Genomic DNA, 144,179 nt, shown 5'->3' on the forward strand with positions numbered 1-144,179 from the left:
AATTTTTTTTCTTTCCCTTTTGCAGTGTTGGGGACGGGACCTAGAGCCTCCAGCGTGCTAGGCAAGCACTCTACCGCTGAATTATATCCACATCTTTTTTAAAAATTTTGAGACAGGGTCTATGTTGACCATACCGGCCTCGAACTTGCGATACTCCTACGTTACCCTTGCGAGCCCAGTCACAGGCTCCCGGCTGCTTTTATGTTTTAAATGATATATTTTCATTGTGGTAAAATATACATAACATAAAGTCTACTTTGGTCATAAGCATTTTTTAAAAGCATTATAGCAAGTATCATAGGAGTTTTAAATTAGAATCTAGACAATGGTAAAAGAGACCAAGGGCAAACAAGCCGAGGAACTTTCGGATTGTGCTGGGGATCAAGGCGATCTCCATTTTGTCGGGACGGGCCGCCCCTCACCACTCGGCCCAGGCGCCGAACCTCGGGCCCCTGGTCCCGAAGGCAGAGGGTCGAATTCTCTCGGTCATTTCCGAGCCGCAGAGCAGGTGTGGGCCGTAGCCCCCACCCGTTCCTTGCAAGTCTTTAACGATCATTGTTTCCGGAGGCGCCGCCTCCGAGTGCCCCCGGCTCCGCTAGGAGGCGCGCTCTCGCGTCGCTCCGCCGCGCGCCCCCGACGGCACTTTAGACCAGAGGCGAGAAAAGAAAAGGTCTCCGGCTCCCGCCGCCCGGGGCGCGCTCCGCCCCGCGGGTCCGCGCAGGCGCGCGCCGCTGCCGGCCCCGCGCCTCCCCTCCCCCAGGCCGTCCAGCGCGCCGCGGGCGGGGCGAGCGCGGGGGCGGGGCGGGCGGGGATCGGGGGCCAGGCCGGGGATTAGTTGGTTTCGGAGCGGAGGAGGGAGCCCCGGCCGCCGAGAGCGCCGAGGAGACAAAGCCGGGGGCCGGCCGGGGGTGGGCCCGCGTTTCGGTGGCGCCCCAGCACCGCGGGGGATACCCGCGCGCCCCCGCTTCGCAACAGGTCCGCCGCTTAGCGGGCGGCCTCGCCCTCCGCTCCGCTCCCTGGCGCCCGCGACCCCCGGGGCGCCTCCGCTCTGCCGGGGCCGCGGTCTGACCACCCGCTTCGATGCGGTTTGGGTCCAAAATGATGCCGGTAAGTGGGTAGACGTGCTGGGACCCGGGGCGTCGGGGCCGGAAGTGTGCGGGGTCGTGGGCCGGGGCGTCCGCGCCGCTTGTGGGTCCAGAGCTCAGCCTCGCGGGCCCGGGCGACCCGAGCCTCTGGAGGCGTCAGGAGGGTCCGAGTTCCATCCTCCCAGCCCCCCGCCTGGGGGCGCGGCGACACCCTCAGCGCCAGGAGGGGTCCCCCACCTGCTCCGGAGTTAGTTGAGCAGCTGGTGGAGCCGCCGCTCAAAACTTTTCCTCTTTGGGACCTGACTTTTTTGTAGTTCTTTGAAGGTCAAGACTAGGGAAACTGGGAACCTTGTTCTTTGCTTTTGTCTTTATAATTTTGATTGTTCAGAGTTTTTACAGGAGTGAAACATAACACACTTTGAAAAGGGTACTTTGGCTTTATTTTAAATTGAATTTCGAGCTTGATGTCTGCAGCCAAGTCACTCATCTCTTTGTGGAATCGGGTTTTAGTAATGCAACCTCAAAAGTTTCCCACAGATTGTTCAAGCAAGACCTCTGGAGAGGATTAACTAGTTCTTTGGGAGCTCCGCAGGCATGTGGCATGGCCTGCTGGAAGTTGTATTTACTCCTCTCCCACTGAAGCAGGACCATCTTGTAGTCATCCCATGTTTTTTGACTTTATTTGTTCAAGCAAAGGAACAAACAACCTTTCTTTTACTTTTGTAAAACCTGAAGAATGAAGTGATAAAAATTTGTTTTCTGCAGTCTTACACACAGAATATAATATGCTGTCCCCTGGCTCCCTAACTTGTCTCATGGAGGACACCCTAAACTTGCACATACTGAACAAACAGCAGTTTGGTTAATTGGGTTTGGATGGCTTGGGATAGGTTGTCCTGCCAGGATTCCAGGAATTTGGAAATGTTAATAGCATTTTGCATTTTATTTTAGCTTAATACTTGTTTATGAAGTTGGGTTTGTAATGTGAATGTCCAGTATTAAAAAATGTATCATGGATAAGAGTGAAGGATTTAAGATTTTTATTCCTTGGATTTAAATTTTTTTTGTCTTGAAGTAATTCTTGCAGGTGTCTGAGTTATTCCTGAACACAGGTTAAGAGATAAGGTGTTGGGATAAGATAAAATGGTTTCTTTATTAAAGATTAATTTTATGTCAGGGTGTCCTCTAGGTTTCAAAGATAGAGTTTTTCCTTCTCAGATACATACTAGATCATCAGAATTCTTAAAAGTTATGTGACTCTTGAGATTACATTCAGTTTAGCAGGTGTGGTTCCTCTGATTATCTTTCACAGACTGTATGGTGCATGTGCACCAGCTTTGAAATGAGACTAACCCTTCAGTGTTTGTTTAGCTACCACTTTTAGTGACCACAAGTCACTGAAAAAATTTGTCTCTCAGTTTAATCATCTGTAAAATGGGATGATAATGGTACCCAACTCTTAGGATGGTTTTGAGGATTAGTTACTGTTTATGGTGGAAGCCAATAGTACAGTGCCTGGCTTGTAAGAGATGCTAGATAAAATTTCTGATTTAGTGATATTGAGTAAATAGAAGATTCTTAAACTTGAGGTACATAAAAATGTGAAAAAACTTCATTTAGTAGCTTCATGTCATAATGTCTTTTTCTAGTGTGATATCGTAAAAAGTGTTTTTACTTAAAAAATATTTTTAAAACTTAAAAACTATTCTTCATCTTTAGCTTTTAATATGCTTGGATTTTTATTCCAACATGAGTAAGGTCTTGTATTTTATTACTTTGGAAATTTATAACTAATATATCAGGAAAAATTATTATGCATAATGATATAAAAATGTATAATCAGAAGGTAGATAATTGCCTTGATATACTTTTTTGTTGTGGTAAAATATACATAACTTAAAATTTATCATTCTAACCGTTAAGTATTAAATTGTTTCTGTGGCATTGAGTACGTTCCTTGATACGCTCTTAAAGGCATTCTAAAGATAACTGCTTAGACTGCATTATATTAAAAATGTACAGATAAATAGTGTTCATGTGTTTTCTCACCAAATGGTACAGAATCAAGTGGTTTTCTTTTATGTGGGACATGAAGTGATAATTGGATCCAAAACCAGAAGTGGAAGATGGGTTTTAGTAGGCTAACTAAAAATAAACAGGCAAGTGCTGAGAATCACAGTAGAGATAATGATAGGGTACTGCAGAAATGGGAGTGATAATTACTCTCATTTTCAGATACCTGCCATGGTTAATATCTATGGTTCTATGATATTTCTACAACTTGGTGATTAATATTTTGTACTTGACATATTCTTATTTTTCTTTATCGAATAAGAGATTATTTGTACTTGGAGAGACTGGCTTTTCAGTGATCCACTCATTGTATTTGATTATCAAATAGTTATCAAAAGCAAAAATTATAACCATCTGAAAATCACATTATCTTTTATTGACTACTTCCGTTTGTGAAGTGTTATATTCAAATGAGAATTTTTTTTTTTGAAAGAGCTTGGCTAACTCTAAAAGCATTTGCTGCTCTTTCCAGATAACAATTTTACAAAGATTTCTGTGCCTGCTGTTGAAATGGTCAAAACAAAACAAAAAACAAAACAAAACAAAAAAACTACATACGAAAACCACACAACTATTTGGCAGTGCCACGTTAAGGCCAAAGCACTTGACTTTGCCTGTGTCACTCAATGGTAAGTGTTGCCACATATTTGGTGTGTATGTCCAGCTACAATGGAAATGTCCTGTGTCTGTATTATCCAATGTGGTAGTCACCAGGCACATGTGGATACTGAACTTCACATGTGGCTTATGGAATTGAGAAAGTGAACTTTAAAAAAAAAATTTAATTTTAATTATTTTTTAAAATAGCCACATATGCCTGTTGGTTACTGAAGTGCAGTCAAACCAAATATTATTGCGTAGCCTTTATATAGATTACAAATAATATATATTTTTTCCTTTTTGGGGGGTGGAGTGCTGGGAATTGAATCTAGGACCTTGTATATACTAAGCACATGTTCTACCACTGAGCTTTACCCTTACCCCCAGACAGGTAATATTTTCAAGAAAACAATAACTTATTTTAAAAAGTTCTATTGAAACGATCATGTGTTAACTTTTGAATTTATGGTATTTTATCTTTCAGTGCTGTGGAGACATTACTTCTTATTTTGTGATGCTGTAAAATAAAATCTGATTGTTTAAGCTTTTAATTTTGGAAGGACAAATAAATAGGATATTATGAATTATTACCTGTATTAATATTATTACCTAGTATTATCTAGTTTTGTTTGCATGTATTTCCAACCTGAAATTGCTTTGAAACTAAAACTCTTTGAAGCTATAGATGGGGAACATTAAATTTATATGATTATACTATGTTCTGAAAAATTCCTTTCTGTTGAGCAATAATGTAGTAACTTAACTTAGATTAGATTAGATTTGATTAGGATTAGGTTTGATTCCAGAATCAAGTTTAGATTAGGTTCTTAAAGTCTGGTTCCTGTCTTTGTAGATTGTAATTCTCAAAGGCTGTTAAGTGTAACATCTGTTTTAAAAAAATGTGCAAAACATCTCACATTTCATGTGCTAAATAATTTCGTTGCCTTATGACTTTGGTTATATTAATGAAAAGTTGAAAGACTTTTCTGTATTTTTGCCTGGTTAGGAAAAATCAGGTTTTATAAAGAAACTTGCAAAAGTATATACCTATGTATATTTTTAAAAGTAAAGAGAATTTGTCTGGAAGGGACAGCCGAGGGTCATTCATTTATATTCTACTCCTAGGAAGAACTGTTTTCGTCACTCTTCATTCCCTTTTCCCACCAGCAGACAGTGAAAACAATAAAACAAACCTTTCTCTTGAGCTTTTAAAGAACACTGTACACCTTTATCTCTTTTGGTAATCTACCATAGTGTGCGGCACTCCTTAAAAAGTCTTTCTAAAGCTAATTTAACCCTGAGCCATTCTTGAAGTCCTTGTTTTCCAGTCTCTCTTCAGCTCAGATAGGATAGCTGCATACCAATATGTGCTGGTATGATTTGTCCTCATGTACTATAAACTTTTCCCCAGCTTTCTCTACTAAGGATATCTCAAAGAATAAGAAGAATGAGGTATAAAGGTTTAGGAATCCAGGTTGTTCTCTTCACTTCTTTCCATTTAGTCAAGCCAAACATTATTTAAATACTTGCGTTTTGATGGTGTGCTAGATATTAAACAGAACATTTTTCTTAGTTGGAATTGAGAAAAGAAAACATAGTTATGTGAGTGGGCATGAGCATATATTTTAAGTTGTTGTGGTAGGTGAGATCTTAACATTCTCCATTGTACTGGAATAAAATGGGGAAGTCTTGGTTACCGGGAGGCCCTTTCAGGGAGCATGAAGTATAAGGATGCAGTGATTCTAAAAACACGTAGCATATTGCCTTATCAGAGGAAAACTGTCTTATCAAAGAAATGGAAATTCATGCATTGTTAGATGATGGTCAGGAAAACTAGTTTCACAGAGTTAGCAACTGTGGTCAGTTTTTCCTTCATAAAATATATTATAAAAAATGATTTATTTGGATGATAATAGAACCAAATCTTCAGTGAAAATGTCCATTTGTTTAGTAAGCATCAAACTTTCAAAACATGCATCACTTGTTTTCTAGAGTAAAATTTGTAACTTATTTAACTTATTTAAATTTCAAACATTTAGGGACTGTGGTTGTAGTTCAGTGGTAGAGTACTTGTCTCACATGTGGGAGGCATGGGTTCGATCCTCAGCACTACATTAAAAAGATAAAGATATTGTGTCTATATACAACTAACATATATTTAAAAAACTAAAAAATATATTTAAAAAAACAAATTTCGGACATTTCATTGAATTCCTAAAAATTCCTTAGGGTCTGCAAGTGTAGAAAAGTAGTAGAAAACCATAATGAATAAACTATTGTAGAACACTAAACTATTAGTGATAATAATAAAAAATGATTACAGCCACTGTAGAAGGAACAGTTTATATAAAAATCTAGGGGATTGGAAGCCCTGCTGTCTAACTTTCCTTCCAGGGCAGGAAAAGAAGTTTTACTGAGAACTCCTCACTCTAACAGTGCTCAGTAATTTAGGTTCCTTATCTTGTCTAATCCCCTTATTATACTGTGAAGTTGATATTCCCATTCTCATTCAACAAATAAGGACTTTGAGGCTCAAAGGGTTTAAGTAATTTGCTCCAGAGAAATGAGATTTGAACGTGGTTCATGTGCAAATACATGTTCTGTTCAAGATTGCAAATGTCTAGGTTATAATATTTTTATGTACTCGATGGAATATATAGTAGTCTTTTGACTAATGGTGACTTCACATATTGCTCTTTAGAGAATAATTATTTTTGGAGTAGAAAAAGAAAAACATCTTTACTTGCTGATATCCAAACTGCATGAAAAGATTGAACAGTATTTTATTGGTTCAAATAAAATGAAGGTGTTTGCCTCCCTGTGGGCAAGGAAGCATCCTAAGAATTTATATACTTCCACCATGACTTACATTTCAAATGGGCAGAATTCCTAGGGACTCCTGCAGACATCTGGAGGAAGCTGTGGAGAACAGTGAGGCCATTACTTGGTGGGCCATTGGGAGACTGGCAAGAACTGAAGAAGACTTGACAGCATGTAGATTTTCCTGGGCCAGGGGCAAGAGAGTAGGTGGGAAGGGATGTGGTAGCCAGTGGAAGAGTTTTAGGTAGTACAAGTAGCATAATCTGATTAACTAGAAACATTGGTTTTGTTGTTGTGTAGAGTTGCTGCCGTGAAAGGTTTGTGTAGGGGTGAAAAGACTGTGAGGGCTTAGCGCTCCACCAGAGGAGCTGGGTGTGGTGACATACACCTATAATCCTCACTACTCAGAAGGTTGAGGAAGGAGGATCATGAGTTTGAGGCCAGCCTGGGCAACTTTGTGAGATCCTGTCTCAAAATAAAAAATACAGAAGGGTTGGGGAAGTAGTTGAGAGGTAGAACACATCTGAGTTCAGTTCCTAGTACCTTCCACCCTGGCCCCTTAGAACTCCACCACAGGAAGTCTAAGATAGCTACCAAAAAAAAGAGTAAAAGGGTTGTTTCATTACATTCAGGGCCAGCTGATAGTAGGAACTGGTGGTGGAGTCAATCAACTGAGTTGGCCATTTGCTTTCCTAACTTGGTCTGAGTGAATATTTGGAAACCTCAAGGGTGAGAGAAAAAACAGTGGAATTTACTCAGGATTGTAAGTAAGAGAGAGGCAGAAATAGTGGAAGATCTCTGCCCTATCCACACGTTCCTTCCTGGGAGACTGAGGAGAAACAACTTTCCATCTTATCAGAAAGTGATACCAGGTATGGAACCCAGGGCTTTGCATATGTTAGGCAAGACTCTCCCACTGAGCCATATCCTCAGCCCTTTTAAAAATTTTAAGACAGGTCTTGTGAAATTGCCAAGGTGACCCTGAACTTGTGATCTTCTGGCCTCAGCTTCTGGAGTTACTGGGATTCCAAGCCTGGCTAGGTTTCTTAACTTTAGTGTTTTCTACCCCTTTAGTTCATTCAACACTCTGCTTCCCTGTTTGTCTTTCTGAGCAGCACTATCTTTTCCCTTCTTGGAATTCTTCAAGATGGACTTCTGTTATAGCATTAAATATATAAACTCCTTAGCACTGGCCTTAGCTAGGTATCAAGTTTCTTTGCTGTCTGGGTCAGCGAATTTCAGCATTTTTGTGTTAGTAATACATTTCCATTCCAGAAGTTTTAGCCACACAGTGGAAGTGATCAAAAAAGACTGAAAACACCAGTGTTAAAGCGTTTAAAGTTATACACTGGCCATGGCAGAGGAATAGTGTGTGTGCCTTGTCCCATTCGGAATCTCATCTAGTTACCCACAATATCTCTGCTTTCCTTGGAAGATCTGCTTATTGCCCCCTGTAGGGTTCTCAGGGGATCTCATTAGGATCCTACGCTTATTTGGGATGTTAGGTTTTCCTCTTGCTCACAGTGAGTTGTACCCTGTTGTATCTTGCTCTCCATGATCTGCTCTGCTCCATCGGACCTTGCCATCAGTGTGAGAGTGTTTGTGTGTGTGTAAAGCAAGTCTTATACATTTGAAGTTTTTGCAGCACATTTGTGGCTCATTGGTTGAGAATTACCTAAGATAGCATACTGGGTTTTCTCTTGTGCCTTTATATGTGGTGTTTCACTACCTGCATGGTCTTCTTCCTGCTTGTCATGCTCATGCTTCAGTTTTCAGCTCAGTAGACCTGTTGTGAAACCTTCTTCTCCCTGAAGGACTTTTTTTTTTTTTCCCCTGTTCTCCCTGGACCTTAAGTGTACCTCCACTAGGAAATTCTCTCATTTTGGAGTAATTATTTGCAGTGCTTCTTCATTGTTCTGTAAACTTCCTGGAGGGTGTGGGCACCATGTCTTTTCATCTTTGTTTCTAGCACTTAGCACAGCATTTGTCTCTTTGTGAATGAATAGATATTTTTATTTTTTTAAATTTTCTGTGGTGAGGTTAGTTCTTGCCTACACTTCATAGCAAAGTGGGAGGTAGAAAGGAAAGACCTAGAAGCAATCGAATGGCTGTACTCATACCATCATGGATGGTCTTAAAAATAGATGCTCAGTGAATAAAAATAAAAAACAGGAAATATATAACAGTATTTTTATATAAAATAAGATGCAGGGCCACAGAGCAGTGATGCTAATTTAGGAGAAAACCTAACAACATTAAACTTACAAAATTTAATTTTATAAAGAGAAGGGGCAAAGGGAAGGATTAACTAAGTATGCTTTTAGTTCTTTTAATTATTTGTTGATCATTTGTGGCAATTCTTGAAAGTAGAAGTAGCCTCAAGGTGAGTTGCTTTGGAGAATGTATTTGGAATTTGAAATCTATCTTAATTCAGCTGCAGGCATAGTTGAAAAGGAGAAATTTCTTAATTTACCCCAGAGTAAGCAGAATGCTTTGTCTTTTTTCATTTGAGACATTGTCTGATTTTTGAAAAAAGCACGCTCTGAAGTAATACCATGAATTTAATGGATAAATGTTTCTTGATGTGAATGTACTAATTCTTATGCTCTAGTGTCTTATGTTCCCGTCTTCCATGGAATTTTGCATCCCTGACTTACAAACACTATTATTAGTTTACTTGAACAGGCATGTGTTTTGTATATACTGTGTGTAAAATCAGAGTGCTCTGGAGTGAGAAGTAGTGGTGGAGGAGAAAAACTGGAAGTATTTCAAAACCCAAACCTTTGTCTTAAAGAAATTTATAGACAAGTAGATAAGACAGATGAAGATATCTACGTGGGAGTGATTGTAGAGTGGCAGAGAAGAAATTTACTTCTCCTTGAAGTGGTGGATGTTTTGTGATCTTGCCTCAGTACTCTAATGACCTTTCCTTTGCAATAAAGCCAGCCCTCATTCTGACCTGGATTGGGGCAAGTTTTATGCTCTTTGAATTATTCTAGAGGAGTGGGGATGACTTCAACACTAAGGGATTGGGTCTAGGGAACAGGGAACCTATTCTGGCACAAGAAGTGAGGAAATTAGGTTTTTTTGAGATTTGATTTGATTTGATTTGATTTGAGGAGCCTCTAACTGTGGAACATATAATTTAAAATATATATTCCTAGTACAGGCCGAACATTCCTGACCCCAAAACTCCAAAACCTAAAACTTATTTTGTGTGTGTGTAAAACAAATTTTATACATTGAAAGTTTTTGCAGCACATCTTGTGATACTACAAGTGGTACCACAGTGTGATAACCACACCTAACCTTATGTGATGGGTTGTAGTCAAAACACAGGTGCTCTAGAAATATTGTATGAATACCTTCAGGATGTATGTATAAGGTGTATATGAAGCATGTGAATTTTGTGTTTAGACTTGGGTACTAATTCTAAGATTCCCATATGTATGTGTAAATATTTCAAAATCCAAAAAAACGCCAAACAAAAACCAAAAAATTGCCCTAAATCTGAAATTCTCCTATTCCCAAGCATTTTCAATGAGGGAAACTCATCCTGTATTTCTTTAATTGAATTGGAATTTCCTGAAATTCAAAATATGCAGAGATAAATACTACAGGATGTGGACTGTGATGTTTTGGTATTGTTGTTGAGATAACTATTGACATTATAATAGTTTATATTAGATATCATTAATATATACTGCTATTATCTGTTAGTGAAATCACTAATACTGTACATTATTTGTAGCAAATTACTCAGAAACCTAACTTCATGTTACTTGCCTACATAAAATCCTCTAATGAAATGTTTTTCAAACATAAGTATGCTTGCTTACGTTTCTAATTCAGGGGGCTTGGGGTGGGGCCTGGATTTTGTACTTCTGACAGGTTCCCAGGTGATGCTGATGCTGTTGGTCTGGGAACCATGCTTTGAGTATCAGTACTTTAGTTACCTTTTCTTGCTAATAAAGCCCACCCTCATTTTGAACTACAAGGCTCTACAGCAGCTAGGACCTGGTTCCCTCTCTGCCTTCATTGGTATGTGTGTCTGTTCCTGATATGTTGCTCCTTCTGGTCATGCAGCAGTCTAAGCTCATTCCCACCTCAGGGCCTTTTCATAGAATGTCTTCAAGATGATTCAAGTGCTGACTTCTCCTTAATCATAATTAGCCATCCTTGTCTCCTCACTTCCCAATTCTCTATCAGACTTTTCTCGTTGCCCAAAAGAATGCAAGCTTTTCCATCACTATTCTTATTACATAAACTGTGCTTGCATAATGGGCGCTCAGTGAACATTAATGGTTGAGTGAATCAAAGACGCTAAAGTCAGCAAAGAGTTGGTATTGAGAGGAAGACATGGAATCAGGAGCAGCTTTAGTAGTGACTGACTTTGATGAGATATTATGCCTGTAAGTCTCAATATAGAAGTTTAGGTTCCCTTTGTTATGGTTCTATTACGAGCTAAGACCAGAGAGGTTACTTGCTGATAGACCACTTTTTTAATGTGCAATGAATTTTCCCCACAATTAAAGTAATCATATTTGCTATACCCCTTTTCCCCAGAATATTAATTTTGTTAAGAGGATGATTGACTCTAGATGTTATTGAATGAATGACCAGAATATTCCATGTGTGATTAACTTTTTAAATAGAATATTGTTGAAATTGATACTGAAACATCATATGTCTTTGATATCCAAATTCTAATTTGCAATAAGTGACCAAAGACATAGTTAATGATGTAAAAAAAATTCCATTGGATATGATTTTTAGGATTTTTGCTTTAACTCAGAATTGGCTGATAAAGACTAATGTTAAAATATGCCATAATTAAAAGTGATACATTTGGTGTAGAAGTAAGTTTAATATCATTAGGCCTTAATAGAACATTGGTAGACATAACTCATGGTAATTGATGAAGATTTTTAAAAAGTTTAATGACCCTAAGAGTTAACTCTAGGTGGGAGAAACAGCTTAGAAATCATATAAGGCCTTTATAAGCAGTTATCTTCTGATAACTAATAAAGTTAGAACCGTCATCTGGGAGACGGGATTATCTCTGAAGTAAAGTACTCAAAAGATACAGTGTCCTTGGAGCTCCTTAGAGGCAGGCTTCACAGGGACCCTGTGATTGCTCTGACAGAAAGCAGTTGGGGAGATGTGGGACACTCCATTCTAAGTGAGCAGCACACTTCCTGCAGAAGAATGGCATCTTAGCCCACAACTAGGGCCAAGAATGATTGAATTAGGGAACCAAATTGACCATCTCATCTCCATGTGCATTGTCTGCCCGAAGAGTGGCCATCAGAGCATACTGCCAGGTCTGTGGAGCAGTAGGTAGAATATCCCAGAAGATTAGAATGATTTGCATCTTGTTTAAACCCTTCCAGAGTTATAAGGCATGATTGGGCTAAATGTGTGAGTTTGAGATTCAGAGAGGCTTTGGTTGATGTTGTTTTGGTTGGTCAGATTAAAGGAAGCCTAGTGGCATCCTTCTCTTCGCAGAAGGTATTCTGGGGCCTTCCTACGTGAGGGTTTGCAGTAAAATATAAAAATGAAGAAATTGTTCACATTTATTTCTTCACAGAGGAATTATCAAACCCAGAAACCCTTCAGACTTTTCTCTAACCTCACTACTAGGATAATTGGCTAGCCGTTCTATGGGGAGTTTCTTGTGAGTTGTGGTACTTGAGAATTTGTTGCTCTTTTTACAGATAATTCATTTTTCTTTAAAGGATACTTTTTCCTCTTGCCCTTTTTTCTCTTAGGCAAACCTAGGGGATTTGAGTTTTTGTAAATCAGAACTCTGAAGGTGTTACTGCAGAGCTTAATGTCCTGTCTCTTACAACGAACATCTTATACTCCCCGTTCCTTTCTTCTTTCTATGGAACGTCACATGATTTTAAAAAAAATCAAGTGAGTAAACTTAAGCCTCTGACAAAGCAGATTTCTTGTAAATGCCCTAGCCTTATTTTTGTATTTCCTCTTGGAAAGGTTATTCAAATTTTAATCTAAAATAACTCCTCTTTGAAAAAGAATCATTCTTATGTCAGTGACATAACAGTTACAGTGAATACATACTCCATAACAATAGAGTGCTTAAAAATAAATCTATAGCACATTTTTTTAAAAGTGAAAATTATCTGTGCCCTTGGTTTTCTGGAAGGGCAAGTCTACATTTGGATATGACTGGCATGAATTACTGTGCGGTATGTGCGGGGGTTGCCTTTTCTTTACCTTAGTTTTCTTTCAAAATTGATCACTGTAAGAGGTAGAAATAAGTAGTAATCATTATATTAAGTATACTTTTAGATTGTAAATTATTGTAAATGTATTTCAGCTTTGAAATTTGAAAAAAAAATTAAAAATGGCTTCAGTATTTGCTCTCCTATACCATTGATTTAATTTTTGTTTTTTCCATTCACATCATATTAACTCTTTTCTATGTTGCTGGACCTTTACTTTTCCATTTTATTGTTTGTAGATCTAACACTGTAGTGAAAATTTAAGACCTTTAGAATTTTTCTTCATTTCAGTATTTCTTTGGGATAAATTCCTGGACTAAATATACATAATTTGTAGCTTTTGATACATGATTCATTTCATTTTCTAAATGGAATTTTTAATAGTTTATAGTACTATCCTTGTATCTTTGAGTGAATCACTTTCCTAAAACTTCACCTATGTTGGATCTAATCTTTTAGTTGAAGACAATTTAATAGCTGTGAGTGGTACCTTGTTTTAATTTACATCTTCCCCCCATATTTTACCATTTGTATTCTCTTGTGTGATCTCTTATCTCTTCTGCTTTGAAATATGCCTTAGAGTTTATTTTTTATTTATTAATCTCTTTTCCTTGTGGCTCATACTGCAAAAAATTATCTTCTTGCTGAGCGTGGCGGTGACCTGTCATCTCAGTGACTTGGGAGGCTGAGACAGGTGCATGGCGGGTTTTAAGTCCAGTCTCAACAATTTAGAGAGGCCCTAAGCAACTTAGCTGAGACCCTGTCTCAAAATAAAAAGGACTGGGAATGTTGCGGCTCAGTTGTTAAGTGCTCCCTGGTTCAATCCCTGGTACCAAAAATGGAAAAAAAAATTCCTAATTTACAATTTGGAAAGAAGTTAACATTTTAATGTATGTATGATTTATATGGTTACTGAGAAGAGCTGATCTGACATTCACTGCTGCTGTTAAGGGAAGAAAACCTAGATCTTTATTGCTATCTAAGCTAGACATTAGAAGCATTTTCAGGTGTCCCAGCAACTTATTGTCTTTGAAGTACGGGTGCATCTATAAAGACTGATGGTTTGTTTTGACCTGATGGTTGCTGCACTCTTAAAGAAAATAATTTACCTTATGGGTTCCCAGAAGCACTTTGGTGGCTTGAGACAGAATAAATTTTTTGCCACAGCATTTCAGAGGATTTAGCTCTAGGGAACCCCATTTTGCTTGTTTCCATGTGGAAAAGCTGCCACTGATGTCATCTTTATTTTCTTGAGAATGTGTCATTTTAAAAAATACAAAATATCAAGACAATATGGCATTTTGGAAGTAAGGTTACTAGAGATTTTTAAAAAATATTATTTTATGATCTCCATTCGTTTATTCCTCTTGACTGAAACCTCAGTCCAGAACGTTTTCATCACCTCCTAAAAAACTCACACCTTTTAGTAATCACTTGTTTTCTTTCACTGCCTTTCAGGTTCTGGCAATCATTAATCTGTGTGTGTGTGTGTGTGTGTGTGTGTGTGTGTGTGTCTGTCTGTCTGTCTCTCCTTGGATTTGCATATTCTGAACCTTGCATATAAATGGAATCACAAACTGTAGTCTTTGCCTGGCTTCTCTCACACAGTACAGTGTTTTCAAGGTTCATGTTGTAGCATGTATCAGTACTTCATTCCTTTTAATGACTTTCATTACATTCTAGTGCACTTTAAAGATAACATTTCTTGATTACTTATTTTTATTGGTCCTGAGTAAAGTTGAGGTAGCAAGGTGACCCAGGAAGAGCGCTATCAAATATTTGCCTGACAACAAAGATCCAGGTGAGTAGTAATGTGTGTGAATAAAAATGACACCTTATGTTTATTTTAGTGTTTTCATCACTGATTGATTAAAAAATCAATTTTATCATACAAATAGTAGTATGTAGTCATTCTAAAAAATTTAAGCATAAAAACCTTCAAAATTCACTTCACAATCTGACTGCTAAAGCATAACTACTAAATTTGATATAGCTTCAGGCTTTTTTTTATGATGTTACATATATGAGTTCTAGATACTTTGTTGAATATATAAATGTGTGTCTCTTTATGTGTTCTTTTTCATTTGCATAGCAGCATATGATGAGTACCATTTTGTAACAACACTGATACATTTTTTAGTTTGGGTGTTTTTTCCTTGTAAAGTGTTTTGGTGTCAGATAATGGATATTTCTTAATTAATTATTATTTCTAGAGATCGTGGATTCTAGGCCAAGATTGTTGTTTTCTGAAGAACGTAGTTGATAAAGTAACCTAAATTTCTTTCAAGTACATTAAATTTTTAACATTCTGAAGAAACTACTTTACCCAAAATAAGGAGCTGCTTCCCCTTGTTTTTGTTTTGTTATTCAGGGAATTAAATTGCAGTTTTGAAGAATTTCTTTACCATTTGGAGAACTGATTTGTAAACAAACATAAAAGAAACAATGTAAAGAACATGTACTTGCATTTTTCTCTTTAATCAACCTCTCTTTTTTGTTTTTGTTTTTGTTTTTTGTTTTCTTCCAAGTAATGGAAGGAGAAGAGAATTGATATTTATTGGGGGAAAAAATCCATGTTTCACTTTCTCCATAAAATTATAACTAGTTATGTTACCACATGAAAACCCACTATTGTAGCTAGATTATAAATTAAAGATCTGATGTTTTATTTAACCTTTATTTCTTGAGGACATACTTATGTCTGTAAACTTAGAATATATGAAATGAGTTTTAAAATTTTGTTTCAAAAGGTGTGATGCTTTCATTTTGTTCTTATTATATATTTCTAGGGGGGAGAAATAGCAATTATAGACACTGTAGCCCACTCTGGCAGTTTGGAACAGGAAGTGGCCCTTTTCTACCCTACCTGCTCCTGTGGTATGGACAGGTAGAACTTTGCCCCTCAGTTTTTTGTGAAATGTCATATATTCACATCTTACAGCCACCTTTTCTAACCATATTGTTGCCATTGTATTATAGTGTCCAATCAAGAAATCACAATTGATAAATTATCTTTGTAATTTTTAAAAAATTAAAATAATCACTGCAGCAAAGAAAAAAGTGAGGTGGGTTGGCCATGCAGCTATGAAGTGTTTGTGGGTTCTCCAGATTGGTACTAACACTGCATAGTTAATAAAAAGCCATTTAAAGCACAGGAGGTAGGTAACGTGATTCAGTATCGTCAACACTTGTCTCTCTCTATTGGTCATTTGCATGCATTAAACGTTCTGTAGAAACGCCCGTCTTGAGATAAAACACAAAACACTCCTTTTGCTCTGTATCTCCTTCCATGTATGCCTCTACTTTCTCTGCCTTGTGTTAAAACAGAACTCCTTGGAAGTGTTGTCTGTACTGTGTCTCCTCTCGCCTCAAGTTCTCCAACTTGTTCCTGCTTTACCTTTATCCTCGTTATTCAGTACTTGTCAAGGCAGTTGACATCCTTTAACTTGCCAGATCTGATCATCAATATTTGACCTCATTTTGTAGATCCCTAAATTTCACTGAACTCAGTTGATTGTGTTTCCTTTCCTGAAATACTTACTTTATTGGTTTTGGTACACCATTCTCTGGGCTTCTCTCTTTTAATTGATGGATCCTTGTCTCTGTGGGACTTCTGGGGGTGTTGACTAACTCAAGGCACAGAACTCAGCTTTCTTTTCTTTTCTGTCCCTAGCTGTCCCCAACTGCTTTCATCTGACCTGAGTCTTTAAATGCCTCTACATCATGTCTGAGGGGTATCTCAAATTTGAGATGGAGGCTCCTGTCTTGTAGGCCCTTCTCCAGTGTATTCTTCCTTCCTCATCAGTAAATTGGACCATTTTTTACTCATTAGGCAATAAATCCAAATTCTCTTAATTTCCACTTTTACATCCTGTCCCTCAAATGAGTCTTGTTGTCACTACCTCCTGTGTAGCTCAAATCCACCCTTTTTTCATATTTTTGTTCTTCCCAGGATTCCATTGTACCTCATGTTGTATGCTGTATTTGCTCCTTAATTGGTCTTCCCTGCCTGTCCTTCTGTAGTCTTGCTATAGTAGCCAGAGCAATTTTTAAAAAATAATGTAAATCACTTCACTATATTGTTAAATGTTCCAATTGACCTGTTATGAAATTCACCATTTTGAAGTATACAACTGACTTTTCATGTATTCTCAGAGTTGTGTGACTGTCACTATTTTCAATATTTTAATCACTGTAAAAAGTAGCCCTGTGCCTATTAGCAATTATTCTTGTTTCCCCTTCCTGAAGCCCCTGTTAACCACAAATTGACTTTCTGTCTCTGATTTTTTACCTTCAGTGGTCTCATATATTAAATTTCAAATTCCTTGCTGTGGTTCTCAGTGTGTAGTTTCTGGACCAGCAGTGCCAGCTGCACCTGAAAGCTTGTTAGAAATGGAGAATTCTGGGGGGCTGGGGATATAGCTCAGTTGGTAAAGTGTGTTCCTTGCATGCATAAGGCCCTGGGTTCAGTCCCCAGCACCCCCCACACCCTCCCCCCCAAAAAAAGAAATGGAGAATTCTTAGTTCCTGTCCCAGACCTGCTCAGTCAGACCCTCTCAGGGTGGGGCCTGCAGCCTGTGCTTAATAACCCTCTGTTCTTGCCAAAGTTGGAGAACCTTTGACCTATAAAGACTTGCATGGTCTGGTTTCCATTTGCCTCATTGAATTAATCTCCTGTAATCCTTTCCTCTTGCTCCCTCTGCAGTGACCTTCCTCTTCCACAAACGTGACAAACTTGTTCCCTTCTGAGGGCCTTTTCATATTTGTTTACTCTGCTTGGTGAATTATTTTCCCATGCCTTAGCAGGGCTTGTGCTATCATTTCATTTAGATGGTTGCACATTGCTCAAGAGCCCTCTCTGCATAGTACAGAGAGGAGGGCTTTTGTGCAGACTTTTTTTTTTGCCATCCCAGATTCACTTTCCACCTTCCTCTACCCTCCTTGCCTTGTGCCTCAGGAGGATGACTTCTATAAACTGCATCTGTGCTCCCTTGCCATCTGGCTTCTCCTCGAGTTTGCTCAGTGGGGAGTAGGAGGGGGATATGAGAGAGAAGCAGCCAGGTTGGGCTGTTTATTCCCCTGGCTCTTTCCTGTGTGTTCAATGTCCCTCTCCACACAGCTCTTTTTGGATTTTCCATTGTGTTAGCTATTTAGCAAAAATTATTTCTACATTAGAATTCAGACTTAATAGTGGATAATTTATAAATATTCAATGAATGAAAAGAACATTGAAATAGAAGTAAAATAACTAGTAGGGCATAAGATGAAGAAATGAGAGGACATGCTCTGATTTCGCAGTATATATAGCTTTGCTGTAGACCATTTAGCAATACCTGAAGAAAACTTGCAATGAAAATCAGTAAGAGAGAAGATGATATGTTGTGGGCAAAAATGTTACCCTAAAAGACAGAAGTAGTGGCAGTGACACACTTAGCACTGTGTGGTCCAAATTTGGGAACGTCTTTGCCTATATGCTGTCAGGAAAGAGGATGGCAAGGTCAAATAGTGGTTGAGAGCTCAGGCCATGGAGGAAATCAGACTGGGGTTTGGATCTGGGCTTTGCCATTTAATGGCTGTGTGACCTGGGTAAGCCAGATTGTCTTCATCTGTAAAATGCAGTACTGTCTATAGGATTTAAAATGTTGTGTGCTTGTTGTTGTTCTAGGTGAAGATCCAGTACTTAACAAAGAAGCTCTTGACTTTTGTATGGAGCTTATAGTCTAGTAGGAGAGTCACATTAGAAAAATGAGTTAAATAAATAAAATAAGTGGTATTTTTGTGACTCTGTGAAGTAGAGAAATCAGAGTGAATTAGGTTGTATGTATGTGTGTGTGGGGTGGGGAGTTGGTGCTGGAATTTTAGGTGAGGTGACCAGGGAAGACTTAACCAAGAGGGTGACATCTGTGTAAAGACATGAGACAAATGAGGAAGCAAGCTATCCTGGCACACAGGGAAGAGCATTCCAAACAGGAACAGCAAATGCAGAGCTCTGAGGTAGGAACATGCCTGGCATATTTGTGGAACAGCAAGGGCCACACTGGTAGAGGAGAGTGTAGGGGTTAGAAGGAGATGAGAGTGGGAGAGGTAATGAGGAGGGGGGACAGCTATAGATGTGGACAGATCACATGGGACCTTGTAGGCTGTTGTCACAGTCTTGCTTTTTACCCTGGTACCTGGTCAACACTAAATGGTAGCTATTAGGGAACTTGAAGACTCATTTTAAGATGAGCAGGCTGTTTCAGAGTGGTGGCCTTATTTAGATGAACTTACTTCCCTGAGGCAGTCTAATTATGAACAAATCTGAGGTTCAAATCAGATCTCCTGCCTAGGAATCCACAGAAATGTCACATTGTTGGCCAGGCATCGAGGACTTCAGTATAATTACTAAAATCACCATAGAGCTGGTCGTCATACATAACAGAAGAAATGGGGTCAGCTCATGTGATTGCTGTTCATAACAGTGTTAGTCCTATGGGGAAATGTACCCTTAAATAGGAAGGCATCTCTCATCATTCTTTTTTGTAATTATACTTTGAAATAAATGATAGAGTCTGAATTACTATGGTTAATATTTCCTGCTATAAGGGAAAAGACTAAAGACAGAATTGTACCCTGACCTCTTCATTTCAGTTGCCAAAGAGATCACTTCTCTTAGTCATTTCTTCATTTATAAAGAGAAAATAATACCTGCTCTGTTTATCTGAGAGTTGATGTAAGTTTGTGAGACTGTGTGTGAATGCACTCTGAAAGATGAAGTGTACAAAGGGAAGGGGCTCTTAGGTTACATAATAGTCTTTTATTTGTTATACAAGGTGTTCAGTGTGTGGGCTGAGTGTCCAGTATTTCTGTAATTCAATAAACATTTTCAAGTCTCATATTTACAATGAAAACAGTTTCAAACAATTTCTATTTTTGGAGTGATAAACTTCAAAGAAAGTTTTGGTGTGGCTGGGAGTATGAAGAGGTATTATTATTTAATACTGAAGTGTAAATAATTTGTTTCCATCGTTAGGTATGCCGTATATTTTGGCCAGGGCAGCAACAAGGTGGAATTCTGTGAGTTTAGTTTATCTTTAGTTTTTCAAGTGATATTATCAAGGGTTTATGATTTTTGTATAGCAGTTTTAAGTACTGTCTTGATGGCTAAGTGAAGGACCTCGAACTTTGTTTGTTTATGTAGGACAGTGTATTGGAATGTGAAAAACCTGAGGTAATTGGTTTGAAAGTCTCTCATAATGGGAGTCTCTAGCTTTTCTTTTCTTCGATATTTTGTATTTTTTGTTGTAATGGTATCTACTTAATTTTTCTAGGATACCTTGTATGTTACAGATGTTTGTGTGCATGGAGGAGATTTGGTTACAAAAAGTGGAGATTCGAACTACCTTAAGAAAACTCGGTTTTAGTTCAAAAGGAGCTCCAAACCCACTAATGCTAATTTTTCTTTGGGATGTGTCTCCTTTTACTCTCACCAGGTCTTGTAGCCCCAGTCATATGTCTTGACTAGTTTCCTCCATCATCATCCCTGCTCGTACTCTGCTTCTTCACGAAGAAGTGCCTGACACGGCTTCCTCAGTTCTGGGGTAATGGGTAGAGAAGTGTAAGGTGGCAGGGCAGGTTAAGTGATTGTTGGCAGACACTGTGACTGCTGTATATTGACCCTGTGTCATTTGACTGTATTGCAGATCCTACTCATTCTTTTTTTCTTTTTGCTGTCATAAAAGCCCCACTTTTCCCAGTGTTTAACATAGTCATGTTAATTATTTTAAAAGACTATATCCTGTTCCAAGTTTATATTCCATAACCTTTAATTCCTTTCTTTGATTAAAATTGTTTTTACAGGATAAATTCTCACAGTGGGATAATTCTTTCAAAAAACCTTTTTTTATTCTGATACATATTGATTTGCATGAAGTAGATACTCAATGGAATTGATTAAACATAGGGTTTATTAATTTACATTGCTATCAAAAGCTTATTTGCTGTTTCACTTAGGTTCTTCAGCATCAGGAATTAACAAGTTTTTTTCTTTTTGATGATTTGTGATGATTTAATAGGAATGAAAACAAATTCTTTTTTTTAAAAAAAATTATTTGATTCAGTGTAAACAGTGGGGTAAAACTTATTTCTCTGGTTGTACATGAAGTAGAGCCGTACCATTTGTGTAATCATACATGTACATAGGGTAATGATGTTTGTCTCAAAAAAATTCTTCAGTTTTGTTACTGGGGGTTGAACTCAGAGACACTAAGCCACATTCCCAGCCCTATTTTGTGTTTTATTTCGAGACAGGGTCTCACTGAGTTGCTTTGTGCCTTTCTGTTGCTGAAGCTGACTTTGAACTTGCAGTCCCCCTGCCTCAGCCTCCCCAGCCACTGGCATTATAGGTGTGCACCACTGTGCTGGGCAGTAGCAATATTTTTAAGATACAGAGTTTTATTTTTGCTTGGAGAAAGATTTTCAACAAGTTTAATCATCTATTGGCCTAAATGTTTATATACAAGGTCAGGTAAGTTTTAGTATAATAGCTCATTGTTTCTACTTATTAACAAAATCTTAATACTTTAGAGTAGGTATTTAATTCGATTAAAACAATTTAAGTTTAAAAATTCTTTGGATAGGTGATGTATGCACATAACAGGAAGATTAGATTTCCCTCTGAGCTATCTTCTATTTTCTATTTCTCCCTTCAGAAGCAGCACATATTATATTATGTATTCTTCCAAAGAGAGGCACATTAATAAATGTATGTATGATATTTTCTAATCAACCATGAAAGGATTGATGAAAATATTCATTTTTAGTATGGGTCTGGGACATACCAAAATCTAAGTATTAGGTAAACAATGTAGTGTAAATAAAACTGTCAGAAAAGATTTGAAGTTTTGTGTGAACTACTTTGACTATATCTGGGGTTCCAGGAGTTCCACAGGCACCACTGTGGAAGGGTTGGGGTTCCAGTTGGCCATGCCAGGTCCTTGCCATACTTTGGCAAGGAGCAGCCCGACTGCTGTGCTGCATATTTGCTCTTCCAACTTGGGATTTGTTCAGAGAAAGGGATCTAAGGTGAATACCACCATGTAGATAGTACTGGTGACTGTTGTGTTTCTGTTTTCAGGTGTTTCTGACAGTGTACCTTAGTAACAATGAGCAGCACTTCACGGAAGTTCCAGTTACTCCAGAGACAATATGCAGAGATGTGGTGGATCTGTGCAAAGAGCCCGGCGAGAGCGATTGCCATTTGGCTGAAGTGTGGGGCGGCTCCGGTATGAGACCCAGCTTTGTGCTTTAGTTCTGCTCTCTACTATTATTTTGGGGTTCTAGGAGTGGCACTATGTCTGAACACTTATGTTTACCTGCACATAAACTATAGAAGATTGTTTCCTTTTGGATGTAATGTTCTTGAGTCAGCTTTGTTGAGACATTAGTATTTTGCTATTTTCTTTTTCTGCAATAAAATGAAGACACTGAAGTATAAAATTAACAGGTCATAGGACAGGTGACTGATGTGCCAGTTGAAAGCTTCTGGGATATTCTGGTCAAATGTATGGTGTTCAGAAGTATTTTTTGTATGTTTAGGCTTTACTTAGACAGTTAAGGCATCCTGATTGTTTTGCCCTATCTTTCATTTTTTGTGTTTTTAGGGAAACTGAGGAACTGTAGAGCAAGAGGCTGTGATGATCTCATAGGCTGTATTGTAAGCCTTGAAATTAGTCCTTCAGGGGAGTTCTTTGGAGTTCTAAAATGCAGCAACCTGCCTTCTTTTGGCCCTGTAGGAATTTGTAAATATGGGAATAATTTTTCATCATTTTTACCTTGTTCCTACACAGCCCTAATCAATGCTCATGGTTTTTCTTTTCCTGTTGGGGTGTCAGGTGTCCTCAGAGTGAGGTAAACACTGGGTTAATTGAGTTCCTACGATTCATACCTCTGAATTCATCCTAACCATCTTACTAGGCAGGACCTTTTATTCATCTTTGGTTGACTTTTCCCACATTTGCATGTTCTAGAAGCTCTTCTGCCCTTTCTCTGAATTACTTCTTTTTCCTTTACATAGGAACCGGATACACAATTTGCAAAAAGAAGCCCAAGTGATCTTTTAAAATAGCAATTGGGAGTGGGGTATGGCTCAGTGGTAGAGCACTTGCCTAGTCTGCAAGAGGCCTTGGGTTTAAGTCACTGAATTTGAACTTCAGCAGTTACCCATCCCCACCAAAAAAAAAAGGCACTTTCCTGCTTAAAACTCTTCAGTCTCTTCTTTTGCACTTAGAATGAAATCCAAATTCTGTCTCAAATTATAATAACCTATGAATTTGTTGTCTTTGCTGTCATCTGGTGCCATTTCCCTCTGGCCCCTCAGCTTTTCAAATATTCTTTGGAGCTAAACTTCTCACCTTAGGCCAGTGGCACTAGGCTCCAGCTGCCTGTATTGCCCACCGTCAGTATTGCTCTTACTCTAAATTTTGCCATTGCTGGCTCCTGCTGACTCCTGCTAACTTCCTCAGAGGGACTTTTTCCTGAACACCCTGTTAAAATAGCATTGAAGTTAGTTCTCTGTTATATCATTCTAATTTAATATGAAGAATTCATGACAGTGTGTTTTTTTTGTGTGTGTGTGTGTATGGATTCATTGCCTTAATTTCTGTAGCCCCAAACACACTAGAATATCAACTACCTGAGAATAGAGACCTGGCTTATCTTGTTCTTTGCTCTTCCTGCTCCAGGGGAATGCCTGGCCCCTAGTAGAAGCCCATTAAATATATTCTAATTGAGTAAATGAAGATCAGTTATTGGTTAACCTCCTTGCATTCAGCAAATTGTTTTATGCCTTTTTTTTTTTTTTTTTTTTTTGAGTACTGGGTATTGAACCCAGGGACACTTAACCACTGAACCACCTAGGCCTTTTTTATATTTTATTTAGAGACAGGGTCTGCTTAGAGTCTCGATAAGTTGCTGAGACTGGCTTTGAACTCATGATCCTCCTGCTTCAGCCTTCTGAGCTGCTGGGATTACAGGTATGCACCACCACACCTGGCTGCTTTATGCTTTTTTTTTTAAAAGCCCTGCTTTATACTTTAGCTGAGATAATTGAATCCATCCTTCTTCTGTATCTCATATTCTCTCTAAATGTGTGCCTGTGATTTGTTTGCTTTTTTGGGGGGGGGGGCAGGGGGGATGGTGCTGGGTATTGAACGCAGTGCCTTGTGCTTGTGAGGCAAGCACTCTACCAACTGAGCTATATCCCTAGCCCTTCTTTGCATCTTGGAGGAAGAAGTGTTCTCTCTGCCAAAGCGTTGGGGAAACTCTCAGTTCCACCTATTTATTCCCTTCTCTCTGGTGCCTTGCTCAGAGTTGAGTAACCCATAGCTGTGTGATGATGATGATGGGTAAAGGCTGTTCTTTTTCATAATTTTTTAATTAAAAATTTTTTACAAAAATACAAATTTTGGCAGGGTCATTGCTGGGGATGAAACCCAGGGCCTTGTGCATGCTATGCAGTGCTCTACAACAGAGCCCGAGCTCCCTAATTTAAAACAATTTAATGATAACTCCTGATTGTGTTCTGTTTATAATAGAGTAAAAAAATAGACTGGATCTCTTCTCCCAAGCCTACTCCCTGATCCCTTGATGTAGTCACTTAGGATTTAGCAGATAACTTTTCTGATCTTTTTTCTACATTTATTAAGTAACTGTAGAAATAATTTTGTGTTTTTTCTATTTTTTAATATAAATAAGTACATGTAGATACATATTAGTATCCTGAAATTTATTATTTTACCTTATAACATAGCTTGGAGGATCTTCATATTAGTAAGTATAAATCTATATCATTATTTTTAATTTATCACCTAATATTCCATAATTTACATAAACTATAGTTGTTCTGTTTCTTTATTCATGAACATTTATGTTAATTTTCTTCTTGTTTTATACATGCAGCAGTGAAAATCATTTTAATAGCCTCTTTTGATCATGTGCCAACTTTTCTCTAGGATGAATACCAAGAAAGTAGAATGCTTGGGTTAAAGGTTCACATATTTCACAATGTAATGTATGTGTTACCATATTTCCCTCCATGAATACTACATTAATTCATACTCTTTCCACTTATTTCCAAAAGTATTCCTCATCAACATTTGCAGTATTTTTATTTTTCCTAACCAATAGCTGAAAACTGATCTTTGTTTTCAATTTGCATTTTTTTTTTTTTTTTTTTTTTTATTACAAGTAAGGTTGCCCATCTTTTCATCTGTTTATTGGCCATTTAGGTTTCTTTTATTTTTTCCAGATTGGTTCTTTATATACTTTGCTCATAATTCCTTTGTCTTGCCTTTTCTTCGTGATTTATTGGCATTTAGAAAATTATTCTGGATCTCAGGCTTTTTTGTGTGTGATTTAAAGTAAGCTTCTCTTACTCCAAAGTTGTAAAGATATTCTATTTTATTCTGTTAAGCGTTAAAGCTTCTGCCCTCCCTTCCTCCTTCTTTTTTTCCTTAGCATTTCTTTGATACTTATTATATGCTCAATTTTGAGAGATACAGAGATGAAAGTTTCCTATCTTGTAATGCAGAAGGAGAAAAAAGTATCAGATGACAGTTGTATTACAATTCAATAACTGCAATAATGGTTGTGCTCCATCTGCAGAACAGGGTGTCAGGGACATCAATGAATGTTAGGAATGGCATGTCCTATGTTGCACAGGCAGAAGTGCCAGTCAGGAGATAGAGTTAGAGTGGAAGGGAGAACTTTTGAAGTGTCTTATTAGTTTGTGCAGGCTTGCACCTGATCTTTTGCTGTTACAGGGCTACCAAGAACTTTGTGCCTACAGCTCATAAAAGGGGCCCTATCCTCCAGGGCAGTCCAACATAGCCTGGAAGTTAATTTAACTTCTTCAAGTTCTCACTTTGCTCCAGGGAAGATTTTACTTCATTTTTTACGAATTGTGTGTGTGTGTGTGTGTGTGTGTGTGTGTGTGTGTTTGTGTTTTGTGATGGGACAGTGTACTACTCAGAATTTCTTTTGGAGACTGTCTTCTCAGATGTGGTTGTTTTTCTCTTAGAATTTGTAGTTTTTAGAAGGGGATTATCTGCATCAACTCATTATGTCTTATTACTGAATGAAGAACCATAACTGCATGTTGTTTTTTCCAACCAGGCTGATTAAGTGCAGAGTTTATTCACAAAATTGGCTGCTGAATGGTTGGCTGCCCCATTCTCTGTCCATGTTATTTATTTAAGGCACTGAGATAGTGTCTTTGATTACTGATAAGTGTGGGGTTTCTTAGGCTATTTCAGCATTCTTTTATTTAAAAATTATATCAGCATTGGTTTTTAAGCAGTTGTCTTCTCAAACTCTACCTTTGGTTTTTATATCCAGTTTACTTTCCTGAGATAAGATTTTTTGAGGAGATCTCAAATTGGTTCTCTGGAAGCTTCCATCTAGACAGCCTTTCTGTCTCTAGAAAAATTCTGAAAACAAGTCATCTCACTAGAAATGGGTCCCAATAGATATATTTTCACTGTAATAATAAACTTTATTTGAAAATGGATGTCTGACTCTTTTTTACATAAAATTATAATTAGAAATAGCCTGTATTAAAGACTATAATTAAAAAATAAGACTAGGTTATTTAGAAAGTGGCTTCAAAATTTTATTTTTGTATATTTAGGAATCAAAACATTAGCATTAGGAGCGACTCTGTTCTAATAGGTTATAGAAATGTTCAAAATCCACAGAGGTTAAATGGCATGCCTGCAATGAGTAAGAACCTGCTGGATTAGACTGGAACTCTTGATAACTGACCTGATACCTTCCTCTCTCTAGTGTTTCACCTTGGCTTGACTGATTGTAAGTGGAGAAAATCTGTGAAACTTTAATTTCTAAGAGCTTCTGAAGGAAAAAAATGTCTAAAGATGCCAAGTATTTCCTACACCTGTAATGTATAATTTGTATCAATGATAGGTGGTATGTTTTATCTTTATTTTACCTCGAGGTAATGTGATTTCTTTTTTTTTTTAGAACGTCCAGTTGCTGATAATGAGAGAATGTTTGATGTTCTTCAACGATTTGGAAGTCAGAGAAGTGAAGTTCGTTTCTTCCTTCGTCATGAACGCCCCCCTGGCAGGGACATTGGTAGGTAGTGTTCTTTGAACCTTAACAGATATTTGAGCACTTGTTTTGTGCATTGGAGTAGTTGGGGGAGCCAGGTGATTTGAGAGACGAAGGAGATGTTAGAAAGTTGAAATACTGTGGGATAGACTACTTTCCTAAGACCTGTTACTGGGGAGACACAAGGATATGGTTTTGTTTGAAGATGGGAGAAATCTGACTTTAGGTGGATGAGAAGAGACAGTTGAGCAGGAGGGTGAAGTTCTGAGAGAGATGGAGAAGCTGGTAGCAAAACTTCTGATGAGGTGCTTCTATAGCCTTGCTGGAGAGATTCCTCTTAGGCAAGAGGAGGGATCCCTCGAACAGCAACAGAAAACTGGGGCACCTGCAGTTAAATTTATGCATTTTGTGAAAGCAAATTGAGGAGTATCTCATCTTGAAAATGGGTTTTCTCTGTGATGTGTAGTCATCTGAAAGTGACAATGATGGAAGTAGGGAAGCTGTTGTGGAGAAGAGAAAAGCATGTTTACTTGGGAAGCCAGCCTTGAGGCCTGCTGACATAAGAGACCCTGAGACCATGTGTGACTCTTCTCTAGTGGTACTCTAAAACCCAGGTGGATTATGAGAGGAAAAGATAGCTTTATTGACCCAAAGTTGGAGTTTTACCAGACAAACTCAGTGGAAATTTGTGGGACAAGGGAGAATGTGGTATTGGCAAGATGACTTCTAAGCTGGATGGGGAAGAAATGAAGATAGGAGGGGGCAGTGGGGAAAGAGTAGATGGGGTTCAGAGATTGCAAGTCTCAATTTGATTAATGAATTGGCATAGTGAGAGGAATGGAGATAGGTAGAAAGTTTGAATTTAAAATTTCAGAGTGTTGGGTTTGTAACCTAGTGGTAGAGCACTTGCCTAGCATGTGTGAGGTGCTGACTTGGATCCTCAGCACCACATAAAAATAAATAAGTACAATAAAGGTATTGTGTCCATCTATTAACTAAAAATATTTAAAAAAAAAATATTTCAAAGGTAGAGCACTTCTAGGTGAAGTCATCTCAGGTTGGACCCTGAAATGAGCCTGAATTAGAACAGAGAAAATTTGGCTATCAAACGTGAGTGGGAAATAATAAAAAAAAAAAACAAAAAAAACCAAAAAACGTGAGTGGGTAGTTTTGGGGTAGTAGAATGTTCCAAAATGAAGGCAGGACTTGAAACTGGAAAGAATGGGGAGTCATGTGGTCACATCTTAGTGCCTGAGGGTTGCATCCAGAGTTCATTGATGATAGTAAGGAGGAAAGGGTGGAAGATAATACTTTGGGTAGAGAGATGTGGGCTGGAAACAGCCCTAGACATTGAGGACATGGCTATCTCTGGACCTTGGAGATCTTGTAGGATGTGGAAGAAGGAGCAGCTTCAGATCTGAGATCTATGAGGCAGCACTGTTCTCGGTAGGAATCCATGAGTTAAAGCAGGATTACTAAGTATTTCCAAAAATGGTGGAATTTTCAAAAATGGAAAATTAAGGACAATTTTCTTGTAATTAAGGATGTAAGTAACATGTTAAGTAGCGGACATTATAAAATCTCTTTTATTACTGACTGTTGTTTTAATATAAGTGTCCATATGGCACCTGGCTATTAGAAATGATTAAATTTAGAGGATGGCATAGAATTGACTTAAGTCAGTCCTTTTCTACTCTATGTATGAGAAGTGCAGTACTTATAGGTTAAATGAATTGTCAGAAGCCACACACCTAGAGGTAGAGCCAGGAGTAGAACCTGAGTCACCTTGACCAGGCTGGCTTAGATGACTTTCAGTACTGTGCCACTGTGGTTTCTGTAATTTTAAGTATGCATGTTTTTTTCTTAAGCCTTCTTTTTTTTATATACTTTTAAAATTGCCATTTGAATCTTATTTGTAATTCTTTATTTACATTACTACATACATCCTTTTCTAATTAATAAGTCTAATTTTGTCTCTTCATCTTCTAGTTCAAATATCTTGCTGTGTAGTACCGAGTAAATTATTAAATGACCTCCCAATAGTGCAATATGCAGAGTGTGTGTGTAATGTGAGACATGCAATCTGAAGATAAAAGAAATGTTTTCGCATTGTTGCAAAACACCAGTGCCACACAGTGTTTAGATTGGGATAAAGCAGGATTGCTTTTCATCTCCTGTCAAAAGGTGTTAATTTACACTTGTTTAGTCCAGACTTCTAGATTGAGGATTAGAAAACTGTTACCATGTCCTTTTTTCAATTTAACTTGAACCTATGACTTATAGTGTGAAATTATTTTTAAAGTTCTTGCTTTTAACTTTAATTACATAACTGATTATGTTAAGGAAAAACTGGTTAGGTGCTCTCTTCTTTGAGGCAGCAAAGAAAGTAATTATTCTTAAATTGTAGTTGTTTTTTTCTTGCAGAAATATTGTGACAGATTACCAGAACTATTTCATTAGAGAATCAGTAATATTTTAAAAATAAAGCTAACACATTAGAGTTAGGTATGTGTATGATACTTGACTTTGAGGATGAACATGTTTATTTATTGACATGAGAATTTGTGCTAAGCTTCCTGGCAAAAGGCATGTGATTCAGAGAAATAAGAATTCTTGGAAGGCAATTTAATAATTTTTCTAAATTCTGGGAATTACAGGTATAGCTTTATTTAAAAGTTCTTTTATTTCTTGTAACATGAATTTAATGCTTTTCCTTTTATGATGTATTAAGTTGTTATAAGTACTGTTAAAGTACAAGGATGGATTGATTTAATTTTCAGTTCTTTCTTTCAGTGAAGCTCTTTTTGATTTCACTATTAAGTAGCTAAATTGAGAAGTAGGTAACTACTAGCAGTTGACATGAATTACCCATAGTCAGAAGCACATTAATTTTGTCCATTTTCCCACTTTTGTTCCTCTGTTCATCTTGTGAATAGGTGTGATATTCCTTAGTGCTAGTAACTATTCACAATTCTATGTAATCAATTTTCCAAAATAGGCTGGTATAAAACTTTAACTCCATTGTTATTAGAAAATATTTTGTGTTTATTCAGCTTAAGTATCAAAGAATAACAGTAACAGAACTCAAATGAACTCTTAGTAACAATATCTGTCAATTCTAATTTTAATGCATAGTTTTTGAATTTTATGCTTAGTGAGTGGACCAAGGTCTCAGGATCCAAGTCTGAAAAGAAATGGTGTAAAAATTCCTGCTGAACATCGAAGAAAGGAGAATGGCGTAAGTGGTTGTTTTTATACATACTACGTATACCACAACAGTATTGCTTTTTTACCCTTAAATTTCAAATCATTGTTACTTTGTTATTTGTGGGTTAAGAATGACCCTTTTTAAAGGTTATTTTAAATTTATTTCACAGAAATTTTTAAGATCATTATGTTAGATGTTAAATGTATTGTAAATTCATAACAAAATAAATGCTGAACAAGTTCAAGGAAGTTTTTTTGTGATTTTATTTGTTGCAAAATTACTTTTAGAAAAGTAGAAAATTTATAAGAATGCCCCCTGGCTATTGTTTATGAATTTAAGAATCTTGGTATACCTTGAAGATGTTTCTTTTTATAGCTCAAAAATTTTAATACTATTAGGGATTAGCTAAAATTACCTTTCTCTGTAGCAAATTTACATTAGAATCCAGATTTTCTAAAAATTATTTTAAAAGCCTTGTTAAAGTATAAGTGACATGCAGTAAACTGCACATATTTGAAGTGTAGAATTCAACGCATGAAGCACCAGGTTCAGTCCCCAGTACTGCTGAAAAAAGTGTATAATTTAAGTTTTGGCATATGTATTACCTGTGAAACCATCACTATAATGATCATAATGAAAATATCCATCTCCCCTCAAATTTCCTCATATCCTTTTATAATTCATTCCTCTTGCCTCTGTCTCAATCTTCAAGGAATCTTAATGGGTTAGTTTTCTGTCACTACAAATTAATTTTATCATCCAAATCTTAGAGAAATGAGATCATCAGCATTTACTCTTTTTGATTTCACTCAGTATAACTCAGGTTCATCCATATTGTTGCATATAGCAATAGTTAATTCCTCTTTCTTCCTGAGAGGTAATATTCCATTGTCTGGACATAGCACAGTTCTTTTACCCATTTGGATTGTTTTCAGTTTTGGGCTATTCTCATCAAGCTGCTGTGAATATTTGGTTATGTCTTTATATGACAAATGCTTATAATTCTTTTGAATAAATACTTAGTGGATTAGTCATATAGTAAGTGTATATTAACTTTCTAAGGAAGTGTCAGATTGTTCTCAGAAGTGATTGTATTTTGTTACATTGCTACCATAGTTTGTTTTTCCACATCTTTGCCAACCACTGGTATCATCAGTCTTTTTAATTTTAACCATTCTAATATATGTGAAATGGTATTGCCTGTGCTTTTAATTTGTATTTCTCTAGTGAGGAATGATGTTGGGAATATTTTTATGTGCTTATTTACCCTGCTTGTATCTTCTTTGATAAAATATTTGTTGAACTCTTTTACCCATTTGTTTTCTTTATTGTTTGCTTTCTTGTTGAGTTTGAGAGTTCTTTATAGTATAGATCCAAAACTTTTATCAGATGTTTGATTTTCAATTTTTTTTTCAGTGCGTGACTTGCCCTTCCTCTCCCCACTTCTCACAGTGCTGCTTGCTCATCACACCCAATTTTATGTTCCTCCCTTTTGAGGCAGGGGTCTTGCTCAGGTTGGTCTTGAACTCTAGACTTAAATAGATTCTCTTACTTTAGCCTCCCAAGTAACTGGGACTGCAGATGCATGTCAACATTCTTGTCTTTTTTAAAAAAACAGTGTCTTGTTGAAGAACAAAAGTTCTTAATTTTGGGTAAGTACAATTGATTACCTTTTTGTTTTTTTGTACCAGGAATTGACCGAGGAGTGTGCTAAGCCACATTCCCAGCCATTTTTGTGTTTTTTTTTTTTTTTTTTTTTTTTTTTTTTTTCATTTTTGTGTTTTATTTTGAGTGGTGGGGGATCTCACTAAGTTGTGTAGGGCCTCAGCCTCCTGAGCTGCTGGGATTACAGACATGCTATATATTGCCTGGCTTTTTTTTTTTTTTTTGGAACAGAACATATTTTTGATGTTCCTACTCTTTGCCTAACTAAGGTTACAGAGTTATTTTTCCTTTAGAAGTTTTGTACTTTTAAGTGTTATGTTTACATCTATGATCATTTTTAAGTTAACATTTGAATGTGAAATGAGAATCAGAGTTCATTTTTCTTTTTGCATATGAATATTCAGTTGTACAAGCCATATTTATTGAAAAGCCTTTCTTAGTTGCCTCAGAAATGTGTGGTTCTATTTTGTACTCTGTATTCGTTTCATTGATCTACTTGTCTGTCTTGACATCAGTACCACACTGTATTAGTTAGTGGTACTTCATAAGTATTCAAATCAGGTAGTGTAAGTTCTCCAACCTCTTTTCAGTTTTTTTTTTTGTTGTTGGGGTGCCGAAGATTGAACTCAGGGACACCCAACCACTGAGTCACATCCCCAACCCTATTTTGTATTTTATTTAGAGACAAGGTCTCGCTGAGTTGCTTAGCGCCTTGCTTTTGCTGTGGCTGGCTTTGAACTTACAGTCCTCCTGCCTCAGCCTCTGAGCTGCTGGAATTACAGGTATGTGCCACCATGCCCAGCCCAAATTTGTTTTGGCTATCCTAGGTGCTTTGCACTTCCATATGAATTTTAGAATCAATTTATCAACTTTTACAGAAATGCCTGCTGGGATCTGGATTGGAATTCTGTTGATCTAAAGATCAGTTTGGGACCAGGCTCAGTGGTGTACATCTGTAAACTCGGTGACTCTAGAAGCCGAGGCCAGAGGATTGCAAATTCAAGTTCAAGGCCAGCTAGGGGAACTTTAGTGAGTCCCTGTCTCAGAATAAAAAATACAGAAGTCTGGACATATACCTCAGGGGTAGAGTGCTCCTGGGATCAATCTCCAGCACAACAACAACAAAAAAGGGTTTAGAAAGAATTGCCATATTGATAATAGTAGATGTTTTAGTTCATAAACATGGTGTATTTATTTCTTCAGGTCTTTCAGTAGTGCTTTGAAATTTTCATTGTACAAGTCTTGCACATCTATGAAATTTATCCCTGTGTACTTCATTTTGAAGCTGTTGTAAATGAAATTGAAATTTTTCAGTGTTGTCTGAGTAAAGGCAGTTTAACTTCTTTCTTACCCATCAGGATTGTGTTTATTTCTTGTTTTCATTGCACTGACTAAATCCTATAGGACAGTGTTGAATAGATGTTATGAGAGTAGACATCCTTGCTTTGTCTCTGATGACCTAACGTATCTTGGATTTTTATAGTGCTAGTATATTTTTAAACAATATTCTGATGACTGTGTTCTGGGTTTGCTGCCAGTATCCCAGTACTGTGTTTAAAATGAGCAAACACTACTATCGTAATATAAATTAACTATAGAACAAAGTAATTCTAAATTTTTCCATTTATTTTCCTAACTTAAGAGATTGTTGGTATGTATATTAGTATACTTTAAGTCTTAAGTCAGCGTGGTGAACATTAATGTAAAAATTGTCTGTTTAACATTATGAAAGAAAAATGGCTAACTAATTTTGTCATGACTGGTTCAGATGAAGCTTATCAATAGACCTTTGAGGGAGAACTCTTTGTGATCATTTAATAGTAAGTTGGATTGTGTGTGTGTGTTTATTTGTAGGTTAATAGTCCTAGAATGGATCTGACTCTTGCTGAACTTCAAGAAATGGCATCTCGCCAGCAGCAACAGATTGAGGCCCAGCAACAAATGCTGGCTACGAAGGTAATGTCTTGTTTTCAAAGACCTAACAGTCACCATTATTAATGTGTGTGAAAAGCTACTTGTGGTCTAAACTCATTATTAAGCCAGTTACCTTCCACATATTAGCTGATATTAAATCCAAAGTCTTGCTACCTCTTTAGCATTTTGCAGAAATCCTTGTATCATTCCTGTTATTCAAGATCTTCCTGATCCCTAATTTTAATCAAAATTAACCATCTTGGGTTGAGTTTCAGTAACACAGGAGGGTCATAAAGAGCTTTTCACCTTGCCACTAGGATCTACCTTGGGCTATAGTGGGAGTAGCTTTACAAATGCTGACACTGCCCCCTTCTGATGCTTGGCACCACTAAGAGACTGCTTCCTTAATTTGGGGACATTACCCACAAACTAGTCTTAGGCCTGTCCTTGAATGAGGAAAATTATTATAAGAAGTCTCTTCATACTATCAAAACCATTTTCACTGCTACTTCTCCTGCATAGGGTTCTAGTCTAAACTAGATATCATCAAACTTTTCTCTTTCAAGAACTACATGGTTAAATGTCTTAGGCTTTGCAAGCTATGCTGCCTCTGTAGCAATTATTCAACTTTGCTTTCAGGCAGCCACAAATGGGTGTGACTATGTTCCAGTAAAATTTTACTTACAAAAATAGATAGCAAGCTGAATTTGGTTGTCAGGCTGTAGTTTGAAAACACTCAGTATCTTTAACCAACCAGTCTTTTAGTGACTAAAGCTGGGGTAGACAATTGATGGTTTGACATGATAGATTACCCAATGGAACTTTGAAGTAATGGCTAATTTTTTTTTTTCCTCCCCGCAGTACTGGGGACTAAACACAGGGCCTAGCTCATGCTAGGCAAGCTCTCTACCACTGTGCTTTATCCCCAGCCCTGCTCAACCTTTTTCTTTTGCAGTACTGGGAATTGAATCTAGGGGTGCTCTACCACTGATACACATCCACAGCCCTTTTTTTCTATTATTCAGAACAAGATCTTCCAAGTTGCCCAAACTAGCCCTGCAATTTTCCTGCTTCAGCCTCTTGAGTTGCAGGCATGTGCCGCTATGCCCAACTAGCCTGGGATTCTTTAAGGCAGTTCTCAACATGTACCATGGCCTTCTATGTAATACTTCTTTGGATTTCTGTACATTCATTTCTTTTGTAATTCCAGGTACCAGCTTTTTCAAGGTCACATGTCATTGCTTCTTAGACTTTAAATATGCATATTAATCACCTTAGGATCCTGTTGAAAATGAATATTCTGATTGAATTGATATGAGTTGCAGTTTAAGATTCTGTAATTTTAATAAACTTCCAGAAGATGCTGATGTACCATGACAATGAATAGAAGAGACATATTCCAATAAAAAGGTTGATAATTGCAGAATAAATTTGTAACTTCAATATCCTTATTTTGAAATTACTTCTTTGTTTTTTATGTTTTAGGCATATCAATCTGAGAAACTTACCTTCAATTATAGATTGTGGGACTCTGCTACTGTTTTAATTAAAATTTTTAATAAAATTAATTTTTAAATTACAGTTAGAGTTTTCCAAAGGTTATTTCTTTGGCTCTTTTCATTACCATTTATCGAGTATATTCTATTTATGATATTATTAAAAAATGTACATTTCCTATTTTATTTAGTCCTCAGTACAGTAACAAGTAGTTAGTATTGATCATCCCCATTAAATAGATGAACAGGTTTGCATTTTTGGTGAGGCTATATAATTTGCCCAAAGCCTCATAGGTAATAGGTGGCAGAGCTTGGGTTTAAATCTAAACTCAAATCCACATCCTGTGTATTTAACTGCTTTCTTCTACTGCCTTCCAACTCAGCATGAGCTTCTTCTTAAAGTTGTAACAAAACTTTATGAAAACTAGTTCAAATATTACTCCTTGTTTGCTGTATAAGAACCACTTGGTTTAAAAAATGTTATTTTTAGAGATTCTGAAGTGGGTTCAGGTGTATCTATGTTGAACAAACCTCCAGGGTGATTTTGATGGCAGCGTATAGTTTACACAGTGAGGGTAGAACAGTATTACAGGTACACCTTAATCTCCGCATCCAAGGGTTGTGGTTAGATTATTTTGAGGTTAGTGGCATACCTGTTTAAAATGATACGCCTGATCATTGTTTGTTTTTTTTCAATCACCTTTAGGAACAGCGCTTGAAGTTTTTAAAACAGCAAGATCAGCGTCAACAGCAACAAGCTGCGGAGCAGGAGAAGCTTAAGAGATTAAAAGAAATAGCTGAGAATCAGGAAGCCAAGCTAAAAAAAGTAAGAGCACTTAAAGGCCATGTGGAACAGAAGAGACTAAGCAATGGGAAACTTGGTAAGTTGCTTACAGTAGATTTGCTTTAATACTACATGTTAATAGCTGTTTTGGCATAAGAAATCAATTTGGTGTTGAAAGTTTATATACATTTGTAGTAAACGAGTCTTTGTAGATAACCTTAAAAGGAAATTTTTTTGAAAAAGCATAATTCACTTCAATTTTGAATTCCTCTCAATTGAATTCAACACTGAATGTTCTCAATAAGGTCTTTAAATTACTTCTGGAAAATGTAGTAATTTTTTTCTTTATTTCTTGACTAAGAATTTGATAAAAAAATAATAATTTGTTGCAGGTCAGGAATTTTATTCATATAGTAGCTCCATTACTGTACCATTTTAATTAAAATACTAATGGTCTAGTAGCTTCATCTACTGTTACAAACTTGAGAATAAAAGTTCCAAAGTCTGCAAATTCTACAAATGTCTGCATTGAGACAGAAAGCACAGACCTTTTAGAGATGTCTATGTTCATTTCAGTTGCTTTCTAAGAGAAATAGGTTGATTTTAGGACATTCTGAAAATTTTCTTCACTTATTAGAAAATTTATTTTAAAGGCTGGTTGTCTGGGATGTCTTCCATTCTTATTTTTATTTTCAACTCTGATTACTGTTCTCTTCCTAGTGGAGGAAATTGAACAGATGAATAGTCTGTTCCAGCAAAAACAGAGGGAGCTCGTTCTAGCAGTGTCAAAAGTAGAGGAACTTACAAGGCAGCTAGAGATGCTCAAGAATGGCAGGATTGACGGCCACCATGACAACCAGTCGGCTGTGGCTGAGCTGGATCGCCTCTACAAGGAACTGCAGGTACACCATATCTCCTTACTAAATGCAGTATAAGCTCCTTTCCAGACACAGAGTTGTCTATAGAAGTGGCAGGAAGTGCTAGATTTCAGTGACTTTCCTTAAGGTAGAGGAGGAGGGGGACCTCAACCCCAAAGAATCCAGAATAAACTTTATGGTACCTCAGACCGGAAACTTGAGGCATAACCACAGCCAGTGGTCTAGCACAGATGTCACTTAATTTTAAACCAGGAGATGAGAGTGGAGGGACCTTACATTTTTAGAAATTATATAATAGTTAACCATGTGATTACCTGTTGGAGAAATTTTCTTCCTATTCTTTGTCTGTATTTTTCCTCCCTATTTTATTCAGTTAAGAAACAAGTTGAATCAAGAGCAGAATGCCAAGCTGCAACAACAGAGGGAGTGTTTGAATAAGCGCAATTCAGAAGTGGCAGTCATGGATAAGCGTGTTAATGAGCTGAGGGACCGGCTCTGGAAGAAGAAGGCAGCACTACAGCAGAAAGAAAATCTACCAGTGAGTGTCTGGACGTGGGCTGGGGGAGGAGGAGAAAGATGACCAGCCCAGAGAAGATAATTTTTCATAACCAACTTCTTTGGAATCATTATGCAGTGTGTCCTCAGAAAAGAAATGGTATTCTTGGATCCTCAAAAGAGAATCCATTGCTTTTTTTTTTTTTTTTTAACATTATTACCTGTGTATCTGCTTTTCCTGCTAATAATTCTAATAAAATGTGGGTGAGAATTCATTGTGGAGTATTTTTGTTTTATGACATTTCTTGTAGAATCTATGGATAGATTCCGAGAGTGTTCGTTTAAAAAACTAGGAAAATTCCTCTGCCTTTTCTGAGTTTGATCATCTAATGTGTACTAATACTGTAATTCAATACTAATATTGAAGGGCCTGTGCTTCTTTCTTAAGGTCTCATCTGATGGAAATCTTCCTCAGCAAGCGGTGTCAGCCCCGAGCCGTGTGGCTGCAGTAGGTCCATATATCCAGTCCTCTACCATGCCAAGGATGCCCTCAAGGCCTGAACTGCTGGTGAAGCCGGCCCTGCCTGATGGTTCCTTGGCCATGCAGGCTTCAGAGGGGCCAATGAAGATACAAACGCTGCCCAATATGCGATCTGGGACCACATCACAAACTAAAGGTAAAAGTGGATAATTTCCAAGTTCTTACACAACTTAGCGCTTCCCCATCCCCACTCTTCGTTTTCCAAAGTTAAGTTAAAAATAAGAATTATCTTTATATCCTCGTTCTTGTTTGAAAATTTCTTTGTATTCTTTTCTAGTGCAGTTTTTTTTTTTTTTTTTTTTTTTTTAAACCATAACCAATACATTTCTATTCAGGAAATGAAATAAAATAGCATCTAAAATTGTTTTGTGAAGTCTCTTCTTGTTACTAAGGAAATTTTGATAAGATGTTAGTAACTCAAGAACTTTTTTTTTCATGGAAAAACACCCTGTATAAAAATGCCGTTGTCATTTTTGCAGAATGCGAGATTGTGAATCCATTCTGTTGATGAATAGTGTTAGATGTTCATATGTGCTTATGCATGAAAATTTGCCTGCTAATAGTTTTTAGAAGGTAAACATGCTGGGAGATTAAAAGTAAAAATAATAAGGCTCCTTGGTTTAGTAATCTTTGTATTCTGTGTAGTCCTCATGACGCATGGGGAGGTGTAAGCCTGAGTTTTGTAATGAAAGGAAAAAATGAACAGAGTTGTAGGAAGCAGGATTAAAAACATCCTTTAGCTTTACCATTCAGACCCCTGGAAGGAAAAAACAATAACCAGTGTTGTCTTTTTTCTCTAACCTTTGTTATATGCAAACAGTATCTGTAAGTATTGGTTATTTTGCAGTAATTACTGCTATGAAGCAATAGTGCCATGTAGTCTGGATTTTACTGTAGGAAGAGTTATATTCGTTTTGTTTTGTTTTTTGTTTTGTTTCTATAAGAAGCAATAAAAACCATGGCATTTTAAATTTAAATACCAGTGTAGAAGGAACTTGAATACACTGATTTGAGAAAAATTGTGGTTGAAGCCAGGGGTTAAAAGTCCACATTTTTGCCTTTATGTTGTACACAAATCATTTAAGATAAGTGCATCTTGGATACTTGGGTTGTTGGATTGGAAATTGTCTTTTGGTTGATGATGATGTTTTCTTACATCATTAAAAAATAGACACCTTGCTGATCTAAGCAGACTTTTTATTTGCTATAACTAATTTTAAATTGCTTGAGTAAGGTGGGAAAAGCTCAAATTAGAAATACAAAGTCTAATGCAATACTTTCTAAAGAAATTTACTGGAATGTTTGAATCTGGAATTTAAAGCTGTTTTTAGAGATTAAAACTCTTAGTAATAAAGTGAACCATTAAAAATGTCTTTAGAATGTGAAATTATTTGTAGTTTCTTTTGTGCATTCTAGGCTCTAAAATCCATTCAGCTGGACCTGATTGGAACCCTTCAAATGCAGATCTTTTCCTGAGCCAAGGCTCTTCTGTACCTCAAAGTGCTGTGAATGCCCTGGACCAAGGTAAACATGCTGAGAATTTAAAAGTAAAAACGGCAAGGCTTCTTGCATTAGTAATCTTTGCATTCTGTGTAGTCCTCAGATACCTGGGGAGGTGCAAGCCAGAGTTTTGTAATGGAAGGAAAAAATGAAGAGTTGTAGAAAGTTTATTTCTGTTGCTCCTGAACATTATGTTTTGGTCATGTCAGAGGTACTGTGTTTTCTTTTCTAGATGGTTCATTTTCTAGCATTGAGAATAGGGACACTTTTAACAATGGTTAGTTTATTTCCAGAATACATCATTAACTGAGGAACCAAGATACTGTCATTGTAGTGTTCAGGTTATTCCTCTATCTACTTTGCTTAAAAATAGGAAAGCACTTAGTGGGTACAGAATTTCAGAGAAATCTAGGAGACAGAAACTTATGATTGAATAAGCAGATTTATTCCAAACAATTTGACTATCAGCATAGTTTTTTTTCTGTCTTCAGCTGATGATGGGGATGTTCCACTGAGGGAAAAAGAGAAGAAAGTGCGTCCTTTCTCAATGTTTGACACAGTGGACCAGTGTGCTGCCCCACCCTCCTTTGGCACACTGAGGAAAAATCAGAGCAGTGAAGATATCTTGCGGGATGCTCAGGTACTTAAAAACGTCCTGTTTTTTAAAATTTAATGGAAATTCTGTACTATGTTTCTTTAGAAGGAGAGAGCAGAAGAAATAAAATATATTTAAAAAAAGCATGCTGTTTTTTAAATTTCTATTGCTTGAATTATCTATGATCTCCCACTGTATTATAGAATGACTGACATACATACTTCTGGGTCTTATTTTGTGTAAGTCTCCAGAAAATAATAAGGGTGTTGAACACCATATTTGTGCCATTCAAGTATCTTTCTTTGAAATTTGGAACTGAGGTGTTACATTAAATGCTTTTATGGGGAATCTTCTGTAACCCCATTAAGTCTTAACCTTGGGTAAGCAAGTTATTGGTGGATGCTGCAAGTTGGGCGTTGTTTAATCGCAGTAGCATAGATTGCATGAAGTTCTTATGAATAATTATGACTTATTTGTTGGTGCATCTATGAATATGAAAGATGGTAGGTAAGAGTTTTCAGGTGGGCACTTACAGTTGCCCAGATAATAAGGAGGTAATTGGGGGGAAACTGTTTTGCATTACTGAGGTCCCTTTTTAAATATGATCAAATACAGAGATTTAATACTTTTTAATGATTTAAAAATATAGGGTTAATATTTTTACAGTGTATGTTTGTATTTCTGAAATTAGATTATCTAGAATATCGTGTATACTCAGCTTTTAGAGTGTTTTAACTGGCTGTGTATGTGTGCATTACAGGCTGCAAATAAAAATGTGGTCAAAGTACCACCTCCTGTTCCTACAAAACCAAAACAGATTAATTTGCCTTATTTTGGGCAAACCAGTCAATCACCTTCTGACACTAAGTCGGATGGAAATCCTCAGCAGCTGCCAACAGCTGTTATATCCATGGGAAGTAAACCCAAACCAGCAGGGCAGCAGCCAAGGGTACTGCTATCTCCCAGCATACCTTCAGTTGGCCAAGATCAAACCCTTTCTCCTGGATCTAAACAAGAAAGTCCACCTGCTGCTGCAGTCCGGCCCTTTACTCCCCAGCCTTCCAAAGATACCCTTCTTCCAGCCTTCAGAAAACCTCAGACTGTGGCAGCCAGCTCTATATATTCCATGTATACACAGCATCAGGCTCCAGGAAAAAACTTCCAGCAGGCTGTGCAGAGTGCACTGACCAAGACGCATACCAGAGGCCCACACTTTGCAAGTGGTAAGGTTCTTGGTCTTATTTTCACTTGCATAGATATTGGCTTAAGTCCTACACACCAGAGTTGCCAGCTGTCAGCAGACAGCAAAATAACTGGTTTCTGTTTTGAGTGACAGTGGCGTTGAGAGTTTTAATTGTGGTTCCTGCTTTTAATTGGGAGTTTTAGCAGAGTGCCTGCTACATGTCAGGTACTGCACTGGGCATTGAAGATGAGAGGTTCATCCTTCATTCTAAAGGAGCTCACAGGGAGTGGGAAGCAGATACACAGAGGAGAGACCATGCAGAGAACTGTGTCTTCACTGTAGCTTTGCCTACATGCTTTTGGTGCATTGAGTATGGCACAACTACCCTGTTTGTTCTTTAAAAAACAGCACTGTATTTTAAGTTGTTTTCACGAGGACACACCCCTAATTAAATATAGAAAGATAACAAGGGCTGGAAGTATAGCTCAGTGACAGAACCCTTGCCTAGCATACTCAAGGCCCTGGTCCCATCCCCAGTACCAGAAAAGAAAATAAACTAAATAAAAACATAATAAGATAGTTTGTGTTTAATATACACAAGCTGGACATTTCTTTCTTTCTAAATCATTAGTTACAGGATTAGAATAAAATTGACCTTGTTTTAACTAATTGAAAATGGCTTTCTAGTCATGAAATAAATATGTAATTGTGGCCTAAGATGTCCTAACAGAAATTAAGAATCAGTATATGTGCTACCTCTTACTCTTACCATGAATCTTTGTTGAAGACTGCTATGTGATAATTTGAGAATTAACTAAATTTGATAAGAATGTTAAAAGGGAAATATCTTTGGTAAATATAAGTGGTTCTTAATTTTTTAATCTAAGTATGATTCTTCACATTGATTAATTTTTGAAAGACGGAGCAGTATATGTTTAGATTTAGTTTGGACACAGAGTATTACTAATTTTCATTGGGTCTAAATTTTTTTCACATTTTGATATTTTAGGTCTGAATGCCAGTCAGTGATTTCTTATAATTGGCAATATTTTCTTTCTTACTGTTTTGTAAAATAATGGTGCATGTTACAATCAATAGGGATTTTGATTCTGTAGTAGATTTTTTATGCAAAGATGAAACCCTTGCTTTGTCTTTTGTTCTTTTAAGAAATTAGTTGTGCTTGAGGGAATATAATGTAATAACTATGAAATTAAAAGAGGCTTTAGTTGTTATTTGTTACTTTTTAGTTATGTTTGATTAATAGTAACTAGAATTTTAATTTTTTTCCTTTTCCAATTAGTATATGGCAAGCCTGTGATTGCTGCTGCCCAAAACTCACAGCAGCACACAGCAGAGAACATTTATTCCAACTGCCAGAGCAAGCCTGGCAGTCCAGAACCTGAAACAGAACCTGTTTCTTCAGTTCAGGAGAACCACGAAAATGAAAGAATTCCTCGACCACTCAGCCCAACCAAATTACTGCCTTTCTTATCTAATCCTTACCGAAACCAGAGTGATGCTGACTTAGAAGCCCTACGAAAGAAACTGTCTAATGCACCAAGACCACTAAAGAAACGTAGCTCTATTACAGAGCCAGAGGGTCCTAATGGACCAAATATTCAGAAACTTTTGTATCAGAGGACCACAATAGCTGCAATGGAGACCATCTCTGTTCCATCATACCCATCTAAGTCATCAGCCTCAGTGACTGCCAGCTCAGAAAGCCCCACAGAAATTCCAAATCCATATTTACATGTGGAGCTAGAGAAGGAAGCGGTCTCTTTGGTTCCTGAGCCATTGTCCCCAGAGGATGTGGGGAGTGCCAGTACAGAGAACAGTGACGTACCATCTCCTTCTCCTGGCCTTGACTTTGTGCCTGAAGGAGTCCCAGACAGCAGCCCAAATCTCCAGAGTAATGCAGAGGAACCAAACTCAGAGACGCCCCACCTGCTTGAAGTGTATCTGGAGGAATACCCCCCATACCCACCCCCACCCTACCCATCTGGGGAGCCTGAAGGGCCTGGAGAAGACTCTGTGAGCATGCGCCCCCCTGAGATCACTGGGCAGGTCTCTCTGCCTCCTGTGAGTAATAGACCATTTGGGGAGTCTAACCTTGTCACTAGGTGGTTGTATTCTTCAGTTTGCCTTTTTTTTTTTTTTTTTTTTAATTTTACAATCTCAGAATAGACTGGATCTTACAAATGTTATCAAAATGCAGTGTGTGCAGTATAAAGAATGTATTTATCTTAATAACCCATTTCTTTGTGAAGGAAACAGATTTTTATTTTTATCCCTACATATATCACATATGCTATTTCTCCTCTAGCTGGTACCACATATTAGGGAAGTAACTCTGGACTGAAAAGACTTGGATTTGAATTTGATCGCTAGCTTAGCTTTGTGAGATCTGGCAGAGAGTGTAACTTTTCTCATTGTGGTATCATTCTTTTAAACTTTTCTTTTTTCGGCAGTGAAAAAAAATTTTTTTTAAAGTTAGAAAAAATCTTTAAATGCTAGAAAAATTTTAATTTAAAAATTTAATTTAAAAAATTTAAATGCTAGAAAAAATTTTTAAATGTTAGAAAAAATCAACAGCATAAGATTGGAAGAGTTGTTTGAAGTGGGGAAACTGGGGAGCGGGTAGGTGGCCAACTCTTTAGTTTCTTTCTCCTCTTCAGCAAACAACAGAATCCTTAGGTTCCTTTGTACTCTAACTTTAAGTTATTCTAAAACTTTGTGTTTTTGGCTTGGGAATGCCTTCCACACACCTTCCAAATATTAAGTTTTCTTGTCACTTTGAAGTAGGTGAGAGAGAATAACAGTTCCAGAATGTCTAAATAAAGTTTTCTTTTTCATAGTTTAATTGGAAGTCATTTTGTTTCCTTAAGCACAGAAGAAATAGAATGCTGAACCATGAATTTAAACTGTGGTTAAAAGCAAAGTAGCATTTTAAAATGATTTTTTGTAAGTGTTCTTTATGTTTGATCCCTTATTATATCTTTTAGTTGTGATAGTATTCAAGGATAAGCTTCATCAAAGTTACTTTACAATAAATGTAATGTAGTAAACATTTTAAAAAGTTGTACTATAGAGGTTAGGAGAAAAATGTTATAAAAAAAATAAAAAGTTAACACTTTTTAAACAACCTTATGTCTCCCAAGTTCTAAGGCTCAGTTCTCATTTGAGTTCTTTTTTTTTTTTTTTTCCCTCATTTGAGTTTTAAATGTGAGAAAAGGAAGAGGAAATTTAAGCCAGATTTAAGCCCAACCAGCCCATACTCCAGCTTTTTGTCATTCCCCTCCTTTTTTTGTGTCAAAATAATTCACATTTTGAAAAAGAGAAGGGAAACTGGAGTTTGTAAAAGAATCATACTTATTTTGAAGATTGTTATTTTCTTCCTAGGAAGGTGACTTACCCTTTGCTTCTTGTTTTAAGTGAAGTAGAAATTGCTATCTCGTACATTCTTTAAAAGTGAGTGGCTAGCTATCTACTTGCAATGTGCAACTTATGAAGGGTATTTACACAGTCATATTGGTGACACTTTTTTTTAAGAACATTTAACCATTACTCTTTTGTGAGTTACAGTGTTTGCCTCTTAATGTTTTTCAAAACTCAGTGGTTTTCCACATCTTAGATAAAATGAAAGAGAAGTATGTGTAGTGTATTTATCACATCTGAAGAAGCATTTCCATTTTGTTGGATGTGCTTAAGGAACCTATTTATAGAATGTTAGATTTTTGTCTTTGAAATTTTTTTTAAAGCCTTATTAAAATATTTTAAGAATGGTAGAATTCTTCTGTGGTATATATTATAATAACTACTAATCTTTATTATTTAGCTTACTAATAGTCTTTTGCCTGAGGAGGCATTATGGTATGAAATGATTAAGGGCAAAGGTTTCAACAAAACCAGCTTACCTGGATTTGAATTCCTGCTCTGCTGTTTGCTGGCTGTGTGCCTTAGTTTCCTTTTGTGTGACCTAAGGTTGATAGGGGTTTTGTGAAGATTAAATAAATACTTATATGCGTATGTTAGCAATTAAAATTCTGAGCTGCATTGTTGCCTAATTGAAGAGTGTGGGTCCTGCTGTACTCTGTTAGGTAACTTGGAGATCAGTCTTGGCTAGCTTTGAAACTTAATAAAAAGCCAGCCACTTCAGAGTATACTCTTAACTTATGAGTTCATGTTATATTTACAAATGTGCTTTCATTAGGTTTTATAGAGTTCTTCTAACTTTATTGCACTTTGTGAAAATTTATTAAGCTGTATATTGATTGGTCTACTATCCTGAATAATGTTATACTTGAATAAAATGTGCTTTTTAAAGTTCCTTTCATTAGCTTAGCTGAGCTCATTCTACCCTTTTTTTGGTGGTGTCTTGCTTAATTTTCCATGCATTTCCTTTGCAGGGCAAAAGGACAAACTTGCGTAAAACTGGCTCAGAGAGGATTGCTCATGGAATGAGAGTGAAATTCAACCCTCTTGCTTTGCTTCTAGATTCATCTTTGGAGGGAGAGTTTGACCTTGTACAGAGAATTATTTATGAGGTATGTCTATAATTAGTAATTTCTTAAATATGACTTTTGTTTTAAAGCTCAAAATAGAAAGCTAGTCTGGAGAAATTTCATTTTTAAATTTCCTTTTTGAGACCATGGGGCTCTGGAGAAGAACTGTGGAGTATGCTCTAAAATAGGCTATGCTATTTTAAAAGCATGACTAAAATTTTGATAATTCAGAAGTTCAGTTTTCATGTTTTCTCTAGAGTACTTTTCTTTCTTGGGGAGATCATTTTTCTCCTTTAAAATTGCTTATGTATGGATTTGCCTAGTATAGTATTAAATTACTGATGTTTCTACTTTTCAGAAACCTGCTATTGAAAATATTTTTAGTTCACCTTTTTTTTCTTTCCATAGCAAATATAGCATTTACTTAGAAACTAATTTGTGGTGGGAAGTTGGGACTATAAATAAACAAAAATGACTGTAAGGATATAGTTTCTGGTACTTATTTGGTTTAAAAAAATAAAACTTCTTTTATAGTGAGTACCTACTTAATGTGGCTATTCTGTCTTATTTCTTGAATTGTTCTTAATACAAATTTCTTGGCTCCTGTAGGTTTTAATTAGGATTTAAAAAAAAAAAAAATCCCACAAACTTGTTTCTGTTCTCTTGACCCTGAGGAACCACTTAGCAGTGACAGTTCAAGTGCTAAGACACTGGAGTGATGCTCACCACTCTTGTTGACATTACAGGTTGATGACCCTAGCCTGCCCAATGACGAGGGCATCACAGCTCTCCACAATGCTGTGTGCGCTGGCCACACAGAAATTGTTAAGTTCCTGGTGCAGTTTGGTGTAAATGTAAATGCTGCTGATAGTGATGGATGGTAAGATTTTCCTTTAAACTCCATCAAACTATAGTTGGGGGTAAAAGCACCGTTTTAGTGCTGTTTGAAGGCAAAGAAGTGTGTTCCTCTATATTATATAGCTGGTTGTCATCTGCTGGAGAAATGTGCTCTATTTAAGGAATTAGAGTGTCCTCATTAGTGGTTATCTCATCCAATAATGGAAGCAGACAGGGTTTTAAAAAGTTCAATGAATAATCAAGATAAGAAATATTACAAAAGATTTTGAGAGGTTATATCCCATTTTTACTGTAGTATTTTAGTTTTAAAGACTTGTAATATAAAAAACAAGTTAATAAAATACATCTTACACATGTATGCATATATAAATTGCATATAATTTCAATTAGCCTCAGATCATTCCACTAAGAGATTTAAGTGATCATGTGTTCATTTATTATGACCGTCTTCCTCTTATTAGACATTTAGATTGTTCTGCAATTTCTTTTGTTTTTGATGTTATAAATAATACTTGGAGAAGCATTTTGGTTGCATGTTTTAAAAATGATATAAAAATGTGTGCCAACTATGGAAAATGTACAAAATAGAGAAATGAGAAGAGGAAAATAAGCTGTCTGCACCTTTGTAATCTGCAAGTAAACACCATAATTATTTCAATATATTTCCTTCAGTCTTTTTTTGTTGATGTTGTTGGTGCTGGGGGTTGAACCCACAGCCTCATGCATGCTAAGCACACACTCTTAAGTACTTTGCCCAGTCCTCAAGCTCTTTTTTATATGCTTTAAAAAAAATGTAGGTAAGATCAGTGGGGTGCGGTGGCACACACCTGTAATCCCAGTGATTTGGGAGGCTGAGGCAGAAGGATTTTGAGTTCAAGGCCAACCTCAGCAATTTAGTGAGACCCTAAGCAATTTAGCAAGACCCTGTCTTTAAATAAAATATGAAAAAGAGCTGTGGCTGTGGCTCAGTAGTTAAGTACCTTTGGGTTCAATGCCCAGTACCAAAAAAAGAAAGAGAGAGAAAGAAAGAAAAAGAAAGAAAGAAAGAGATCATAATATGTCTTTTTTCTATTACATGATATTTTAGCCTAATGTTTTGGTTTAGTATTGTAGCATAAGCAAAACAATTTTTTACCCTGTCAAAATATCCTTGTATCCCTAATTTTGGGAGTTTAGGTTATATATAACTTTTCACTATTAAAAACCATGCAGTGAAAAATCTGTAGTAACATCCACCAAATTGTTAATAATAGTATTCTGGAATCGGGGATGGAAAATAATTTTTTTTTTTTTTTTTTTTTTTCTTTTAAAAGTGATGTATCCCAGGAAGATAAAACAGAGGGGAGAGGAAAGGGTAAAGAAACTAAACCTATGTACTTCAGAACCCAGTTAACATTCTCAAACCCATTTTCTGAGTTTGGACAGTGGTACCAGCTCTTCTTTAACCTTTACTGCTAACTCAAGATAATTTATCATATTTCTTAAAACATTTGAGATTCTCTATTATTGATAAGTTCTTGTTAACCACTTACCTAAAACAGATCAAAATGTGTGTTCTACGGTCGCTTTTCTAGTCTGCATTGAATCAACAATATTTTCAATTAAAATTTACTTGAGTTTTAAAAATACTATAAAGGTAGCTTATGTACATCTTGATTTCTTCAAAATTGGTGATGATGAAGGGATATTTAAAGTACATGTTTTGCATGAAGGCCTATAATTTAAGGACTGGTTGGTCCTTTACTCTGACAGAAATAACCAGAGTGGGGGATCCAGACGTGGAAGGAAATCCATTTTATCCTGTTCTTGTTAGATTATTGTACAGACTTTGTTTTCTTGATTCTTCCCACCCTTTGCTTGGCTCCTAGCTTTGCTGTGGTCCATTACTCTGTGGTGTTTTCCTTTGTGGCTATAATTCTTTGATGGGTTTAGTCATATGTGTTGTACTAGTTTTTAAACACTGTTTTAGTTTTTTAGGAGAAAAGGTTTGGTAGCTGAAAAATTCAAGAAATTTTCTTACAGGTATCTTATCAGAACAGGTGTCTTTCAATTTAAAAACACATTTTTAGCCCTTACTGTGTCTTATGCACAGGACCCCATTGCATTGTGCTGCCTCCTGTAACAATGTCCAGGTGTGTAAGTTTTTGGTGGAGTCAGGAGCAGCTGTGTTCGCCATGACCTACAGTGACATGCAGACTGCCGCAGATAAGTGTGAGGAGATGGAGGAAGGCTACACACAGTGCTCCCAGTTTCTTTATGGTACGTAGCCAGTGGAATCAAGTGTGTTGATCATTGTGTTCGCTTCTCTCTCTACCTCTAGGGTTTAATTTAATAAATGTTTTTATTATTTAGAAAAATCTCTTGTGTTTTACATTGTCTTTGGCATTGAAAATAGAACAGCCTGGGTCACAAATGATATAACTTCTATGTGTATTCCTGGAAACAGCTGTTGTTTGGAAAATCTTCAGCTATTCAAGATAGTGATGCAGCTTCTGATCGAGTGGTTTTAAAGGGCTTTTAACCACCAGAAGATCCCCGTAAGGCTTTAACATTACCAAGTGCGGGCATGTCTTTGGAAATAAGTGAACAGAACCCCATTCTTTTAAGATGATCACAAGAAAAGCAGCATTAACATAAGAAGCCAAATGGCCCATGTTTTCCTGCAAATCAAACTTGTCATTAAGTAAAATAAAGGCAGCACGTTTTGGACCTTTGTTTTGTTTTTGAGTCTGATTTCTAACATCAGATCTGTACCTAAAGAAAAATTGACTTGAAGTTTTAGATGACTGCCATTTTTATTTACAAGGAAAATTTTTTACTTTACAAGGCTTGATAGTCGAGGTTAATTTTTCTCTTTATGACTTAAGAGGAATTGGGAAGGAGGGAAAACAGACAAATAAAAAGGTCTCAGGATTCCATACTATGTAGGCTCTTGGACGTTGTATTACATGTTAACTAAGATCCATGAGGTTAAAGACGTATGTTTGTGCCATCTCTGCTTGATGACTTTCTCTTGGTGTCTTTGTCTATTTTCAGGCTTTCGATGAGAAGGAAGAGGGGTCATTGAGAATCCTAGACCTTAATTGTTAGAGTTTGGGTTTTTTTCCTCTCTGACTCTTGCTCATTCTCTCCTTCCGCCTCTCTCATCTCTCCTCTCTCCCTTTGTGTGCTGGGGATCCAACCCAGGGCCTCATTCATTCTTGCAAGTGCTGTACCAATGAGCCACATCCCCAATCCCTACACTGTTGGGGTTTTTCTGGGGGTGTGTGTGTATGGTAATGGGGATTGAACCCAGGGGTGCTGTACCACTGAGCTACATTTACAGCCCTTTATATTTTTCATTTTGAGACAGGGTCTCCCTAAATTACTGAGATTGGCCTCAAATTTGTGATCCTACTACCTCAGCCTCCCAAGTTGCTGGGATTACAGGAGTGCATTATTGCACTTGCCTTAATTTTTATTGTTGATACTCAAGATTACTTTTTGTTAATGTTTTGAACTCTGAACCATAGAATATTTTGATATTTTAACAATATTTTAAAATTCATATAATATATTAACATATATTTTGCTGTATTAACTTTATTGGCCATCAGGACTATACTTTAGATATGCTTTTTACAAACATTGGGGACGTGTGGTTGGGGATTTAAAAAATTTATTTTTTATCATGGATACCATAAGTGTTTATGTCACCAATGGATTGAACATAGTGGATAACTGTGTTCCTGGCCTAGGAAATAGAACATGACCACTTTCTGACATCATCTGGATCTCCTTGATATGGCTCTCTCACATACCTATGGTGACCACTCTCTGGAAGTTTAGGATTCCTTGTTTTTAAAAAATAGTTATATCTTTTTGTGTGTGAAGCCTAGTGAGTATTGTTTTTAGTTTTGCCTATTCTTTTTAAATTTAAAGTACATTGTGCTGGTGATTCTCCAGTCTTTTTTCTTTAAACATATTTTATGTTTTTGAGATTCACTTGTGTATTAACTTATTTTCATTGTGCCATACTATTCTATTTTATGACGGAATCTCAGTTTAACTTTCCATTCTGCTTTTGAAGGACATGTGGGCTCCTTCCTTCATTTAAAAAAAAAAAAAATATTTTTATTTTTAAATTTATTTGTTTGTTTTGGTGCTGGGGATTGAACCCAGGACCTTGTGCATGCTAAGCAAAGCCTCATCACCCCAGCTCCTTCCTTCCTACTTTTATATTTGTCTTCTGGTTTACATCTACAAATGGAACTACCAGATTGCCGTGGCACACATCGAGCATAGGGTTCTTTTTGCTCTACATTCTGTGACCCTTGGTGGTTTAGAATGGGATTTCATGGTGGTTTTAGTTTGCATTTCCAAAATTACCAATGACATTGAGCATGTTTTGAGGCCCCTCAAAAATTTTGTAAAAGGCTTAATTTGTAACTCTTAATCTCATAATAGCAAAGTAATGATAAATTTTTTCCATGAATGATTTCTTAGAAAGTGGGACTCAGGTTGTTATTTTAAGCATATTAAAGAATCCAGAATTTTTCTCCTACCCCTTTGTCATCCCTGTCCCAAACAGGTAACACATGGCCAGCTCTAAAACTTTGTGAGATTATAGCTACATCAAATTTTGTTGTCCTGTCATACTTTATGTGTCCTTATTTAAATAAGAAAAAGTTGGAAATTTACCTGACCCTTTATATTGGCAGAACTTTCTTGTGGAAAGGAACAGTTTAATTTTTTGTTTCATTTCTGCCCAGAGTGAGAGAAATACTATATTCTACATCATATTAATTGATACAGAACTATTAAGTTTATAATTAATAGTTTAGTGCCCACAATCTATTCAAAAGCAAGCAGATATTTTCCTGACTGTAAAATACATAAAGATGAAAATAATAATTAACTGAGTTACTGAGAATTATTTTTCAGTTTCTTTTCCTTTCTTCTTCTTTCTTGTATTGCCTGCTCTTTGATGGTGGTTATTTCTTATTAGCATTGCCCTTTAGGATAGAAATATATAGAATAAATAGAGAAAGGTAAAATTTAATTTGTAAATTGGTTATAAACTAATGAAAAGTGGGCTTTTGAGGATTTTTTCTTCCCCAGTTTGTGGAATTTCAGCATCTTTCAGAATTTTGATTTTCGCTGTTTTGGAATTGACTATGTGTAGACTTCTGTATCTCATGTCTGAAGTGCCTTATTTCTGCCTTCTAATATGTTTGATAGTGTATTTCTTTTCCCATTTGGAAATTGATATAGAACACCTTATTAACCATTTCTGATCTTTTTCTCTGTCTGCTCTGGGTTTCAGGTAAAGAATGAAGTGATGTTTTCAGAGTTCCTTGGTCATTACACTTAAAAATAGGCCAAAAGTTTACAAGCATATCATTTACTTTTTTAATAGCCTGGACCCAAGCAATTCCATTTTTAGTTTTGGGGCTGGCAAAAATTTTTGTTTTCTAAGTAAGAACAGTTTTGAGAGATACTTATAAGGTGCTAGGTTTTAGAGCTGTTTTAGATTTGAATGCTGATTATTTTTTATATTCTGTATATGCCACTGGCCCATTCTTTTCCCTGCTCCTGCAGATTTTATTTATTGACTGTTTAGTGTAGTAGTTCTAACATTCCATCCCATTTCTTCCCTTTTTGTTTCATTAAAGAGAAAAGTTCTTCAGAATGGTATACTCTGAATGAAATATTTTTGCTAACTTTCTGTCATGGTTGTAGGAGTTCAGGAGAAAATGGGCATAATGAATAAAGGAGTCATTTATGCACTTTGGGATTACGAGCCTCAGAATGATGATGAACTACCCATGAAAGAAGGAGACTGCATGACAATCATCCGAAGGGAAGACGAAGATGAAATTGAATGGTGGTGGGCACGCCTTAATGATAAGGAAGGATATGTTCCACGAAACTTGCTGGGAGTAAGTTATTCCCATACTTCGTGATGTTTTTATGTGTGTCATAGAGGGGCTTTGTAAAAACGGTTGTGGATATAGTGCACTATACTGTCCTTTGTCAATAACATGTGGAATTTTAAATTTTGGACAGTCTTTCAACTTAAAGCCATGTTTTTGATGATTCCTATTGTGCTCAGAAGTGTATTTTTAATTTTGCCAGAGAAAACAAGAATGACATGCTTCAAAACTTTGTATTGATTTCTCTTTCATAGATTCAGGTATACTCTCACGTGGTTATAAGTGCACAGGGTATGTGTGGGGTGTATGAAACAGAGAAATGAGGAGGATAATTGAGAGACTGAATAAAGTTTAAAGGTAAAAATGCTTGTAAAATTTGCTGTTGATGAGAAAGTAGAGAATATTTGAGGGAAGGAAGAGCCAGTAAGGGTAAACAGCATATGGCATGTAGATCTCAAGCCCTGTCTTCAGCGTCACTTCAGGTCTACCTGGAGCACTTATCTGGTTATCCGAGTGTTGGAAGGAAGGTGGGGAGGCTGGAGAAGACTATCTCCTAAGATTATTGTGAGGATCTTGTAGTAGTCTCACGTTGAACAATGGGAGATACTGTTACAGGTATTTTTTACCAAGTGCCAGACAGACATGGTCTCTACCTGCATTGAGTCCCCTACTCTGGGATCCAGGCCGTGAGCAGGATTCTGTCTCAAGTATTTCACAACTGGGATATTACTTTCTGTGAAGTTCTTTGAAATGACTCCATCACTGGCTCTCTGTATTTTGACTACTTACTGTCCCTCTCCTGACTGTTCCCTCCCTGTGTTGCTTGTCTAATGTGCAGTATAAATTACTTGATACATTTTTACTGCTGCCTTCCCAGGACTACATTTATTATGAAATACACTTTTGGCATTTAGGTAGTATTCATTTATGCAATCATAATATAGATTATAAAGAATAACAAAAGTTTAAAAAAATTAGATTGTTGAGCCCTGTAAAAAAGAGCTTTCAAGTAACCAAAGGAAAGTAGAAATAGAAAGCTGTTATCTTTCATGCACCCCCATTTGCTTCTGCAATCTTTAGCACCAGAGAAGTTCATCTCTTGCATGTGACCACTTTGCCTAATAAAATATCAGTAGTCAATAAGCATGGTTTATATATTGTAGTTTCTTATCTGGGAAAGGTGCTACTTAGAAATAAGTGCTTATTTAACTTTTGTTTTAATTTTCTTTCTTTAAATTGACAAATAATTGTATATATTTAATAACATGGTCTTTAAAAATATGTATACATTGTGGAATGACTAAATCAAGTTAACATGCATTACTGACCTCATGTAGTCAGCATATTTGGTGTGTGTGGTGAGAGTAAACTCTATTTTAAAGCAGTTTTCACGTTTACCATACATTGTTAATCACAGTCATCATATTGTATAACAGATCCCTTGGATTAATTTAATTTTCTATCAGAAAGGTCCTGTGTGTTGGGGGGAGAATTTGTTACCAAGTATGAAGCAGTTGTTCAAAGATGCTTTAAATTGAGCCTTGTGTATAACTTCAGAAGCTTCTAAAATTAACTGACCTGACTGAAGATTTTCATTTTAGTTTCAAATTTAGATATTAGTCCTTTGGAAATCTTTTCTGGTTAGAAGTGTCCTCAGCACAACTTTTTTTAATGTTTTAATAAAAAAGGAAAGTGTGTAAATGTTGACTTCTTTAAATCAGAGGCTCAGCATGAGTCTAGAAAATTATGTTGACTGAATATCTTTTCCTAAACAAGAATGACAGTCCTTTATATAACAGTGACCCATCAATAGAAGTTTGACTCTCTTTAAGTAAATCTGTTTTTTCTGTGGTCTCGGAGAGAAGGGTTTTTGTTTAGTTTGGTAGTTGAATCACTAGTTTAGCTTACTCTCGGCTTCATGACAGTACTTTGCAGGCTTTGCTCTCAGCTCTTGTTTTGGAAAACACAAAATCACAGAATTCTACAGCAAAACGCTCCACTTAGCTTTTCTTAAATGTGTAGACTTTGTGGCATTTTGTTCTTGACAGTCTCAGGTCCCATCACACAATGTTATGTCCACTGTGAATAAAATTAAAAAAGACTTTAATCTCTCATCTTTCTTCCATACTAATGAAAGCTCTTAACATTGAAGTATGTAGCATATTGCAAATCATCAGCAGCAGTTTGTCTTCCTGACTTGATTTATAGTTCAATAAATTACAGATTGAGTTAATGCCTAGAGCTGGAGAGGGTTTTGATTGCTCTGTGGTATTGTCACAGTTGATGGACCCTTGTGACCTTCAGATGTGTTTCACAAAGTGGCTGATGAGAACATTGCTAAATGTGAACCTTGTGCACTTGGATAGCTCTGCTTAGTTTGATTTTCTTCCTGTTATATATCTGCCCCTCTTCCCAATGTTTCTTGAAATTTCGTGCTCCTACACACGTGTGCAGTATGTAAATATTTTTTAAACTCTCTTACAGCTGTACCCAAGAATTAAACCAAGACAAAGGAGCTTGGCCTGAAACTTAGCAGAATTTTAGTTAATGAAGAATTAATCCTAATGATCACCAAGAAGAAAGAATACAGTCGTTTTTGGCAGTAATTTCTCAAAACTTATTTTAATGACAATGTAGCTTGAAAGCAATGAAGAATGTGTTCTGGAAGAAAATGAAGGATTGAAGAACTCACTACTAGTGGGGGATACTCAGCATGAGGAAATGGAGCTTATAAGTCAGCAGACCATACTGTGCCAGGCACATCTGCCCCACGGAACACTCAGGAAGACACACTATGACAATCCCGTTTTCTGCAAGAAAGAGGATCATTCCTTGGGCTTTTGGGAAATCAGCTTCCTGTCCCGTTTAATGGGCATTTTTGGCACTGTTCGGTATCAATCTTCCTGCCAGAAGGACCAGTGCCATCATGGCACCATCCCCAATTCTCTGGCACCAATAGGTCTTGGACTCATGTAGGGGCTTGAAGGTGCCATGTGCTTGTATATTGTCAGCAAAGAACTGCTAGTTGTTTGTCAGTGAGTAATAACTATTATATATGAGTTCTTCTAGCATTTTAAGAATTATACATGGATTTGAAATATTGGAAACTATACTACCTGATCTAAATTAGATTTAGAATCTTGTTTTTAGGCTGAATATGAATCTATATTTATTGTCTTTTGTACCTTGGTAGAGACTTGTTATAGACTTACCCATAATATTTGTCAAGATCATAGCTAACTTTAAAAACATTGTAATAAAATTAAACTTTTTGACTCTAAGCTGTTTTACTGGTTTTCATTTTAGATGTCCTAAACAACCTCATTTATAGATCACAAGTTATTACAATCTCTCTTACCCAAGTGAAAAATAGCAAACTACTTAATGCAAATATATGTCCTGTAATACGATTTACCAGCCATGCAATTGATATAAGAAGTATTTCTTGGCTTACAGAAAACTATTTTGCATTTCAAGTTTGGATGGTCTTTGCTACAGAACTGAAATTTTTTGATGATCTTGGTGATCATTGATGATAGAAGCCTATGTGTACCTTTTGCCTGGAACCTCTGATATGCTGTGCCCTCATTTATTTCAGTTTCTTTGTAGAGTTATGTTTTATTAATATGTTACCAAATACACACATTGCTTTGAAAACCAAAGCTTAGTGAGTTGCTTAGTGGAGATAAATATATAAATAATTTTTTTTTTCATCATACTGAGGATTAAACCTGAGGGTGCTCTACCACTGAGCTACATCCACAGTCGTTTTTGTTTTTTATTTTGAGACAGGGCATCACTAAGTTGTCGAGGGCTTAACTAAGTTGCAAGACTGGCCTTGAACTTGTGATGCTCCTGCCTCAGCCGCCCAAGTTTCTGGGATTACAGGTGTGTGCCATTGTACCCAACTGGGTATACAATTAAAGACAAGACACAAATGAAAATACATGGTCACTTCTTAATATTTTTTATGAGTAGCTGAATTCCAACAAGGAAGTAGATGAAAATCACATCCTTCAGAGAAATGAAGGAAAAAATGATGATATGAACCAAACTTCTAAAATATACATGGTAAGCAAAATTCTAAAGATGCCTCCCCTCCCCCAGTATTGTAGTCCCCTGGTAATTCAATCCAGTACCAGTGTAGGTACTGTTGTGAGGGACTTTTCAGATTTAAATAAGTTCATTAATCAGCTAACCTTAAAATGGGGTGATTAGCCTGGATTATCCAGTGGGCAGTGTAATCACATGAGCCCATCAAAAGTAGGAGAGCAAGCCAGGAGGCCTGAGGGTAAGTCAGCAAGACATGGAATATGAGAAGGACTTGATTTTCACCTACTGGCTTTGAAAAGAAGGGATCATGAGTTAGGGAATGTGGAAGCTAAGAAAATGCCCTGACTGAAAGTCAGAAAAATAAAGGGGTCCTCAGGCCTATAACCACATGGAACTGGACTCTGCCAACTCGATGGGCCTGCCAGGAAATGAATCCATCCCTCCAGAAGGAAAGCATTGATGGGACCAGTGTTGGACTTCTCATCTACAGAATGTGCAATTATTACATATTTTTAAAAACCACTTCATTTGTATTAAATCCTGTTGAAGCAACAGGAAATAAATTGAACATGAATTCTAGAGCTGGGCTGCTGGATTTAACTAATACATCAAATGACCTTGCCCAGGACACTTTATCTTCCTGAGCCTTCTTTTTCTGATAGGTATAGTAGAATTTAATGCCATTGCTTCTGACTGTCACTGACGGGTCTAAGGAGGTCCCTTCTAGTGGGCAGTGGGACCTCGATTCAACCAAGACAGGTTCTTGAGAAGCTGCCGAAGAGAATTTCAGGATGTGTCAAAAGCAAGGTACAAGCAAAAATTTATTAGAGAGCAAAGGTATCATACTTTAAAAGCAGTGTGTGGGTGCCCCTTAACCTCTTGAGAAGACGAGTGACCTGCCCAGGGTTGAGCTCTTACTATATGTATGATTTTCCTGGGAAGAAATGTACAGGTTCTCAGGCAAGCTTTTGTTAAAGACAGATCCCTTGTTAATCATTTGTTATTTGGGGTTTAGTGTAGCCATAAATCAGTTGTGGGCACATTGTGTTTGAATCTGTTAACATTTGTGTTTTTGTTCTAGTTGATCAGATGTAGGCGTACACTGGAGCTTTTGTTCATCTAAGGAAGGAGACAAGCATAGCTGATCATGCTTGAAGATCTGGGTCTCCTACCAAGATTTGATCAGTCTCTCCAAGAACCCACCTATCTGGTGCATACTTCAGAGCTGCCAGGGAAGGCATATCAAGTACTATATGTGAAGTGCTTGGTAAATTAAAAAATTGTGCAGTGGTGGTGCATGTCTGTAATGCCAATGGCTCAGGAAGCTAAAGCAGGAGGAATCTCAAGTTCAAAGCCAGTGTCAGCAACTTAGTGAGGCCCTAAGCAACTAAGTGAGACCCTATCTGTAAATAAAATATAAAGAAGGGCTGGGGATGTGGCTCAGTGGTTCAGTCCCTGGTTACCCCCCCATTCCCCCCAAAAGAGAATTATGCAAATGTTTGAAAAGGGAAGGTGTGAAAACCAGGAAACAATGATGCTCAGTTTTATAATCCTTAATCCTAAATTTAGAACCTCTTTTATTCTCCATGTTTGGTTTTTAACATTATCAAAGTATCCTTATATCAAAGCTTGTAGAAATATATCAAAATGTAGGAAAAGGTTATGAAGAGGGGAAAAGGCCACTTTAGAGGCAGTATTACATACATTTGGATGTGTTTCTTTTAGTCTTATCCATGATTTTTTTCTCTTGAATAATTGAGAGCATACTCATAAATAATTGAATCAATTCTGTCTTCTTTTTTATGCTTGACATTGCATAAGTATTAACAGGGTTTTTAATGGCTGCATAATACTCCATTGTGTAATTTATGCAATTATTTATCTGATGAACATGTGTCTTAATGTTTTTAGATGCATTTTAATTGATAATATAGTCATTTTTATGGTAGCAGATTTTTTAGATTTTTGCAAATGGTGAGGAATGAACCAACTGGAGAGTGGACCATGCCTTGCGGGGAGTATATAAACTTCAGATATGCTCAGGTCCTAAAGGCCTTGAAACCACTGAGGAATTTTGCTAGGGGCTATGAAGAATGGCCTGGGGGTGTCACATGAAAGGAGTCAGAGTTAGCAAGAAAAGCAGATAATAAGGAACCCTGAAGAATACAGATTCTCGACACAGGAATAGAGAATGGAGTTAAAGGTTCAGAGAGATGGGGACTAGTAGGTGTTTATAGTATTTGACATTAGGAAATAAATGATCTTAATTATACTGTGTATGTATAATATGCCAAAATACACTCTACTGTCTTAATTTGTCCAAAGACAGACAAATTTTTTAAAAAGGCACAAAAAGCAGATCTAAAAAATAAAAGGCTATTTAGCCACATTGTACCAGGTAAAGGAATCGATGAGAAACAACTTGAGATCTAGGTCTAGTGTGGACAGTTGCTCAGGATGCTTGTTTGGAGGAAGGGAAGATGGAGGGATGAGAGTAGGCTGTGTCCTTTGGGATGTGGCAAGCACACAGCGGTGGGGAAAGAAACTGAAGACCGGGAGTGAGCACTGCAATTCAGAGCAGACACTGAGGGAGGGAATTCGTGAGGCTTAAATTCAGGCTGAGTTTGTACAGGATCAGAAAGGGAAGGTTTACTTTGTTTATAATCCCCCCCGCCCCCGGTAAAATAGACACTGACAAATCTTATGTGAGAAAACTCAGGATGCTGGTCATTTTGCTTCTCTTTTTAAGTCTTTTTCTAAATTGGCTATGATAAGCATATGCCTTATTTTTTAAACCTCATCTCTTTTATTGCAAGTAAAATGGTAAATTTTTCCACTGGGTCAGTTCTCCAGATAAAAGTACAGGGGGAGGGGCATGTTCTCCCCAGTAGTCCAGGTCTGGAGTAGCCTCTACTGATAGGTGGGGGCCTACCCTCTGCCCGACTCTGTGCCTATTCAGAAGACACCTCCCTTCCCTGGGCATCTAAAGATATGACTCTTGTTGCTCCCCTATCATTTCTATCCTGAAACCTGGGCTGCCAAACAGAAAAATCACATACCCTGGTGGATTTCAATTCCTCTACATCCATGTTTTCCACCCTTCCATGTTTTTCACTCCCTGAGTGACCAGCAAGATCCACCTGGCAAGTAGGAGGAACTTGGGTGCATTGGAGTTGAGTTTGGGAAATCATTTACTAATCTTTTCAGGAAATATTAGATGTCATTTGCCTATTGAGTCATCTCGCATCTTTCCCAAGGATCAGTGGTAACTGACCAGTGATTTAATCTGCTTATTTTCTTAGCTCCCTACACCAGTCAGCTGGCCAAAGTGACACTGAGCTTTCGTCTAATGCAGGGAACTTCCTGAAAGGCACAAAAGTCTGTGCATCCTTAAAAGAGACCAGCAAGCAGTAGAAATTAGAGCTGCTCTTCATGGTCAAAATATTAGTTTCTGAACTATATTTTTAAAATATCACACAGGTCTACATTTTAATTACAGATAAGATGCCCTCTCGATGTGTGAGTTTACAAGTGGTAGCATTCCTCATTAAAGTAGAAATAAGCTATAATTGTGTAGGCTCATACACCATTCCACTGGGACCACCCTCCAGGAGGAAAAAAACCAGCATGGTGTGAATGCATGGGGCAACTCTTTATTTAACAGTACATTTGGAAGGCGATAAGGCAACGAAGGCAATATTTTTATAATGTTGCTAACATTTTCCTGAGGCCAAAGCCAGAAAACCAGCTTGTGTCATTTCCACAAGAGCTGCTCAGCAGTGCCCTCCCTAAACCAATGTGCATACTAGTGGCAATGGTTCATAAAGTTTTGAGGCAACCAACAGCTTGTTTTGTTCCTTTTATCATCACCATCAGTTTGCAAACTGGATGCTTGATTTTGGCACAGTGCTTCAAATGATCACGAATAGAATCCTTTCAGTATTTATGACTAAATCCTTAAGGCCAAATATGCTCAAGGACTTGAGTTTAAGAATGATTCACTGTTACCAGTCAATATTACATAATACTTGTCTTGTTTAACCCAAATGATAGAGGTAAACTTTCTCCCCTGGACTCTTTAGATCCCTTGACAGTAAATACTACTTCATGATGCACCTATTTCCCGGTTTGAAATGGCAGCTCCCGGGCTGCTGTTTGGTGTTTGCCACAGCTGCATTTTAAAACTTGAAGTTGCTTTAAATATTCCCAGCAAGGGCCTTGTGGCCTTTGAGATTGACGTAATGTTTGCTCAACTGCATTTCTTCCTGATTTAATATTGCTATGAACAGGAGAGTGTGTAAAAGTATAAAGTGTATACTATTTACAAGTTTAAAGCTTTCCTTTAGCTTACCAAGGGTTAAGTGACTCACTTGCATTTAGTATAATGATATGCAAATCTTTTACTTTGATATGTGAAAATTTCTGCTATCTCAAATAATATTTTTCAGCTATAATCATCAGTTTAAATGTTCCCATAATTTCAAGGTCCAGACACAAACTTTTTGTCTGGAAGTTTAGTCCTTGGCTGATTTTTTTTTTTTTTTTTTTTCCATGAGACGTCTTCAGGCAGATTAGTTATAACTTCAAAGTACTGAAAAACAGAGCCACTGTAGGAAGAAGAAAAACAAATTATTTCATTAAGCATTTTTAAACTTAAAGGCTATTTAAGCACCTTTGAATCATTCTGGAAGACCATTATACCAGAAAAGCTGAGCAAGGGCTAAAATATCAGTGTTACAAACATTTTTCTACTTAACTTCTTGAGTCTAGCTAGCTCTGAACAGGTCAGGTAACTTTTATTTGAATCAGATGGTTACTGCAGAATTGACTGAATACATTGAGTGAAATGCAAGTATTATACTAGCATTTTTACATCTCTGTCTTGGGGCATCACATGAGAAGTTAGTTTGGGTAGGGGAGTGGATATCCAGAGACCAGTGGTTTTCAACCTTGGGTCTATATTAGAATGATACGGTCTGAGATTTCCCTGGTCATCAGGACTTTGGCAAAGCCCCACCACCAGGTGACATAACTTGCTCCCAAGGCTGAAAATCACTGCAAATGAGAGGGAGGTTTTTTGAACATGGTTCCTCCTCAGCAAGACTACTAGGGCAGGAATCCCTTAGGGATCTCTTGAAGATGGGTAAGAGCCAGTGAGTAAGATGTGCTCAGAGGAAAGAGGAAGGAGTGGACTGAGGAGGCAGGCTAGAATAGGTGGGGGGGGGGGGGGGACAGGTGAAATAGGATATTCAGCAAGAATGAGAAAGAGGCTAGAAGTTTCCAGAACCTATCACATGGCATGTTTTATGTCACAGTAGATTTACTCTCCTGTACTCTCCTCTTGCAGTCTCGTATATTTCCTAGGCAATATATAGTTTTGAGCAAGTCAGAGTTATTTGTAACCAGCTAAACTGTACTTTTCAGTTGGATAAAGGTACTTGATGGTGCATAATAACATAGTGAAACAGCATTTTAGTTGCTGACTTCTTCCACAGTTCAAAATTCAAGGGAAGAGTTGCCAGTCCCTTAGAACTGGTAGCACTTTGCTTCTCTATCACATGGGATAGGACTGAAGACAGTGCCATTCCCATCCAACCCTTGGCCATCTCACTGCATCCCTTCGTGACCTGTGCCACTCCAGTTTCTGTTCCCCTGGGTAGAGCAGTGGAGACTGGAGCCATTGGGCACCCTGCCTGGCTTCTTCAGCCATTCTGAGGACAGGAGCCTCTTTCACTCAAAGCTGTCATCAGGATGACACATTTTATACTTTGCTTTTTGTGAAACTGACATACTAACTTGATTGATCATTTCAGAAATGGGCATTGCTGGGGTTCCAGACATATATGTGTAATTATCCATGGCAAACCTACTTACTATTGCTAATTTAATCTTAAATTTAATAGGGAGGAAATAGAGAAAACTTTCTTGGAAAGTATTTTAAGTAGATCTGGTCTGAAAAAGACAGGTCTTCCCAAAACCCAACTTTCATCCAAGGATTTCTACACATAAGCACCTTGTCTCAGCAGTTCCTTTTTATAAACAGTGATCTGGCAGCCACCCTTGTGCTATGCTTAGTCAAAGCTCATGGGAAAGAATGCCAGGTGTGTTTTCTTGAACTCAAGAATCAGTAGGCCAGTTAGAAACAGTAACAGTGCATTGTGGGACTTTACAGCCATTTACAGGCCTGTCCCCAAAGGACCAGAAAAATTTCAAAGTGAAACTTTAAAAGGCAAGTCACCCAAGGAACAGACCATTCTGTTCCTGCCTTCCCCCAGTTCCCTTAGGAGTGAGGTGAGGTGGTTGGCGTGAGCTGCTGACTTACAGAAATAAGGTCCAGCTCTATTGTTCCAGTATTTTCGGGATCCAGCTGTTTAAAAATCTCTGTGGAGGGAGACAAAGGAGATGTCAGAAGCATTTAGCCGAGACAAAGATTTCGTCATCCCAACTTGGCAGCTGATTTCATTGACCGCCACAGCATTTCTTTCCTCTTTCCCCAGCCTAACAAAGAAGGAATTTTATTCTCAGTCCCTGGACAGACATGTCTCTGGTTCAGGTGATTGCACCATGAACCAGATGAAAGGAAGGCTGCTTTAATACCCAAAGAACTGAAATAAGTATTTCCCCAATGTTCACATACTGAATAGCGTTTCCAGTCGAACCAAACATCGTACAAAATTATCAAAATCAATGATGAGTTGATCATCTGCAAACCGAGCAACGATGACTTGGTGAAGTTGACAGGGCAGCTTGAAACCTGAAGTTAAGTGAACAAACAAACTTACTACTAAATATTAGATTGTATCATTTAGCTCTGTCTACAGGTTATGGAACTGAGGTGACACTTCAAATTACAACTACAATCACTTTTGTCTCTGGGCTGTTTGCTCTTGTGTGAGAATTTTTTTTTTTTTTCCCTCAGTGCAGGGCATTGAACCCAGGGCCTATGTGCATGTGCTAAGCAAGTGCTCTATTGCTGAGCTACATCTCCAGCCTGAGACTGGTTTTACTTTGCAAAACTGGTACCTTTGTTTCTTTTGTTTCCAAACTCTTGCTGTTGTTCTGCTTGCTTCCTTACTAATGCATAAGATTTTTCTTGCCTCTTCCATTGTCATGCTGCTTCAGGCTGTTAACCATGCTTCCTTTCCATGTTTGTTTAGTTAGCTCTGAGTCAGCTTGGAGACCAGTTTCTTCCTGGACGTAGGTGGCAGACACTGTGGTAAACTAATATTAATTCTTCCTTTTTCCACAGTAAAGGCATTTTCAATGGGACCATGTCTGCCTGGCATTAATACTGCATTTCCCAGCTTTCCTATGACTAAGTTCTAGCCAATAGGATGTGTAAGCAGAAGTGATGGTTGTGACCTTAAAGGCACAGAGCTCTTCTGCCAAGCTGTCAGTGGCTTGTGGTTGTGGTAGCAAGTTGTCCTGAAGTCTTAGTGGCTGGTGAAGCAACATGATAGGAGGAGCCTAGGGCCTTAACAGTAGAAGGCACCATCCCAGCCTTGGACTGCCTGAGGGAAAGGTGTATCTTGTTTATACCACTATTATTTGGAGTCTCTCCTGCACCATTATATCCCCAGTTAACAGAGTGCACAGCCTCTTTTTATCATGTTTGTCCCCAAAACACACCAATTTCCCACTCTGCTGGTTTACCCAAGCTTATGTCCTATTTATTGATGTCTAGTTCTATTAGGGACTTCTTGGAAGAGTTGAGCTGAGACATTCCATTTCTGCCTAACCAGCTCTACCCAGGAAGGAGGAACACACGGGCAGGTCGGTTGAGAACTAACCCTGCCTGTTTGCCCTGCCAGGCTGCTTTGAAGAAAACCTGTATTCAGGAAAGCACTGAAGGCAGAGCCTCTGGGACTGCACTTAATTTGACCAGCTAGTTGTTAAGAGGAGAATGAAAAGGATGAGTTTGTATTAGACCTGCACCTGCTTTATGTTATAGTTCACCAACCAAGCTTTATATGGTATGGTGTAGAATAAATAAATGTTCAGCATTCTGCAGATAGAGAAAACAAAGGGAAGGAGATAGATTGTGAAGTGTTACCTGCTTCTTCTAGTGCTTTCCGCATCTCATAGGAATTCATGGTACCAGACCTGTCAACGTCGATTTCCCGGTAAATTCTCTGGAACAAGCAAAATGGTTATAAAAACCATGACCCAAAACAAAACATGTGACAGATTACATCTGTAGTATGTATGGAGTGGGATGAAGTTTTAAGCTTCGGGCCTCAAGTTTGGCCTTCTTAGAATTGTCCATGTTTGTACCTTAAATAGCTAATAGTATTTTGCCTCTCTCTGTGAGCACGTTTGTAAATATGCCCATCAAATTACCTAGCCAATTATCATGGGCACATGTCATTGTCTCACACAATTTCTATATTTCTAACTACAAAGGGCCATACAGCCTTTGCAGGAAACCCTTGATGGTGGCTTTTAGGTAACCCCCTTTCTTGTCACTAATCCAGTAAAGGCTGGAATAGATGACTTAATTTGCAAAGTCCTTGTTTTGTTTGTTTGTTTTTGCATTTGTCCAGCCCAGTCTTTACTCCTTTCTGACCTCCATGTGTATAAAGGCCCAACCCCTTGGAAATGGTCTTCTACCCTTCAAAGGAGTTGTTGTATCTTAAAGTGTATGCCTAGAGTGTTCCCCGACACAGATCCACCTGCCTCCCGAGCTCTCCTGAGATCATACTTGATATTTCTGAATCTTCGTCCAGAGAATGTAGAACTCCTTCAGTCCCAGCTTGCCACTCCCGTCCGCCTGCCTTCAGTCAAGGAAAGCTCCTGGAGTCTGCCATCACTTGGGCATCATTTCACCTGGTTTGTCCTCCCATCTGGATCTTCTGGTCATCACAGCACATGCACAAGGAGTTTTTGCAGAAGGATCCCTCTTCTGCTTTTCACATTGCCAACCCTCCACGTAAGGGACTAGAGGAAGCGCAAGATAGAAGCCTCCCAGCTCCTGCTGACTCCTATGGCTCTTTTTACCTGGTGGTGCTGTGGTGGCCCAGATTCTGCTATAAATAAGTCATGGGATGATATGCTGATGGGATTCAGACTGAGCCCTTTTTTTTTTTTGAGCATTATCTGGAGTATTTCTAAGAGGCCCCTTGGGAGGAGAGTTACGTAGTGGGTACACATCATGATTGTACCAGATAAAATGTCACAGAACCTTACCATGGTTCTCACTAAGCTCAGAAACAAGTGGGGGGCCTGATTAGCCTGCTCTTGGGCTCTGTGGGCAGCCTAGGCAGGAACCAAAGCAAAGGGGAAGGAGCACGCTATGGAGACGGGTGGGCCTCATCTATAGATCTAGAAGCAAATCTTGACCAAAGAAAATAGAGATTCACATCAGAAATATTAAGGCTTAGGGACCATTTTCCTACAAGTAGTGGAAATACCGTCACTCAAGAAACAACACAGGCTGCTCTGGGCAGAGTACAGCAGGTGTACTGTTGGGATTTTGGCAGCAGCCCCAGGACCAGGATGGCTGACTGCACTCTGAGCCCATGGAGGTAGGCAGGGGTGGCACTTTAGTTTCCTTCATCTGGGGTTCCTCATGTCTCCCTGGGAAGGCAGCTCAGTGCTGAAGACAGTCCCACAGTAGCTGCCCCAGTTGGGAGGACCCAACTGACCATTTTGAATGGAGAGAAGGCAATGCATTTGGAATCTCATTGGAGTGAGATTTTAAACTCCCAGTCTCTGTTCTCTGGAGTACTTTAAAGGATACATCCAGCATGTCAACCATGATTTTGCAGGTCTCGATGCTGAAGCCATCTGACTTGATATCTTGACCTAAAAAAGGCAAAATGAGCATAACAGGAAAATCTTGCGCAGTACTGTCCAACAGAACTTTGCACAAAAATGAAAATGTCCTTTCTCTGTGGCCCCCACTACAATAGCCATTTAAATTACTCCATAATGCCACATGTGTGTAGATACAATACTGGGACAGTACAGAGATTGTGTTACCTTTTTCTGCAGACTTCTCTGTATATTCACTGTGGGCAATGGTGTTAATAGGTGCTTGTTATTTTGATTTTTATTTATTTGTTTCAGACCAGGTCTCACTATATTGCCCATGTTGGCCCAGAACTGGACCCAAGTGATCCTCCTACCTCAGCCTCCCAATAGCTGGGACTACAGGTGCACACCACCATGCCTGGCTCAAGTGCTTTTTAAATAAGTAAAAGAAGCATACATGACTGTATCTTTAAGTGCACACAGGTGGAAAGCCCTCTGTGGTTGCTGGCCAAGGAATAAAAAACAAAAATCCAGAGGGCATGTGTGTTTGCTGTGGGCTGTGACCTCTGAGAGGAAGAGGGTTGCTTCATCTGTCCAGCCGCAAGTCATCTATGGAGTGTCTGTGTCCCCAGCTGACTGAGAAACCTGAGGACCTGGAAGCTCTCCAGGAGCTACTGTGCCCTACTAGGGCAGTCCTGTCTCACTGGTGATCAGCAGTGGTGTAAGACCCTTGCCACCAATATGACTCCGGTTCCTCACAGACTTCATGAGGAGGAAACTTTGGGTTATACCCTTGTAAAATGTTAGAACCCTAACCTGTCTTGATGCCACTCTTGAGTATGGGTACAAGGCAGTATGTGAGGCCCTTGGGCAGAGGGTGAGTCACCCAGCAGGCAGGGGGAGGGGCCTGAGCTCAGAGGCACGTGTGGGGCAAATGCTGCTCCCCAACCAGGAGCAGGCTGAACCAAGCATGGCCTGATCCCTCCCTGCCTTCCATCTGTGCAGAAACAATGAGGCTTCAGTGTCCTCAAGCTCATGACAGCCACACAGCTGAAGAGCCCTGTGACCTCACTTGTGCCTGGCAACTTCAAGCATAAACACATCCAATCTTCTTGTCCTCCCCCTAAATTGGAGGAGGGAGGCTATAGGCTCAGATCAACCTTGGGAAGCCCTGGCTGGCCACCAGAGTGCTCCTGGGTGAGCACTCTGAATCACAGATGCTCTAAGATGGCCTTTTGTTCAGGGGACACAGGGCAGGGATCAGTTTATATGGTCTCTGTTAGGTGCATACACATTGGGATAGAAGACCCAGCTGGCACTTGACCTTTCTCTGGCTGTACAAGGAGAATTTACTTCGCTCTTATGGGGTTAGGCAAGAGGCTGTCTAGTCTGCTGTCAGAGGGAATGATGACCCTTGAGTCATCTGGATATGATGCATAGGGGCTGATGTTCAGGATATGACGATATATGCATTTTTTTTTTTTTTTTTTGGGTGCTGGGGACTGAACCCAGGGCCTTGTGCTTGCAAGGCAAGCACTCTACCGACTGAGCTATCTCCCCAGTCCCCCTGCATTCATTTTTGAGCTGGATTTATAACTTCTAAAATTGTACAAAACTCTGCTGTCTAGATCGCTATTCTACTGAAAGCAGCATGACTCTTAACAATTTGACAGGGTCGGGGGCTGTGTGTATTTCTTCCTCTTCCCCAATGGTGATCAACAATAGGGGGAGTTGAACAATGAATGCTTGGATTATTTCTTTTCCCTAAGAAATAGTAATAAGCTGAAAAGGTATGCAGGAAGCACAACTCCACCGTATTCTTCAGTTTCTATCTTAAGTCTTTTATTCTTTCTTTATTGGAAGCCCTCTAGCCTAGGCTGACAGCTGACATCTCCAGAGTCTTCAAGTCATTTGCTTGGCCCACTGGCTCAAATGAAGTGACAGTTCTCCCAATAAGGAACTGGTTAGATGAAGCTCATTTAAAGCTCATTTAAAGCTCATGGGGAGATGAGCCTTTATAATCCCTTTCCCTTAGCTTGAATACAAGATGGCCCATTTATTTTTCCATTCTGGCCCGTCAGTGAGATGTCATCACTACCAGTGATTCCTCACTAAATGCAGCCAGAGAATTCTGAAATTTCAGGAATGTTTCTGGTTTCCACTCTCTGGGCTAACTTAGATTTTTCTTACTGAAAAAGCTAGATAACAGCTATCATCTACGGAGGGCTGGTTCTGCACCAGGCAGTTTCTACATGTTACCTCATGTAAGACCACTTGTAAGAGGCAAGTCGTAATGTGTCTATTACAATAAGACAAGGAAAGGAGAATCAGAGAGGCGATACAACTTGGTTGAGATCACAGAACTAGTATGCAGAGGATACGTAGGTTTCATCTTTGATCTCTAGGCCCTGGAGACCTTTGTTAATTTTTATCACGTCACTCAGATCCTGCTCCATTCAGTTCTTTGGTGGTGGTGGGAATGGCAACAATGTTTCCATAGGATTAGCCATAGATGTTAGCCAGAGCTGCCACTGTTCGGATGAGACAGGATTCCTGTGTCTCTTGCGTCCACAGGGGAAGGAGCAAGATGCCCACGGGGGAAGGAAAGGATAAGTGCTTTGCAAGGAGGGGACACTTACGCTTTGCCAGAACTCTTCTCAGGATGGTCTGCAGCTCAAACGCAGAGATCTCTGCATCCTGTGGACATACGACCAGAGCATGTTACTGGCTCCCTATGGGAGCTGGGTGAAGCACAGAGCACAGCAAGGTGTGACACATCGGGCAGTTCTCATTTGCATGTCTAACACCCCCAGGGGAGGCTGTGCTGCCCTCCCAGTCCACACTGAGTAGCTGCCTGGCCTGTCTGGGACGGTGTTTTACTATACAACACACCCTAGGCCACCATTTCTTTGCCATGGGGGATATATGTTCCTGGTCTTTTTTGACCTAGTTCTTGCACACTATTTCTTCCTTTCCAGCATGCCTTCTTCGTGCTTTAAAACTCAAACCTCAGGCTTCCTGTAACACAATCTCCAAGAACTGGTGCCTCCCCCATGGCTCCCCAGACATGGTTCAGGTGCCTCTGTTCACTCTGGCATATTTGTGTAACTGACGGACAAGTCCAATGTTTTAAACCAAGATTGCCTGTCTGGGTGTCAGGTGGGTATGTGTGTGATTCAACCAGTGGGGAAATAAATCTAATGCCCCTTCCCTTGAGAAACCAGGAGGGAGGAGCTGAAGGTAGGGACATGGAGCAGATGGTAGTTTTTAGGACTTTCATGAGTCTTTGTTAAGCAGAGGGGCATTAGATGAGTTTGATGGTGGATGCTGGAGAGAGCTAAATTCCTTCACACGATGGGAGGAACTTTTGTTTTGGGAGTTCTTTAGAAAAAAGAGGGTTGAATAACTTTGTAATGGGCCTACATGGCTGCAGAATTATTTTTAGAACAGGAAGTCTAATCCTCCATTGTAAGTTGCTTGCATCCTTGAGATTTGAAACCCTTCCATGTCCCCCAAATAGCAATGCTCTTTTTTAGAAATCAAGGATAGGGGGCTGAGTTTCATGCCTGGGTTGGCATGGAACAGAGAAAATAAAAGAACTTCAAGGTGAATCCAAGAATCCTAAGGAAGAACAAACACAGAGGAGAGCTGGCCACAAGAGGGGAGGCCCCCTGCAGCATGCAGAGGTCTGGGAGAGGATGTGGGTAAGGGGTGTGAGCTGAAATCCGGTTACATTTGCAATTCTTCTTGGCTTCTGTTCAGTTTGTGTTCTCTCTCCCTTTAGACCCATATCTCCTTGAGGACAAACACTGTCTTTTGTTTTACATCAACACAGAGTTCAGGGCAACACCTACCTCCCCTGCCAACTGAGCAAACAGCCTCCTGAATCCATCATCAATGTCTTCCTCACCGACATCTATCTGGAAGGTGAGGCAAGAAATGGAAACAAGGGGTCAGAGCTGAGAATGACTGCAAGGCACCGCTCCCGCTTCAGCTTCCCTCTCTCTCTTATGGGCCCAGACACTAAGGGTGTTGAGATTGTGATAAAGACGGTGTGAAGAGTTAGTGAAATATTTTCTAGTTAAAACACATGTGAGAGAAATATAAACTATGTGGAAGGAGCTACAGTTTAATTTCTCTTACAGGTATCTTTAATATCCAACCCAAGGGGCCTCTTATGATCTTCTTTATGAACTTGGAATTATAAAGACTGACAGGAATGTTCCAGAAGGATTTCAGTAATGGCTAGTGACCACTGTCTGGGAGGCACTTGGAAATTATTTAGTCTCCCCCTGGGTACACAGGACAAGCCCGGAGATTCAGCAACTGAAGGGATTACAGAGCCACCTCAGACCCTCCCAGGGAAGGAAGAGAACCCCTTCCTCTGTGATATTCTTCCTCCACTTGGATGTGTTAAAGTTGGGCCTTTTTTTCTGAAATTCTCAAGTCATATCCCTAAAAGCCCTCCAGGATTTACCACTGAATCACATTCTTTTCTAATAGCCTGAGTAATCTTATCATCTGTGTCCATTTTATAAATGAGAAAAGTGAGGCCCAGCAAGGGGTGACAAGAAGCTGTCTCTGCTCAATGCAGCATTGGTGTCCCCCACATCACCCTCCTCATGCACATGGGTGAAATTCCCACTAGTGAGCAGGGGACTGACTGGCCAGACCCCCAGTTCAGCTGTGGCTGGCTCAGAAAGCAGACTTGGATTCCCAGTGCAGGGCCGTTATCCTTAGTTTCAACCTGTGTTCACTAAGTCCAAGGTGCCTCCCGAACCCTTGCCATTAGTTTTTGCTCCTCTGCTCTCTGGATGTCCAGGACAGAGTAGAAATAATTTAAAAATTACAAGTACCTCTTCAACGTTGGCCTCAATCTCATCATCGACAACTCTAGAAATAAAAGGAAATTACGTGTTACTGGAAGGCAGGTGAACCAGCAGTGCTGCAGAAATCACTGCTAAAAGGGAAGTTCAACATTTAGATCTAGCATGAGCTGGGTGGGGGAATTTCTTTGTGCCCCAGGTTTCTGTGATAACGCCTCCCCTAAATAGCAGAAACTGAGGCAGAAATGATTCATCATGTTTGGTTCTTTACCATATATCACTGGCTTCCCATGCAGGGGACAGCTGGGACTCTAGTGACTCACTTAGCTCCTCGCCTTAAGGACAGTTTTTAAGTTCTATTTGAAACCCTCTGCCATTGTAAGGCCCTTGTACTGAGCCTCGAACACCGTGGGCTAAGTGTTAAGCTTCAGGTTGGGGAGGGGGCAGTGTGGTGGGTGGCCATGTGTAATTTCAACTGCAGCCTTGGAAGTGATTAGCTTGTCCCACACACAAGGGCCAGGTCCTTCTGCACAGAGAGCATGGGAGGGTCTTCCTTAGGCCCCTGGGATCTTAGGCAAGGCACTGAGAGTCCTGTGTGCAGGGTCAATGCCTTGTAGAAAAAAAAATATCAGGGGACTTCCTGTGGCTGGGGTCTGGAACAGGACTGATATCCCACAACAGGGCAGTCAGACAGCTTTGAGGGGTAGGTAGCTCAACCTGAAGAGAGCTGAGGGAGTCAGTGCTTTCTTGGGACAGTGGCTTGTGGTTGGCAGGGAGGGACAGTGTTTGACAAAGAACGGTGTCATGATACTGGCCACCTCCCCATTTCCTTGTCAGTGGGCACTAAGCTGAACACACAGAGCTTCCTCCAAATATCCTGAGCTGAGAGGAAAGGCCCCTTCCTGGTGACAAGCGTTGGCAAAGAAGAGAGCCCGTCAGTGGCAGGGGAGCTGTAGCCAGGCTCTAGTGGCATTTATTTGCAGCTGCCCGGCATTGCTTTCTTCCCTTCCTCGTGGGAAATTATTTCTCTGTCCTGTATTGTCTTGGAGCATAGGCAGTTCCCTGTCCTGCCTCCCACCACAGGAACCAGCCGACCAGGTGGCTGAGCCGAACCTGGCCTGTTGGACACACTCTATGGGAATGTGGACCTTGGGCACAAGGTCAGAGGGGTCACTGCACTGGGGTCCTCCAGCACACCCTTGACTGCTGCCCTTCCCGGTTTGTCCCCCAGCCTCCCCTCAATGCTGGAGTCCCCCATGGCATTTCAGTGACCTTCCTTTTGTTTAAATTGCCCAGTTTGATTCTGCCCTCTGCCAATCAAGTGCCCAACTGAATATATATGGTTGAGACAGTGAACAAAATGGCAGAAAGCCATTGTGAATTAAGACTACATGAACAATGGCAGGAAACTGATATCAACCAAAAAGGGTTTCTAAGAGCTGGGGTCTGAAGAGGAAGTGGAGGGCCTGGAGACCTGCTGACCATGGTGGGGAGAAGTTCTGAAGATGGGGTCCATTGAGATCATCACTTACACCTTGGTGGCTGTCCTGGGCCGGGGGCCTGGGAAAGCAAGGGTTGTGCCCAGCTTTCTCCAAGTGAAGGGTGTGGGCTCACAGATAGTTTAATATAGGCCCTTAAGATGAAAGGGACAACTAGATAAATCAGAAATGCAATTGTGAAGTTAGATTCTGCAAGTCACTCTCCGGTCACCTCTTTCCAATGCAAAATAGTCCGAGTCTGAGGAGTTTTTTTTTTTTTTTCCTTTGCTTACCTGAGTATAACAGTAAAATTTCTTCAGTATGTCAATCCCCACATTTTATAGAAAGAGACACCAGCATTCAGAGCAGCACCAGTGGCTAGGAACAGGAAAGGGTGAGCGGAAAGAAGGGACCAAGCCACCTACTGGTAGTCAGCTTTCTTCTCAGAAAAGACCCGGACGCAGAAATCCCCATCCTTGTTGGGTTCGAAGGTGGAGGGCACGAGGATGTACTCTCCTGGGGGCAGCTTGAAGCGGTTGAGCACCTCCCGGAGGTTGATGAACGTGTCTGACCGCTCCCTGGCTCGCGTGGTCAGGAAGAAGTTTTTGCTGAGGTGGATGTTGGTCTGCCCCATTAACTGATGAACAAATAGAGAAATGTGGGGTGAAGTGGCAAATAGATGTCATTTTTGTTCTTTGGGATAAAGAGATCACAGTGAAAATGACTGAATCACTTAAGATAAAAAGCCAATTTTCTTCTAAAGCAATTGGCCATAGAGGCAGGAACCCAACTCTGTCTGCAGAGATGCCTAGCTTTCCACAGAGTTCCTCAGCCTTCTCCTAGGTGACTCTAGCTGGCTTAGAGTCCCCCAGCAGGACTCTGGTTCAGTCTTACATGGTGTGGAACATACTAATAAAAGCAAAGACAAAACCAAGGGCTGAGAAGGGCTCCTGCTGCTAAACCAGAGGTAACCCAAGGCTGTGCCACCTTCCCAGGGATGAATGCAGAGCAGGTGGGTCCAGGCACCCTATGTGCCCGCTTTAATAACTGTGGCCTTTAAAGACACAGCTACTTTGCATCCTATCTCATTCAGTTAGCACTCTGCCATAATTTAATTCACAGCAGTCCAGTGAAGTAGATGTCTGAATAGTTTCACTGTAAAAGAAACTGAAGAGCAGAGAGGCCGATACTTGTCGGAGGTCACACATCCTGAGAACTGGGTCCTGGTCTTCCCTCTGCTCCCACTTTGTTTTAAGGTACAGTCCACAGGGTTCATCTTTCCCCTTTCCACTTGTTCCCAGAGCCACACAAGACTCTGACAAGCCTCCTGCAGTCTGAGGACTGTGGGTTGTACACTCAGAACTAAACCCTGCACAGACTCTGCTGGGTCCCACACAGGCAGCAAGCCCTAGAGTGGCTTTCTGGAACACCTTGCCCTGAGCTCGGACCAGTGGGATGCAGAGCCGGAGCAGCCTCAGCACCCATCCTTCCAGGCCTGCCCACGCTTCATCACACTCCCTCAGCTCTGCAGTTTAAGACTCATGCATGTTGGCGGACCCGAGTCCCCAGAGGCAGGGGCTGGTGCTTGCCAGACGTACCTCCTCCGGAACCTGCAAAATAAAAGAACCCAATTCAGATTCTAGGAAAGCAACAAATAAAAATGCCGGCACTATGGTTGTCTCCTTTGACACCCCCTTTTCTCTAGCTTTAGCAATATCAACGAAATCAACATGGGAAGTGCTTTTCAAGGAATTCAACGTGTTCCCACATTGGGAGAATAAAACCCCAGTCTCTATGACAGTACCGTGGATGAGCCCCTACTACCACCCCCAATTTATAGGGCATCAAACAGAGGCTTAGGGATGTGAAATGACTTGTCTGTGATCACCAACTAGTTGTGGCAAAGCCCATACTGAGTTCCCAGTCAAGGAAAGCTGGACCAGGCCCATAGGAAACAACAGTATTTCTTTTAGTAAATCACTTCCCTTCTCTGGTCTTAGTTTCCCTAACTCTAAAATGGGGCCAAATGATCACCGAAGCCTTTCCCCACTCTGAAAGTCCATGACTGGACTTTCACAAGGTGGCGGGGGGCAGCTATATGCAGTTCTGTTTGCATTTCCCTTGCAGCTATTCTGCTCTGGGTCTGAAGCTCCCAGCTCCATTTCAGAGACCAAAGGGTCTGGAACTAGATGCATTTTTAGAACGGCCAGCCTGCCACTGATGGGTGAGCAGAGAGCCTTTTTTGGGTCCACCGGAGTGTGCTGGAAACTGGCGGAAGCCCTGCCTGGTAGCATTTGCTCTTTCCCACGGTGTAAATACTCCCCCTGCCATTTTCAGGCTGCCATGGTGACCTCGTGCAACATGAGGCTGAGGGTGGAGAGGGGCAAGACTTCAGGAGCCAGGAGGAGTTGTGCCAGTAGGACTGGGTTCCACTCAGCAAACCAAAACGCTGCCCCCACAGTCTTCCCTGCCCCCTGAGGCTGTGAAAAGCTTTCCGTGCTGCAGAGAAGCGTGGGGGTGGGGCAGGGCAGGGGCCCCGGGTTGGCTCTGTTCTCCCCAGCCCCAGTTTGGGCTGGGCCCTCAGCCTGAAGGGGAGAGGCTGCCATGAGGCTGCCCTCTCACTGTGTCTGAGTGGGGCTTTTCTTTAGCTTGGCTGGGAATGAAAGAAGGACCTGTGGGCAGTGAGGGTGTCCAAGGGTGTCGTGGGGAGCAGGGTTCCAGTCAGCAGGGCCCTGGGGGAGTATAATGACCGTTTGTACTCCTGTCCTGAGACCTCCACAGTCTTAGCCAAGAACTTGGCTGGGCTCTGACCAGCTGGACCTGTTGGCTCAGTCTAGCCCTCAAAATATTTCTTGATGTGACCCAGAATATTCTGTTCTCAGTTCAAGTCTCTGTTCTCTGGAGCTTGGTGGACCAACCAGAACATCAGGCCTGGGGGATATGAGAAGGGACGTGAAAGCCATTTTCAGAGTAGAACTCCCAGAGACTGGCTATGGGAAGGGCTGGGAAGAGAAGGGCTGGGAAGTCCCTGGTGACACACACCCCCAGTAGGAATTTTCTTGAGTGAGCTGCTGCTAAGCCTGGCTGGGCCTGCGGCTTTGCTTTTGCTTAAAAAGATCCCTGTCCACTGTCCCATCCCCAACTCTGCCTCTGGGATCAGCTGTCCATGTCAGGAGATTGAGACAAGCCAAGGGAGAAGGGAAGGGAAATTGGGAGCCCTGCCTCTGCTCTGCCCGCACCTCGTAGATGCCAAAGCCAATGGTGTGCATGTCCTCGCCCATCTTCCTCTGCCGCCGCCGATGCTTCTGGATGAGGCCCACCAGGAAGGTACAGCCACTCTCCCCATTCTCCTGGTCTTCATCCTCCTCCTCCAGCTTGATCAGGTACTGAGGGTTCATCCAGAAAGTGTCTGCAGCCAGAGAGGGGCAGAGGAGCCCCGCTTTGAGCAGGTGTGCATGGGGGTTAGGGGAGCAGGTGTGCACAGGGGCTGGGGCTGCTGGGAGAGGGATGGACAGAAGGGAGCTGGAAGAAGCTGAGGAACCAGGGTGGAGCCCCAGCAGGGTGGCTGGGTGGGACGGGTAGAAGTGGGCTTCTGTGGGAGAATGGCCTGCACTTGCCTGGATATCACCTGGACCTAAATTAGGACCTCCCCCTTGCACTTCTCTCTTGCCCTTGGGTTACCTCCTATGGGAATTCTTGTCACCCTGGAAGGGAGGGTGGATAGAGCTGTGGCTCCCCCTAGTGGTTGCTTTAGCACACAGAGCTCTTGCGGGGAGATCACAGCGCATCCCTTGGGCTTGGGTGAGGGGATTCCCATGTCTTTTCTCTACATTCTAGCTAGCACCCCTTACCCCTCAGTGAACCCTGAGGTCACAGACACCTGTGCATGATTTCGGTTTCTGTGTTCCTTGTCTTAGGCCTATCCCCTGGCCCATCCCTGTGGTGTCTGTAAACTCTTCATATCCAAAATTCATTCACAAGAAGAAGCTGAGAGTTATTCGTGTTCAAGGGTAATTACGCCAATTACCTTCTAATACCTAATGGAATACAACTCTAACGGTGGAAGTAAAGGCACCGTCTTGTGCAGAGGTCAGCAGGAATGGCCTCACAGGCTGCTGCCTATTATTTAATTTAAGTTTTGTTGGCACACAGCCATGCCCATTCACTGAAGCATGGCTGCCTTGGGGCTACCACAGAGGAGTTAAGCAAATGCTTTGGAGAATGACTGGCCCATAAAGCCAAAGCATTTACTGTTTGGTTCTTTGGAGAGTGTTTGCTAATCCCTGAACTAGTGGATAGGGGAGGCATATTTGTGGGTGGCAGAGGGCCTTCCTGGTGGTAGCATCTGGGACTACCACCCGGTGACTGCATACTTGATCTGAAGGTACTGGTCAGCTACTTGCTCTGTGGGCTTGGCATACCATGTAAGAGCCTCAGTTTCCTCATTTGTAACAGAGAATCAATACATGACCATGACCTGCTACCAGGGTACTTAAAGATTGACTCCATAGTCAGAATGCTTAGGTTCAAATTCCGGCAAGCTGTGTGACCTTAGGAAAGTCACTTCACCTCCCTGAGCCTCAGAACCCTCACCTTAAAGATAGAGGTAACCAAGATGTTTTAAAGAAAGATTAAGTGGAGTAATATATAAAAAGCATGTTAGGACAGTTCCTAGCACTGAATGTATGCTCCATAATTGGCTGATGTCCTCAGGATCACCAGTTTTTAAGGGAATGGGGGAGTAGGGATGGAACCACCAAGCAGAAGAGGATACTGACAAAGGCTGGACCAGAGGAGAAATCCTCATCCCACTTGAGTAGGGCCCAGTCAGCGTTTGCCGAGTGAACTGGGCACACTAGCAGGTCACGGGCAACGAGGGCCTGATGAGCTGGAGCCTGGGTGGGTGAGGTTCCCCTTCAGGACTTGGCTGCTTGGGCTTAGGGTTGGTAAAGTAACTCATCTGGGTGATATGGGATTCAACATGGCCGTTGTGGGCCTGGCAGAATGTCGAGGTACCTGGGGATCTAGGCCTGAAGGGAACTTCAGAGAAAGAGCTAGACTTTTTGGAGGCAAATGAATGCGGGAGGCTATGGGGCTGAGAAAATGCAGAATGTGTTGAGACTGAGGGTCACAGTCAGAAGGAGCGGCCTCCCCCCTGGCCGTGAGGCTGGGTAGAAGTACACCTATCAGGGAAGGAGAGGGGAGCCCCTGTGGTAGCAGCCCTTACTCGGGTAGTTCCTGCAGCCTCCTGCCGTGGAGCCCCGCCTCCAGTTCCCATCCATCTTAGTGAGTTTCCACTTCTTGTAGCTGTCGCTGGTGAGGGTGTCCGGGGTCAGGTTGCAGATCTCCAGGCGGGAATAGTGCCTCAGGAAGTCGCTGAGAGACATCCTGACAGAAGCAGAGACAAGGGCATCCTGGGTTACAGGAGGACACATTGGTCAGCCTTGACCTTATGCCAAGTCAAGGACAGGCAGAGAAGCACCTTGGGGCTGAAGAGTAGACACCATGTCCAGAATCAGAAGGACAAACTACTCTGAGCAAGTTACTTCAGCTCTCTGAAGCTCAGACCTCTCCTCTATAAACATGGGAGCCATCAATATCAAAGGAGACGATACACAGGCACTTATGGTAAACTGTGTCCAACGATAAGTGGTCCTCAGGGTGGCGCAGACACACAGCCTGAGGGTCCACTGCTGTTACTGAGGGACTGAAACTGGATGACTCTCCAGAAAATGGAGAGGAGAAAGGCCCCATTTCTCCCTCTTTTCTCTTGGGGTCTGAACATGACAGGAGGAATAACTCTCTCAGTCTTCTTTGTGAAGCTGCTCAGCATGTAAGCCACACCATTGAGATGGGTCCCTTGAAGAGGCTGAAAGGCTGAAGAAGTTTTTTTTTTTTTTTTTTTTTTTTGGTACCAGGGATGGAAGCCAGGGTTACTCAACCACTGAGTCACATCTCCAGCCCTTTTTCACATTTATTTACAGACAGGGTGTCGCTGAGTTGCTTAGGGCCTCACTACATTGCTGAGGCTGGCTTTGAACTCACGAGCTTCCTGCCTCAGCCTCCTGAGTTGCTGGGATTACAGGTGTGCACCACTGTGCTGGGCTGAAGAAATTTTTTGTTCAGGGTCTTATAATGGATTTAAAACAACAAAATCAGAATCCCATGCTGTGTGTCCTCAGCGTTTTCCAATAAAGAACACTGGGGCAGACCCAGCTTCCCCGAAGCCTCTGCTGATCTTACCAGAACTCCCCGTCTTCATGCCGCCTGGTGAGCCTTTCCCTCACCTCTGGGTCTACAGTGTTCCAGTTTGGGCAGCTGGAAAACAAAGCAACGGGAGAGCCTTAGGGACAGGTGTATGACAAGAACTTCTCCCTGTGGCTCCCAGGTTGAGGAGCAGGGACTCCCACTCTCAACCAGACTCCAGAAAGGGGGGAAGTCGCTCCCACCTGGCTCAGAGTCACACCTAAGCAGTGATAAAGCACCCTGAGGAGTAGAAAACCCAGTGCAGGTGCAAACAAGGAAGCTCTTCTGGAAGATGGTGGGAGGAGTCCAGAAATGAACACAGCCCATCAGAAGGCGGTGAAGGGGTATCGGCTCTCCAAACTCAGATGGGCCTGGTAGCTCTTCTAGGGGCAACTGAAAAACTGACAAGGAGCTCCTCATTCTGGCCTCTGCAGCTGACCCGGAAGGAATTCTTGGCAGGTGTCTGTATGCGGAGGTCAAGGTTGCCTGGGGCAGGTTGGAGAAAAGGTGGAAGAAATGGAGGTGCTGGGCTGGGGAGGAGCAGGGGGAGCCAGGAGGGAGGCTGAACTGAGCATTTACTCCACATAGTTGAAGGCCTAAGAGGCCTGCCAGGAAGCCCTGGAGGTCAACAGAGGGTTGGCTCTTTGGTCTGGGCACAAAGTTCATGTCCTTGGAATAGAAGTGCTAACAGGATGAGAGGTGCTTTTTTTCCCCAGAAGTCTCCAAAGCAGGGTGAATTTGAGTTGGGGAAGGGATCAGCCATGAGTTGGGAAAGAATTAGCACCACAGGAGCCCTGGGCCTGGAGAAAGGTACCCAGGCTGCTGGGGGCAGTGTCCTGGTGCAAAGGGCACCAGGGCACAGGTCCCACTCAATGTGGCCTATGTTCCGTGAGCCTGTTTCCCAGAGCAGCGCACAGGGCCTTCAACTCTCTCTGTCTCAGCAGGACCTCCTAGCAGGATGCACACCACCCAGGCCCCCACCCTGCTGCATCTCCTCACTTGTCATTCCACTTTCCGGTCCACTCCACCTCTCCCCAGGGATTTCGGATTCGGATCAGTTTCTGCAGGCTTCCTCCACTTTCAACCTGAAGGATCAGATGAGAGGAAGGAGAGGTTGAGTGCCAGCCAGGCCTGGAGGGACGCAGACCCTAAGCTCCACAGGACCTCAGGCCCTTGGCTGAGCCAAGGGGGTTGTTTGTGAGGGAGGATCATCAAAGGTAGAAGGAGTTTGACCCTCAGGTTCCCCTGCTCTTGGAGAATGGGACTCTCTAATTTTTGTTGTCAACTTGAGGCACAAGCACACTTGTTTTAGGGTCTGGGTTGTCATGTTTCCACTCAGTCTGTTCAACCAACTGGAATAGGATGCGCTTTTGTCACAAGTGCTCAGAGAAGCTTTACCACTACTTGAAAGAACATGGATGAAAATAAGCAGACACAGCATGTGAATCTTTTTGTTTTGTTTTGAAGCAGAGACTCACTATGTAGCCCAGGCTGCCCTCAAGCTCCTGGGCTCAAGCAGTTCACCTGCCTCAGCCTCCTGAGTAGTTAGGACTACAGGTGAGACACCATACCCAGCTAGGTGGGAATCTTGAGTCCTGGATTGGGGCTGTGGTGGAGCACTTTTGCACTAGAAATTTCTAGGGCATTTTGGGCAACTGGGAAAATATAACTAATTGAATCATCTAGTATGTTAGATGATGTTATTGAATTAATGTTTATTTTCTTGGTCATGGCAGTAGTGGGCTCATGTAAGAGGATTCCTTATTAATAGGAGATAAATGCTGAAGTATTTATAAGTGAAGTGTCATGACCTCTGCAACTTACTTATAAATGGCTCAGAAAAAAATAGTTCATACACATTGAGAAGACAGATATGGCAAAACATTAGTGATTGTTGAGTCTAGGGATGTAAAGTTTGGATGTTTATTATACTATTCCTTCAACTTTTCTGTAGACTTGAACATTTTCAACATGTTAAAGATGGAGGGAAGTTTAAAAAAATCAAAGTTAGGGGGCTGGAGGTGTAGTTCAGTAGAGTCACATACTTGGTGCAAGACCCCGGGTTTAATCCCTAGTGCCAGAAAAAGAAGGGAGGAAGAAAGGAGAGGAAATGGAAGAGAGAAAGGAAAAGAAAGAGAAAGAAATGGAAGAGAGAAAGATAGAAAGAAAGAAAAAGAAAGGAAGACAGCAGCTGATGATTACCCAACGTGCACAAGATCTTGGGTCAGGTCTGTGTTTGGTAATCAACAGTGAACTTTGCGGCTCAATTGTGTTTATAGTAACAATAATACATACAGCAAGGACAGTCACTTATATACACTGTGTCAGGCCCTGTCTAAGCACTTTACATATATTAATTTGAATCACCACAACCATCTTCCACTGGGTAATATTATTATTTCCACTTCAAGAATGAGGAAACTAAGAGAGTACAAATAACTTGCCCAGTTTGCCCAGTTCAAGCAGCTGGCAGGAGGCAGGGTCCTGCTTGAACATGGACACTAGTGTTGTTTTAAGAACAAATGTGAAAGCTTTTTTTTTTTTTTTTGTATCAGGGATTGAAATCAGAGGCGTTTAACCACTGAGCCACATCCCTAGTCCATATATATATATATATATATATATATATATATATATTTATTTATTTATTTTTTTAGAAACAGGGTCTTGCTTAGGGCTTCGCTGATTTGCTGAGTCTGGCTTTGAACTCAAGATCCTTCTGCCTCAGCCTTCAGAACCGCTGGGATTACAGGCATGCGCCAACACGCCCTGCACGAAAGCGTCTTAAAGGGTATAAAACTCTATACGGATACAAAGTGCTAGTTTTGTTGCTTGTTTGTTTTTTAAGCTGGACTGGAGAGTGTGGCTCTCACCAAGTAAAGAAGACTGGGTGGAACTGCGGCCAGCAGGGGGCAGCACAGCGCGCTGCCGGTGTAGGGACAGACATTCTTGTCCAGCCTGAACTTCAAGAATACTAGGCCTGTGGGAGCGCGGGGGCCCCACCCAGGGCAACCACTGGCAAAAATGCTCCCGTGGCCACCGTGTAGGGAGAGCAGGCGCCTTGCCCCTGGGGCGAAACGTTACCTCCTCGGCTCCGGTGACTGAATATGCGTGTCCCTTCACCAGCTTCTGATACGTGACGGCTTCGGAATCTGCGGCGCTGGTGATCTGCAAACACAGCGACAATCAGCTGCCGCCACATTGCCTCCTTCCATCCCCCCCTCTTGTCCTAATACCAAGGGCGCGGGGACTCAAAACAGCGGGGAACAGAGGCTAAGGGAGGAGGCGCAGAGCTGCGTTTCCGCATCTGGAGGACCCCCGCTGCCACCTTCAGATGTGGAATCGTTTCCCGCATCTGGAGGACCCCCGCTGCCACCTTCAGATGTGGAATCGCCAGGAACCACCGAGAGAAGGCGACCTGTGACCCTCTGTGAGGGGGAGCACAGCATTCATGTGTGAATGGTGCACTCACAGATTTCTGCAGTTTGAGGAGGGCGCAAAAGGGCGCATGTGGGAGGCATGGTGGCTAAAGTCAGGCAACAGGGGTGGCCCAAATTTCCTGATCCTCCATGCTGTGGGTTCTAGCCCAGCCCAACAGCATAGTTTAGATACCATGGTATTTAAATGGTGGTTGTTACCCCTCTGAGTTCAAATTTGCTGTTTTTTTCTTTTTCTTTTTTTTGCGGTACTGGGGATGGAACTCAGGGCCTTGTGCTTGCGAGGGAAGCACTCTACCAGCTGAGCTATCTCCCCAGCCCACTGCTGTTGTTTTAGAAGGTCCTTGAAGTCCTTCCTTTCCCATCTGTTCTGATGAAGGTTGTTAATTTTGTCTTGGTTAACAGGAAGAAAGGCTGGGAATGGAACTGGTCTTTTGGGGTCTGGCAGATTTTGGTGCCAAGAGTCAGGGCTTCTTATCTATATCCCTAGATGAGACCAGAATCTCAGATGGGACAGGGTTTGGGTGTTGGCACAGGCTTTGTCTGGATGCTCTGGGGGATAGCACATCCACCCACCTCCCATCCCCTGGTCAGGTTTGCCAGCAAGGCTATTATGAAGAAACAGTTCCTTCCTGTGCCCTCTGAAGTCTTCCTACAGTACCATCAGCCCTGGAGCAGAGTGAGGGAAGGCTTTTGGGCTTTGGGTGCTGCCCTCTAGGGGTGGGGACGGGTGGGGAGGTATCAAGACCAGCGGATGGCAGGGGGCTCTCAGGGACTCTGTGGTTTGAGGATAGAGGTGATTCAGAGCAAGGTGAGAAAGCTGGGGAGGTAAGGGCTGGAGACACTATCACCCCATCAATTGCACACCAGACATCTGACTGTTGCCTAGCAACCCCAGTTTTCCTGATGATGAGAAACATGGTGCATGAGGGATGCATTAATGTTGTATGGGGCAGTGGGTTTCCTCTGGCACTGTTGGGACCTCCCTTCAGCCAAAGCAGACTAGGGATGAGTTTAAAGAGGGAGGACTTACATCAATAGAGCAGCCAAGGAGAGAGCCTTTCTGCAGAGCCTTCTGGATGATCTTGAACAGGTTGGGAGGGGGCTTCTTTAACTCATACCACTCAGCAATGCCTCCAGTGAAGTCCTCAAAGCCTTCGGTGGTGGCACCTCCTGAGAGCGCTTCGTAGCATCCATTGATCCTACAGGAAGGGAATGGATGCTATCCCTCAAACCTCAGGGTACCACCCCACTTGCACTCTGACCTCCCCGTCACACCCCTTCTACATTTTTGATGCTCATGGGACCGTCTGCTCTCATTCTTCTTGGTTTTGTCTCCAACTTCAGTGTCCAGGAAGGCCAGCTACCCTCTCCACAGTCACCATTTCTCTGGTACTTTGTGAAGTGTTTTGAAAATCTCACAGAACCTGAGTTGGCAGGACCTTACTGATGATCTGATCCAGCCTCCCATATTGATTCTCTCTACATCCTGAAGGGAAAGGCGCAGTCTGCTAATTGGCTGTTTGGCATTTAGAGATTAAAAATGACAATTCAATAATGAAAGCAGCTTCCCTGAGAAACAGGCAGTGGGTTCGTGTGGGCTTATTGCTCCTGAGTACCTGTGCTAGGGGCTGGTAGCTTCTCTAATTCAGTACTTAAGCTCTGGGACTTAGAAGTATTGCTCAAACTCAGGTTCCTTCAGCTGAACCCGGCCCTCCTTCCTGGCATGGGGCTGAAAGGAACAGAAATCCACTTGCTATCTTCCAGCTAGGTTACCTTCATGGAGGGAGTCTGTGTGTATGGCCATGCCAAGGCCCTTCTGGAGAGGGCTGATGTGCTGAGCACTGGACAAACTTGACTCCGGGAAAGCTGGGTGGGAAGCAGCTGGGAGGAGTATGGGAAAACCACTTCAAATCAGCCACACCATATAGTCTTGACAAATGCTCCCAATTTTCCTACTTCTCAATGGATAGTTTTGCCCATTGGCAAAAATTGCTATTTTTAGTTGGTAAATATGTAATAGGACCTGTCAAAGAAACAAAGTTCCTTCTCAAGTCCAGCACAGTCAGCATCATGACTTGTTTCTGTGCATTTGGTTAAAAATGTCAACGGCTATCATTTGTCAGCGTACCATGTGGTTTAGCACCCTGTGTTCATTATCTCCTTGAATTTAGAACCCAATTTGGGCCACAGGATTCCTTTTTATAGAATAGAACTTCTACTCAAAACAGTCCTTGAATAGCTCCTGTGTTTTGGAGGGCAGTGGGGACAGGCCAACAGAGTGTTGGGAGAGGGCACGGTCACTTACTTGGCGTAGGCCTTCTCCAGCAGGGCACTCCAGAACTCACTCCCCTCGGCTGAATGCACAAAGAGCAGCTCCCCGTCCTTGGTAGGCAGCCGGTCGTCCACGACCACCTCCACCCACTCGCCATACTGCCAGAACTGCAGGACAAGGAGAGGGGGGGAGAGGTGTGGCACGGGCTAGAGGAGGAGCTGGTGGCGGCACTGGGACCCCAAGTCTCAGTTGCATCTGGCTTCCTCCTGCCCAGACCCTCGCTGTAGGCTCCAGAGCCAATCCCAGAGGAGGTGCCCCTTTAATTTCCTCCTGCAGGAAAGTCTGCATGAAGTAAACAAGGACAGAGGGGCTTGTCCATTCCTCCAAATCCACACCCATCTCTTTAAAACTAGTATTTCTCATTAATCAGCATAAAAGGGAAATAACTTTGACATTTTGTCTCAAGCTCAGATAATGATTCTTTTTTAACTTAGGAATTACTTCCTATATACCCTGCTGTATACCTCCTTGTAATGTTTTTGGAGTTCCCCTGGCTCCTGGCCATGGCCATTCTGGAAGGGTCCCATATCATGAGCAGGTTGGGAGCTTCCTGCTCACTGTCATTTTTCTCTGTAAAGTAGTGCTGGTCTTTGGAGTCTGCAAACACGAAGGACTGGAGAATCCAGCCAAGCTAGGGGACTGTGCCAAGTACTGGGACCTGGTGAGAAGAAGCCTGAGCCCACCATAAACTGACCTGGAAGTGGAAGATCCCTGCATAGTTCTCCTGGAAGCTCTGGTCTAGAGGGACGACTCGAGCCAGTATTTCTTCATTCAAGGTAAGGGAGGCGATGGCTGCCAGCAACCAGCAGTCACCTGAGAACACAGTGCAAGGAGCTCTTATTAGAGGGGTCTCAGTACCTGGGGGGTGTTAAAAATCTGGTCCCCACCTCAGTGGGCTTGAAGCCTAAGATGACCTGCAAATAGATGGAACAATATTTCAGACAGTCCTTAACTGAGATCTGAGGGTTTGAGGAATAATTTGAGGGAAATACTGAGGGTAAAACATCATTGGGTTGGTATCTGGGTGGAGAAAGCAAAATTCATTCCCCTGAAGACTCAGAACCCTGCAGTGGCTCCACTGTGTCCTGGGAGCCCAGCTCTGTGTCTGACACAGGAGCTGTGACTGTGTGGAGTGAATGAATCCAACTTGGCAGTAGAGGATTCTGTGAAAAGAGGCGTTGAAAGGGAGTTTGAGTGAGAGGAAGGAAGTGCAGTGATAGATGGGAAGGGGTCAAATGTTGCATGTCTCCTGGGAGGAGGTTCAGAGACAAGGCAAGAGACAGAAATGGAATAGCCAGCCATGAGTCAGCAGGCAGGAAGCTGGACACCCCTCAGGATCCCTGCCAGCAGGGCAAAGGGCAATTCTAAGATGTGGGCACCAGGCAGCAGGTGGATGAAGATGCGGACAATAAGATGGGCAGCTGGTTGGGTAGTCATCCCCTCTCTGAGTCTCAGGACCTTCCTCTGTGATAGGTGTGAGCACACATGTGAAGAACACAGCACTTGCATGGCACCTGTGGCAAGGGCTCAGCTTGGCTCAGCAAGCACCACTGCAGGTAGAAGCAGCCTGGCATCAGTGATAGCACAAGATGGTTTGTGGGGAGGGATCACGTTAACCACAAAATACCAAGAAAGGGGGTCTGGGAAGAGGAAAAGGGCGTTTATTCTATTCTTAAGAAATATGCCCTTACTTAAAATTTCCCATGACAATAATAGGAAAGAGCCTCAGAGGAGATTAATTGAGATTAATCCATTATTGGATTTATTTTTGTTGATTGACGGGTTTATTAGAAATGTTAGTGAAGTTGACTGAATTCTGACTTCTGATTGACTACTTAGTACCCTCAAAGCTCTTGAACTAGATTGTCCTGTTGGTGTGTAGACAGACTGCATACAGCTCTTTGAGGTCTGGATATGCTAATGATCGATCCACAGTACGTGGAGTGGAGACATATTCCTCTCTAAGAGGTCAGTAGGTAACCAAAGGAAGTTAAACAAATTCTCTTTAAATTAGGTGGGTGATGCAGGGTTGTAGGTTCACCTGTACTTTTCCACTGAGCAACTGTTGCTGTCCTCCTGGTAACCCCAACAGTCCTCCCTCCCTGCCTTCTCAATCTGCACGGTTTCAGTATCACTGACTCTGTTCCCAATTTCTGAGGAGACCTGAGGCAATCTATGCATCACATTTGCCTGGCTTCAGTGGAGGGGTCAAGAATGTGCTATGACCTAGCCAGAGCAGATGAGGTGCCATGAGACTTTCCTGGGGTTTCTGGGAGAGTGGACAGGTGCCCTTTTCTGCATTGAATCTTTGAAGATGTACATTCTGCTACTGCTAAAGCTACTTCTGTGGAAGGAGCAGCCTGTCTGCATAGGAGGCCAGGGCAGAAGAACAGTTGCTGAGAGATGCAGAGAGAGACAGCAAACCATTTGAATCCCTGAATCCAGCTATACCTGAAGCCAGACCTGCCTTGCACTTTTATATGAACTGATAATTTCTGTTTCCTCATCTGTTATGCAAGGCTACAAGTTCCTGCTTCTCTACTGCTAGGGGACCTTGGGCAAAACCCATTTTTTATTGAGCCCTTCTTATGTTCTGACCAGTGTTCTAGGAGCTTCAGGTTCATTGTTTCATTTATTTCTCACAACAGTTCTGAGGACAGTGTTAGAAGCTCTCTGACATGTTGAGGAGAGAAATTTGGCAGTGACTATTTTAAACTCTGGCTAGGGGTAAGCTGCTGAGGAGTCCCTGATTGGTACTGATGGAAATCTATCTGGAGGGGCTTTTCTTGCCTAGTTCCACAGGGTGCCTTGTATGGACACAATGATCAAGAAGACAGACGATCTTCAGGCCTTTTCTAAGCATCCACTGCTCTTCTGTTCCAATTTTATCAAACTCTTCACGGCCAAGGATCAGTTCACCATGTGCCAGTCACTCCTGGGGCCATGAGGCCCCACTCCCTTTTAATCAATTTATTTCTCTTCCTCCAACACGGGATCTGTTCATGACTTTAGTCCTTCCTTGGGAATCTGAAGATATCTGTGGTTGTTATTTTCATCCTCATTGAGAGTATTTGAAATTTCTAGGAATCTTTCAAACTGCTTAGATTTGAATCTGTCAGGAACACAGAGGTAAAAAGTTTTGTGGGTAAAATGGGCCCACGTATAAGGATTCTGGTAACAGGAATCCTGAACCAGTTATTCCCACAGTTCCTAAGTGATTTCCTACTAAATCCCTGAGCATCCTCCTAGGAGCTTCCTAGGTCTGTCTGATTCCAACCATGTACATATCAACGTCCTTTTGTTCTATTCACCTTGGTCCCCAAGAATCAACACTTTTGCATCATGCATGTATGGCAACACACAAGCATGTCTGTGGGATGGTAAGTTGCTTTTGCAATCTCAGTGGTCATGGCTGACTGTGCTACTATTCAAGGGACATGACTCTGGATGCATGAAGGACTGGCTTCAGTAGTGGTACTATATACGTGTGTGTGTGTGTGTGTAATACATTTAGGTCAGGGCTCAGATTAGGTCTATGCCCCTATCTCAGATTAACTGCTTACTACGAGACCTGGATGCTCTCGTCACATCCTGGAAACCAGTGGCCATGCTTTGTGGCTTTCAGTTTTCTTCCTTCAGGTCCCAGAAGTATCTCTCCTGCCCACCTGCTGGAAGTTAGGTCTCATCTCACTCATTCCTTGCTTACTTGTCTCCTCCAAAAGGATCCTCATCCTAGAATGGTTCCTAGGGGATGACTCTGGATTTCTAGATTAAGTTACCAGCTTGATGTCACATGACCTGGATGGGGCAGAGCCAGGATCAGAACCTGGACCTCTTCACCTCTCATCTATGTTCTTTCCACTAGCGGGAATTTAAAAACCAACAAACCACTAATATTTGTATACTTTACAGTTGACAAAGAACATCTTACACATTTTGACCTTCACATAAATCTTTGGAGATGATTATCATTATTATAATCACCTTTTCAAGATGAAGAAATTGAAATTCAGGAAGTCCATAGATTAGATATTTGGGGGGGTCTTGCATGCAAAAACTCTGAATCCGAATCCTGGACTTTAAGAATGATCCCTGGATAGCAATTTCTTTTGGTTAAGAGTATCTGATTCCTATAACTAAAGAGATCCACCAGTAACAACGAATTGTAATTCAAATCTAAAACTAAGGGGTAATATGTTAGCAGCTTCCTTTAGTTTAATAACCCAATACCCTTGGTTCATTGAGTAGTAAAACATGTCACCTATTCAATATAACATAATTCACCAAAACATGACAATTTGTCATTGCACAGCTGAGACAATGGTACTAAGATCACAGCAAAGGCCAGAGGAAACAAGTTACATGCATTTTAGTCAAAATTTCAAAAAGTTTTTCATCCCTTTTCACACTCTAGAGTTGAGGGAGGCTTGAGGCCATGAGACGAACATCTTGACTTATAATAAGGTGGAAGCATTCAATCCTATTTTATGCTTGATTCTTTAGCTAGTTTGCTCCCTTGCCCCAATCAGCAAAACATTTTGAAGTTTAAAAGCTCCTTACCTAGCCAGTTTCTTTGATTTCTTTTAATATCTGCTCACAGGAGCTTCCTCAGTTGCAAGATCTGCATAGTGATTACAATACTCTGCACAGGCCTGGTGCTAAAGGCTTCACACGCATCACAACATGATCATCTATCTCCTTTTATTGTCACCAAACAGTCCAGGGTAGTTACTTTTATCCTTCTCTTTCATAGTTGAGGAAACTGAGGTTTGAGGGGTTTGAGTGGCTCACCCCCAGGCTCCTGCTAATGAGTTCCTGTCACGTTGGCCTGAGTATTAGAAGTGTTTAATGTATAACCCACATGGTCTGCTATGAAAAGAGGCTGGTGTCAGTTTCAAATTCACTAATTCAAAAGACACTGTCTGGGGACTTTTGTCCTTGAGAGGACATCTGCATTTTTTCTCTCATTGGCTTCCTGCTTACTCCACCTGGATGGCCCATATCTACAAGATTTCTCCCCACAACCACACGGTTATATGACCTCATCAGCTTAGCATCTCACACCCGGCCTTCCCTGCTGAGGGCTCAGGCCTTTGGTTCTCCTCATCAAGGTCAGAATCTACCTTTTCTAAAATAATTATGGAAATACATCTATTCTGAATAATCCTATGGCAACTTGACCCTGAAGAGGGACCCTAGTTGAAGAATGAAGTCCAGGGAATCTCCCAGCAGAGCCTGTTTGGAGCAGTTGCATCTGGGTCTGGACAAAACAAGGCTGGCTAGTTTGGGAGGGACCTGATAACAGGATTAACTCAAATGCTTCATAAACCGCTTATGGCTCTAGCTGGTTTCAGCTCCAGGAAAGACTCAGAGGGTGCCTTCAATGACTGAGGCCTCTCCTGGAATGTTGCCACATGGCTGGTGTTTGAAAAAGATTCTGAAAAGGTTTTCACATGTGAATCTCTAAGACTCTGGACTTGAACAGACAGTGTATTCCTCATGCTCATTTATTTTGGCTCTGCTCTCCAGGCACACAAGAAGATGCTATGACAGAAGGGAGAGAGGGATGACCGAGAGGGATGACCACCCAGACCTTGGCCCACCTCGGAGGACTGTCACTGAACAGTACCTTGTACAACCAAACCCCTGCCCTCCTCTCCTGGTGGGCTTTCCCGTTATTATACAGGTACATCTGTTTACGCTTAGATATCTGTTGACAACCTTTTGATCCCCAATTTTCCATTTATCTCAAAGCAGAAACAATTGTCTCGGGGACCTGAGTGTTGGACCATGGTCAGATGGTGCTGAGTGCCTGGTTGGTACCTTCTGCTTGCTTCCCATGGTTACTACATACCCTTCATCCTGCCCTCCTCAGTGGACCTCATGGGGCTCCAGCAACTAGTTCCTGGGGGGTGGGATTTAGCCATGAGGAGCCTGGAGACCAAGTAAGTGAGGATGAGGTTGGGCCCAGGTCTTCCCTGGCTCCTTCTCTGAGCTTGGCTCCAGCCAGTTGTGTTCCTTGACTGTAGGTCACAGCTCCCTCAAGGAGGCACTGTACACAATCCACTTCCAGTTTTGGAATCCTGACAGCTGCTCCCAACTCACAGATCCAGGCCTCTTCTGAGAGGAGTTCAGCTATGCTTCCTCCTTTTGACTACAGAAGGCTCCAGATACAAGCAGTTCATCTCTTAAGAGTGTTCAGAACTCTTTTGACTACTTGGGAGACCTTGGTCAACTGTCACTTTTATTGATTAATTAACTCCAAGGGTGCAGAAAGCCTGCCTGGAGGGGCTTAGACAATCATTTACCCTATTTTAAAATGTAGCCCATATTTTTAACTACACTCATTACCATAAAAGTGCCTTTCCCTCTGAAATTGGTATATAAATTTAATGTGATCCCAATAAAAATAGGAATAGAATTTTTAAAAAGTTTTTTTTTTTTTTTTTTTTTTAACTTGGCTGGGTCTGAAGTTTATAAGGAAAATTTAAACTTGAAGCACAGCCAGGAAAAAAAAAATCTAAAATGGAAGGGAATCAAGCTCTATCAGACATTAAAACACATATGAAGCTGTGATAATTAAATTAGTGCAGAACTTGTACATGACTCTATGGACAGGTAAGTGATACAGAATACAATGTCCAGAAGCAGTCTCAAACACTGAAGTCCAATGAAGATAAATTATTCACAAATGAAATTAGAATTGAGTAGCCATCTAGAAAACAATCAAGCTATAACTCAGCTTGTCACAGGCTTAATTCTTAATAAACAATATTAATATATAAACATTTAACATTATCTATTGTAAATATATACCATATATCTATAAATATGATAAACCTAGCAATAGAAAACTAGGCAAAGATATAAGCAGAGTTAATAGAAAAAGAAAAATTGTTACAAATATTTATCTTTACTCATCATAAAAGAGATGTAACATAAAACTATACTGAGATATCATTTTTCAGATTGCAAAATTCAAAAAGTATGATATAGGGCTGGGGTGTAGCTCAATGGTAGAGCCCTTGCCAAGCACATGTGAGGCCCTGGGTTCCATACCCCGTATTGCAAGGGAAAAAAAAAGCTTGATTTCCTAAAGAGGCTGAAGGGAAGTAAACACTCTCATAACCCATGGGGCAATCTCTATAAAGACCATCTAATAATATCAATGTGCTCAGCAGCCATCTCCAGTGATTTTCCCTCCAGACACACTCACACGAGAAATGGTGTGTGCAATGTAACACTGCTCATAATAGCAAAACTCGGGGACAGCTTAAATGTCCATTCAGAGAGGACTGGTGAAATAAATAATAGCTTGATCTTTATATGCAGCCATAAAGCAGAGCAAAGATGCTATTTGTTGAAATGAAATGATCTCCAAGAGATGGTAAGCAAAAAAAAAGCAAGATACAGAATAGTAGGTATGATATCAAAAAAAATGGGGAAAATGAAAAAAAAAAATAGGAAAAGGACAAAGAAAAAATGCTGGAACACAGGTTATTACCTCCTTTGGTAATTCATATCTGTACACTGAAGTTATTTTTAGATCATCTGTTATATAAAATAGCAATATGTATCCTTCATGCATAGATTATAGTCTCATCATCATAAACTCTAGTCTGTTATCATTGTCAGACTATTGAGATTATGTCAGTCTTGTAGTAAAAAAGAATAGCTTAATATCAGTTATTCTAAAATGAAAATTGCTTTTTGGTAGAGGTCCTTCACAATAATTGTTTTATACTGAGATAACAACAAAAGACCAATCAACTGGCTTATTCCAGTGTCCCTCCAAAGATCCCATAGAAATCAGTTCCTTAAGAAGTTAACAGGTATCCCTGGAGAAAATGTAATGTGGTTAAATAAGTTCAAGAAAGGCAAGATAACCAGGTCAAGTACAGAGACTTCTTTCAACACATTCACATAGTGACTTCCCCAGGGATGGAGATAGGAGGGACATAAAATAAATGTTTCCCAAGTTTCTTGGATTTTGGAACCCTTTTGTTGACATCTCACATGACCAGTGCTCCCTGGAGACCACTGGAAATGCTGGATTACTTAGTGAGGGGTACATTCTGTACTTGGCTCATCCAGTCAGGTTCCCCAGGGAGCTAAACTGCTCAGAATCAGATATTCCCTGGGAGAACAGTGAGATGCTTCCATGGCTCTTGGACTGCAGGTCCCACATACAGCAACCTAGGTACTTCCGACAGTATCTATGCCTTTTGTTTTCTCTCCCAAGTTCTTTTTTGTTTTTAATTTTGAGACAAGATCTTACTAAGTTGCTGAGGCAGGCCTTGAACTTGTGATCCTTGTGTCTCAGCCTCTGGGTCACTGGGATTACAGGCATGGGCTACCTTGCTGGCACCCTCTTCTTTCTGAATTGTCTTTTCATTAGAACTGGATGCTTTTCTTTACTGTACGTGGTTGTTTTGTGTTGCTTGGTTTGGTTGGGCCTTCCATTTCCTTTGAACGAGGTGAGGCACATGTAAACAGGAATTCTGCTTCAGTCACCAAATAGCTCTGACTCACCATCTCTTGCATGCTTTTTTCATCCTGGGACCCTGATGCTGACCTCCATATGTCCAGTGCCCTGGACATGAGCAGGGACAAGGGTCAGAGCAGGGTCACAGAGCAGAGTACTTATCACCCACTGGACAGACTTTGTACCTCCCCAGGGGAGGGAGTTAAGTGCCAAAGATATCTCCTTTAGCAGGCTGCTGCTGGATGGGGCCATGGTTAAAGGAAGCCAATCCTGCCTGGAGGTTTCTGCTGTCCCCCTTGATAGCAGCTGGACAGAACAGATCATTCCTTAACCTGGACTGCCCTACCCCTGCTGAGCTGCCTGGAAGACCCTCAACCTGCATGGGCTGAGGGGCTGGGAGGACTGTCTGCCTTGCTTCCTATCCAGGAGAAGCCCACCAGTGCTCCACCAGCCTCAGGCTTAGTCGAGCAGGGGCTGCCTACAGCACAGGGATCCCGGGGCTTCCTGTCCCCTCCCCCAAGCACCTCTACATCATCTAGTCTTCATTTCCATAACAGGAAAAAAAAAAAAAAAGCATCTCTCTCCACATTCAGGATAAGATGTACGCTGCAAATACTGTGGAAGGTGAACCCTTGGATTTAAAAGCTCTGATGTGGAAATGACTGAAAGTGGGATTGCAGGGGGAAGATGGGAGAGGAGGGTTTTGGGAATGCAAAACCTGTGTGGTTGGAAGGAAATTACTCAGAGGAGGGGGTCCAGAGTCTCAAAGCCAGGGTTGTCCCTTTGTCTTTTGCTAAGGTCAGCACTGAGATTCCTCATCTTCCCCAGTGGGATCTCTAAAATCCCTGTGAAGGGCATGTCTGGCTCGGGGCTGGGTTCATGCCTGTTCCCTTGAAGCACCGAGCTTGATGCCTGTCTATGATAGCCTCTCAGTCCATGTGCCGACTTCCCCCATGCCTGTTTCCTGCATGGCACCAGGAGACACCTGCCCCTACTCCACCCTCTCTGGGCTCCTCAGGTTCTAGGCTGCCCTCTCCCTCCCCTGTGGCTGGCTTTGTTCCTCCTGCCCAGCCCCTAGGGTCTCCCTTCCTGGCACCTTCCTTTCCAGGGCTGTGAGTCCTCCCTTTCCACATCGTCTTAGGCACCTCTCTGTCCCATTATGCTGAGCAAACCAGACAGGTAGGCTGTCCTTAGCATTGTGGACTGAGAACATTGGACACTTGGTGTGCAGAACAGTCGGGTCAGGCAGGGGCACTGGGCAGGTTGGGTGGTGAGGGTCCCAATAAGTGGGGCTGATGTGCTTGCTCCTGGACCTTGGTTGTCCCCCCTTGCTACTAGGCAAATGGCTCCATGGGCACCCCACAGACACCCCATGTCCACTCTGGACCTTTAGGTAACACCTCAAATCAGAATGGAGTTCAGTGGAAAGACCTCTGAGCTAGACCTAGGAAGACTGACCAGAGGTGTGTGGGAATTAACACACTGGATTTGTGGCCAGAAGACCTGGATTTGGATGCCCATCCTGCTTTAGGGTCATGCAAACCTGTTTACATTTCTTAATTTCTCTGACCTGTGTTTCTCAGCTGTGGAAGAGGGATGATAAGGCACATCCTCAGAAGGTTGTTAAGATCAGATGACAAAGGGGATCTGGAAGCCCATGGATGGGCTCCAGAGATCTGAAACCCCAAATATTTTGTGCAGATTTTGCCTGTATGCAAATATATGCATTTTTCTAGGGAAAGGAGTCAGGTTTCTTTCTTATCCCACTCTAAAAGATAACCAAACGCTACAGTCAGAACATGGAGTTCAAGTCTTGGCTCTGACTTGGGAACAGTACTCTATGCCTCGGTTTCCTTATATATAACATGAATTTAATTCATTAGTATTAGATTATTAAATCTGCCTCCCTAAGTAGAGAATTAAATGGGAGAAAATATATAAAAATACTTAAAATAGCATTTGTAAATATTTGCTATTTTTATTTCCATTATGTGCAAACCTTGCCACATTTGGCAGTGTTGTCCTGGGAGGGGTGCAGCTAGTGAGGGGTGGAGCGGGGTGTGGCTGAGGTGGGAGTGAGGAGGGAGGGTAGGGGGAGAGGATTGGGATCCCCTGAGAGACTGAGTGCATGTCTCATCATCCTGAGCCTCTGAAAACTTTTCAGAAGAAAGGGATAGGGTCCAAATAAGGAAATAAAGGTACAGAATGAGCCCTGATCAGGTCCTGTGTACAAGTACATTTACTCAGGATCCAAAGGTGATCACTGCGGGGTGGTGGCCCCATCCCAGGCCCGGAGGTCCAGCTGGACTGTTGAGCTCCCCCTTTATTTCTGCCTAGTGCTCTTCTCCACCTGGGGTGAAGCCAGCTTTAGAGTTCTTTCTTTGCTTTGTCACAGAACACAAGGCAAGTGGGGACTTTAGGAGCCAACCCCTCCTCCAGAGTCTGCAGTTGGGAGCACCAGTCTCTCCCTGGGCCTCTGGGTTGGGGGTTCTCCCGGGGAACCATTACTGTCTTCCTGCCTAGGGCGGGACAGCATCCCTGTCTTGATTTCTCCATTTGTTCAATAACTATTGAGTGACATTCTCTCTGGCCCACCCTGGAGCACCTGCTGAGACCACATAAGCCACATTTGTACATGGACCTCCAGGGAGTCCCCTCCAAATTCAAACTTCCCCTACCCCTGCTAATTTGTTTGGCAAAGGAGGTCTGAGTGGAGTTTGGGATGTTAAGTGCAGCACAGCTGCAGGCTCGCTCGGGCTACCTGGATGAAAGGACTAATTGTCTCCAGCTGGGCTGACCCTCTTGTGGCTCTGCTGTGAGCACCCCATGTATCCATAGCCTTCCCTCTGCACCCAGGCTCACAAACAGGACCCTGGCAACCCAGGGTGTGCCCAGACCCTCCCCTGAGGACAGACCTTATGAATGGCTCCTTTAAGCTCAAGGGCCCTCTTTTGAAAACAGAAATTGTCTAGGGCCACGCCAGTAAATTTCCAGAGCTGCACTCCCGCCGCCTCTGCATCCTGAAGGTCAATGCTGTGTACAGGCTGCGGCCACCTGAGCCACTGCAGGGAGCAGGACAGGACTGGGTTACTGAGATTTGTGGCTGCTTGGGGGTTTTTCCAGGGCGAGGTGATATTTGTTGTTTTCTTCTTTCCCTTCCTCTATGGTGGCTGTCTTTCCTTTATAAATAGGGAAGTAAAGAAGAGTTGGGAAGCTCTGCAGGGAATCCAGGACATGGCTAGGCTTCTGACACAGCTGTCTGTGCCACAGTTTTGTCACACTGGAGCACAATGACCTGTTGACAGCACCAGTGGAATGGAGTTCTATACAGGCAGCGGGGGTGTCTGGTCACCTATTGATTCAACTTAACCACGGTTAAGTAATAGTCCCCATGCCTGCAGAGGGGAGCTTGCGTTTGGTGAAGTAATACACACACACACACACACACACACACACACACACACAGACGTGCACACTCCAAACACAAGAAGCTCCTCATTGTGGAGAAAGCAGATGGGAAACCAAGGCCTGTGCCAGCTGAGTTATACTCGGAAGCCCTCACCGGCCTCTGCATTCAAGATGCATCTCTCATGTGGCCAGACTTGCTCTGTCCTTCCTCCTGCCCACTCAGGTCGGGTCTCTCTTCTTCCTCCCATCTAGTCTCAAGTTCCCCGTCTGTTCATTCACTCCTCCATGGCAGCCCCATGCAGGCAGCCAGCTCGCAGCCATGGGGGACAGACAAGGATTGCAGAAGATGGGGTGGGGAGATGGGACTGGGTGAGGTGGGTGGAAGCATTTTCAGGGAAAAGGAAGGTCAAGAGTGGAGACACCAAAGGCTTGAAGGAAGGGCACAGTCCAGGACAGGCAGCGGGTGTGGGGTGCTGGGGGTGTGGAGAGGGCTGAGGCTGGAGACTTTAGGATGAACATCTAGGGCAGTGGCCTTGAAAGCTGAACTGGCCCCAGAGGGAATTTAAGCTAAGATTCCTTCTCATCCTTTCCCCCAGGCAAATACATGCACGTGCTTTTTCCTCGCTGGGGAAGTGCACTCTGCTCCCTTACTGGGGATAACTCTCTCCTTAATCATCCTTGGGGACTTATCCTTTGGAGGACCCCTCATCTTAACCTCTTGCTGTTCCCCTTAGTGTTTTTGTGGTCACCACATCCCAGCCGACTCCCACTGAAGCACAATCAACACTTACATTTAATTCATCTATTTCATCATTTGCTTCTACCACTTCCATCAGCTGCCTGAGGACAAAGCCTCTGGCAACAATTTCCAAAATGAATTAAAGACAGGTAGACACCCATGGCAAGAATCTAGGTGAGAACTCAGGCCTGCCCTGGAGTAATGGGGGAACAGGAGGAAAAGGAGGCTGAGAGCCTAGAACAGAAAGGACGGGTCAGATGTGGGGATGGGAGGTTGCAGAGTCTCATGTAGAGATGATGATGATGATGATTTGGTACCAGGGATTGAACTCAGGGGCACTCAACCACTGAGCTATATCTTCAACCCTATTTTTGTATTTTATTTACAGACAGGGTCTCACTGAGTTGCTTAGTGCCTGGCTCTGCTGAGGCTGGCTTTAAACCTCCTGCCTCAGCCTCCCAAGCTGCTGGGATTATAGGCATGCAACACCATACCCAGTTTGTATAGAGATTATTATTATTTTTTTTTAACCTGAAGTTCCCAGTCCATAGCTCTTTCCATCCCAGGCACCCAGTAAATCTGGCTGACTGGAAGCAGAGAGGCAATGGTTGGCTTGTGAAGTTAAGGTCCTTGGGTGTCTCAGAAATGGGTGGATGGGGTCCAGAAGCTGGTAGATCAGCCCAGCTACAGAGTCCCCCGCTACCCGGCACATTGGGAAATCCTGAAAATATCCCCAATCCATGACAGGCTGATGCCCTAACTGCCTTGGGTCTCCATGGGAAAACAACAAAAAGGCCATTATCCAAGTAGGAGGAACCATGGTATCTTCCAAGATGGCAGCAAAAATATTTCTGGTCTCACATGCTCTTCCAGAACCCTGTACATCCCATCAAGAGGTGGACCTCTGTCCCCTCCCCTTGAACCTGGGTGAGCTTTCCTCTATCTTAATGAACAGTATTTGACAGAAGTGATGTTATGTGACTTGTGAAGCTGGGTTGTAAAAGATGAGGCAGTTTCCCAGGCTCCCTCTTGAGACATACACCATTGTGTGAAGTTCAACCACTTTCAGCCCCCCATGGTAGAGAGGCCACATAAGACAGAGAGACCCCCAAGACACCAGCTGATCCAGACTTCAGCCCCCACATCGGACATGTGGGCAAGAGGGGGCTCTCAGATGGCCCCATCCATGTCCTCATCTGACTTCAACACCTCAGGGACCCTGGGAGGAGTCACCCAGCTCAGCCCGGTCATCCTTCAGAACCACAAGAAAGAATGATCAAATGACTCATTGTTTCATTCTGGGTGGGATATACCAGATACAAGTTTGGGGATATCAGGACCTCCCTGAGTTCTGTGCCTGGGAGTGTAAAATTTGATACATGCCAGGGACAGGAAGATGGTTCTGCTGAGCAAGGCTTCTCCTCTGGCTATGCTGGCAAAAGTATCAAGCCAACACTGAGATATCAGTGTCAAGATGCCTAGGACACCCAGCTGCTCGGCAGCCCCCAGGACACCTGGATCTGAGATGTGCTCCACACTCTCTCGATGTGTTGTTTGGAAAGGTGCCTGGGCCAGGATGCCAAGGAGACAGATGCGTCTGCTGGGAAAGATGAGAGAGTCCTCCAGGAAGCAGGGAGGGCCCTACCTCCTCCCGTGGGCTCCTCCCAGGGCTGTGGGAGCTTGGCATTCCTCTCCCACAAGCTCAGCTATCCCGAGGATTCTGCCCTGCCCCTGCCGGCTCAGTGTTCTGCCTACAATGTTTACTCGTCTCTGGGGCTGTGCTCCACTGAAGGAGGCTGGCAGGTAAGGATTCCGTTTTGGGATCCTTTTCGGTTAGCCACTCCCACATGCCAGGCTCCCGGGATGTCATTCTGTGCTTTGCCATCCAGTGACCACCCCCCCTCCCCGGGGATGTTATGTTTCCACATCTCTCCCTTTGCTCCCTCTCTACCAGTGGTTCCCAACTGAGGGACTCCCAACACCCATCCATGTCTGGAGACATTTTCGTTTGTCATGCCAAGGGAAGTTTCTGGCTTCCAGTGGGTAGAAGCCAAGGATGTTGCTGAACATCTTACAATATACAGGACACCCCCTCCTCCCAGAAGAATTATCCACCCCAAATGTCAGTAGTGCCAAAGCTGAGAATCTCAGCCCTAGTTTCAGTCTTGTCTCATTCCTGTTGTGCTTTGGTTTTTGCTTCCCTTGCTGACAGCTGGATAAAAGATAAACAGACAAAGACATTGAGGCTGCTTCTAGCTACATTTTACTCTTCCTGAGAAAACAGTATTTGAAGTCCCCAGCAGACCTGACACTCTGCCTGAAAGGGATGGAAGGGACAAAGGTCTCTTGGTCCTAGGAGAATCCCTGCTCTCAGGCAGCTGGGGGTCTTAGCTTTAGAAGGAGAAGGAACCCTGGATGGGCCAACTTAGTCCCCTCTGGAGCTGATCAGACGGGGCTTCTCGAGAGGAAACACGCCGGCCCAGTGCCAGGCCTGTGGCAGGGTGACTGTTGAGTCATACTGGGTCATTCCTCTTGTTACTCATTTCACAGACTGGCAGCAGCCCAGAAAAGAATATCCCAAACCACAGTTCCCCACACATGTCCTATCACTTGTCATTTACATCAGGGTTGGGAGAAGGAGGGGTGCAAACCCTCTGCTTCACTAGCATCCCCACTTCTGCAGGAGGGGAGGCCCTAGAAAGGAAGACTGGAGGAAGATGGGGATGCGGGGGCATGACATTCCCACTCTGGATTTTGGTAGCAACTATGGAAGCCTGCTGAGCCCCTTCCTTTCTCAGCCACACCCGGGATCTGCAGGACACACCTGTTGAAGTTCCATCTTTGTTCCCTGCAGCCCTGACCCTGCTGGATCATTGCTCCCATGGTCACTAGCTGACACCAAAGTGTTTATCTCCTAGTACCCCAGGAGAGGTGGCCCTCATGCACCATGGCTGTCTTCCCACTAGTCAAACCTACCCCTTTCCCCCTATGGTCCTGCTGCCCCCCCACCTCCAGAGCCATGAAGAAGGGAGGAGAAGGGGAAACCAAGCCCCGTGCTGCAGATCCTGTCTTAAACTCTCCTTCCTTAGTCTTCAGGAACTCTCCTTCCTCACCTCCTGGAGGAACCAGAAGGACAAAATCTGTTTTCCTTGCTACTTTGCCTTTACAGTGTTGAATTAAATGTAAAAGTCTCACTGAGGCCAGGGACAGTAAAGTACAGGGAAAATATCAGACTGAGGGTTGGCCCACCAAGATTTTCTCACTCTTATCCTGATGCCCAGAGAGATGGAGGAGCTGCCCCAGAGGCCCTGGATTCCCAGGACCCCTTTCGGTCATGTAGTCTAAAGATGCACCCCTTGTGGGAAAAGGGAAACGGACTCAAGTATCATCATTCCCATTTTAGACTTGAGTACATGGAAGCTTGTACTTGAAAATCACAGGACACTGGAGGCAAGTGCCTGTATGGGGAAAGGAGAGTCCCGGTCATGTGGCACCAATGGCCTCTGGCCCTTCAGAGGAAACATCAGGAAGCAGTGATCATCGCAAGGCCCCAGAGAGTTGGAGTGAAAGTTTCTAGGGCTTCTTCCTTAGTCACACTCCTCTGCACAATTTCAGAGGTCACCAGTGCCAAGCACTAAAGCAGGGACCCAGTCATGTATTAGGACATGACTCCACCTCCCCTATCCAGCTAAACTGATAGCACCCTCTTCCAGTCACACTCTCCCCAAAGATAATGTACTGGTTACTTTATTTATTTATTTACATCCTAGGAATTAAACTCAGGGGCTCTTTACCACTGAGCCACATCTCAAGCCCTTTTATTTTTTATTTTGGCACAGGGTGTTGCTAAGTTGCTGAGGCTGACTTCCAACCTTCAAGCCTCCTGTAACAGCTTCCCAAGTCACTGGGATTACGACATGAGCCACACTACATCTGGCTCTGGTTACACTTTTTTAAAACTTTACTATGCCTCTGTCACTCCTACTCTGAACTTTATGTAAATTACTTCATCTTCATTGTCCTCTGAGGTAGGCACTATTATTATCCCCATTTTATAAATGAGAAAACTGAGGCTTGACAAGGATAATGTTTCACCCAAAGTGGCAGAGCCAGTATGTGGCAGAACTAAGAGGCCAGCACCTAAGTGCTGGATACCCAAGTCCTTGCTCTTGCCCATGTTTACAGATGTTTATTGATGTATGTATCCTGCTTGGCTCTGATGGGAGGACCTTCCCATCCCAAAGAGTAAAGGATGGGAGGCAGGATCCAAGAGCTCACTGTTGGCTGTACTGTCCAGTGCAGCAGCCATAGGGCACATATGGCTGCATATATATAAATTAATACATGACAAATCAGTTCCTCAGTTGCATTAATCATATTTCAGTTGCTCAACAACCACATGTGGCTAGTGGCTGCCATATTGGGCAGTGCAGATGGATATTTCCATCATTGCTAAAATCACTGCTGGACAGTGCTGGTCTAGCTTGTCTCATTGCACATTTGCCGACCAATCAGAGGAAGTGTTGACCACATCTTCCTGGATGGTGTTGCTGGCCAAGACCCACCAGATATCATGGAACACACAGACATTCATTTCTGAAATCCCAGATGAGGGTCTCTCTCTGGCTGATACTGCTGGGGACTGATGCTGAACAAGGATCCATGGACCTTGGAGTGGAGATAATATTGCTTATAAACCCGAGTCAGCCCAAAGGTAGGTGTGTGGGGTGGTGAGCGGAAGATCCGAGATTTTAGTTACAGAAAGTCCTAAGTAGTGGGCCTCAGGAAAATCTGATCCAATCGCCTTAGATCTGAGATGACTGAGTCCTATAGGGTGTGGCCTGGCTCCTGGCCACAGGCAGCTGGTGGAAAAGCTGAGGGAATACCCATACAAGGAAAAAGTCACATCCAGATCCACAGGCCCAAGGGGAGCAGGCAGGAGCCCTGTAACACCTAGTTACTTCATGGGGGAGCTCTGTCCTACCACCCTGCTCCCAAAGCCAAGAACAGATTTGTCCTTTAGACATTGGGATGAGGCTGTTACTGTCCTATCTGACAGTCACGGCTGGGGCTAGCCAGGGCAGGACAAGGGTTTCCAAGTAGAATAGCAGGGTCAGCAGCTCACCCCTGCCCTACTGGTGAGTGAGCTGAGATGCAGCAACCTCAGGGAAGAAAAGCAGAGAAAAAGCATTTACAACAGAAGAGACAGAGAGGAAATGGTGACTCAGGGACACTTACATCTGCTCCAGGATGTTGGTGGGGGCTGCTTCTGGGAGTGAATGTGGTGCCAGGGTTGGTGATTATTTTTAAGAAAGAAAAGAATGGATTTACTTTCACCATCAAAGCAGCCAACACCTTAAGTATATGCTTTTTTTTTTTTTTTTAAACTGAACCTCCAAATCTGAACAGAGGGGCATTCTACGAAGTTCCTGCCCAGTACTCAAAACTGTCAAGGTCACCAAAAACAAGAAAAGACTGAGAAACTGTCACAACCAAGAGAATTCCAGGGAGACGTGACAAAGACATGTAGTGTAGCATCCTGGGTGGGTGGGGGTGGATGGAACAGCTAAAGGACGTTAAGTAAAAACTAAGGAAATAAAAATAAAGTATAGACTTTAATAGTACTGTATTGATCCTGGTTCATGAACCGTAGCAAGTGAACAACACGAATGTGAGATGTTAATAGCAGGGGAAGCTGGGTGTGGAGTACATGGAATTTTCTGTACTGACTTCTTGTTTATTTTTTAAAATAAAACTAAAACTATTCTATAAGAATGAAGTTTGTTAAAATTATTAAAGGAACCAATTATCAAGGTAGCTTTAAAATTTATCATTTTAAAATTATTTAAAACATTCATTCAATTTCTAAAATTGAAGAGTGCACCTCTGCCTCTTTATGTTTATTTTCTCCCCATAAATTTCTTTCTGCTCCTCTGAGTGTTACTACGTGGGTGCGCCCCAGGTCTGCCCTCTGCCACCTCAACACTTCCTTCCTTAGATTATGAGTTTTTCAAAGAACAGGTTTCTGGCTCCCAACCCAACTTATTTCCTTTTTCTCCTTTTCCCTTTTATCCTCCATCCTCTTTCTCTTTTATGATTTGGTGAAAGGACTTTTCACATAGCTGGACTCAGTAACAACCTACGGTCCTTTGAATTTGTTCAGGATTCTACAGTGAGCCAATTGTGTTTGCCTGTATAAATCTCACTTTTCTACAGCCCTGGGAAGGAAAACTTCTCATTATAGGTGCCCCTTGACTTTCCACTGGGTTAGGCCCCAATAAGCCCACTGTAAGTTGAAAATGTCCTAAGTCAAAATATGTTTAATATTTTTATGTATCAATTAAAATAGTAAATTATTTTTAAAAATGCACTTACTAAACCTAACTTACTGAACACCATAGCTTAGTCTACCTACCTTAAATATGCGCTGAGCCTCTTAAATGTGTTCAGAGCCAACAGTTGGGCAAAGTCATCAAACACAAAGCCTATTTTATGATAAAGTGCTGCATACCTCATTTTTTTTTTTTTTTTTGATACTGAGGATTGAACCCAGGGACACTCAACCTCTGAGCCACATCCCTGGACCTTTTTATGTTTTATTTAGAGACAGGGTCTCACTGATTTGCTTAGGGTCTTGCTAAGTTGCTGAGGCTGGCCTTAAACTTGCGATCCTCCTGCCTCAGCCCTCTGAGCCACTGGGATTATAGGTATGCCCCACCACGCCTGGCACATCTCATGTATTTTACTGAATCAAGTACTCTGTAGGATACCATAGGAGGTGTTTTCCCATAGGATTGTGCAGTTGGCTGGGAGCTGCAGTTGGCTGTTACTACCAGCATCAAGAGAGACCTGTGCCACACACATCACTACTCAGGAAAAGGTCAAAATTCAAAGTATAGTTTCTCCTGAATGTGTATTGTTTTCACACTACTGTAGAGCTGAAAGTTGTAAGCTGATCTTTTTAAGCCTGAGACTTCTGTATTCCTATTATACAGAAGAAGAAATGAGGCTCAGAAAAGTTGGGTAACCTGCCCAAAGTCACATAGACTCATAAGTACTGAAGGAGCAGGACTGGAAACTTCACCTTTCTGCTGAGCTGGGCTGCACGGAGGGGCACCCTGTGGCCAAACACTTCCCAGTAAGTGTTCTGAGAGTCCAGGTCATTCTTGGGGGTGGGGACAGGGTGACACAATCTCTGAGGGACCCAGAGAACAAGGGGCTGTGCTTTTCAACAGTTGTGACAGTATTGCCAGCCTCAGCCTCTTTCCCAGGAAGATAGAGGCCTGCTGGGCACGGTGGCCTGTATCTTCCAGGCTGTGCAGTAGCCCAGTGAAAACCACCAGAAGTAGAAGAAGCTCAGACTTGGAATTTCCTGGGCCCCTGAGGGTCATTCCCCTTGGCAATCCCTGTAAGCACTTGGTCACTAACAGCCATTACAGAGCCATATTTGACTACAGGGACTGCCTGGCTGAGGCTCAGCCTTAAGTTTTTAGCCTTTCCTCCAGAAGGGCAGATTTTTCTTTGCTGAGTTTATTCCTAGCACAGCCAAATTCCGCACTGCAGGTGGCTCATTGTCAGCACAGCTCTGCAAACAGAGTGTGAATCATTTGGAGGAAGCTTTGAAGCTGAGCCTTCTGGGAAAGGGTGAGAGCCCTCTTTGGATTAATGACGGCTGGGAAGCACAGTAAAGGTGGCAGGGCACTGGGAGGGCACAAGTCTAAGGATGTCCCCCCCACGCCAGGTTCACTGGGTCAACTGAGTGAGTCCCGGGGTAGAAAACACACACAGAGGAAAAGAATTTCACCCAACATCGCTGCTCAGCACAGCATGGTCATGGTGGCAATCCAGAGGCAGGCTTACTTCAGCCTTGGGTTGACTACATGAGGTAATGGAATGACAAAAATGCTCTACGAGTTGCCCACTTGACACAGGTGACCGTCACAGTTATTATTCCATAAATGAGATGAAAGAAGATCTCAAGGCGCTCTATAGACTTCCAGTCCACGGAATAAACTCAGCTATTCAGGAACTGGGAGCATCTTTAGCAGAGCAGAATGCCCACCTTAGGGAGTCTCTGAGGTCACCCAATTTACCCTCCTTCCCTCCGATTTTCAGAAGAGACTGAGGTTTTGAGTGATCAGTTGTCCACAGTCCCCCAAATACTGATGTTGCTTCATGTTGTTGCCACAGCCCCTGGTCCTGTTGTTTCTGAACATGTTGGGACTTGGTGATGGTCACCACCCCTTCACCCTTCTGTGCCCAGATGCCAGAATCAGGGTGAGAGTACAGCACACAATTTACTGTGTCATCTAACTAGGGTCCTCCAAAAGAAAAGGTCACGAGAACAAAATGGTTAATGTGGATTAAAGACAACCTTAGAAATTAGGACCTGTTACTGAGAAATTTTAAAAAGGTTTACATTTCAGCTTGTTTTTATTTGATTTGGGGCCCAGAGAGGGCAACTTCTCCCAGGAATGTAAGTTTTGTCTGTCTCCTCTCCAAATGGCTTGGTGATATTTAAATAGGACTTCAGTCACGTACTGGTTACTTGTAATTTGGCCCTTAAGATATTATTAAACTTTTGAAGTAGATGTTTAGTCCCGAAATGGTGCTTAGCAATTGCTGTGTTTATCTCTGGATTCTTCATAGTTCTCAGTGTTGGTCCAAGTGTCCAGCAACTTCCAGCCCTGTTAATCTCCATTTTTCCAACCAATGGATTTTCTTGGAGCACCCACCTTAGGTGCCTAAGGACCCCAGCTCCTCTATATTTTGTGAAGGAAAGAAGTAGGAGATGGGGGCGGGGGTCAGACATCCTCTGGCATCTCTGCAATCTGCACACAGGGTCAAAGGTCAGATTAACCAGGTTTTGTTCTCTCAGCCCTGAGTCATGTTCTTCCCCAGATGCTGTGCTTGCCCTAATGATCTGTACAGGCCTTGATGACCCTCAGAGGTTGACATTTTTCTAGACTTCTTCTAGGGAGGCTAGCTTGAGGTTAAACACACAGACCCTGGGGTCAGACTGCATGCACTTGCATATCAGGCCTCCACTATAGTTGTGGGTGATCTTGGCATCCTCATCTATAATATGGGAATATTCATGGTACCTTAGAGATTTTGCAAGCATAGTTTGGTGTCTGGAAAGTAGTATATGCTCACTAACTATTAACTGTTATTGTCAGGAGTATCCAAAACTGTATGAAGTGGGCAAGGAAAGGAGGTAAATTCTAGTTGATGAGTTTTGCTACTGATGGATCTGCTTGGGGAGTCAGTGGAGGCTGATGATAGGACATAGGTTTCTGATTTTATCATAGCAAATAATCAGACCTCTCATCATAAAGCTGGAGGACCCCAAGGGTTCCGATTCTCAGTAAGCACATAACCAGAGCCAGTTCCAAATTTGGCCTGAGATAGCCCGGTCTCAGACCCTTGCCACTCAGCTACTCCAGTTAGTTTTACGTAAGGGGACATCACAGTCGCTTTACAATAAGCCCTGCTTCCCACTGTTTTGCTGCCATGGTGAGCTGTCTTGCAAACATTGAGTGTGCCCTGGTCCTTCAACTTCCTCTCTGCAGCGAGTGCTTGTGTTTCCTCTTCCTTCACACTGAGTCAGTCCCTTGTCCTAAACCTCACAGAACTGATATCTTACTGTTATCACTGGCCTGGGGAAATCCTCCTACTCATCCCTTGGCCCAGAGCCAGTCCCATGCGTCACTGGTAATATTGGTTTCAGGAGGTACAGAGACCAAGGGGTGAAAACTGAAGCTCCTTTTTTCTTTTTTGGTGCTGAGGATATGAACTCAGGGCCTTGTGCTTGCAAGGCAAGCACTCTACCAACTGAGCTATCTCCCCAGCCCTGAAGCTCCTTGATGCTCCTCAGTGACAGCATCTTTGTAACCTCACCCAGTGCCACATGAGGTCCCATTGTGTGTCTCTGCATGGGAATGGGGGATGGGAACAAGAAATTGCAGGGAGGTTTTGGAAATGGAAATCACCAAGCCACATGGGAAGAGAGAAGTCACACATGGTCCCTCCAGTCACAGCCTTATAGAGAGCACCTCGTAGCTTGCCCGGACTCCATCACTTACCTAGGGCTCCTTGGCAGATGTCTGTGCGGGTGGCTCCACCAACAATAAATTGGGGATCAGCGCAGATCTCCTGGGAATGAGACCCACAAAATGCTGTCAGCCTAACAGGCAGGTGCTGGCGTCATTAGGGACAGAGGGGGAAGGAACTCAGAACATTGGGTTGGGAGTCCTTGAGACCTGAGCTCCATAGGTCAGGTCAGGTGGGGGTTGGTAGGGGACCTCCTTGGCTGAGAAGGGCAGTCATTGGACCCCACATACTCCCAACCACCTGAAGCCTCCTTGTCTGCCAGGCCTCGAGACCCACCCCCACACTCCAGAGCCACCCTAGCTGCCATAATGGAGCCCTCTCCTGTTTATTCATGCAAATTGTTTGACTTGCATAGAATTCCTCCCTCTCCCACCATATCTTCCACACTGTCCCAGATTTCAAGGCTCCTTGCCACCCCTCCATGAAGCCTTCCTTCATAGTCCAGCACCCCAGTCATCCCCTTGAGTCCTGTCCCAAGGTCTTTGTACTCTGTAGTTGAGAGTTTCACTGTGCACTGTCTGGTGGTGCTCATGGGTGTGCCTCTGTCTTCCTAACACACATCTTCTGGAGAGCAGGGACTGGCTCTAGCCCTCCTGAATTCCTCCACAGGGCTATGATACTTGGAGCATCCAAATATTCTGTCCATGCTGTGTACCAGATACTGTACATCAATCTCAGGAAGCCCTCTCAGGAATGCAAGAAGGGTATTAGCCCCATCTTACAAGCAAGGAGGTAATGTGATGTGTCCAAAGTTACACAGCTCGGAAGTGGCAGATAGCACTGTGATTGGAACTTACTGGTCTCAAGCGCAAACTCTTTCCACTCCTGTGCTGCCTCTAATTGATTAGCATTAAAACCTTAGGGGTGATTGTCACAAGCAACTTGGTGGAAGGTGGCCTTGAACAATCCTGGCCCTTCTAGCAGCCCTTTCTGAGCATGTTTCCTGATTATAAAAAGCCCCACCCAAAGCCACAGAGGAAGTCAAGGCCTAAATCTGAGTTTCTCTTGGCTCTAGTAACCTCAATTTGTAGGACTCACATCTGCTAGGAGAGCTGCTCATGTGTGCCTCACCCAGGACCCTAGGTCCCCTTCTCAAGCAGGTGCTTTCCCTAGGGGACACCTGGTGGCCCATCCTGACTCAGATGGTAGAGGCACTTCTAGAAGCACAGTTTGCACAGAGCACATTCCTTTCATGCTTCTCCATCAGTGTGGGGATGACAGGGACAATGAGAAAGCTCTTCTGCAAAGGAAATGAGGCCAACTTTGCCCAAGACCTGCCAGCCAAGCACTTTTCCAAAGGACGGATCCTGACTGGACTTGGAGCTAGGAGCCTCTTTATAGAGAATCATGCTGGACATCTTCCATGTGCCAGGTACTTGTCCCAGGAAGGGACATTCTGTTTCAGAAACTTTCCATTATGTTTCAGAAACTTCCTCATGCCATTGGTGGTACAGACTGAACCCTGTGCACCGAACCCTGTGGGGATGCTGAATTAAATATAGGACGTAACTCTCAGAAGAAAGGGGCGGAGGACTTCGGCTATGGATTCTGATAACCTGATTTTGAATCCTAGTTCTTTCGTTTACTATATAGATCCTATAATGGTGGAAAGTTATTTTTTTGGTGGTGGTGGGGGGTGATGCTGGGAATTGAACCCAGGGCCTTCTGCATGTAAGCACACACTCTACCACTGAGCTCCACTCCCACCCCAAATTAAACCCTTGATCCCTCAGTTTCCTCATCTGTAAGATGGGGGAGATGATGACCAAGGTACTTGCCATAAAAGCTTGTCCTGAGGGCTAAATGAGATAACTGTGAAGGTGCTTTGGTAAGCACTCCCTAAGTGTTACCCAGTATTCTTATTGTTGTTGAACAGGAAGTTGATAATATCACTGAACTTGGAGATAGGACCTTTAGGTTTGAGGCTGAGTTCAGCCAGCTAAATAAAGCAAGTCATAAGCCTCTTAAGGGAAAAGTGGGGCCTGACAGCAGCTGCCCTTGCTCCCTCTGACTGGCGGCTGGGGGGATCTGATGTTCCTACCAGGGATGCTGCTGGCCTTCTCACTGTGGCCCTGCACTGGCCCTGGACTTCACTGGGACTGTAGTCGTTTCCTGCTTTATCCCCTTCCCATCTGGACTCACTCTCTTGCCAGTGTTGTGAAATCCTCTCTCAGAAAGAGTAGTGGCCCCTTCTTTCTGCAATACTCACCAGCTCCTCTGCCAGTCCCACCCCGCGGCATCCCCTACTCTCACTTCCTCAGGGACCCTGTTTCATTATCTCCTCCCACCTTTATCTTTAATCCCTTCCTCTTTGGTGACTCAACATCTCAACACATTCAAGTTACTCTCATCTGAAAAACGGCCTCTCAGACCCCAGGTCTCATATTACTTTCCAATTTCTCTCTCTCCCTGTCTCTCCCTCCCTTCCTTTCCCTCTCTTCACAGACACCCTTCTTAAATTAATGAACCACATTCTTCTTCATTTCCAGTTCTCTTCCTCTGGAATCTACAGCAATCTGGCTTTTACTTACATCTTTCCAATGAAAACCACTCTGCTCTAGCCACTAATGACCTGCTTGAATCCAAATCCAGTGGAATGATTTTGTTTCCCTTGTCCGACACCTGCAACGTTTGACAAGGTAGCCAGGAGCAGAATGGGCAACAGTAAGGTGTGGGTTCTAACCATGCACAGGCTAGACCTGGCTTCATCCTGCACACCTGGTTGACTCTGAGCAAGTAAGTAACCTTCCCAAACCTCCATTCATCAACTGCTGAATGGGAATAATTGTAGACACAGTCCCTCTTGGTTGTGCAGTGCACAGTCTGCCCACATTAGGCAGTGGGCCTAAAATGGCTCTAGATCTCTATTTCCCTACCTGGAAGTCCCACAACATTTCCAACTATTGGGGGTTCTGCCTTTCCCCCTAAAAAGTCTTTAGCAACAGAAACTATTTGTACTATCTGCACTATGCCTGGCATAGAGTAGATGTTCAATAAATGCTTACTGAGTGAAAGAAAAAGTGAAGGAATGTGTGAATTTGCTATGTAAACTATAAAGTGCCACACAAAAGTAAAGTGAACACATTCTCTGTTTATGTATCACTTTTACAACCAGAATTACATTTGAAACTCATGCCAATCTTATGTTCATTCATTCTACAAGTAATCATTGTCTTTTTTGTTCACTGATGTATCCCGAGCCTTTGGGACAGTGGCTGTCATATAATAGGCACTCAATAAATATTAATGAATGAATGAGTGAATACTGTGAAGGGCACTACTCATGCTAGGCACTAGGGGGTATATTGGTAAATATGGTCCCTGCAATTCATTAAGAGGACAAGCAAATATATGTACTTACACTTGTGTGCATGTGTGGTGTGTGTGTGTGTGTGTTGCTGGGGATTCCACCCAGGGCCTCAGGCATGCTAGGCAAGTGCACTACTACTGAGCTACACTCTAGCCCTGTAATTACATCTATACACTGTGAAAATGCAATGAAGGAAATCAGCAGAGGGCGGTGATAGAGGAGGCTGCTAAGAATGAGTAAGAAAGATCTCTTTGGGAAGTAGACATGTGACAAAGTTCCAAAGAATGTGAATGAGCCAGACTCTTGAAACCTAGGAAAGAATATGCCTGGCAGGTGAGAGGGGGGACCAAAGTAGGAAAGAACTGGGCCCCTTTGAGAAACTGGAAAGGTGACTGGCTGCACCTGATGAGCCAGAGAAGAGAAAATATGTACGCATCAAGGCTTGTTTTAGATAAAGGAACAGATGGAGGTACAACATGGTTAAATGGCTTGCCCAAGGTCACCCAGCAGGTTAGCAAGAATGAGAACCCAAGCAGGATGTGGTGGTGCACACCTGTAATTCTAGTCCCTTAGGAGGCTGAGATTGGGAGTTTGAGGTCAGGAGAACCCAAGTGCTCCGTGTCCTGATCCTCCAGTTCATGCTACTTAAGGGTAGACTTTGGGATAATAGAAGGTGATTAGGGAGGCTCAGGGGTGTGGGAGCAGGGCAGGAAGGCATATTCTCATAACAGGAATCTGGAAGTTAGATTTCCTGGGAAGCTTCCCCTAGGTGTGGTAGGGGAAGTGTCCCCTAGGAGCCGGAGCCACCAGGAGTTCAGAATGGACAAGTAGATTAGGCAGCAGAAATTGTTCCAAGGCTTGGGAAGGCAGGCGGACCCAGACCTTGAGGCGTGGGATAAGATTTGTAGGGGCCTTAGAAGTTCCCAGGTGAGGACTCCCCAGCTAGGGGAATGTTGAGGAACTAGCTTCTGGAGCACTTCGTGCCTTTGTTAGTTTTCAGCGTAAATGTTATGGGAGGTTTCAGCTGGAGCTGCCCTTTGCAAAGACAAACAAGAAACTCCTTTGGACAAACCTAACCACCACGACTGCATGAGACCATCCTAGTCAGGAAATGACCAGGCCTCCCTCCCTGAAGCAGACAGAACCCGAGTTAGACACTGACTTTTTATTCTATCTAGTAGGATATTGTCTCCCAGCATCTTTCCATTGGAGTCCAGTAAAAGTTCACCCGGAGTTTTTGTGAAGTCTGAAGGCGCTTCCCCTAGGGGTCATGCTAATGGGATTTGGGAGCCCTCATGCCCCTGACCTGTCCTGAGAAGTACTGTGGGTGGAAGAGGGGACAGGCCAGCTGGGTGGTTCCAAGAGAAGCCTCTTCTGCATGGAATCGCGGGTTTGGGCAACACAGAGAGGGTCGGCGGGCCTGCAGGGCTCTGGTTTGCGTCTGCCCCGCCCCAGCGCCCTCGGCCGGGTCCCCTAGTACCCCTAGCGGACTTGCACCCCACCCTGCTCGGCCTTCTGCCGCGCTTCCTACCGTGGGTCGCTTCCACTCGATGCCCCGAGTTTTGCTGGAGTAGGGGCCCAACTCCTTGAAGCCCAGGGACGACGGCAAAGCGGGGAAGGAGGGGTCCTGAAAAAGCGTCCCGGCCTCCAGGCACTGGTTCCGCAGCTCCTCGTAGTCCTGGTTGAGGTACTTGATGGCTCTCTCGTGCGAGCCCACCCCCTCGGCCGCCTCCCGGTCCCTTGCCAGCTTGGCTGCGATGCCCGCCATGGTGCGGCCCCCGGAGCCCGCGGGGCGCGGGGAGCGAGATCCGGGCGACGCGGAGCACTGCGCTCGGCTGGGGCGCGGCCAGGACCCGGCTCACTGCAACTGACTGCGGACGCCGCCGCTGCAGGCGATGATTCACCCGGCGGGAAGCGCCTGGGCCCGCGGGGTGTGGCCTCAGCCGCTCCCGGCCTGCTCGGCGCCCGGCCGGGGACCCAGCCAGATCCCGGCCTGCAGAGCGCCGGCCGGATCACGGGCTGGCGGCGGGGCCGGTGCTGCCACCTGCGGACCGCTCCCGGGATGGCGTGGCCCGGGGCACCCGACACTTAGGCGTCGGGGTGCAAAAGTTGGGGCTGGAAACCAAACCAAGATTGTTAACTTCCAACCTCGTGGGGAGGAAAGTTGGGCGAACCCCAGCAGTGACTCTCCAGGAAACACTGGTGAGTCAACAGAGGACCAGAGAGCGAAGTCAGAGACGAAACTAGCTACCTCTGCTTGGGGCCACTGTCCTAACGGCTCTGTCGCAGCAATTCTGTGAAGGTGCCGCCGCTGTCCCCATTTTACAGAGAATACTGGACCTCTCAGGGAGGCTAAATGACTAGACCCAGCGTGGCACTTGTCACAGGCAGAACAGGGGTTCTAAGCCACCAAGGCCTGTTGTAATCACAGGTCACAACCACTGGTCAGCTATTGGATCACAGGTAGGGTTGTGTGATCTGGCAGGCAAAATACCACTACTCCCAGATGAATTTGAATTTCAAGTAAACAAGAAATACGTTTTGGGTATATATCTCCCAAATATTGCACAGGGCATACGTGTACTAAAACAATGACTTGTTCATCTGAAACTCTGATCTACTGGGAAAATTAGTGGAGTTGATGTTGAGGGAGCTTGAAGATAGTACTAGTATCTGTGTCGGTGCCACTGTGACACTCTGCTGGGGAGATGGTATCTAATTTGCAGCTTGCACACAGGAGACCTGTGCATGTGTCTCCTTCCCTATGGTAGGAGAAGAATTTGTGTTTCAGTGGAAAATGCATTGTTGAGAGCAGTGGTTCTCAACTGGGGGCAATTTTGCCCTCCATTCTACCCCAGGGGACATTTGGCAACATCTGGAGACTTTTTTAATTGTCACAGCTGGTGCTGCTGGTTTCTGTTGGGTAGAAGACCTGGATGCTGCTAAACATCTCACAATGTTCAGAAAACTCTCTACAAAAAAGAATGCCATAATCTGGAATGTCAATAACCCAGAGGCTTAGAAATTCTAGTTTAGAAACACCGTCCAGGGTATCTGGTTCCAGCCTCCCATTGCTTTTGAGTTATTTTGTAGCTCTGAGTTGTAGGTAACTGTAGCAATGCCAAATAATTTTTTCTATAACTATGCAAATGAATTCTGTCCAGCGAGAGACTGTTTTACCCTCCTGTGAAGAAGCCAGTTTTGGTCTGTTTACACATTCATTTCAATATCTTTTACTCCACATAAATATGTGCCTCTTTGACTTCTCCTCTGCCTAGTTTCTTCATTTGTGTTAAATGTTCATTTTACATCTACATAAGTTATATCATTTTATATCTACATGAGAGTAATGATTTTACCCTTAAAATATTATCTTTGCATTATTAACCCTTTGTTCCTACCTATTCTTATCTTTAACCAAGTGTGCTCATAGTTGCCCATGGCTTAACCCCTGCTTTACTTGACCAAACTTTATTCAGGTTTCTCTCTTTCCTTCAGATCCCTGGACTCTGCTTGCCCCAAACCTGAGCCTTCATAAAAAAGGTAGTGCAGGGGCTGGGGTTGTGGCTCAGTGGTAGAGCACTTGCCTAGCATGTGTGAGGCACTGGGTTTGATTCTCAGCACTACATATGAATAAATTAATAAAAATAAAGATCTATCAACATCTAACATCTAAAAATAATAATAATTAAAAAAAAAAAAAAAAAAAAAAAAGAGGTAGAGCACGCCCCCTCCTGTTTCATCAGATTCTCCTGGAAATTGGCTGAACACAGCCAGAACTTTTTCCTGTCTGGCCCCAGTCATCATCTTCCCACATTTGTCCAGCTTCCCCTCCAAAGACTCTGCTTATCTCTGTTTGCTTCTCCTTTGCCATACAAAAGAACATTCTTTTTTTTCTGTTTGATTTTAAGATCTTGCAGATTCCCGAGCTGGAGTGTTCTCTCCATTGCAATAGTCTTTCTAATGAAATTCTCCTTATCTAAGTCTGGATTTGTTTTTGTTTGACACCCTCCATCTTTAACTGGTCAGTCTTGGCATGCTGCCTGATAGGAAGGTACACTGTCTGTCACTAGGCTCCATCTTCTATACCGTTAGATGAGATGGGACGCAGGCTCACAGGTTTCTGGCACAAGGATTTATGAAACCCTCACAATGGAGAACAGAGCAGAGACAGCCCTATACTAGAGGCCAGTAATTTGTTCCACTGTCTGATTTCCATTGGCCCCACCCTGATTTCTTTGGGCTCTGAGCTCTTGGGAGAAAGCTTGTTCACTTGCCCAGTGTGGCAGAGCTTAGACTTCTTTGGTCCAACTCTTTAACTCTGAAGGAAGAACTTCCTCTCAGGCAGCTAGTGATAGTCCCTTCCCAAGTCCTTTTAGCAACAAATGACTGGGCAGACTAGACCCATCATGCCAATCAAATTGGAAACTTCACATAGCCTGGGGCAGAGGAACCTCCTGGCTCATCCCAAACTTCCTCTTCCCCAGCTGGGGCACAGCTTGGTACAGACCTTAGCCTACCTTGCCAGCTAACTGTGCACAGAACTGCACTCCCTAAAGGTCTTAGGCTGTCTGCAGCCACTACAACTGGTTTGGAAATACACACAGTGATTACTGCCTTTACCATTTGGACAAGGGCCCATTTTTAATGTATACACTGTTCTTTATGCTCCCAAGCCTCTCTCATGATGTGATCTCATAAAGCCGGCCAAGTCTCCTCTTTCTCTGACCACATGATCCCTTTCATAGGCACACACAGGTTAAGAGGGATACACACACCCTCAGTGGAAAATCCTCCTGGAGCAAGTCACCCAGCCCTGAGGGCAGTGGGTGAGTCAGAAGCAGCTGGGAGTGTCCAAAACTGCCTGAGTCTGGACCCTGGCCAGAGACAGAGATGGAGAGAGAGAGAGAGAGAGAGAGAGAGAGAGAGAGAGAGAGAGAGAGAGAAAGAAAGAGGGTGTGTGGGGGAAGGTGTGAATCTCAGGGGCCACACCAACCCCATGGACCTGGATTTATCAGTGGTACAATTTACAGGTGCAGATGATACTAATCAAGGTTTCCATTTTAGAACAGCTCCTCTGGTTGGACAGCTGCCGGTGCTAGGTGTGCAGCAGGGTCCTTTTCACACACTGGCAAATAACCTTCACAGCTGGTCAAAGGAGATCTTATCTTCTCATTTTGGGGATGAAAATATGGAGGCCCGGGATGTGGCAGCGAGCCTGAATCTGAAGCCCTAGACCACAGTCTCCAGGGTCTCTCTCCTTCCAACTCAGAAGGGCAAAGGGAATGGCAGGTAGAGGCTGAGGAAATCCTGAACTTTCCTCCCCTCCCTGTTTCAGGTCTGTGATCTGAATCCAAAGGACATCAGGGAGAGAAGGAATTCCACAGTACCATAAAAATGGCTAGAGTGCTTGCCCAGCATGTGTGAAGCCCAGGGTTTGCCCACTCCCCCTACCCTACCCTCCTGCAGTAGAAAAAAAAAAAAAATCAACAAAACAACCTCCCCCTCAGGTTGTGTTGGCAAGGAAACTTGTTTTTCATTTAGAGCAGTTACAGGGTTTATTCTTTCCTTATGACTGGAAGGTGTGATATTGACCTCTTAAACACCAGTAAGCGGAGAGGGGGCTTATGGAGGGATCCCAAGGGCTGAAGAGGAGATGGGATGGGCTTCTCCCTGGTGTCGCAAAACACTGGAGATGCCGGACACAGGAGAGAGGAAAACTCTAGGAGGAAAACTTCAAGCAGACCAGTGTCCTGGGCCCTTTGTGTTTCCCATCTGCTGGAGCACAGGGCATAATAGCCCACCCTTGCCATGAGGCCAGAGCCCAGTTGCTGCCCATCACCCACTGAATACCTTCTGGCAGGATTTTCATAGCACTAGGGGTTTCACTGCTATGAGTGACTAACAACACTAATGATGACTTTGCTAGTGATAAATTGTATCTTGTATTTCTGGAGTTCCTTGCTATTTTCAAATACCAACAAAGGAAATACCATCTATTTTGCAGAGTTCACAGAAGGGTGAAGAACGTCAACTCAAAATGTTTGCAGAATTGTTTGGGGAACTGCATGATCTTCAGTGCTATGATTGTTGTCATCATTAGCAGTGACACTTTTCTTCTAAGGACACGCAAGTGAGTCCTTAATGTGTGGCAGCAAACCCTCTTATTTTCCATACTCCCTGATGTAGGGAACAAATGCAGTTTACTTATCTCCATTCCGTGGGAAGTGATGAACTCAATGTCATCATAATAGTATGTAGAAAAGGTGTTGCCCTCCCCCAAGTAATTTCTACTACTAACATCCCCAAATCCCCCAAATAAATAGGTTTCTAAGCCAGAAGAAGATGCTTACTAAGCAAAACTAGCGACAAGTTCCAAAGACACCCCACCAACTCCATCTACCATCCAGGTATTTTTCATCCCTAAGTCCCTCCCATGTGGAAATTCTAGAACTGTCCAGGTACGTGCTCAAGGCCAAGATGGCAATCTTCCACTCGGCCACTCTGAGTGTGCAGTCTACATGGTCAGTGTGTAATTTCTTCCAAAACACCAGCCGTGGCAGAAATGGGTGACCCTGTGTTACTTAGCAGCCTTCTGCAAGTGTGAGGAATGTGAGGTTTGTTAAATTGTGATTTGAGTAACTACATTTTGAGAAGTGTGGCTCTACCAGATCTCTCTTTGTTGCTTCATCTGATTCTATTCCTTTTCTGTACCAATCATTGTTACCAGGGAGGGATATTGAAAATACCATTGTCCTGGGGCAGGAAGTCTATACTGTTAACCACTAATTGTTTAGTGGATGGACTGGAGTGGGGATTTGGAGGTTGCAGAGAAGGGGCTGAGGGGTCAGGATATTGGGACAGTGAGGGGGCAAGAGGGGGCTAGGGGCAGCCAACCACCAATTCTGCTCATTGCAGATGACAGTCACACAACTCCGTCACAGTTAGTCAGTTTTCCTGAGATTATCAACTTATAAGGAGGAAAGTTTTATTTTGGCTCATGGTTTCAGAGACCCTGTTGCTTTGACCTGCAGAAACAGTACATCATGAGGGGAACACACGGGCTGGGGGAGGCCTGTTCACCTCATGGCCACCCAGGAGGCAGAAAAAGAAAGAGAAGGACAGGAAGGGGCCAGGGTCCCAGGACCCTCTTCAAGTGCGTGCCCACAGTGATCTGACTTCCTTCCAGGAGGCTCCACCTCCCCATGGAGCTGCAGGCTGGCAACAAAACCTTTAGCATTTGAGTCTTTAGGGAACATTTAAGATCCAAAGCAGCCTTTCTTCCTCTCTGGCTGGAAAGATGGCGTCCTGCAAGGAAGGCACTGACTTTACTGCTACCCCTTCTAGCTGCACTGCCGGTGTGATAGGGAAAGGCAAGGAAGGGCAAAGGCAGCCTGGAGATTCAGCCGTGAACAAGGACAGGTAGATGACTTGGTGGTATTAAAGCTAATCAAACACTATTGTGTGCATGTATGAATATGTAACAAAAAATCCCATCATTTAATGTACAACTATAATGTGCCAATAAAAAATGTGGAAAGAGAAAAAATAAGATAATCAGATATTGTCAAGAAGAAGGACAAGGAACTGAGGTTGTTCAAGGAGTGCTTTTGAGTCTGGTTATAGAAGATCAGCTTGAAACTACCGATGACTTTCCTTTCCCCCAGCACACAGAGGGTGCTGCTGATTTTGATGAAGTACTGGGGATTGAATCCAGGGTCACATTACAACTGAGCTACATTATCAGCCCTTTTTACTTTTTATTTTGAGTTGCTGAGGCTGGCCTCAATTTTCTGATCCTTGTGATTCAACCTCCTCAGTTGCTGGAATTATAGTCCAATATCAGATGGAAATGATGCGGATCCTTCACCATGTAACCATTGGTCATCTTCACGTGGTCTGGGTTAGGGTACTATTGTTCATTCCTCAACCAGGAGTTTCTCAGTTGAATTAGCAACATGCCATTGAAGAATCTATTGTTCTCATTTACAATCCTATAAAATCTTCCTAAGAATCTCTCTCCCTAAAGGCATATAGACTGACTCCTAAACTGATGGAAGTTTGTAAAGAGAGGATTTTTTCTCCTGAAGCATTGAAAAAGGCAAATATCACCTTTAAGCACATATTTGAAGAACTGCTGACTGTAATTAAAAATTCATATTTGATCTATGCCCTAATGTGGGAGCTTGAGAAGAAGTCAGCTGTAGCAGATAAATGTGAATTGCTCAGCCTTGCTAGTAGCAATCATTTGGGGGAAGAATTTACTGTTGCTGATGAACAGAGTAGAAGAAATGAGGCAAGAGAGTCAAATATAACACACACATGAGGAGTACCAGAAAGCAGTAGCATCAGAAACATCAGTACCAGCAGCGTCGCCTGCAGGAAAGTATGTAATGTCAGAGTAGAGAGAAACCCTGCTCCCTGAAGAAGACCTGTCCGAACTCCTCAAGCCACCCCAGGCGCCCACCCGGATGGATTCGCTGCTCATTGCAGTATTCCAGGTCATTTTACAACTTGGAGGTTGTTATGATTTGCTCTCAAGTTCTCAGAACAGACTAACACTTCCTGCCAGAACATCACGGAGTTCATCACCCAGCTTAGGTAAACTCTTCATGACCCAGGCTCTTCAAGAATACAACGACTAACTGGGCACGGTGGTACATTCCTGTAATCCTAGTGGCTCAGGAGGCTGGGACAGGAGGATTGTAAGTTCAAAGGCAGCCTCAGCAATTTAGCAAGGCCCTAAGCAACTTAACAAGACCCTGCCTCAAAAAACAAACAAACAAACAAACAAACAAAAAACACACAAACAAAACAAAAAAAACCCCCCCCCCCAAAAAAAAGGAAAACAACAATTAAAAATGAAGTTTCCTGAAAAGGCGTAATATTACACTAGGGCAAGAATTTACATTTTCATTTTGAAAAGTACAGAGGATTCCTTGTTATCTTTGGCTCTAATCTCTTTCTAGCCAGTAAAACAAACAAACAAACAAACAAAAAAACCCCACAAAATCTTGAAAAAAAAAAAAAAATCCAAAGCATGACAATCACCAATCGTGTTGTGTTCTCTGTTACGTGTGTTTTTATGATAGCTGAGACATATTTCTATATTTTTTCCTCTACCCAATTTTATCCTCTCTGGGGTTGGGTATTATTTTCTTCTTTTTGTCATTGACCTCCACCTTCCTTCCAGGCACAGGGCTGAACCCAGAGACATTCCATCATTGCCATGGCCCAACTTATTCTGGGGTCCTAGGTTCCACTTTTCCTGTTTCCCTTCCCTTGGTAGCAGACCCCTTTGGTATCCCGTAACATTATGGTCTTCAATGTCAAACTGACCATCCTCAGTGGAAGCACTAAGAACTTGCTTGACTGTGAATCTGAACCAAGTATCTTTGCCTTTCTAGGCTTCAGTTTGTCTTTTTTTTTTTTTTTTTTTTAAATTAGGGCTAATTACATCCTTGATACTGATGAAGTGCTCTGTAATGCTCAGATGGGAGACTTATAACTGTAGCTCAGGTGGATGGCAGAAGGCAAGTGAGGCCTTGGAGTTGTCCTGTAGGACAAAGTCCTGGGTGTACTATAATTACTGTGACTTCCCAATTTGAGATCCATTGGCCAAATCCAGGACTGGATGGAACTCTAGAGGTGGCCCCATAGAGGTCTACATGGGCAGTAATGGCCAACCCAGAACCTCTGTTGTTATGGTCTGGATGTGAGGTGTCCCCCAAAAACTCATGTGTGAGACAATGCAAGAAGTTTCAGAGGAGAAATGATTGGGTTGTAAGAGTCTTAACACAATCACTGAATTAATCTCCTGATAGGGATTAACTGGTTTGTACCTGAAGAGGTAGGGTGTGGCTAGAGGAGGTGGGAATTAGGGAGTGGCTTGGTTGTATATTTGTATCTGGCCAGTGGACTCTCTCTCTGCTTCCTGATCACCATGTGAGCTGCTTCCCTCTGCTACACTCTCCCGCCATGATGTTCTGCCTCACCTTGAGCCCTGAGGAATGGAGCTGGGTGTCTGTGGACTAAGACTTCTGAAACCCTGAGTCCTCAGATAAACTCTGCCTCCTCTACAATTGTGCTGGTTGGGTCCTTTAGTCACAGCAGTGAAAAAGCTGACGAAAACATGTGCTCTGTAGTTGTTGGCTGGAGCAGCCTGGGGAGAACGTGTTCTGATCACAAATGCTTCACATGTGCTGAGTCACTTAATCCTCACGATAGCCCAGCGAGCCAGGTCTTGCCATCGTTTCCACATTTGCAGATGAGGAAACAGAGGCACCAAGAGATTCACTGACATCCCCAGGGTTATCCAGCCAGTGCTTAGTGGAGTTGGAATTTGAATGCAAGGCATAGTTGGACCTAGACAGGGGGCCTTGTGGTTTGCAGAGTGGAGGGAGATGATGAACATTCTGACACATTCTCATCTGTCTGCACACTCAACTGCACGCGGCAGTGGCCACGTCACTGATGGCTTCCCTGATTCTAACTCCAGTGAAGTCCTCTTGGTGCTTACCTTCTGTGTGTCTTGTGGCCATCTCTGACCCTGTGCCCTTCCCATCCTTGAAAACCTTTCTCCATTCTGCTTCCATGGACACTGCCCTCTTTGGATTTTTTCCTACCTTCCTGACTGTTCTTCTGCCTGTAACTTTGTGTAGATGAACTTGCCTTTTTCTGCTTCAAAACCTGCCTCGTGCGACATCTCCTCTGCTTCTATCTTCCAATCCCAGGGGCCTCTTGTAAAAATGCAGCCAGGACTTGGGATGGAATAAACAGGATGCTTCTTCTGGCTGAGGCTTCTTCCCCCTCTGGGAGGTGGGGGCTTTCTCTTCCCTTCCCTTAATATGTATACATATATATGCCAGGGAAATTTTCTATGTACTTAGAGATATTGCTTCTTTATTAATTTGTACCTCAAGTATAGCTAGTTGAAGTTTGATGCTACCTAAGTCATTCCTGGAAAGACATTCCTTCACATCAGCTTCCCCTAAGGATGAGCCAATCAAGTACAGAACCCCTTCAGGGCTGCATGAGACTGAACTTTAGGCCCCTGAGCTCCTTGGCCCACAAAGAGGCTCTGCTTATCAACTCCCAGGAGAGATGGTGGAAACCCTGGCTGGGGCCAGAGAAGGGAATATTCCAAGTGGGGCCTCAGAGCTGAGACTGGGTCTGAATCACATCTTAGCAATGCGGCCACACAACTTTTGACTCAGAGTGTGGAGATTCTTTAACTCTTAACGCCAAGAGTGAGAATCACAAAAGTAGAGGTTCCTGAGTGGGAAAGGAGGGCAGGACCACCTTCTCTCCTCTAGTCTAAGCCCTGCTGCTGCCCGTGCCAGAGGAGAAGGAGGGACTGTGACAGCCGAGGGGCCAGCAGTACTAGGGGAGGGCTGGTGCCAGCTGGAGCTTCTGAGAGGGTCCCTCGTGCCAGCTGCTTCTCAGGCTCTGCCCAGCCTGTCTGGATGCTGGGTGTGCCGGGAGGCCTAGTCGCTCTGCCTGACCCGGTTATGCTGGGGAGGTCCTGCTTCCTGTCTCCTATTCAGAAGGGAGTGCCTTAGAGCAATTGCTTTCCACCCAAGCAGTCTACAGACTGATCAAAAATGCAAGTCATGTCAAGACTAAGTGCTCGTTAATGTGGATCCTGCCATGTGGACTTGAATATAAATCAAAAAGCACAATAGTGGATGATTAGAGCTGTCACTTAGCACTTTTTATATAACTTCTGTTCGAGCACTTATCACCTGGTGCTGCAAACATTTACGTGTCTGAGCCCCCACTGGACTGTTAGTTCTTGAAATAGAGAGGCTGTGTCTTATTCACCTTTGTGATCTTGGCAGAGTGCCTGGCACCTGGGGGTACTTTGGAAAGGCTTATTAGATAAAGGATAATAGGCATAAAGCTTTTCCAAGGCAAGGCTTGTTGGCATCTTTAATGTCAGTATTACAGATGTTTGGGAGGGAGGAATGTCCTGCTAAAGGGGCCCCTGGATCGAAAGTTTAAGAGGAGGCCAGGTTTCATACCTGGCAGGATTGTTCTATGTTTAGGATGGGGTGCATCATCGCCTTCTACAAGAGAACTAGAAGATCCCTTCTTCAGGGCGGGGTGCTGTGTCTGTAGGAGAAAGGTAAGAATGCTCCTCAAAGGCTCTGAAAGAATTTCCCATCATCCCTTCCTTCCTCTCACTTCTGTGGTTGGACTGGCCCCTCCCTAAGGGGTGGGTGCTGGTGCTGGTGCTGGTCTGGAGGAACAAGGAGAGGAGCCCAGAAAATCTTCAGGGAGTCTGCTTGGAACCACACTGACCATCAACACAGAGCCCAGCTTCTCCACCCCACTGCCATCCCTTAGGGGCATTTGGGGGCCAACTACAAAGTCTTAGAAACCAAAGAAACCCCAGGAACTCTTGTGGTCTCCTGAGAATCACCTATGGGGGAATGGGAGTGGGAGGGTGGGGTGCCGAGGATGGTGGAGGTAATGTGATGAAAGGGCATCAAAGAAAAAATATTCAATGATACTTGTTAAAGTATAATTAAGGAAAACTTTCTTTTGGGCCATTATGATGGCATAGGGATTTTTTTCAGTGGGAAGAAAGACTAAACTCTGAATACAGTATGGGGTCAAGTGAGAATTTATAGCCAAGGAACAGGGTTAGGATCAGTGGATAACAATTGATAGCCAAGGAGCAGGGTTAGGATCAGTGGATGGAAATTCATAAAGAAGAAACAAACATCAGGGGTCGGGGGTAGTCCAAACAAATGCACCAACAGGATTCTTGCTGAGGATAGGCAAAGATGATGTGGCATTCGCTGGAGGATGGCAGAGGATGAGGAACCCCATTAGATATTGAGGCTGACCAGAGAGGGAGGCTGGAGGATTCTTCCTAGATTGATTTAGCAGGGTTCTTTTCTAAAAGTGGATTTTACAAGAGAGTACACAGATGGACCTAGAAGGTTCAGGAGTCTGATCAAAGTTTGGTAAAGCAAAGAATCTTTATCAGGGGCCAGAGAAGTTCAGAAGTGAGGCACCAGATGGTGTAGGCTCTGTAAGGGCAACAGGGTGATACTGGTTTTGGAGGGGAGAGGGAAGGGGTGGTGAACTGGAGGGTTAAAGATGTGAGCGTGGTAGTCAGCTTGGTCAGGGAAGGGGTAGGGTCCAGGCAACTCTGGTGGAAAGGGTTCTTGAGCCCCATGGCAGGCAAGCCAGAAGCAATGAAGGCTCTTTCCTGGAAGCGGAATTCTGGTCTGGATTGCGCACCTCCCACCCCTTCTGTCCCCAGCACCTGTCTGCCCTTCAAGGTGGGCCCTGGAAAAGACGATATTGCCCTGTGCTTTCTCCCAGATTTCCTCACTCCCAATGACAGCGTGCACACTCATCTGCATCCACAGACACATCCTCATTGCAGATCAAATAACTCTCTCCACCATTTTGTGGAGCTGGGCTGCCTTCTTTGAGTATGGAGAGTTTTAAAGATTACTAAGATTTCCTGAACAAATAGAGACTTTACACCAAAGTCATGCTCTCCACTGAACAATGGTGGGCGATACCACACCAGGTCGGATGAAGGCAAAATGGTGGCCCCAAAGTCCTCTTTGATGTTGCGTTGGCTCCACCATGTGGCAAAATGCAGTATTGTTGCTTCAAGTCAAGAAAAATCCTAATTGAACTGTGGAAAAGGAAATCTTTACCTTGAAAGGCCTTTGATACTTTTCTGCATAAACAACTAAAGCTAGCAAAATGTATTGTTATATATCAATCATTGCTCTGGATACCATAGTCCTCTGGAGGCTGATACTGAGTCCTCTATCTTTCTCTCATCTATCTATCCATCTTCATTTATTATCTGTCTTTTAATCTATCTACCCATTCACCTATCTTCTATTCTACCTATCACGTATGTGTGTGAGTGTGTGTGTGTATTATTATTATTTTTTGTACTGAGAATTGAACCCAGGGGTGCTGAACCACTAAGACACATCCCCAGTCCTTTTAAAATCCTTTGTTTTAAGACAGGGTCTCGCTAAGTTGCTTAGGGATTTGCTAAATCGCTGAGGCTGGTCTTAAACTTGTGATTCTGCTGCCTCCTGAGTTGCTGGGATTACAGGCATGCACCACCGTACATGTGTTTCTTATCTATCATCTCTCATCCATTATTTGTGACTAGGTATGTGCCAGGTAGAATATGCCATATATATTGAATGCCAGTAACTGTGGCTTCAACCATGAATGTGGCAAAGAGCACTCTTCTCACAGAGGATGTAGACAAGTAAATGCGCCATTACAATTCAATGTGGTAGGTGCTAAGGTGAGAATTTAATGGAATACTCACTCCAACTGGGGGAATCTGGGCTTATTTCACTTAGTATAATGTTTAAAAGTTTATCCATGATGTACAATGTGGCAAACTTTCTTTCCTTTTAAGGGGAATGTTATTCTGTTGTGTGTAACCATGGCATCCACTGAGGAAATCATAAGCTGGGTACTGAGAGCTGAGTTCAACTCAGATAAAAGTGGGTGGCCAGTGGGGAGAGGACAAGAAGGGATTGAGGTTTCCAAATGATGGAGCAATTCTGGGCTGGAAATGGAGAGAGGTTTACAGTGGCAGGGATGTGGAATGCAAGATGGGGATGGAATGCGAGAGAGGAGGCCCTAGAGGGGAACAGGAGCCAGGACACACAGGGCTTTGTGAGCTGTGGGAGGGAGTTTGGACTAAGACAATAGGGCTTCATCCAGGCTTTTAACTTCAGTGTGGAAAGTGGGTTAAAGGGGAGAAAGGGCACTCAGGAGACTATTGCAATGATCTAAATGGACAGCATAGGGGTGACTATACTGATAGAAGGGAACAGATGGGAGAGGGATTTAGGAGGCAGAAGAGACAGGGCTCAGTGACTGGATGTCCTGAAGTTCAGGATGATACTCAGTGTTCTTTCTTGAGAAACAGGTGATTTACTGAGCTAGGGAAGGTTGAGGTTAGAAGTGTCAGGGAGGGAAACAGGGAAACAAGAAGATGGTAAGATTTCTTTTTTTCCAGGACAAGTTGAATTTGAGCTGCTTCTGGGATATTGTTATGATTTAGATAGGAGGCATCCCCTGCAAGCTCATGTGTGAGACAATGCAAGAATGTTTAGATGAAATGATTAGATTATGAGAGCTGTAACCTAATCAATGGGCTAATCCATGGATATGAATTAACTGGGTGGTAACTCTAGAAAGGTAGGGTGTGACTGGAGGAAATAGATCAATGAGGCATGCCTTTAGGGTTTATATTTTGTCCCTGGTAAGCAGAGCTCTTTCTCTGCTTCCTGGTTGCCATGTCCTGAGCTACTTTTCTCTGCTACACCCTTCTCCCATGATGCACTGCCTCACCTTGGGCCCAGAGCTATGGAGTTGGCCGACCAAGACTGAACCTCTGAAATGGTAAACCAAAATAAACCTTTCCTCCTCTAAGTTGTTCTTGTCAGGTATATTGGTCACAGCAATGAAAAAGCTGACTAAAACAGATATCCAGGTGTGAATACCCAGTGGACACTTGGAAAGTTGGGTATGGATCTCTAAAGAGAGCACTAGATGAGAATTTGGGAATCATTAACATAAGGTGGTCTTGGAAGCCATGAGCGTACTTGAACTTGAGACCGGAGAAGTGAAGGTGAGGTCAGAGCCTTGAACATCACTTATACTAAAGACTTAGCAGAGAAAAAGGAGCTGATAGATGGAGAATGAGCAACTAAAGAAAAAGAAGGCCAAACAGAAGAGCCATGTTGATGGAAGCTGAGGAAGAGATGTTTTCAAGAATAAAAACTAATACAATAACAAAATAAAGGAGTGATGAAGTGCACCCAGGGAGGTTACAGACTAACCAGATTGTGAGGAGGCAGAGCGGAGGTGTGCTGAGAGGTGTCGCAGCAACCAGCTTGGGTTCCCCTTGAAGTTTGCATCAGTCCCTGTCCCCAGTCATACTGCGTTCTTTGAGATGTCTCTGGGTTTGACTTTCATTAATATTATTAAACTTTTCATTCTGGAAAACGGTATGGCTATTCCTCAAAAAATTAAAAGTAGAATTACCATGTGATCCAACAATACCTCTTCTAGGTATGTATCCCTAAGAATTGAAAGCAATCTCTTGAAGAGATTTTTTTTTTTTTTTTTTTTTTTTTTTTTTTTTTGGTATGAGGGATTGAACTCAGGGGCACTTAACCACTGAGACATATCCCTCAATCCTTTTTATTCCTTATTTTGAGGCAGGGTCTTGCTAAGTTGCTGAGGCTGCCCTTGAACTTGTGATCCTCTTGCCTCTGACTCCAAGCTGCTGGGATTACAGGTGTGTGCTACCTTGTCTGGCGTGAAGGGTTGTTTATGTAAACATGTTTGTAGCAGCATTATTCACAATAGCCAAAAGGTGGAAGCAAACCAAGTATTTACTGATAGATGAGTGATGAATGTATATGTGGTACAGACACATGATTTTTTAGACTTGAAAAGGAATGAAATTCTGACACATGTTACAATGTGAATGAACATGGAGAACATTATGCTGAATGAAATAAGACAGTCACAGAAAGGCAAATACTATAGGATCCGACTTACAAGTACCTAAAGTAGTCAACTGTGTCTTTCTTTTCCTTCCTTCCTTCCTTCCTTCCTTCCTTCCTTCCTTCCTTCCTTCCCACCCTCCTTCCCTCCCTCCCTTCTTCCTTCCTTCTTCCCTCTCTCTCTCTCTTTCTTTCTTTCTCTTTTCCTTCCTTCCTTCCTTCCTTCCTTCCTTCCTTCCTTCCTTCCTTCCTTCTTTCTTTCTGTACTGGGGATTGAACCTATTGAGTTACATCCTCAGTACTTTTTTATTTTTAATTTTGAGACAGGGACTTGCTAAGTTGTTTAGGCTGACCTTGAACTTGTGATTCTCCTGTCTCAGCCTCTGGAGTAGCTGGTGTTAGGTAGCCAATCAGTCATGAATGGGTGAGCAGAGAAAGGAAAATGAAGGGCCACTGAAAACCCCAGGGAGCCCTGACAGGCAAGCAACTGGAAGACGGGGGCCCAGAATGTTAAAAACATCCCCCAGCCACCTTACATACCTTTAAGAAAAACTATTGTTTCAAGATCAAGTCACATACTGGACCATCCCTATCAAAACTCTGTCAAAACCCCCATGACCCTGGCAGCCAAAAGTAAGACCCTCACAAAGAAAGCTTGCAGAGGGCTATTCAATGGGTAATATACCAATTAAAGAGGCTGGAAATTGATATAAAACTGGGGAACTCAATTTCCTTAAAAACTCTAACTCTGTGAATACCATATCACTCTCTCTTCTAGGGGATCCCTGCAGTTTCTATGCTGCTTGTCAAAAGTCAAAACTCTCTGGAAACTTCCTTGAGATCTCTAATAAAACTGGAGGGCAAGAAGTCCTCTCTGAGAAGACCCACTTTCTCCCTTGAGAATGTCCCCTGTTCCTGTTTTCTATCCCTTTGATAAACTCGTACCACTACCGTGAGTGACATGTCTGAAATATTTTTGGCATGATTACAAGGACCAGTGAACAGGCACCTCTGTAGGTGCCTCAGCTTTGTGGCAGGCCTCTGCCCTGTAACAGCTGGGTTTACAGGTATGTGCTACCACGCCGGGCAGGGTAGTTAGTTTTATAGAGTCAGAAAGTAGAATGATGGTTGCCAGGAGCTTAGGGGAGAAGAATGGGTATGGAGTTTCAGATCTGTAAGATGAGAAAAATTTTGGGGAGTTATTGCACAACAATGTAAATATACTTAACACTACTGAACTGTATACTTTAAAATGGTCAGTATGCTTAAATTTGTGTTATATTTGCTTTAATTAAAAAAGAACTTCTACCATGGTGTACTTCTGTCCCTGTATTAGTTTAGCAAGTTCAAGATGGACAACTGAGTAGAACCTATTGCTTATGTTCCAACTGGGTGAGACTTGGTGGCTGCGGTGGGCTGAATAGCAGCTCCCCTCAAATGACTGCAACCTAGTCCTCGGAACCCAGACCTATGTTACTTCACATGGTATAAGGGACTTTGCAGATTCGATTAAGTTAAGGCTCTTGAGATGGGGAGGCAATCCTTGATTATCCAGGTTGTTATGGTTTGGATCTGGAATGTCCCCCAAAGACTCATGTACTTGGAAGTGTGGGCCCCGATGCAGCAAGTGTCAGAGGTGGGACTTACAGGCTCTGATTGGATCATGAAGGCTCAGAAATGTGACTTCAAGGAGACCTACATGAGATGGTGAGATGCTGGAAAGGCCTATGAGTGATGTTCAACTCCTCCTGGGGAGTTTTATTTGCTCTGGAATGTGTTGGGACTGGTCTATGTTGGCTTCTAAGATGATAAGAGGGATGGGGAAAATTTTTTTTCAGGGCACATTACATGCAGGGTACTCTTTTCCAATTTGTGGTTGTTGAACCATGTCAGCCTGTCAGGCTATAGTCAGGATGGTAATGAACTCTTAGAGCCTTTGAGGAGGTGGATGGCCACCTGGGAATAAAGACATTGATGGCAAAATGAGCCTATCAGAGGACCCAACAGATTCTCGCTCTTACACTGGGGTACCTTTGGCAGGGGCAGCATCCTGGCATTTGAAGTCACCTTTTTTGTACTGTTTTCATGCATTACTTCATTCTCAATAATGTCTTTTACAACTTTCGGAACTTTTTTCCCCAGGTCAACGAGCTAATGCAGAATCATAAAATGCAGTTAGATGTTATTTTAAATTCTCGTGTCTTCTAGTTATAGAGAGAGGAATTACGTCTCTTTACTAGTATCGTTTTGTACATCAATCAGCATCCCTCTTGTATATAACTGCACACCTTCTAAAAGTTGTATTTCTGTTCAAGTTGGCCTAAAACCATATCCATTACGTTCAGCAAAAATTAATGAGCTTAGCCTCCAGCTCCATGTCTTAAGATTTTTGAACCTGAGAAGTTTCACATTTAAGACTCTTTCCTTTTGTAAGAACATGCAGGAGAATGATCTGAAGCTGCCAACTAATGTTCTCCTCCTCCCAGCCTTCATGCTTTTCTAAGAAGCCCAGGCAGCACACTCTTAAGGTATGTCTTGGATAACCTGACCCTAGGATGTAGAGTCAGGGCTGGAGGAGGCATGCTTCCCTCCCATTGGTGTTATTATGTGTGTGGGTAACTCTGCTGTGACATGGGGCAGCCCTTTCCCATTCCACTGACCAATGAGTTTCATGTGCTGGACAGCAGTCTGCCACTCTGTTCACTTCTGTCTAATGACCAAAAGGAGAGGACAGTGACCCCTTAGCCTAATCTCAGTTGTTCCCTGTTGGCTGATTGGGAAGTGTGGACCTCGACCCTGGTCACGGTCATACCAGTCTATCCAAGAGCACACCCTGGACTGTGATGGATGTTGATACCAATCTTTTTGTGGATTTCTTGCAGGGGAATTTTTTGCTTGATAAATGCTATAGTTTGGATATGGGTTGAGTGACCCCCAAGGCTTCCTGCACTGAAATCTAATCCTCACTATGAGGGTTAAGAGGGTGGAAGCTTACTCCACTATGTGCCTACAAGTGAGGCCTCTGGGAGGTGACTAGTGCCTCTGTCTTTTTGACATGTTCTTGTCATTCCTCAAGCATGTTCTCTTATGTTCATCACATGAAGATATTCCAGATTATTCTTATACAGTTACTGGAATTGACCACTTGCTTAAGGAGCCTTTGTTTCTTTTAGTGCAGAATGGTTTTTGGAAACAAAAGTCCAAGGGCTTCTTGGCACGGAAACGGTGGTGCTTCTTGGCCCTCAAGGCAGTCCGATCTCTGGGAGGATACTGTCCAGTGTCTAACTAACAGGCCCACCCAAGGGATTTTCTTATTCTCCAGTGAAATGTTTGATTTTGTTTGATTGGTTATTCACTATTGAACAGGGCCAAGACTCTATCAAGTTAAAATATTACATATAGTTTTTTTAAAAAAAACCTGGTACAGATGCAAATAATTTCTGCCAGGTTAAAAAAAATAAAGCAATGAGAACTAAAACAAAACCCCCAAACCAAAACAAATAAAAAACAAAACTCCCAAATGCTTAAGGTTCTATTATTATTATTATTATTATTATTATTGGTACTGGGATTGAACCCTGGGGTGTATAACCACTGACCGATATCCCCAGCCCTTCCCCACTACCTTTTTTTTTTTTTAATTTAAGACAGGATCTGGCTAAGTTGCTTAGGACCTTGCTAAATTGCTAAGGTTGACTTTGAACTTGTGATCCTCCTGCCTCATCCTCCTGAGCCGCTGGGATTACAGATGTGCGTCAGCATACCCAGTTCTAGTTTTCTTACTTAATCACTCAAATTCTCTTTGAATCAGTGTTATCATCTGGTTGGTTCTCTCATTAATTAGGTAAATAAATAAAAGAAAATTATGTAACTCAACCCATGCCTACTTTACGTTTATGGAAGCAAATAAGTAAAATAAAGTTTCACTTATAAAAAATTATACTTTGCTACATGAGTGCTTATTGACCTAGAATGCCAAATGTGGTTTATTTTAACTTTTTCTCTTTCTGTTCCCTTTTCTAACAATGAAAAACTTAGCTCCCATCCTTGTTGATATAATTACTCATTTATTTAATCCAAGAACATGTAGAAAGTAGTTTCAGAATTACTAATGCTCACTACTATGAAGATCAAAGTTACTAACTAGTGCTCAACATTTATTTATGGTTACTTTGTTTCTATTTTGCAGTGCTAGGAAGGTACCTAGGGCCTTGTGCATGCTGGGCAAGTGTTCTACCACTGAGCTACACCTCCTGTCCCTTGATTACAGTCCTTTTTATCTTTACCGAGGATATATGGTTAAAGTGCTATGGTCAAAGTCTCTTAGGTCAGTTCTTTTTGTTCCCCTGTGTTCTGTTGATTCTTTCTGAATCTGAAATTTGTTTAGAACAAGAAAGGCTTGATTTATCCCACTACCCTTTAGAGTGTTGTTAACTGTGGGCATTTCTTTCACTCAAAAACAAGTTATTTTTGCACAAGGAGGCCACAAAAGTGGAAACACCAAATATACATGGAAGAGAATGTAAAAAAAAAGATAAGTTTTGTTTTGATCACTTCCCACGAGTTAGGCTTTCAATTTACTAGTGACTTTTATTTTTACTGGCCTTTTGCTCCTATCCTAACTACACGTTAGTTCTTTCCACCCCACGTGGAAAATGACCGTATTGGCGCACTTTAATTAACTCCAGATATTTTTCTCTGTTTAGATTCTGAGAAATGGATATTTCTCCAGAGGACCTCAGATAATAAGAAGCAGTTACAAATCTCCAGAGTTGTGCCATTCAGAGTCAGTTTTAAACAAGAGGTTGCACAATGTTCCTGAATGTTCTATTTTATATATGGTGTTAGTGTACTTCTGAGGATAAGGGGACCTTTTTTTATGACTCACATAAATGACATCTTAATTTTCAGTTTTTAATAAGTGGCTGTGTGAATGGCATCCTTTTAGGAATAGGATTTTAACAAAGCCTAATTCTGGGCCAAATTTGAAGTTTGTCTTTAGGCTCCTATCCCCTAGTTTATCACCCTTTTCCACCTTAATGATATTCTATTTTCCAAGTATGCAGTGCCCCTAGGATATCTTCTGCACATTTAAAAATCTTCTTTCATGGAAGGATATGAAATTCATTCACACTAAGGTATAAATAACAGATTATAGCTTGAAATGTTGCTCCTCTCCTCTGGATGCTTATGGGACAACCAAATTGGCATGCATGTACCCTCAGGGCTGGCTATGTGATTTGTATAATTTGTAGGACTTGGTAGAAAATGCAAATGTGACCATCCTGCTCTAAATCCAGGAAAAAAGTGCCATTAAAAGTACTAAAATATTGTTGGGGTTATAGCTCAGTAGTAGAGCTCTTGCCTAGTATGTACAAGGCCCTGGGTTCAATTCCCAGCACTGGAAAAAAAATTAAGATATAAAACTGTTTCCTTAAATTTATATTTAGTTATAAAATGTAACAGTGATAAATAATGATAAAAGTAACAACATAGACTTACAAATTGTAAAAATGTATAGTATTATACTATCCTTTTGTATAATATGACTAATACTGCTTTATTCATGGGATATCTCAATCTGTTATAAAAATTTTCTTGCTGATTTTTCTGTAAGTTTATTTTAGGCCATCAAAAATCTATGCTTTGAAGACTGCAATAGCAGAGCATTAAACCAAGTGCAGGCCCCTGTCAGGCTGGCCCTGCCAACCCTGTTGCTAGTTCTCCATAGTAGATGCTGAGATGGAGTTTGATGTGCAGAGTATTTCTTAGGGATCGACATCCATGGTGGGACAGGGAGTGGGGAGTCATCTTGGGCAGAAGGAGAAGGCAAAATATGATGTAGGTGTGACAAAGCCCTCGACATTCCCATGGGAGAATCTGGTCCATATATTGCCCATCAGAGATGCCATAACATCTGGGACTCTACCCTGCTTCTGTCAGTCATTGGATGAGGGCTGTGCTGATGGACAAAAAGTTCTAGCTCTTAGATCCTTTAGAGTTTGTCCTAGTTGCAGAATGCCACCTCACCCAAAGGCTGACTGTCATCCTGCTTTTTCATCTGAATAAAATGTCAGCAAACAGAATTTAACTATAAACATATAGGTGGGATCTATGCCAAAAAGAGAGGATTAGTTTAATATTAGGGAGTTGGGGACTCAATAATTGATTGGTTGATCTATATACATCAATGAGACATGGAAAGGTTGAAGCTGAAACAAAGGGAAGAGTTAAACCATGTGAACACAAATCAGCACATAAACCATGTGGTATGATTATCAGACAAAAAAAGTTTAAGGCAAGAAAACATTATTAGTATAGTGGGTCATTCTGTAAATCATGAGGATCATTAAGAGGATAAGATGACCATGTATGTATGACATGTCAAAATACATTCTACTGTCAGGTATAACTAAAAGAATAAGTTAAAAAATAAAGAAAACAGGATGAAGGATGGCTGAAAGGAAGTACAGTAGAGAACTTGGGGGGACTTGAGTGCCTCCAAGAAGCTCCAGCCTCCTCATATTTCCCCCAACAGCCAGCAGATAGCTCACAGTTTAATTTCTTTAGCTTAAAACATTGTTATATTATTAAAAACAAACAAATGAAACCCCAGCAAGCAAGGAAATATCAAGTTATGAAAAGGCATGGGGGAACCAGGATTGCATTTTTTTTAAGTGAAATCAACAGTTTTGAAAATTTTACACGCTACATAAATGCAACCATATGTTGTTCTGGAAAAGGCAAACTGTGGGGAAAGTGAAAAGATGATTGCTGGTGTTTGGTGGAGAGGGAGGGAGGGATGAATAATGGAGTGTGAGTATGTTTAGGACAGTGAAACTGCTCTGTAAGATATGAATGGTGGGTACATGTCACTATACATTGGTTCAAACCATAGAATATACAATGCCAAGAGAGAGTCCTAATATAAACTCTGGTGACAATGATGTGGCCATGTGGGCTGATCAGTGTAACAAATGTACCACAGTAGTACAAGATGTTAATAATAGAGAAACTCATGTGTGCACGCATGTGTGTGTGTGTGTGAACTGTATACTTACCCCTTAACTTTTCTGCAAACCTCAAACTGTTCTCAAAATTGAAGTCTACAAATGAAAAAAAAAATATTACTAGCAGACTGTGAACAGAGATTCTTTGGGTACGAGAAACAAAAACCAACTCAGAGTACACCAAAAACAAAATAAATGCTGATGGGGGTGATGACCACAGATTGATGACTTAAATCCAAGATCCTGGCAAAACACCTGAAGTTCACCACCAGGCCTTGATGGTACAAGATCCTAAACAGAATCTTCACTGCCCATGGGCTCACTGAGGATATTAGGCAGACAGTGGGAGGGCTATGACACCTGCCTATAGATCTACAGCATGAAAATTTTCATTGCTGTGGCTAAAATACCCAACAGAAACAACTTAGAGGAAGAAAATTTTATTTTGGCTCATAATTTCAGAGGTTGAGTCCATAAGCAGGTTGACTCCATAACTCTGGGTCCAAGGTGAGGCAGAACATCATGGTGGAAGGGTATGGTAGAGGGAAGCAATTGGAACATAGCAATAAAAGAAGCAGAGAGAAAGAGAGGTCTGTTCACTAGGAACAAAATATAAACCCTGGAGGCAAGTACCCAGTGATCTATTTCCTCCAGCCACACCCTTCCTGCTTACGGTGACCACCCACTTAATCTGCATCAGTGAATTAACCCACAGCTCTCATAATCTACTCATCTCACCTCACACATGAACTTTGGGGAACACCTCATATCTAAACCATAACAACAGGGCTTCTGAGTCCTGTGATAGGAGGCCCAGTATTAAACACTCAACCAGTGTGCTCTTGCCTCTCCTCAATCTCCAACCTTATTTTCTCTTCCCGTTCTCTGCAGTCAACCGAATTCCACAAATATAAGGAGACCTGTGTATACAGAAGCAATCCCATTAGTCAGCAAAGAGAAACTGAATCCAAAAGCATTCTAGGAGTAGAATATTGGTTGCCAGGGGCTGGGGGTGGTGGCAAAGGAGTTACTGTTTACTGGATATGGAGTGAGAATATAGTGGCATCCCCTCCTCCACTAAGTCTTCTTAATTAAGCTTCTCCAGAGACCCTCATCATAACTGTTCTTGTTAACAGAATATTAGACAAGATTTCTGCAAAAGAGCTCAGTGTGGTCAGAACTTCCTATTTCCTGTTGCTCTGTTTTGCAAAAGCTAAGTTTAATCTCAGACTTGATGATGTTACTCTTGTTTTTGTGGTAAAACGTGTGACTGTTCTTAAAAAATGAGACAAAAAGCACTTTGTGAGAATGCAAAGAAAAAATTACTCTTATGTAGACTTCTTCCAAAATATAAACCTCCACCGACCCCCACCAACTGGGTATAAAGTCTAAAGAATTTCTAGATTCGTTGCCTAGAGGAGGAAATTTCAGGCACAAGCCATACCCTGGACCAGCTCAGCTGCAGTCAATAAACCTGCTTCCTGCTAACTCCTTGGGCATCCATCCTCATCTGTCCTGCATCAAGAAGATGAAAAGAGTTCTGAGGATGGAGGGTGGTGGTGATGGTTTCACAACAATGTGAAAGCCTTCCATGTCACTGAACTGTCACTTAAATGATTGATAGTAAATTTTATGTTATGCATATTTTATTACCAAGAAACACTCAAAAAAGTAAATGCATAATAAGGATTCTGGAATGTGATGGGAAAACCATGGATAGGATACAGTAATGCCTCAGGAAAAGAAACAGGGACACATAACCATTAGGATTCTCTCCAAACCTTATTTCTTCTTGAAGCTTTCATGGTAGAAAAGGTGGGAGGAAAAAAACCCAAGTGTGTTAGTTAGCTTTTCGTCTCTATGACCCAAGTATCCAACAATAACAACTTAAAGAAGAAAAGGTTTATTTGGACTCACGGTTTCAGAGACTTTAGTCCGTGGTTGGCTGGCTCCATTGCTCTGGGCTTGAGGTGAGGCAGAACATCATGGTGGAAGGAAGGAGGAAAACTGGTCAGTCCATAGCAGGCAGGAAGCAAAGACAGAGAGAGGGGCAGGGGAAGGGCCCAGGACCAAGAAATACTCCCCAAGGGTACACTCCCAGGAAACTACTTCCTTCAACCAGCTTCCATCTGACTACGGTTTCCATCACCTCCCAGTAGTCTACTCAAATCATTAATCCATCAAATGGGTTAGTCCACTAATGAGATTAGATCATTCATGATCCAATTAGTTCCTAAAAGCTCTACCTCTGGGCATTGCTGCTTTGGGGACCAAGCCTTCGACTCATGGGTTTTGGGGGCACATTCCAGATGCAAATCATAACAGCAAACTTTACTTCGCACAGCTTCAGTCACCAGATCCAAGTCCAAATCCCCAGGAAAGGACTCATTGGCCTGTGTAGGGTCAGTTTCGGTTCCTTGTGTGGGCAAAAAGTACCCAGCCACCAGGACTGTGGGGGTATGTGGTAGTTAATTTTGATAAATTCTCCATGTGTGTTTGAAAAGGCTTTGTTGTTGTTAGGCACAGTGCTCTATGTATAGCAATAAGACTGTTTGTTAATTGTGCTGTTCAGATCTTCTGTGTCCTGGTTGATATTTTTGTCTCTTTGTTCTATCACTTACTACGAGTATTGTATTAAAATCTCACACCAACATTGCCCATTTCCCCTTTTTATCCTGCCAATGTTTACTTTCTGTATTTTGAGGCTATGTTGTTATGAGTATACAAGTACATTGTATATGATTGCTATATCTTTCCAATGAGTTGATTTTTTATTATTATGTTGAAAGGTCTCTCTTTATCTTAAGTAATATATCTATTTTTAACTCAAGGTGTACTTTTTGTGCTAATAGTATAGTTGTCCCTGCTTTCTTTTGGAGTTTGCTTGCTTTTCTCCCTATCCTTTTAACCTATTTCTTTATAATTCAACTGTATCAATTTGTTAATGTTCTCAATTAGTCTGAGAATGTTTAATTAAATCAATTAATTAATCAATTACTTCTTGGTGCTGGGGATTGCACCCAGGGCTTTAATCATGCTAGGCACATACACTACCCTGGAGCTGCACCCCTAGCAAATTTTTGTTTTCTAAATGTCATCATTTGGATTTTTCCCGTATTTTTACTGGTGTATTATAATTATATATAATGCTGGGGTTCATTGTTACATAGTTTTACATGCACATGATATAAAAACATAATTTGACCAATATTGTTCCCTGGTAGTCATTTGGATTTAATGGAATACTGGTATGTTAGTATTTAACCTAGTGTCTTCTTTTTGCTTTTTATTTGTTCCATATAGTCTATATCCACTTTTCCTCTTTTTTGTGTTTTCTTTTGGATTAACTATTTTTTAAAAATTATTTCATGTAACTGTCAGGTTATTTAGTTATACATCCTTTTTGCTATTCTTTTAGTGGCTATCCAGATCACAATGTCAGTGATGCAATGGTTGAGGAACCCTGCCTAATCTCCTGTTTCCTCTAGACTGGCAATAATCTCTAGAGGTTTGATTAGACTCAGTTTGTTCTTGGGGAGAGGACAGAATTCTTTACAGGTGAGTCTGTATCATACACCCTATTATATCACATAACAGGGCGATACTGTTCTGGTCATAAGTGTGTATAGGTATTTCAGCCTGTTTTATCCATCTTAAAGCTCTTCATTAGTCTTTCATTTAATTGTGTTAGCATCCATTGGTGACAGCTGCCTATATCCATTATTTCACTGAGGGTTGTAAAGTGGTGACTTCTACCGCTGGTTCTCCTATACTGCAATTCTTCTACAGAGAAAAGCGTTGTATTATCAACTACTTAATTACCTGAAACTTAATTCCCACACAGGAAAGGCAGGATTCAAGCATGATTCTTTTCCTTTACTAATTCTCAGAGTCCCTACTTACTTCAAAATGTGCTTCAAATAAGCTTTATAGGTGTTTTCAGAAAACTCAGCTAGTATCCACCCTCTGAGGATTGAAAAAGGGTATTGCTACAAAGATAATATTATACCAGGCACTTAGTTTTAGAGGCCACCGATTTGTTGGGAGCAAACAGAGTTCTAGGGGGCAGCAGAGACCACCAGTTGCTGGAGCCAGAACAACGTGGTTTGTTTCCTTTAAACATTTGTTACTGCTGACTGACAGGCTCCCAGTCTAATTTCAGCTAACTAGGATCTCAGCTGGCTGAGAGGTCCCAGCCCTGGAGCAGGGTTTGCCTCCAGTGCCCCTGGCCCCCTTACTACCTGCTATTGGAAGGTGAGGGAGTATCTCCCTTGGGACTGCCAGCAGGAACTGAGCCCCCCACGTGGGCACTCCTATGGGAAGAAAGCAGTCTCCATATTATGTGTAACATGGAGCAGTCTTCATAATATGCAATCTACATGTTATAAAGTGATTGTGTGTCACTTTAACAGTATCAGTATAGCTCCTTGGACAGACTAAGGGTTTAAGCTGGGACCAACCAGGGTTCAAATTCTGTTTTTGCTGCTGATGAACTATGTGACTAAACTCTGTTTTCTTGCTTGTGGAACATGGTTGATGACATTTGCTGTCACACAGGAGTGTTGTTGCAGAAATGGGAGATGGCATGTGTTAAAGGTTTCCACCAGGGCCAGGATTTTGATGCACTTTTTTTTTTTTTTTTTTTTTTTGTGGTGCCGGGGATTGAACCCAGGGCCTTGTGCTTGCAAGGCAAGCACTCTACCAACTGAGTTATATCCCCAACCCATTTGATGCTCCTTTGTGCAGGTGCATATGTGCAGTAACTGAGCCCCAGATGAGGTATGGTCCTGTTCTGGGTTGGTGGCTTTCCCCAGGTAGCACAGCAGTCTGCTTCCTTCAGAGAAGCTTAACTAGACTGAGCATATAGCAGGGCTGTTCTCTAGGTTTCTCACACCCTCTGTGGCAGATGAGCAAAGGAAGACCCAGGATTAAAGTGACTTCCCCAGGCAACCAGAGAATGTAGCAAAATGAGTCTGGAAATTCCATCTCTGGACTCTTGATTTAGGCTCTTATTGACTGCATCTATTGCTATTTTCTCTAGATAATGAGAACTTCCCTCAGTCCTTCTTAGGTTGTCTTGATGTAACTGATACTTTCAAACATTTTCAGAGAATCAAGCGTGAAATAAAAGTCCTCGGGATACATGTGTACTTAAATATCTACAGTTATTCCCATTCTGGGCTTAATGGTACTGTCTTCTGCCAGCCCAAGGGTGTGAGACACAAAACTTGAATGTGACTTGCATATCTAGCTTGTCACTAATTCATCAAGCACATTTGGAACACCTATTATACTATGAAATAAGAAGCATAAAGACACGAATGAGGAAAGAGAGTCCCTGTATGCAAGGGATTCTAACTCCAATAGGAGTTAGGCAACTAGTGATTACAATGCAGTGTGATGCACAGAGTGGTCTTTATCTTGGGGATTTCTCTGGAGGAAGGTATTTGAACTCAATCCAGGAAGATGAGATGTGGTGAGGTGGGGAGTGAACAGAGTGGTAGTTTCAGTCAAACGAGCCGGAGGTGTCGGCAGAAGTGGTGAGCGTGTATTGTGGAGGAGCCATCCGTGGCTAGTTCTGTGTGGAAGAAGCATGGGAGGAGAGAGTTCTGATGGTGACAGCCTGGGACAGGAACCAGATGGCTAGGGTCACTGTGCTGTACCAAGGAGTTGGGGTGCCACTTTTAAGTCCAGGTGAGGAGCACTGGAATACTTCGAAGTTACAGGATCACATTGGGGAGATTGCAGATGGAGAAATCTGGAAGGTTTTAGCGATGATCCAGACTGGAAGGAATAAAAAAATTGCATTTAAATCATGGCTGTGGGCAAGGAGAGGAGGAAAGTGACAGAAGGGACATTAAGGAGGAAGACTGAACAGGATGTGTGCTCAATCAGTAACCAAGGGAAGAATCTACAGTTATGTTTTGGGAATTGCTATGATATGCACAAATTACCACCTATCTATTACAGGTTCAGTTTGGGTTGTCCCTCCTAATTTCCTTGCACAATGGAAGTGTCATAAGAATCTATTAACATTTTTCTTCCTTTGCCTTCCTTTTGAAATATCCAGCAGAGAATTCAGGGTTCTTATTGTCTCAGTGATGTGGGGAGCTGTTTCAAAGTGTAGCCGATAGCCTACCTACCAGCAAGGGAGACATGATTGACACCTGCGGCCACCTTCCTCCCACCTGATTTCACTCCCAGGTCTCCTGGGATACCAGGTCTGCCAGATTTGACCCTCCTTGTGCAGGATTCTCAAATCCATAACTCTTTCTCTTTCCCCCTGCTGTGGGAATTTCTTTTTTACTGTTAATGTTCCAAATTAGATGAATTATCCTTGATCTGTGACACTTTCATCATTAATCCACATATGGCTTTCTTTAATTTCCTTTATATATTATTAATAGTATAATGAACTCAAGTTTCTACCACTTCACCCAAGAACTAAAATATTACTTAAAACTTACGTCTCTATGTGCTTCCATCCCCAACTCCAGGATGAAGGGGCCGCCGTTCTGATCTTTGTGTTTTCTTTCCCTTTTTAATGTGTTTTAGTTCATATATTTATATTCACAATTTCCTCACTAAAAAGGGAAGAGGGCAACCTTATGCTTGAAGAGTAAATAAACACTTCTTGAAAACTGAGTCTGGAGGCTTTCTATGTGTCTCAAAGGAGACATATAGAAGTTTTATTAAAAACCTAAAAAATTCCTCTTACAAAATATAAACCTCAGATAAAACTGACAGTCCAAGAGAACACACCACATTTTTGCTCCAGCATGTCACCAAGCAGTCTGAGGGGCATGGATTCCTAGTTAGAGAGCCCCTCTGGCTTCTGTGACCCCTGTGGAAGTGGCCGTGACAGCCTAGAGCAGTCCGACCCTCTCACAGAGCAAGCAGGACTGGCTTCTGGGAGTGGATGCACCTCAGAGCCTGGGGCGTGAGAATAGTAAAGGACTCGGAGTCATGCGGGCAGAATCCTGGGGTCTTGTGATCCTCCTACCTCAGCCTCTGGAGCCGCTGGGATTACAGGTGTGCTTAAAAAACATTTTGTGTTTTAGGATAGTAGAATTTATAAATGAGTTTGCTTGCGAGAGGAAATGATCCTGTATAGGAGAAAACTGATGCTGCAGGTGGCCACTTGGCAACAGGAACTGAGGGCAGGCAAGTGTGTGACAAGGTGACAAACCCAACGAGAACAACCTCAAGTGTAAGCAATTGGTCCCCAGATTGTGCATGATCTCCATTCCTCTCTGTAAACTTGAAACTCACTTGACCTTGCAGTGAACTTGAAAAGCACACTGTTCCTATCTCCGTGGCCTTCTTTTCTAAAATCAGGAGAGTCTCTGGCTTTGCCCTGCCTCTTTCCTAGAGTCTTCCCTTTTTACTCAGAGTTCTGAACTGGGGCAGCTGGTGGGGAGGGTGAGGTTAGGATCTCAGGCAGCCAAAAGAGAGGCCGTGTTTATACCACACTTCAATTCTGACACTACAAGTGTGTCCTTTCCTCCTCTGATTAATTTTCCAACAACAACTCAGTGTCCCGCGGTTTAACTCAGTTTTGACACTGTCTGGAGTTTGTGCAGACCTCACAGAGTAGGGGGTCTGTCTTCCAAGTCTGCCTGCTGCTTTAGATCTCATGACCAGAGATGGGGCCTGGGGTGCCCACTTCTGTCTGACTTGGTTACAAATCGGAGGTTCCTCCAACTCCCTTCTTGTATTTGGTCATTGGTTAGAATGCTCACAGAACTCAGAAAAAACAGACTTACTAGACTCTCAGTTTATTTTAGAAGGATACTACCCAGAAATAGCCAGATGGGAGACAAGTGTAGGGTCAGGGATTGGGAGGGGGCTTAGAGATTCTGTCGCTCTTCGGGTGCACAACCTCCCAGCACCTCCATGTGTTCAGCAACCTGGAGTCTTTCCAAATCCCACAGTGCAGGGATTTTCATGGAGGCTTCAGCATGCAGACATGATTGATTATTGACTCAATCTCCAGCTCTTCTCCCCTCCCCCAGAGGATGGGGTTGGAGGGAGATCTGCAAGTTCCAATCTTGGAACCATGGTTTGCTTCTTCTGGTGACCAGCCCTTGTCTAAGAACCAGTCAAAATCAGCACACTACATTGATGCAGCCACATCAATGTTTATAGCAGTTAAATTCACAATAGCTAGATTGTGGAACCAACCTAGATGCCCTTCAATAGATGAATGGATAAAGAAACTGTGGTATATATATACACAATGAAATATTACTCAGCCATAAAGATGAATAAAATTATGGCATTTGAAGGTAAATGGGTGGAGTTGGAGAATATCATGCTAAGTGAGATAAGCCAATCCCCTCAAAACCAAAGGCCAAATGTTTTCTCTGATAAGTGGATGATGATACATATGACCAGGGGCGGGGGAGGGGGTAAGGGAAAAATGGAGGAAGGATGGATTATGTAGAGGGATATGAGGGGTGGGAAGGGGGTGGGAGGGAAGGAAAGATAATGGAATAAGATGGACATCGTTACCCTATGTACATGTATGATTACACAAATGGTGTGACTCTACTTCGTGTACAACCAGAGAAATGAAAAGTTGTACCCCCCATTTGTGTACAATGAATCAAAAAAAAAAAAAAAAAAAGAGTCACCTCATTAGAATGAAAAATGCTGTTGCAACCCAGGAAATTCCAAGAATTTTAGGAGTTCTGTGCCAGAATCTGGAAATTAAGACCAAGATAGATAGATACATATATATATATATATATATATATATATGTATAAATTTTTTTTTGGAGAAAAAAGTGCTTACCTTATTAGTATTAGAGGCTGGATTGAAGGACATGTTACTATCAAAACAGTAATTAACTTGCTGACTCTTTTCCTACTGTGGAGAGAGCAGAATAACACAATGGAATATAAGTTTGAGTTTACAAAGTCATCAAACTTGCTGTTTCCCAAAGGCCTAAATAAAGACTGAGTATATCTAAATCAACATTGAATTAAAGAAAAAGGACATTTATTTTTAGTTTCTCAAAGTACTGAGTTCTTCAAAATCCAAACTAAATAAAAAAAAAAAACTAACATCTTTAAGTTAGTAAATCATCCCTCTTTCCCCGTTTTTCATCTAAGTTATCAATATATTTCTCATTTTAATGTACTGTTAAAAACAATATATGAAATCATAATAAAACATTAAATTATGAAAAATGAAAAAATTAATATTTTTCCATTTCAAATATACAAACCTACTCTATCTTGAACTAACTGTGCTGAGTTAACCAACTTGTTAGGTCCTTAGGCCAAAGTAACTCCATTTTGAAAATCAGAACCTGCCCATCCAGGTATAACCTTACCAGTTGGACCACCCCAAAAAGTCCCTAACTACCGAAACAAACTGCAAAGACGCCAAATAAAAATCACAGGGCCAGACAGGTTATTTTTTAACTACTCCATTGTACGTGACTGTACAGTTAAGAAGTTTTTTACTGCAGGCTGCTGCACCTTGCAGAAAGGCAGCCTGGCAGACTTTCTCTGTTGATAAAGCTTTGCTTGAACTCAGAGATATCTTGTGGATGTTTGTGCCAACTACCCTAATAGTCGTCTAAGATTTTTGTATGTATTCATCTATTGACATTTACATGCATGTAGCCACTTTCATCTGGATATATTTCACATGTGCATGCATGCATAAAAATATGTAGTTTGTATTTGTTTCATATAAATTGGATCAGCTATATATATGCTGCTTTGCACCCTGTTTTTTTAAGTTTAACATTTTAAAAATTTGTTCTAATTATACATGACAGTAGAATGCATTTTGACATATCATACATAACTGGAGTCTAACTTCTCCTTCTTCTGCTTCTGATTGTACGTGATGTAGAATCACATGGGTCGCGTAATCATGTATGTACATAGGGTGATTAATATAATGTAAAGCTGCTCCCCAGCCCTTTATGCTGCAGTCATTTCCCCGCCTCCCAACTTACAGCCTAGGTTGTCA

The 144,179-nt window shown here is 42.1% G+C and overlaps 2 protein-coding genes and 1 pseudogene across 2 annotated transcripts; 2 read left to right on the forward strand and 1 right to left on the reverse strand.

The window, feature by feature from the left end:
- Positions 1-826: 826 nt before the first annotated feature.
- Positions 827-55,764, forward strand: Tp53bp2 (tumor protein p53 binding protein 2). The gene is made up of 18 exons (XM_047520697.1): positions 827-1,107; positions 21,942-22,089; positions 26,843-26,956; positions 30,088-30,170; positions 33,660-33,761; positions 35,922-36,096; positions 36,720-36,901; positions 37,251-37,415; positions 37,821-38,049; positions 39,330-39,437; positions 39,905-40,053; positions 40,769-41,231; positions 42,492-43,273; positions 45,601-45,738; positions 46,443-46,576; positions 48,647-48,813; positions 52,276-52,475; positions 54,954-55,764. The coding sequence occupies exons 1-18, from the start codon at positions 1,081-1,083 to the stop codon at positions 54,993-54,995; spliced, it is 3,408 nt and encodes a 1,135-aa protein (XP_047376653.1). The 5' UTR covers positions 827-1,080; the 3' UTR covers positions 54,996-55,764.
- A 4,395-nt stretch (positions 55,765-60,159) lies between these two features.
- Capn2 (calpain 2) lies at positions 60,160-112,624 on the reverse strand. The gene is made up of 21 exons (XM_047520217.1): positions 112,184-112,624; positions 107,315-107,384; positions 85,292-85,410; positions 84,571-84,704; positions 83,296-83,464; positions 81,910-81,993; positions 79,825-79,910; positions 78,823-78,897; positions 77,807-77,967; positions 75,819-75,988; positions 74,178-74,189; positions 73,005-73,216; positions 71,132-71,168; positions 70,130-70,195; positions 68,915-68,972; positions 66,262-66,326; positions 65,224-65,292; positions 64,576-64,654; positions 63,160-63,276; positions 62,845-62,903; positions 60,160-61,129 (listed from the first exon to the last, which is right to left on the reverse strand). Exons 1-21 carry the CDS (start codon positions 112,418-112,420, stop codon positions 61,106-61,108), a joined length of 2,103 nt encoding a protein of 700 aa, XP_047376173.1. The 5' UTR covers positions 112,421-112,624; the 3' UTR covers positions 60,160-61,105.
- A 5,328-nt stretch (positions 112,625-117,952) lies between these two features.
- On the forward strand, positions 117,953-119,297 carry LOC124961725 (eukaryotic translation initiation factor 3 subunit H-like; annotated as a pseudogene).
- The last annotated feature ends 24,882 nt before the right edge of the window (positions 119,298-144,179 follow it).

The sequence above is a fragment of the Sciurus carolinensis genome, chromosome 12, assembly GCF_902686445.1.
Source record: "Sciurus carolinensis chromosome 12, mSciCar1.2, whole genome shotgun sequence".
NCBI lineage: Eukaryota > Metazoa > Chordata > Mammalia > Rodentia > Sciuridae > Sciurus > Sciurus carolinensis.

What these genes read in the sequence shown, in the direction of transcription:
- Tp53bp2 (XM_047520697.1), top strand. Translation starts at nt 1,081, where the DNA reads ATGCGGTTTGGGTCCAAAATGATGCCG. An exon ending in AACAAATGCTGGCTACGAAG is followed by an intron (nt 33,762 to 35,921) that starts GTAATGTCTTGT and finishes AATCACCTTTAG; the next exon opens with GAACAGCGCTTGAAGTTTTT. An exon ending in GTGCTCCCAGTTTCTTTATG is followed by an intron (nt 48,814 to 52,275) that starts GTACGTAGCCAG and finishes TCATGGTTGTAG; the next exon opens with GAGTTCAGGAGAAAATGGGC.
- Capn2 (XM_047520217.1), bottom strand. Translation starts at nt 112,420, where the DNA reads ATGGCGGGCATCGCAGCCAAGCTGGCAAGGGACCGGGAGGCGGCCGAG. An exon ending in CATGAAGACGGGGAGTTCTG is followed by an intron (nt 77,968 to 78,822) that starts GTAAGATCAGCA and finishes TGCTTCTGTCAG; the next exon opens with GATGTCTCTCAGCGACTTCC. An exon ending in CGAAGATTCAGAAATATCAA is followed by an intron (nt 64,655 to 65,223) that starts GTATGATCTCAG and finishes TGCTTGTTCCAG; the next exon opens with AGAATTTACCGGGAAATCGA.